The 144,179-nt window shown below is 33.2% G+C and overlaps 10 protein-coding genes across 12 annotated transcripts; 7 read left to right on the top strand and 3 right to left on the bottom strand.

The window, feature by feature from the left end:
• The first annotated feature begins 30,189 nt into the window (after positions 1-30,189).
• On the top strand, positions 30,190-49,855 carry LOC113393255 (uncharacterized). The gene is made up of 9 exons (XM_026630045.2): positions 30,190-31,549; positions 35,062-35,176; positions 43,253-43,408; positions 43,675-43,803; positions 44,224-44,427; positions 44,648-44,810; positions 45,107-45,193; positions 45,607-45,723; positions 48,888-49,855. The coding sequence occupies exons 1-9, from the start codon at positions 30,711-30,713 to the stop codon at positions 48,899-48,901; spliced, it is 1,824 nt and encodes a 607-aa protein (XP_026485830.2). The 5' UTR covers positions 30,190-30,710; the 3' UTR covers positions 48,902-49,855.
• Positions 49,856-50,377: 522 nt separating this feature from the next.
• On the top strand, positions 50,378-51,880 carry LOC113393348 (sal-like protein 1). The gene is made up of 3 exons (XM_026630194.2): positions 50,378-50,497; positions 50,639-50,909; positions 51,252-51,880. The coding sequence occupies exons 1-3, from the start codon at positions 50,378-50,380 to the stop codon at positions 51,878-51,880; spliced, it is 1,020 nt and encodes a 339-aa protein (XP_026485979.2).
• A 3,982-nt stretch (positions 51,881-55,862) lies between these two features.
• LOC113393256 (small ribosomal subunit protein eS4) lies at positions 55,863-59,633 on the bottom strand. The gene is made up of 6 exons (XM_026630046.2): positions 59,527-59,633; positions 58,926-59,184; positions 58,538-58,635; positions 57,542-57,713; positions 56,524-56,653; positions 55,863-56,023 (listed from the first exon to the last, which is right to left on the bottom strand). Exons 1-6 carry the CDS (start codon positions 59,527-59,529, stop codon positions 55,894-55,896), a joined length of 792 nt encoding a protein of 263 aa, XP_026485831.1. The 5' UTR covers positions 59,530-59,633; the 3' UTR covers positions 55,863-55,893.
• Positions 59,634-69,319: 9,686 nt separating this feature from the next.
• Positions 69,320-71,750, top strand: LOC113393528 (putative pre-mRNA-splicing factor ATP-dependent RNA helicase DHX16). The gene is made up of 2 exons (XM_026630470.2): positions 69,320-69,523; positions 70,109-71,750. Exons 1-2 carry the CDS (start codon positions 69,465-69,467, stop codon positions 71,712-71,714), a joined length of 1,665 nt encoding a protein of 554 aa, XP_026486255.2. The 5' UTR covers positions 69,320-69,464; the 3' UTR covers positions 71,715-71,750.
• A 601-nt stretch (positions 71,751-72,351) lies between these two features.
• LOC113393349 (D-erythronate dehydrogenase-like) lies at positions 72,352-73,385 on the bottom strand. The gene has a single exon (XM_026630195.2). The coding sequence runs from the start codon at positions 73,340-73,342 to the stop codon at positions 72,383-72,385; it is 960 nt and encodes a 319-aa protein (XP_026485980.2). The 5' UTR covers positions 73,343-73,385; the 3' UTR covers positions 72,352-72,382.
• A 424-nt stretch (positions 73,386-73,809) lies between these two features.
• Positions 73,810-85,128, top strand: LOC113393526 (glycogen debranching enzyme). 3 transcript variants are annotated; one of them, XM_026630468.2, is made up of 24 exons: positions 73,810-73,912; positions 77,518-77,636; positions 77,734-77,828; positions 77,907-78,096; positions 78,170-78,371; positions 78,441-78,581; positions 78,654-78,869; positions 79,023-79,135; positions 79,208-79,336; positions 79,759-79,902; positions 79,974-80,042; positions 80,111-80,311; positions 80,383-80,503; positions 80,753-80,885; positions 81,236-81,404; positions 81,521-81,617; positions 81,686-81,844; positions 81,918-81,983; positions 82,064-82,200; positions 82,277-82,499; positions 82,614-83,330; positions 83,419-83,553; positions 83,641-83,790; positions 84,138-85,128. In XM_026630468.2, the coding sequence occupies exons 2-24, from the start codon at positions 77,524-77,526 to the stop codon at positions 85,125-85,127; spliced, it is 4,710 nt and encodes a 1,569-aa protein (XP_026486253.2). In that variant the 5' UTR covers positions 73,810-73,912; positions 77,518-77,523; the 3' UTR covers position 85,128. The 3 variants fall into 3 exon arrangements, with proteins under 3 accessions (XP_026486253.2, XP_064071240.1, XP_026486251.2); XM_064215170.1 differs by lacking the exon at positions 73,810-73,912 and adding an exon at positions 75,199-75,404; XM_026630466.2 differs by lacking the exon at positions 73,810-73,912 and adding an exon at positions 77,187-77,317.
• A 5,522-nt stretch (positions 85,129-90,650) lies between these two features.
• Nt1 (Neurotrophin 1) lies at positions 90,651-105,497 on the top strand. The gene is made up of 8 exons (XM_026630469.2): positions 90,651-91,595; positions 99,992-100,384; positions 101,668-101,854; positions 102,290-102,479; positions 103,169-103,318; positions 103,723-103,893; positions 104,128-104,251; positions 104,428-105,497. The coding sequence occupies exons 1-8, from the start codon at positions 91,125-91,127 to the stop codon at positions 105,448-105,450; spliced, it is 2,709 nt and encodes a 902-aa protein (XP_026486254.2). The 5' UTR covers positions 90,651-91,124; the 3' UTR covers positions 105,451-105,497.
• Positions 105,498-106,303: 806 nt separating this feature from the next.
• LOC113393387 (kinesin-related protein 4-like) lies at positions 106,304-111,467 on the bottom strand. Its single transcript, XM_026630236.2, has one exon. It carries the CDS (start codon positions 111,415-111,417, stop codon positions 106,588-106,590), a length of 4,830 nt encoding a protein of 1,609 aa, XP_026486021.2. The 5' UTR covers positions 111,418-111,467; the 3' UTR covers positions 106,304-106,587.
• Positions 111,468-124,469: 13,002 nt separating this feature from the next.
• LOC113393471 (uncharacterized) lies at positions 124,470-130,783 on the top strand. Its single transcript, XM_026630359.2, has 3 exons — positions 124,470-124,578; positions 129,831-129,933; positions 130,632-130,783. Exons 1-3 carry the CDS (start codon positions 124,561-124,563, stop codon positions 130,763-130,765), a joined length of 255 nt encoding a protein of 84 aa, XP_026486144.1. The 5' UTR covers positions 124,470-124,560; the 3' UTR covers positions 130,766-130,783.
• Positions 130,784-137,307: 6,524 nt separating this feature from the next.
• Positions 137,308-138,142, top strand: LOC113393470 (shematrin-like protein 1). The gene is made up of 2 exons (XM_026630358.2): positions 137,308-137,389; positions 137,744-138,142. The coding sequence occupies exons 1-2, from the start codon at positions 137,375-137,377 to the stop codon at positions 137,996-137,998; spliced, it is 270 nt and encodes an 89-aa protein (XP_026486143.1). The 5' UTR covers positions 137,308-137,374; the 3' UTR covers positions 137,999-138,142.
• The last annotated feature ends 6,037 nt before the right edge of the window (positions 138,143-144,179 follow it).

The following is a 144,179-nucleotide window of genomic DNA, read 5'->3' as shown; positions in this document are numbered from 1 at the left end:
CAGGGAACAGTTTGGAGAAACGGCGTGGAACGACGAGCGATGTGGTGCGGCACGAACGTGTTAATACACGCCAAATGGCAAACAGATCGTATCAGTGAGTTCTTTAGAAGGTCTCGACGCACCTGTAGCCGTTCGCAGTGGTGTTTTTGTCCACACTCATTGTGTCTCCTAAATCATATTCCTATTATGGCTAAGGAACCCTTTAGTCGATTCTTCACGGAGAGTGCGCCGCGCGGCGGCTATTCACACTTAGCCGGATTATTCACATTGTCTCCGAGATGTGATTTATGTGGGAGGGCATTATATACTCTATACAAGTTTCTCATTTGTAGTAACTTTGATATGTGAAAAAAATAATGCTATATTTTTTTCGATATCGTGAAAGCGATATAATTTTGAAATCACGGTATTCGTTTACACGACTTGATTTTTTTAAAATATCACCGTTGGTCGTAAAAAATACTTAGAATCGAAAGCAGAGAAACAGCGAGGTATGAAAATATAAATAATTCAAGCAATCATGTTAGCTGACGGGCGATTGACAGATGGGCGCGAGGTGAGCCAAGAGGACGAGCGTCACTTAGTAGCCGGTCAGGCGCATATCGTCCGAGATAATTTAGAAAAACATAAACAATGTATGCAGAGTGTATGCGAGGAGGTAACGGTTGTGGACTTTTCGAGAACTCATCAATATTTGATCTCGAATTTGGATTGTAGATGTATTGACGCAGCCCCGCGCCTACTTGTCCGCACTCATTCTTATTCTTGTTTATCAAATCTGTCACTGTCACACAACTTTTACCCAAGATTATATAAAAAAATAAAAATTAAAATACTAATAAAAAACCTAGTACAAATATTATACCAAATTCATTCATAACAATGCAATTAATGTAATTGTAATAATGTATAATTCTATCTTTTTTTAATACTCCACAATTACCCTCACACGCTCATCCTCTGTTGGCAATTCGAGCAATGTGAGACTTTGTCCGTTAGGGGTATAATTGTATGGCGTTGTATTGTAAAAATTTCACTTACTGGCCTTTGTAGAACAGCCTTTGACCAACTGATCGGTTTATTTAGATAGTAGTAACAGATTATACCTACTGGTTATATTACTGGCTGCATAACATAATGTCTAAAAAATTAGTAAAAAATTATAACAATAGCTATACTATAGTTGATCTCGAGGAATATCTTACTTGCGTTATTTATTGAATAAAAAAAAACATTAATTTAGATTTTTTTTAAATGAATAGTTATGGCGTACATCTGGACAGCGTACTTAAAACTTTATCCAATATCGAAGTCGGTACTTATATAGCAATGTTAACATAATTATTACAACATTTTATAATGAACACCTTAGACTAAAATTCAAATTAAAAAAAATCAAAACTTTGTAATGAATTCCGGAAAGACTGGGTAAATTTAATTAACATCGCTTCAGGGTAGTACAATAATAATACTAGTAATAATAAGAATACTAATACAAATCCAAGACTAGTACCGATCTAAATAAATAAGAGCCTAAAATAAATTATTTTGACTGAAACCGGACCGTTTCCCTTTGGGAGTATTGACATTGACCCAGGAACATATGAATTGTTGAATTTTGAACGGTACGGAGCCCCGTTACATAATCTTTAAACTTTTATACAGCTACCGCTAATGAATATATACATTTCAAATAGATTATACAAAGATTTACATATACTTACATTGTACATTAAACATGTATTCTGAAAAGGGTAAGAATATACATCTAACTTATCTTAATGTAATGAAATATTATGACGTAATAAAATAAGTGTCCACAGCAATTTTTATTTCACTACTACACGAGCTAAGGCAATGTGAGCGTTTTTTTTTTTAAATTAATAAACCCGATACGACTCGCGCTGATAGAACTGACACTCGCTGATACAGCTGACATGAACAACTACAAAAAGTTATTACTCTAACTGGCATGAAATATATTATTAAAATGTATTTGCTTTTTTAATTTAAACTATCAAATGTTGACTGAAATATTATCCATTTGGTGTATTTTTCTATTATTTGAATTGAATGTGCCTGCAAGTTCAATAATAATCAGAAGTAACCCATAAATAGCCAACCGCTAGGCTTGCCCAAATTTAAAACTGTGATCTTCGGTTAACTTACGAGTTATTGCCACTGGGTCAACTCGGCTATAACTAAGGATTACTTATCGTTTAACAAAGAATCGTACGAGTTAAGCGATGAAGATACAAATAGTTAAAAAACTTGTTCTATGTATGTCATTTTGAGAAGAAGGTTTTCTCAAGTCATCTCCTTTCTCATCTCGTCAAAGAGAAGAGCCATTAGCCTAGCCGTGGGATAATTACAGGCAGTTACTTTACATTTAGTATATACCTATTAGTAAATGACGAATGCGATCCGTTTTAGCGATCGAAAATTCGAAGAAATGTCATCTTTGGGATAGAATAAAAAAACTCGGGATGCGTTAGAGTCCTACTACCTGTTAGATTAATCGCGGGTACACGTTTCATCTGATAGCGGAATTGTTTTAATGGCGAAATCACATTGTTAGTTTTTGTATCAGATTCATGTTACGCGTTTTCGACAACATTTTTTTTGAGAAATATATATAAATACCATAAAGAACGATCATTGCTTGTTGACATTTCGAACTACGATTGGTGTTTTTTTTTTTAAATCATTTTGATTATCAGCCCTGGATCTCATTCAAACAGCCGACAAGTATTCTGGATTTCTGTGTAAAATCTTATGTGTTTATCATGTATCATGTAATATATGTCAATACTTTATTATTAAACACCATAATATTCAACTATTGGCTCTGTTTTATTTAAACATATTAAATAAATGTATACTGTTACTAAGCTGTGTATTTATTGTGTAAGTATTAATTGTCTCTATTTATACATATGTTTATAATTCGCAATTATTTATTTATTTACAATACAGTGAAATAGGGAATGATCATATTATTATTAAAATAAAATATTAATATTTAATTTATAACCTTAAATTTAACATAAATATTATTTTACAAAAACGGTCTTAATACGAACTAAGAAGAAAAAATATTATTTGTTTAGTATGTATATACTTCCTATTCGAATAATTAATAGAAAATTTATAAACAAAAACATTCTAAATTAATATATTTTAACTAAAAAGCCTTGAATCTACGTAGGCAAAACCACAAAAAAATATCTAATAAATGATACATATAACGCTTTGTATCACTAAAAGAGGTTGTATAAGGAGAACAATAGCGGCCGCTGCTGGTTGCTCCAAAGTCTAAACAATTTAAAAAAAAACATCGCAGAACTGACAGGCGCAATTTTGGAACTCCTTTATAGAAGTTGTGATATATGGTCTCCGTCAGCTCTCGTTCTGATTTATGTGCTACTACTGTGCTTTTAGATTTTAATAAAGTGACACTATTTCTGTTCATTTTTTATTAATTCGTCAAGGAGGAATATCGGGTCACTTACGTTGTAAGGGATTTTTTCAAAAGATTTATTTTAATTCCACCCATCTTATTTCGTAACCGTGGTTAGTTAAATAAAGTTTTATTACAAAATAATGCCAAATATCGAAAGTGACCCCCGATGGCTCATAGGAAAACCGAAGATTGCTTTTTTAAATTCAAATAAAAACACAGAGTTTTCCTGTCGGTATCGAATATAGTTTTGCCACATACCCCAACTGTAACAGCATTTTGTAATGAGTTCCTGAAGTTTATTTTATATTTTAAAATTTATTTCAGGTCATCCCAGAAATAAAATTGTATTTAATCAGCAGATATTAAGACGTTTTATTACTCGTTCTATAATTAAATAATAGAACATCTTTTAAAATAATATTCTATTTGTACGTTTGACCGTACTGAAGCAATACAACCAGTTAATGTTTTTTATGTACCTACCTTTTTATGTTTCTATGTAGTGGAACTTGGAAGGAAGTTTCTAGAGGAAAACAAAAAATCGTTTCTGTAGAGTATGTTTAACGAACTTTTTGAAAAACAGCTTGTCATTAAAATGTTAATTTTTATTATTCGGCCCATATATGTAACTAGCCTAGTATTAAAATATTATAATTTGAACCAAATAAGCCTTCGTTTATATATACCATAATTATCATTAATAGAGTGCTAATTATACCTTTAAAGTTATGAATTCAAATACATTTTTTGTTACTTCATAATTCAGTATTTTACAAATACGTTCGAGTTAGCTTTGAATGAAATTAATAATGTTTTTATCATTTAAAACAATTGATACTAAACAGAGCACATTACAGTTAGGTAAATGTCAGATCAGTAAAAGTTTCAAATTGTTTTTGGGAAAACCTGTATGTCTTTGATTAGTTTCTATTTTGCGCGCTAATATCAGGAACGACCAATACGATTTCAAAAAATATATTTATTGGATATTGGTCGTGGTCCCACTCAGTAAAGTAAACAATTAAAAAACTCACATCTTTTATATTGTATTGCACCACAGTTTTATACTATCGCAGTTATTATCGTTCACTTCTTGTTTTTGTTCAATATTACGCTTAAATAAATAAATTTTATTATTATTTAAATTATAATTGTATTAGGTAGTGTAATGTTAACTTAAAAGTTTAATTAAAATAATAATTTTTAATTTCTCTTTTTCTCAAGTTTTATTTCAGGAAGAACTCAGATGCTTAATTCTGGTGCCCCTTAACTTCCTCCTCTCTCTCTAAATCTGCAACTGGCGTCATGAGCTCCAAGCCTCCTCCTCAAGAGAAAGGGAGAACTGGGATGGGAAATTTATATGTTTTACACTTTTCGAATGTAACTGTAACATAAGAGAATGATCTTACTTATACATATAATAAATTTAAGCTTTGTGCAGACAATTTATATACATTATAAAAGGAGCGTCAGATTACGATAAAACCGTATAGAAATGAGTAATATTTTAAAATATTACATAGTATGAGTGAACAATCGACAATATCGGATACAAACAAAGGATGGAAGCGGGCGGCTTTCATTGTGCGCGGATCAGCGCGGCCATAAGTTACCTGCGCGTGCGCCGCTCCGCTACCAACAAAACGACGCCCGCGCAGTACCGCCGCGCGCCGCTTCGGACAATAGCGCGGTCAATACGGTAGCCCGGATTTGCATATCGCGCATCTTCGCAAGCGCACTTCATACACCCTACTCGAATTCCGAAGACATAACGAAATCTATACACCTAAATATGATATCTGTTTTTAGTTAAATAAGGTAGAAAATAGCGTGTTCTTTTTCTGAAATATTAAACGAACTTTAGTGTTTAATCGCTATTGTTGCCTTTAGCGAGATATTCTAGCCTTTGTCCTTTAAAAGAAATTTGCGGCGAGATTTGCTCGTGTCGAGCAAGCGCTAATCTGCGATGTATCGATTACGATGCACGTACTAGCGGCCATTCGAATTGTTTGTATTAACTATTATTCGTTTTGAAGAATTTTCACAGGATCATTATTATAAATTTATATATAGAAGACCGTCTTTCACATAAATTTACTTTCGTATATATAACACGATCTCATGCTCACACACACATACACATAACCAGTTATGGTATTTTTTATTAATTATTTAGTACTACTTCACAATTATACATATTATAAATATATAAATACAATACAATGTATTATGTACTCTCATCCTAGGTACATACAAGTTAGGTCATGTCTAGTTATATTGCAGTTTATAACATATTTATATGAAGAGCATAATTAAATAAATTAGACCTCAATAGCTGATTCCTTAAGAAATATAATGATTACGGTCCAAAAAGTCCAATAGATTTTGAATAAGACATTTCAGTAGGTCACAAACTTGGCTAAATGATAATGTAACTTTTTAAAAGCCAATAGAACAACCATATTTCCACGCGATAATAAAAAAAGTAACAGGAAGAGATCGTACATAAAAGTAAATAACGAGTTTTCTCCTGTACCATAGCAGGCTAAAGGCCTCCCCCTCCTTCAAAAATTTGGACTTTATTTTACAACAGTGCCCAATATAATTGCAGTGATTGTATTTTAAATAAGCTGGTTTCCTCACAATGTTTTCCTTCCACCACAGAGCACGGTGAATTATTAAGAACATAAAACTCAGTTGTGCTTGCCAAGCAAACCTGCCTTATTAGTCTCAATAATTCCCAATCTCTTTATATAAAACTCACTTTTGTATTAATACTTAGTGTTATATAACGAATTCAATAGCAAGAGTAAAGTACCCGTCGCTGCAATATTCATGGATAAAAAGTAGGTATTAACGCGCTTGTGTAGTTAAGTTGGATGCTGGAGCTCACGTGGAGCCACGTGAGCTGATTAACATGTATTTGAATTGAGTGACAGCGGCGCGGGCGCAGGCCGCCGGTGGGATTTTTCCAGAATAATCCATACCATATGGTCCTTCAGGATCGACCTATTTCTAGATACATTTAATATTCTAAATTCTAAATAGATACGTAAGATACCTTCTTCGTGATATTTAAAAATGATTATAGTATAGAATTTGTATTAAAACAAGTTTTTAAAATAATATTCAATAGTTTACTTATTCAACGCGTAAGTTATTAATTGAGAAACACAACAACTTATTTTTTTAATTCAATTGTTATCGTAGTTTTGTTAAAATAATTGAAAAATATAATATTATTTCTTAATAATCTATAAAACACTAGTTATCGCCGCGACTTCGCTCGCGCTTTAGAAGTTGATCGTCAGGTGTGAGGCGTAAAATAAATTCTTTCTCGGGGTTAAGCCTGCTTCATACCAAATTTCATCAAATTCGGTTCAGTAGTTTACCCGTGAAAGAGTAACAGACAGACAGACAGAGTTATTTTCGCATTTATAATATTAGTATAGATAATACTTTAAACTAATATAAAATAAAATAAATAAAACGATTTTAGGTAGGTATGTCAGTATTTCATGTAGATCTAACTTCATGTAAACTAAATTTACATAATCTATGTGTACACAAACAAGACATTAATAGTTATGTTTGTCATGTTATTATTCAAATTATTATGTTCAAAAAATTATATCATTCTTCGTACATTATAAGTTATGTAAAACTATTTATAAATTCACGAAGTGAATCAACCAATCGCCATTACGATAATTAAAAGATGTATGCACTAATTGTGTTTCTTTAATTAGATCGCGTTCGAAGCGTTCATTTTTTAGAGTTTATTTCCAAAAATTCTAAGAATTACGCAAGGTGTACTATGATATAAGTATATATAATGAGCTTAATGTTAATTATATATAATAACATGATAATATAAGAAATTTTAAACAGCTATATTAGTCATTACAACTTAGCCTGACTACATTTGTGAATTTTTTAATACATAATGTACCTCCAATGATATTAAAATTTGTAGCAATTCCCAATGAAATTATTAAAACGACTACATTTTTTATGACATTTACAACGTATCATTATTCTAAATCTCGAATCGCGAGAGCTTCAACTAACCTGTATTTGTTAAGCGCCAATACTTTTGTTACCACAGTCTTTTACATCAGTTTTCCGTTAAAAATTCGTTTTTTTATTAATTCTGCGCTTATAATTTGATCAAATATCTAGGCTGGCTATATACTTTACTGATATACTCTGTAATTAAAATTGTGGAAAATAGTAACTACTGAGTTTCTTGTCGGTTCTTTTCGGTAGAATCTTCTTCCCAAACCGATGGTAGCTTTATATTTAATTCAACATTGTAACAACGATTCGATGATGCTTTTATAAGCGTACTTGAATAAATATTATTTTGATTTTTCCGTCGCGTTATTCTATAAATCTCACGTTATCGAATTTAAATAAGGCAATAATTAGATTTGATTTCACAGGTAAAGAATATATTCCAAATCGTAAAAATTTTGCATCGTATCGTTAAAGATTATTCTTATAAATACTATAAAATCCATATGCTTTAAATTCGAAGAAAGTTTTATATAGTCACAAGTACGTTATATGAATTAGTTTTTTTCTTTATTGCTTTTCGTAACACATGAAAAATTTATCGTGTGCTTGTCTGTATCTGCAACATTGATAACGTTTAACAGCAACATAAATTAATGATTACATAAAACCTTATTAGTCATCGATAAAGTAAAATGAGGTTAAAAAATATATGTAATTGTTAATTTAATTTAAAGACAATTTTTATACATTATTATACATTTTGTCATATATCATATATCATAAACTATTAAATGACATAGAGAACAAACCAACCATCAAATAAAAAAATATTACACTTGCTAATTGACCGTATCAAATAATAAAATGTTCAAATAGTTCGGATACAAACATATCAGGACTTGAGGAGAACCGGTAAAAGAAGCTGAGCGGGATATTTCTTTATATAATTATGAATACAATAAATAATAACTGCAGACACCAATATCATTCGCATGTACACCATCATCTGTCCGCCATATTATTGCCCGCTATAAAAAGTATCATACAAGTTAATGTCCTGGATCGGGTCAATGTTACATTAGGCGAGGCTGAGGCTTAGAAGTTGGCAGCGTCTACCCTTTTATTTATTTTTTTTCCTTTATAATATGGTATGGTAGTCCGACGGGCAAAGGAGTCGATAGTAAGCGGTCACCACCGCCCATAGACAAGAAGCCTTGGAAAGTGATATGTTATGTACCTTGTGCCTATAGTTAGACTGGCTCACTCACGTTTCAAACAAAAATACATTGAGGCTGGCACAAAGCCTTCCACCAAGTAACCCTTCCTTTGAAAAAGAAGTGAAATCGTTGGCCCTGGGCTTAAACTCTTTATGGTCAGATTTTTATAAACAATTATGACAGTGAAGGAGGAAGGTGCATCTGTGCTTACCCACAAATTTGCCCACAAACTATAATAGTTTCAGCGCAATAGTCTAGTCAGTCGTAAAAATTGACAATCAAAAGGACATAATCATCACGTTATAAAAATAATTGCACTTATATTACTTCAGAAGTTATTATCAAAACAATTTAGCCAACAATTCGATGTATTGATAAAAAAATCCCTACATACAAAAAATTAACTTTCAATAAAATTGCCTTAAATACCTACACGATAAGAATTCCTAATGACAGACATTTTATATAACATTTATCTCAAAACAATAATTATATCCGTAATTGTAATTATGTAATGGTTTACAAGAAACTAATAGCAGTGTAATCAGTATGCAATATGTCAATTTAAAAGGATATAATTAGTGAACTAAGTACAATATTTAAGTCCTTCATTATTATGATTATAAATAAAGATGAATTTATTAAAAAAGTGATAATAAGCTTATGTTGTTGACAACAAAATTATGTTTAATAATTTGTTTTCGTTCAGTAGCTTCAAAGGGAGATGGGACGTTCGACTGTTCTATATTATTTTAATAACTATTAAATATATAGTTTAAGGTTTTAAATAGAATTGTACTTTTAATAACGAGATGATTTTCTAAACTATTCAAAATACTGATTATATTTATATGAAGAGAATAGAGAATAGTCTTTATTATAATTTGCGTCCTAAAATAAACCAGCTTGATTAGATTTTTTGTTATACACCCCTGAACGGAATATTTTATATATATGGGTTGTGTACCAAATAAGAAGCATTTTGGTCGATACAGATTTGAAGTTACGAAACTTAAGAAATAGAATATGATATAGAATAGAATAGCGTAATCTTCCGTCATCCCTCAAACTAGTAAAAAGTGGTAGGCTTTGTGCAAACCTGCCTAGGTAGGTACCACCCGCTCATTAGATATTCTACCACCAAACAGTAGTACTCAGTATTGTTATGTTCCGATTTGAAGAATGAGTGAGCCAGTTTAACTACAGTCACAAAGATATTACATCTTAGTTCCCAAGGTTGGTGGCGCAATGGTGTTGTAAGGAATGGGTAATATTTATTACTACACCATTGTCTATGGTCAGTACCATTGTCTATGGTCACTTACCATCAAGTGGCCCATTTGCTTGACTGCCAATTTATAGCATAATTTTTTTTTTGATTTTAATTCAAACATTTCAATATAACACTTTCTGATAGTATATATAGAGATATATTAATATACAATTGTTAAATTTTCAAAACACGAAACAGTGTTATATTTAAAATTTATATTCAATATTTCGACACATTAAAAATATCATAAGCTATCATTTCATATTTTAAGTAATATTGTAGTAAATAAAAATATTGCTATTGTAACATTGGACGGGGAACATACGTGAACGTGTGCCGCACCTGCGCACTGCACCAATCCGCCGTCGTCGCGACACGTCTCGTGACCGGTTCGATGATATGGCTGAGAAATTACAAGTCTCACCTACATAAGGGGCAGGATCGGGAGGAACGCGTCGCTGCTCCGCCATACTTGAAGGTGCATACCATAGAGACTACAATGAAAATGCCATGTCGAGCGTGTTACAAATATTAAGCGTTAATTACAATGTATGTGTTTAAATATGGCGGGATCTGATTCGCTCAACAGACTAACCAAAATAATAAATGAACGAAAAAAGTCAAAAATATTAAATTCAAATATACTAATTTATAATAACTAGTGTTCGCATTATGGTCGAAGTTTAACAATTTTATCAGTATATCCAAAATAAATGATAATAAATAAAGTCAACAGATAACAAATAAAAAAAAGAACAAAAAGAAACAGATGAAAAGCAGCCTAGAAGAAGGCACTGATAATTTTCAGTTTTGACTATTAATATATAGATATAGTAGCGAAGGTTTCAAAATATTATATAACTGCATTACCAAAAAATAATATTTATAGTTAAAATATTACAAAACAGGTCATAACTCAAAAAACATTCTTCATTACTAACAAACGAACTCGAACTCAAACCAACAAAAATCCAAATTGATAGAACACTTTCAATGCGATTGTACCTTGAAATGTATGAGTACATACATTCCTTGATTATGAGTCCACATAGATACAAATACAAGCACGTTGAAACAACACGTGATTATTTTTGTAATTTAAATATGCTCACTCCTTCAGTTTGCTTTAGTATTGTATCATAGCATTGTTAATATAAACTTCTTTGCCATGGATATGAGCCAAGATGAGCCGAAGTGACCTAGTTACAACACCTGAATCTGAACCAAAAATTGTCATAAGCATTTGAGAACCACTACATTTTTTGGTGCCTAATTTGTGTTTATAATTTATCTCATGTGCTGCGTTGAAAGAAAACGTCATGAAGAGACCTGCAACCACATTTATAGGACACTCACTGCCCCCTATCTTATTGAGTAGATGTTAGAATTGTGGTAATCCGTATTTAGGTTTCCGTTGATTAGTTAACGACAGTTATTACAGTGTTTTTGGTAAAGCGGCATAAAGAGGGTAAAATTGGATATGAAATTTTATATGGAATACGCAATTTTTAAAAAGGCGTTTGTAATCATCGAAAATGATGTTTATGATTCTTCTTATTAGTATAATACATTTGTTACTGTAGTGACTAAAGAAACAAGGGAAACAACATCCAAATTCCAAAGGTAGGTGGTGCATTGGGGAATAAATAAAATTTAAGGTGAAAATGTCTACGGGCAGTTGTGAGCACTCACAACCAAGTAGTCATAAATATAAAAACATATATTTATATTACTAGCTGCTTCAGATACTGTTTCAGATGAAGTATTTATATTGAATAGATTTATTGTTATTTCAATAATTAAAGGACTTGTTATTTTATTCGAATTGTTAATTTGTTTCTAACCTTGCGAAGGGTTGCACAGATGATGTGCCGCAACCGAAGTAAATTTTTGGACATTGCAGGTAAGCAAAATCTCTTATATCAAAGAAAATTAGATGGGTTTCTAAACAATGTTTCAGATGAGATATCTATATCACATCCTTCGCTAATAACACTACCAAAGTAACATAATGAGCTGAAATTGTTAATCATATATATTAATAGCGTAAGCTGATTTTTGTCCCAGCGATTATGAGACGATGGCTGCATATAAAAAATCGATAATAGTCTCATTTTATAGAGCTCCAGTCGTAGATGAGCAGAAAATTAAAGAGGTTTCTTGATTGTAATTTACTAAAATAATTAATTTTAGAGAGCGGAAAAAAGTTACTGGCCGGTTACAGAGCGGTACTATGGCTGTATAAGAAAAAAAATGAAAAACGTAAACAAAATTAAAGTAAATTATTTTCGACATCCTCCAAATCTTACTGAAATTATATAAACTATTTCATATTAAAAAAGTTTCATCATATCGGTGCCAAATGTAGATGAGTGACCTGCAGTTTACAATGAAATAAAATCAAAACAAAACCTATCATTGTTTTCGAAATTCCTAAAAAATCCTTTGAATAAACTAGAAATTTCGCGGGAGACACACTAGTATGTAATAACAAATGTATGGGAAAAAATAATGTTCAGAAATTACCAGAAAACTATTATGTAATATAACATTTCTCAATAACTACAATAGTTACTACTCTACTCCTCTTTTTATGGTATAACTCCAACCGGAAAATCAGCTAATTCAAAACGGAAACTTCTCTTTTGTAATACTTTTTTATTGTCATGGTTATATCTAGATCATACATTATGAACATTGATTCCAATAGCGGTATTTTGTAACGCAAACTCGAAACTCATCTCAGATTAACAGCATCCTGAAATGTTACAATGTGACATGCGTCATTGTCTATAACAATTGTAATAACGTAGCACCGTAAGTAATTAACTTTACTAATTAAGTAACGTGTTTCTTTTTTCAACGTTACACGAGTGAGATACGAAGTTATTTCACACAGAATAGCACTGTTTCACATATGGTTGGGCATGCCCGTATGTAATCAAGTAATGTGATTAAGAATGCTACTGTATTCGTTTTATAACGCTTACAGGAGCATTCCTAATTGATAGTCTATACTGTGTTTAGATTTAGAATATTAATTGTATGACTATATGTTCTTATATAAGGGCTGTTACTGCGGAATAAAACCACTTTTACGTACAAATTTGAAGAGGTGCACAGTGTCCCGCAATGAGTTCTTAGCCTTAACTACTTTAAATGAGAAATGATCATTAGTATTGCGTTCTCACGATCCAAATATATCTTAAATTAATTTGTAATCTTAACATTCAAAGTCTTTTAAATCATTTAATAACATCAACATGAGAATAGCAAAAAACATATGATACCTATTGTTCGTGCGTTCTTGACGTTTGATTTATCACCATTTGAAATGTTTTTGTTACTTAAAACAAGGCTCGTCCCGATTGAGTCTAAGGACATAAATATAAACATCAAGGAATCCAGTATTTGATGGGCACGTATCAAATATTGGCTCAACTCGATCGCTCGCGGTCGCCGACTTTTTCCCACCGCGGTTTCGACCCGAACGAAATCCCTAAAATGGCGGATCTAATGTATTATTCAATTGATTTTATTAGCGAATAGTTTTTCACCGTCGGAACTCGACAGGGTCATGATACATATGTATGACTCTCTAATAAATTGGACGGAGCCTTGTTTTTAGATAACAGAAAGTTCTTATTGTCGCTTTTGTTAGGGGACAGTATTTATTTGATTCGCTTTTATTAAGTGGAGTTTGGAAAAATCGAAAGTTAAAACTAAAACTTTTTATGACACCCACTATATATATTAACTTTATTATTTCACGTGAAAACTATAACAAGTTTTTAACAAATCTTTCAAAGAATATTACTATTAGTCTTAATTTTATTATTCCACGTAGAATAAAACTAAAGATTCAAACTTATATATAAACCATAACAGGAAGAAGATTCGATTTGCAAATTTCAATTTACACATAATACATCTTCAACGGTTTCAGGTGACGTACAGCGAGAGGACAAACTATTTTGTATCGGCGGCACCAAACGACGACATTAGCGACATAAGTCTCAAAAAAAAATAACGTTACTATGTAAAGTATTCATTTCTCTAATCAGTTTAGGTTGCCTAAATTAATAATTTTATAAATCGAAACAGTTTTCAAATCACGAAATTTTAATATATTTTTTAAATCTCCATCCGTCGACAACCCTAGCTTTCAAAACGTGTATTCGTATAATTTTTGCGCCGTTTTCCTAAGCTGTTCCCTCTGTTCAGGTTATTTATTCATGTATTTAACCTTTTTAAGTTTAATTAAAGACAGTATGCAACATAAACAGTCCCAAATTAATGAAGCTATTAATTATTTTTTGACCAATTTGCTATTTTTATCTCGCTTGAAGATTTACTAAGAGTTTAAATAATATGAAAAAATGTAACGCTGCGGCTCCTATAAATTAATATTTTTTTGTGTTTGTAACACGCTTTTCCTTTTTCATAAAGAACAACAAAAATTAATACAATCTCTTGTAAGTGTTCAGACAGAAGGCAGAATTACAGACAGGAAAATCATAAACAAAATATAGTTTCATTAAAGTAGGCTTTTAGTACTTTTTATCGTGATTTTATAAAACTATATTAAGTGAAGCTAATACCGGTTCAGAATATAGATTCTACCGAGAAGAATCGGCAAAAAACTCAGTAGTTACTCTTTTTCAACATTTAAAATACAAAGTTACGTTAGTTATATACAATTATATATGTATATAATATATCCTGCCTAGTAGTCAACAAATATTACCTCCACCCTTTTTTATCATCTATACAATCTTGTTTTGAATAATTTGTTTTTTGTTTTTTATTAATGCATTTTTAACAAATGATCTGAATTTATAAAGTTGTCAAATAATTAGAAACAAAGATGTATATTAACATGAAGAAATAAAAAAGACAGAATAACATGTTTACAGATTTTATATTAAATATCCAAAAATAAAAATTTATTACACATTATTATTAAAACATCATATACGAAAGATTAATAAAATTCATTCAATTTCAATGTAAAAATTATTCTGACAACATTTATTTACATCGTCAAATAGAAAAATATAATAAAATTACATAAATAGTACATCGACGTTACATGTCAATTTGTTCGTTGAATAATAAATGAATAATATATTATTAAAAAGACACATTACAATGAAAACAGTTCATCACAGAATATTAGAGACGATGTTTTAAACATAATTAATGTAAATATTAATGTATTCGTCGTGCCAACGTCGAATCAACGGTGACAATCCATTGGATACTAATGTTATTTATGTACAAGTGCCAGATAGACTAGTTCCGAAGCCAATATCCATCCGTTAATCATCACTATGTATGACACGTACGAACATTTACACATCATTAATACGCTAATTTATATAACGTTAAGTGACTATAAACTACATATTAATTATTTAAAGTGATATTTTTTATTGCAGATAGAATAATGAAGACAAATTTGTATTATTAAAGAAAATAATTGATATGTTATAAATAATTTTTGGGTAATTATTATTACAGAAATCATTGAGTTCAGTGCCTTATGTAGGTTCTACTGCCTCGTGGTCTATCGGCTAGCTTACAAGTCCTGGGGTCAATCTCCTGGTCGGCCCAATAAGTAACAGTGATTGAGTTTTCAGTCGCTAACTTATCATTAGCAGCAGTCTAGAAGAATTTAGTTTTACTTGATTCCTGCCTCTCAACTCTTTCCGATCGTGGTGGACCCGTCCCACAAGATTTTGGGAGCACACTTGTGTTTGCACACACACACTTGTACACTATAATAGGTAAGTTCCACGCAGATGGCTATTCTCCCTTAGGAATGGTCACTGTGACCAAAAATGGTCAAGAGGATATCATTAACTAACTTATTCTAGCTCAAAATGGTTATGGTTTTTTTTTTGTTAATATTCTTAATGCGCAGTGTGTATATAAGTGTATACATACAAAAGGAATTTATAAATATAAATTTGACAATATTTAGTATTGAAGGAAACAATCTTAAGTCAACATGGCCCGTTTGTTTTAAAATAGTTGAAGTAGTTCAAGTTACAAACCCAAAAAGCGAGGAAGTCTCTAATGTATATTTAATAAGTATATTATGCATGGTAGACGTAAGAATAACAAGCGCCCGAGTGCAAGCAGCGTTCTAGCGAACTCCCCTACGATAGAAAAGAGATTTGAGTGGTCCAAGGCTTAACCATCAAAGGCGAGGTAAGCGCGGGTTTCTGCTTTTCGAACCCTTTACAACCTGGATTAAGACGGACCTGATAATATGAAATAGGTTTAAATTGATTGCAGATGAAACTGCAACATGGACTTTTGTTTGCGTTTGCGTCTCCGAACTAGTCCGAACGCCATAAAAAGCCAACCATGAAATCCGATATGATAAGTCATCTGTGCTTATATATATTTTTTATTCTTTTATGATAGGTAGGTGTACGAGCAAATGAACCACCTGATTGTAAATGGTCACCAACGCCCATAGATAATGGCGCTGTAAGAAATATTTTAAGATAATATTTAATGTAATGTATTTAAAAATCCCTTGTGCCTGTAGTTGCATCGGCTCACTCACCCTTCTAATTGGAACACATCACTACTGAGTACCTACTGCTTCTGTCTGTACAGACTTTCACAAAGGTCTACCACCAAGAAGTATCTTTACTAGATTTATCCTTCAAAGCGGAGTACAACAATACTCGGAAAATATTTATGTTTGGTAGTAAAAGAAATAATGAGTAAATTGTATAGACCGTCTTGTACAATGTCCTTTACAAATACTTATACATAAAGACTGTTTTTATTTCAAATGATACTAAGCCGCGATAGTGAAACAGTTCACGATATGAAATTCGCAAAATTCGGCCCGTAAACCCGTTGGACTATTGTCGCATGTACTCCTAGCAAGCGTTACCTTTTAGCACAGAATTTTTCGAGAGTTTTGAACATTGGTGATTTTATAAACTTCGACGAGCTCTTTTCGCATTTAATATCTAATGTAATAAATAATTATGTAATAAAATAATAACTAAAAAAAATAATAATAATTACTTACAATTTACGGCCTAGTAATCTTTTTTGTAGAATCAATAGTTTTAGCATACGTGTGAAATAAGCTAGGTTGAATAAATATATTTTATATATATTTAGATTTGTTCATGTATATAAAATATGTATGTAAATAAGTAACAGAAATAATTATTGAAAAAAGAAATGCTTGAATAGCTACCGAAATTTCGAAATTTGAATGACAAAGAACATTTGTCTGAAAAAAATATTTCCTTTATATATAGACAATGTCTGTAATTTCCGACTACAAAATTTCAGAATGCACATACTAGTACCTACTTTCTAAAATATGATTATTCTCATTATTAGATAAAAATCAACTATATTTTTTAATATGTAATAAAATATCGTAATGAGTTTCTCATTTATAATTTAATATATTCATAACTATTAGAGTTCCTTTTAAAATATCATATCCTGCCTTTAATTCATCACTTCCCTCTGCTCCACAGTAAATTGTATGACAGTACAACATATACGTTTTGTTATTAGGTAAGAGCAAAAAATACATTTTCAGATTCACCCATAATATACCCTATTCAAACATTTAATAGTCAAGTCTGAGATGTTTATTGCACTGTCCTTTTTATTTGCTCTCATTAATAATTTCCTAAAAAAGTGACATTAGTAGATTTGAACGGAAAGCGGCAATCCGAGCGCACGCGGCGGCTGCGACCCGCGACGGCGACTTTTTTACGACAAAAGAGTGCGGAAGTTATGTTTCAAGGACATTACGCACAGATCATTAAACTGCGCTCTCCTCTCCTAAGTGAAAGCGCAACTATATTTATTACTCTACGCCTTGACAACCCTGTCCGGTGGCCGCACGCTGTGGAACGCCCCTGCCTGAGAATTATCTACGCCAATATCGCGCGTTACTAAAAGAGACAGAGTCTATATTTGATTGCGGTGCAACGATGACTCGCGACGTATTTCCCCAGGGTTGTCACTGAGAGAATTATCTTTTGGAAAGTTATATTGTCATTATTTTATGATGTCTTCATCGGCGCATTGGACACGGCGCGCGCGCCAACGACGGGGAAATGTGTAAATTCATAGTAGGATAGATTTCAAAGAGGGCTGAACGGCGTTATTGCTTGATTTATTTACATTGTGTCGAGCTCGATTTGTTTTATTTAAAGTCCTATTTACATTTAATTGTTATAAATTACTTAATAGGTATTTTATTCTTTACACGTACTCAACCTTATAGTGAATTGCAATATAATTACAATACATAAATACCATAAAACAACTCCAAGTAGGTAGTACATTTATTTATTTTTAATATATTTTATTAGCCTTTATTATAATTATAAACTTTTACATGTATTATTATTAACTTGCAATATAAACATCTAAGTAGGTTTATAAGTATCTTACAATTAATAACAATTATCGGAAAATTTAGTTATTTTCCGTTAATTAAAACTATATTAAAAACAAAGCTCAAACTTTATTAAATAAATCAATTTAATAGTTTTTATCGCTATCACTCGCTATCAATGACACTAGTATTTATGTTACAAAACGCTTTTAGTTGTAAGTATACCCTGCATACATTTTTAAAATACCTCTTATTCTATACTTCTTTATATAACTACCTAAATAGATATTTAGGTAGTAATATACATTCATTACGGAACGTAAATAATCTTTTAAATAATTGTAATTTATAAAGTAAAATCGTTTTTATTATAAATCACAAAAATAAATTGCATGGTTTATTATTGATTTTTAAGTAAGATTTTCCGCTTAAATTATTATGTAATTTAACCACTTATATAGAGTGGTAATTCTAAAATAACACACTGAAACTAGATAGACGACGCCTGATGTCGATGATGATATGAAATTTCCGTAAATGATGTCCGAAATTAAGTAAATAATTATAACATTTATTTGCGTGTATAAAAACTGACATAAGAAGTTTTTACAGGATAACTGACAAGGCATCCTCATGGCCGTAGCCTGGAATTGATTGGGTGGACGGGGAGGTTGGTACGTTGAACTCCGGCCCAGAGACAATAAGTAACTTATCTTTTTGTTAAAATAAGCATAAGTATAATTATCACTGTACATGAATCGGCTAACCCATGCAATATATACGGTATTCGCAAATCTCAAATTTTTATAGGAATAGTTTTTTCCAATAAAAAACCGACTGAGATTGCTCTAAAGCAATAATATAGCAGCAATCGCGGTTGATTTGCTGGCGTTTATTGTAGCGTTCCGTTGTCCGTCTCCGAAATTCACCGTCCAATACGTAATTTAAATGGGATAACTTCGAAATATAAACTTTGGAACAAAAAAAAAAAAGTTTTGGAAAATCCATCTATATAATATGACGGAGTTAGGTCCGAACATACATAAAAAAATATAAACGCCCAAATTGAGAACGTCGTTCGTTTTTGAAGTCGAGTAAAAATAATTTCGTGTTTTCTTAGTCAAATACTCTTAACAAAATCATTAATATGATAACATAGTGTTAAATAAAAGCATTATTTTTTTTCAATAATACTTTATACCATTAGCATCAAATTATATACCAACTTTATATCTATGTATATAGGTACATGACAATACATAGTACGTTAAATGTATTTGTAATATTTTAACAGAAACTGTATCTTACTTTAGTGAACTATTAGAATAAATTCAGTTAAATTAACTTTGGCTAGTGTAATAAAATTGTCTAACTTAATACCACAATAATATTTATTTAATGGGTTAATTGACGAACTGAAACTGAATTTCACTGTTAAGGTCTATTAACTGTTCAAGCCATATATACTGTTTAATATTGCTATTGTTCGATCTTTTCAGTCAAATATATCATTTCCCTGCATTTAACATAATATATTTATCATTTCACTTAATTGCTATAACGAAATATTTTTTTTAATTAACTTTTCTGTACTTTTGTAGCTTTTTTGACGTAATAAATCCGTGCAATCTATAACATCCATAAGGTTTTTTTTAAATAACGGTATTTAAAGTTTTTTTTCTAATAAATCATAAGAAAATCTGAATTCACGGTATAAACTCACAAAATAATGTTCTGCTTCTTCGTTTCTGTTCTGAGAAACATTTCTTACAGTGTATGTGAATTCATCACCCCAAGAAGGTAAAATTCGGGGTGATAGTTAGTAACTAAGTTTGGCATTTTTCAATGTTACTCCAAACATGCTTTAATGAATTTCGTTATATGATTTAATTTACAACGTTTTTATTATCCATTAAGAATAAAAACTTAAATTTAGTAATTAAATGTAATTTCATATTTTAATAATAAGAATTAATTTAAGTAATTAGTTCCTTATAAGATATCATTTTCTGCGTGACTTTCAGTTTATATTTCACTTTAATTACAGCACACAAACCGTCACCCACATTTTACCCCCTCGAGGGGTGACAAAAAAACCGTTGCCGTAGCCGTTGTCCTTCCCCGGGATGTAAACTATCTCCATACCAAATTTCATCTAAATCGGTTCACCGGTTTAAGAGTGAATAGATAACAGAAATAGTTACTTTCGCATTTATAATATAACTCGTAATTATTTTAAGGCTAATTATCTAAAGGCTGAGTTATACACTCATTTAATTAAATGAGCAAAATTAATGGATAATTTTCTCAAAAGTACCTAACTTCGAAAACTAAGCTTGAAACTTAAATTTTTTTTTTTTTGTTTTTACTATTTCAACTCACATTTTACAACAACTGCGGCATTTGGATTTAGTAACTGGACTCTCTTTCTTATTTTTTTTTTTTTGAAGTCTAATTGTTATATATCTGTCACGACATAAATCGAACGACGAATCGAACAAAAAAATCGGTGTTTGAACCCCCAAAGGCCTCTGCCTAAGGCCATGGACATCCACACGTGTGGATACACGTTTACACTTTCAAAGTATAGGTAATCCCTATTAGGAAAATATATTATTTAATATATTATGAAACTTCTACCGCTGTTCCAGTTCAAAAAATATAAAAATTAATGAAAAGAGTCGTGATTTTTAGTATTGTATCATTAATATTATATACACAATAATTAAATTGAGCTAATTTATACAGATACCCAAGGTTGCCAAGTCTAAACCTAATAGCCGGACAGACCAGCCAGTTTGGCCGGGCATTTGGGTAAAAAAGCCGGACATCCTACATTATGGAAGATTCTATGTCTCAGTATTAAAGGTACGACATTTTATTTTTCTTTGTAAAGACAAGCTTTTCTGATTATTATCATAAATCTTTTAAATTCTAATAAAATATAAATAAAATCAAGTTTATCGCGAAATAAATAAATAAAATGAAAAAAGCCTAACAAACGTCGGACATCATTTATTTCAGCCGGACAGGCAATTAAAACTTAAAAAAGTACACTGCCATCTAGCGTACAACGCACGTATTATCACAGAATCAACGACGCCATAAACCCTTTGCAATATTGAAGCAGTGCTCATTTACTCCGCTGTTAAAGTACTGTGACTATTCAACAGATGTCGCTAGTACAAAATTTATAAGCTATTGCAAACTGTTTGAAAAAAAGTTTATATAAGCAAAATATATTGTTACATCAAAATATATACGTATGCGTTAAATTAATTTAATTAATTTATTTCGTTCACATGACTCTTATTGGCTTGCTACTAATAATATTTTTTAACGTTTCTCTCTATATACGAAATAATTTAATTCCTATTATGAGTTATTTTATTGAGCTTGCTGTACGCGAAGTTAAATTTTAAAATAGTTTTACTGTTTTTGTGTAACAAATATGCACATCTACACTATTATACTATAATACTTATAGGTGCAGAGAAGGATTGTTCTGCCTTAAATCACAATCATGCCAAGTGCTTAGAAGCGTGAATAAGATCACAAGTTACGCTATGTTCCTATATTAGTATAATCGTAGTGTAACTGTAATCTTTACTTAAGTTGTGAAAAAAATAATAAACACTATCGTGAAAGTTGATGACCGGAAAGGCTTGATAGTTTGTTACCATGGCAACCGATAATCAGTTTACTATCGTATGTAGAATCTATTCGAGAAAGGACAGTGACTCTGTCAATAAAACAAATGATGGTCGATATTGAACGATTATAGCATGTCCATGAAGTCGTACTACAGTGAAATGACGTGTGGTGATTCTATTTTCAAATATGTCGCTTGTCATCGCGGCGTGGCGTCCGGCGGTTGACAGACGCGGCTCGTGTATCTTGTGCTAATATATATGTGCTGTCTGGTGGTCGCAGCTTGCGAGGAGTGCTTTCTCCTGTTGGTCAACGCGGCGAGACGGCTCCGAGCTGATGAGTGTTTCGGTGCGGGCTGTGCTGGTAGAGGGCCCGCAGGCTCCTCGCGCCAAGGGACCGTACACGTATGCTAGCCAGCCGCGAGCTTTGTACAACAATATAAAGCTCAAAAGGGATCCCTCATGGTGAGTTGAAATTAAAAACATGATTAAAAAATGACCAAATTGTTATAATTTCGACGTATCTACACAGTTTTACAATGAAACAAGTATACGTCATTGGAAATACCATACAATCGTAGTACTTAGTTGTCCATCAAGTACGTCACAGCGAGCGTTCCCTCTTTTTCAATTACCCAGTAAATAATCTTTCTATGTATCTAATTTCATTTAGTTATTCATTCAGTTATCAATTGATAACAACACAAGTTTTAAATATATTATATATTGCACTTATAGCTTTGTTTACATACTAACATTAAATGTTAATACAAAGTTTTGTTTTGTCCTTTAATCTTCGTTCCGCTTTGAACTTTCACATTACAATAGTTTTATTTTATTGTTATTTCTGTCAGAAAAGTCAAAGGTTACCCCTGATTATAGGTATATGGTCACCATCGTCCATCTCCCGTCGTTCTCATCCCTCTTCAAATTGACTGTCAACCCCTGCTTTACACCGTCAATGCCCACCTTACGTTCTACGAAGTTGTGTCTCGTCGCTTGTGCTAAGTACACTGATCCAGTTAATCTTCAAACTTATGATAATTGGAGTTCTTAGAAAGTTATAATACCTATTTGTCAGTAGTATATGATTATTTGGTTGTAGCAGTTGAAATTTAAAGATGGTAACAACAATAAAAAAATAATTACTTACACTCAGTATATACGGGATTCTTGTAAATCTTAAAAATTGCTGCGCAATGCCGCCAAAAAGAAACGAAAACATCATGAAAATCCTTTGAATAATAATCACTCAAAAACCGAGCCCCACATAACATAGTTTTTATAATTTATTATTATGTTATATACCTACAATCGACATAATTTTATATTTTTGTTTGAGTATAAAAACAACATATATGTACCTGAAAAAATGTTCTGTAGCTGTGTAGTTTAGAATTTTTGTATTTGTTACAATGTATTCTCGTAGCGAGCTCTTCCATTCAATATAGAACATTGATACTCTTGAATAATTCTTCTTTTATTCAATTTGCCAATCTCCAGACTCCGAATTCTTTTATTACGTAGGAATGTACATATATTCAAAACAATACATTCGTTTTTTCAGTTTTTTTCTAGCAATAGCAAGAATTCAAAGAATGAATATTCTACATTTTTTTTTTAATTATTACTAGTTACAAATTTTTGTGTAAGCTATGGACGTTATCACCCACTCATAAAATTTTAGAAATAGCAAAAGAACTAAAAGATATGTCTCGTGTCTTGATGTGCCAAGTACTAAGTAAGTATAAAACCATCTTCAACGAAGATTATGGGTTTAAACACAAGCAAGGAATTTTCATGTGCTTAAGTATTGTTTATAACATCTCGTGCTCTGCGCTGAAAGAAAACTTGCATGTGTGACAGCAAGCCTGCATTTTTTCGAATGTAAATTTGAGTTTTTTAAATACTATAGCTACAAGGAAATATTTGTTCACCCATACATTGAACAATACATTCAATTATAGTGCGAAAAGTTTTTTTCAAAATTATTCGGCCCCACTTAAGACGACTTGAAGTTCACTACATATTACATATAAAACAAAGTAAACAGCCATGTTTGACTAATAACTGTCTGTCTGTACGAAAGTAACATCAATGGACGAAAATTTGGTAGAAATTAACTACATTTTTTTGCATTATTGCATTAACAGCCTCTACATTTCCCACTACTGGGCTAAGGCCTCCTCTTCCTTTTTTGAGGAGAAGGTTTGGAGCATATTCCACCACGGTGCTCCAATGCGGGTCGGTAGATCCATATGTGGTAGAATTTCGTTGAAATTAGACACACGCAGGTTCAACGTCGAGCACGAGATGAATTGTAAATACAAGTATATAAATATTATATGAACACCCTTATTATACTAGAGCGAAGCCCCAAATAGCTAGTTACGAAATAAATTCGTAATATGAATTTAGCTCGAAATTGACAGCGACTTGCAGCACATTAAACATTTACGCCGTATTGATACACGTTAACCTTTTAAATTTAAAAATATTTTCTAGAATAACAATTTCTATGAAACCTTTTCAACGAAATTGTAACAGACGTCATCCACGTATCCGGTAGCATTTCGTAAAAATAATCGATCATTTTTAACTGGAATTTTCTACTGACAAAGATACGAATGAATAGTGATGCGACGTCGCCTTTATAGCCTGTGAACATGCACTTTCATTAGCTTCGATTGCTCTAACAGTTAGTATTTGTAAAGTTTATTATATCAAAGTTATTTATGTATACATTTTATTGTAACTCACGTGAAGGAGGTTTTTAAAACATCCTTTCATTAGGTTAAACGTAATGTATGTAAATTGTAATATATATTTGTCGCAAAATTACTCTAAAATATTATTTTCCGAACCAACGATATATGTATTTTTGAAACTAAACACTAAAATCAAAATTTATATTGCAAGAAATACACAAAATATTTCTTGCAAGACTTTGGGCGGCTGTAATAACACTAAATTGTTATTATAACACTAAAATTTTAAATAAACGTCTTAAATATTGTAGTATTTTTAAATGTATTAGGTATTTCAAAGTAATTTTACCAAGCACAGATGCTTATGGTCGCGTGCTCAACGCGAGGTGACCATATTAAACGAACGACAGACGATCTTATCCTAAGGTTAAAGTTGATCTCCGATAATAAAATTAACAAAGCTAAATAATTAAGTTTTATGTTGACAAACCACTAAAAATATGAAATTGCTTTCTTTTCCAACAGCCAAGAAGAAATTAAATCTTTGAAGTTCTGAAAAGTACTTACACGATCTTAAAAATTTTGGATGACCCGTTACTGAGTTATTTTTTGATAATATATACGTATATATATACATATATATAAAGAATCGAGTTAGTTTTCATTAATTTCCTTACAAAACATATTGTTACAATCGCCATAATTCTCGCGTAACAATATTTAAATTTAAATGTAAGCACATCAATTGAGTATATTTTAGCTTCAGTTAAACCCTGTTATGACAATTTCATTTAATCGTCCGCCATTTTGAACAGTAAAGACTTTCGCCACTATTTTTATCATTATTTCTCTGCCAACCGGGGTTCGGGTAGACACAGGACAATTAAAGGTCAAGCGGTATTTAAACATAATTTAAAACTAAATAAAAATATAAGTTATTTTTTTTGATATAGGTAAATTTATCATAATCGCTATACAATAAAGAATTTTAAATAATGTAATAGATTTGATTTAATAGCTATTAATTATCTTTTTTTTTAAACCCTTACACCATTTTTTTATCTCGCTAGAAAAACGCGTTACTCGTTTCCCCTTTAAGAAGTGGAGAGTATATGGGACTCAAAATACCAAATGGGATTAAAAAGACTCGCTCTAATACACCGGAAGACCCGCAGAAAAACCAGCGGTACCCTCCGTCTTTTAGGGTACCGTCACGGGATCGCTTTCGCATGCTACCGTGTCGCCCTGACCTTATACCTACCAGTCCTAACCTCTTTACCTCTATCGATATAGTTGATCTTTTCTGACCACACGGAGTGTACTTCCAAGTGTAGTTATACCCTTTCTGCCTTTATATTTCCGTTTCCAAGCTGTAACCAGTTTCAATAACCTCATATCTTGAAGATTTGCTAAGTGGCCAGCACATTTCTATTTTAAAGCTTTTGCCAGTATTTTTTAAAGTTTGTCAAGCAAACGTTAGGCCAAAAAGATAGTTTAATTTTTTTTTAAATGTAAGTTATAGGCAATTTTATTTGTTCAACATTCATTCTTTGTACTTTCTAGTTGGTTCAGATGCTCTTCTATTGTGCGTTCTAAAAAGTATATTCACATCAGGAGTCAATTTACAATGTTACAGGCTAACAAAAGTCTATTTTTTTGTTCAAATAAAAACCTCTACTTTGTTTTTTTGTATTATTTTATTTTTTGTCAAATCCTCACTTAATCTGATTATGGTATTTTTTTAGGTAGCACATAAAATAAAAATGAGAGTTATTTATTTATTTTAATACAAAAAATGTATACATATCATTACAGGACATGGTTGTCCTAATTCGATATTACGGCACGTTTATTAACAATATTTAAAATAAGTAGACTTAAGTTGTCGTGGGTCACCCATTTGGAACGGTCGTACACACATGTACTAAATAAAAGACACGGTGAAGTGAATTGACAATGTTTGAGAACAATTAAATGACGAATTAAAATTCTCTTATCTTGGTACAGTGTATATTATAAGAACTGTAGTTACTCAATATACTTTAAATAAATCCCTTTTATTTGTACTTGTAAATACCACTATAAAATATTAGATGAAGTTTCACTTATAATTGAAATACCAGTCTGTATGTACTTAAATACATAAATATATTTTTCATTTATATACGCAACCCTAAAATGGCAATATTTTGTTAAGTACCTACTAATTTCTATGTCAAGTGATCGCGTGAAGGATCATAGGTTAAGATAAGGATTAAATAATACATAGCATAAGTTAATAAATGAGAGGAGCATTGCCCTTAACCTTGAGTCACTGATAGAGTAGAGGGTTGTGGGAGGGTGTACCGCGTGGTCGCCGTAGTCCGGGCAACCGCCGCCCGCTTCCGTTCCACTTCGCCTTACAACTCCTTGACTAGAATTCTTTAAGAAAGGTAATGACCGCAACGACTAGTGAAAATGATACGACTACTAAGCGGCTTTCCTTCCATATTAAACAAATTAATTTAACAAGAAAAAAATCTAAATCCCAGTAAAATAAAGGTTGTAAATTAAAAAAATATATTGTATTTATAAATTCAAACCATCATCTCAAAATATTTCACATTCAAAAACCGCTAATTCCAAATCGAAAATAGAGTATTTGGAAATACACGTCATCGTCAATCGCTTGATCCGCGCTCTGTACCTTACTTCATCTGTTTGAGATCACTACAATAATAAATTACCTAAACAAGCATTTTCATTCAACTCGAACAAATAACTCAATACATTTATGATCGTTATAAAACATTAAATATAGTGAACAGACGACAAATGATTTAAGAATAGAATTTAGAGCTAATTCCGCTACACTACTGTATGGGTTATTGGATACACATGTAGTAGAATATCATCCGTTTCGTGCCTATTTTCTCACTGTTTTCAATTTAAGACACATTAAAGATAAGAGAACATAGCAGTTCCCTCCTGGATGAATTCGCGATCGTCTACTAAGATTAAACTGTTCCATACACTTTTAGCTCTTAAACGCATTTGTATTGCAGAAATCAATTCGTTACTTTGTAAATCTAAGTTTAAAAAATCGAATTTATTTTCACCATAGAGTCCGGTCCGTGTTATTAGAGACCATAACAGTTTTATCAGATTGTGAGCGCTGTGGCGACGCGCGAGCCATAACGATTCGTAGCTCTACGCTGCTATTACGCACCCGATGACGCACGTCCGGTTCTTAACCAATGCGACTTGGTTACTTAGAAAACATTAAAATTTGACCTCAAGGGTCTTAAATAATTTTTATGTTAAAACTGGTACGTAACTGAAACACGAAATGTTTTATTACATATATTATCGTTAATGGGTTTCGTAATAAAATATGTTTTATATTTGACAAAGAAAAATGACAATTATGTATATAATTACAGTAAAGCAAATTAACAGGCCGTTATTTAAAGTCCAATTGCTGAGACAAAGGGCTCCTCTAAGAAGGTCAGGTTTTATTTAACCACGATGTTCGTATACGTGTTGATGGATACAAAGGGCAGATAATATTCCAACATAGTCAGGTTTGTTCACGATACTCTCTTGAATACGTGAATAATGAACACAAAAAGTTTAATTTTTCTCACCCGGATTTGGACGTGTGACCTTCGCGTAAGACTTACGCATTCTATTCACTTGGCCATCTTGTTTCCTTACTAAACTAAATTTTACAGTACTAAAATTTATATCTAATTTGTAATATTAGTAACTCTCCTCTACTTCGGATGTACAGTATTAAATAATACACGCTTAATATATTGAACGTAATATCTAAAATTTGATTTATTTTGTTGCTAAATTCAAACATATTTTATACCTATTTGGTACTTACAAGCATTTTATATCGTTAGCAATATAATTTTGTAGACAAATCCCTTGAGATTTATTCACGTTATAAATAATAAATCTAAAAATGTAGACTGATGTATTTGGAGCGTTTAAATCTATACATAAATGATGAAGACCTATCGTATAATTATAAATAATATCTGTATATGACCACTCGATCTATTTTAAATAATAGGCTATAATAACAAACGAATCATAGTTTAACGTACGGGGAATATTAGAGCTTAACTTCAATATTCTAGTATGACTAGACTGACGAGAGGCTACAGTACAGTAAAGTTGTAGTAAATGTATTTTGGGCATTTGTATAGGTGCCGACTAAAAATCAGTTATTAGCTACGACACTTTCCCCGCCTTTTACTGTTTTCTTGCTTAGTAAATAACTATCTGGGAATATCTAAATATATTTCACGCGTAGAATTCTCAATGGCAGTCTGACGATAACGTATCATTGGTTGCTGTTATCCTGCATCATGCTCTTGATCTTTCTATGACCTTGTCGGGTTGCCGCATCAGATTACGAGGGGAGGAGAGGATTACGTGTATTTGCGTGCACGTAGGGATATTATTATGCACAAACTATAGTGCCAATGGTCGTTTTTAAATTGCCGAAAAGGAAAGTATAGTCTAAATATTTTAATTTCATAATTCAAACCCACATATAATACAACATAAACGCAATTTTTTTCTATCCATCCCTCCACTGTTAACGTTTTACTGAATTTTCAATCGCATCATAAAAACAAACCAAATCAAATCAAATCAGAATCCTTTATTCAATAATATATAATCATTACATTTTAATAGTCAAATTAATAACTTCTTCTAGGATTAAATCATTAAGTCATTAAACATTTGCAAATAGCTGTCTCGGTTTCCATAAATCCTATAAAGACACATCTTAACACTTAACCCAAATATTATGAATTATTGAATAATAAATAATTAACAAAAGAGCCGAGATGGCCCAGTGGTTAGAATGCGCACATCTTAATCAATGATTGCGGGTTCAAATCCAGGCAAGCACCACTGAATTTTCATGTTCTTAATTTGTGTTTATACTTCATCTCGAGTTTGGCGGTGAAGGAAAACATCGTGAGAAATGTGCATGTGTCTAACTTCAACGAAATTCTTCCACTTGTGAATCCACCAACCCGCATGGGAGCAGTGTGGTGGAATATGCTCCTAGCCTTCTCCTCAAAGGGTGAGGCCTTAGCCTAGTAGTGGGAAATTTACAGGCTTTTACTATTATGAGAAGGATTTTTAAAAATCAATTGTAAAGACAGACCTATAGCCCCTGTAATTATAGGAATACTAACATACTTTTAAGCTAATTATAAATTAGGTATTTACGTTCATCGACTAAACACAATCATTTTGCTATTGCTGATGATTACGCGTTGTCTTCTTATCTACAACGCGCGCCCGTGACAGCCTTATACCTACATCGCACCTCGTGTGTACTAGGTAAACGATTAGTACTCGCTGCTTCATGAGCCAGCTCGCTAGTGTAGACAAATGTTCTACATCATTATGATTTAGAATAGTATTTAAAAAGTGAATACCTCAGTAGCCTTATAATGGCTTTCGTAAATAAAAGGTTTTTATTACGTTCGTTTCAATGATTTACTCGTTACCTTTCATTGGATTTGTTTATATTATTTTCAAACAAAGTCTGTGTTCACTTGCTTGTTTTAAATCATGTGTATTTCTAAATCGTTGTACTGATTTTCGGTTTAAAAGAGTTTCGTACTTCGACACACTCATGTTTACCGTCTTAAGTCCACGTGGGCGCTTGCGCGATTACATGTACCGCATTAGTTGATGTTTCCGCATTAAAAGTCATAAGCGACGTGAGAAAACTGGGCGCTTATGTTCTACGGGGGTGAGCGTGTTGACCGCCGGGCGCCGCGCCGGACATTCGCCCGCCCGCCGCCACCGCCACCACCCGCGCACCACGCGGCCACCATCAAACGGAGCACGATACATTCGCGACAAGCCGCCTGAAGTGAATATTCAAGCAAATCGAAAATAACATTTTAAAACGGCATCGTCGCTTTCATTTACAACGGGAAGTCATGTGACGCGCGATGCCATCGTTAGATATTCCTACTGACAATTCAAATGCATTTACCGTAATAAACCATGAGGACGAAAAGCATATTGTAAAACACGTGCCGCTACCGCGTATCGTAAATGTTGTTAAACCGCTCCAGCACGATGACGGCCGCACACACCTACCGAGCGCGACAAAAGAGCAGCTGACGGAGAAAATGGTCGCTGCCGTCGCTCCGCAGACTATTCTCGATCCTAAATTCACTCGGGCGCTCGATTTCAAACTCCGTCGTCTGAAAGAGAAAGAAATTTTGGAGGCCAATCTTCGACGGCCAACGCGCCATCGCCGTCGCGCCGGAGGCCTAGCGACTTCCAATCCTAATCTGACGTGGAAAGATCAAACACCTCCAAAAAAAATGTTGAGTCAATCTCAACCTCGAATTGATATAATATCGAGTGAGTGTGAGAGGACGAAAATATCTCCCAACATAGCTAAATCTCCATCAACAAATAAAAACCGTAGCAAAGTCTCTGGGACGAGCGAGGGAGACAAACCAAGATTCGTAACTACCGTGAAAACTGGTCAGTTTCTCCTTCCACCACCGGACGTCGCTTGCCTCCTTGGATTAGAAACACTATATCCAGCGCAGGAAAGAGAAAAAATTGTATATTCCTATGCAAGTAAACCGAAGGCTGTAACGAATCGGAGCAAACGATCCGTTCCTGAAAAGAAAGTAGAAACAATACCAAACGGTGTGCCTCCTGGAACAAACAACGAGAAGCGAGTCAGCGGCGGTGAAGTTTTCAGAGGAGTCCGAGCGCTGATAGCAGGTGTCGCCGGCGTCAAACATCTTCTCGAGGAACATGATCACGTGTTAGTACAACTTCTTAACTTATAACGAGCTAGCTTGACCTGTGGCTTTACCCATGTGAAATTTATAAAACTTTACCTATAGCACACAAATCAGTACCTCCCATTTTATCCCCTTAAATAAAGTAGCCTACGTCCTCCGATAACACAGTTACTTTCGAATTTATAATTTTACTATAGATATATAACATTAACTGTTAATTGTCTAAAAATGTATTACAGATAGTTTCTCATATTTATTTATGGAACTCAACGCGTTATCGTTTGATATCGATTACAAACGTTTGCAAACAGTGCACACATCAATGACAAAAGTTACTTATTGATAAAAATTATTGGAATATAGGTATATTCTGTCACCTTGAACACAGTCATCGTTTTTTGGATACCGACCTTCTTGGAACCATTTACCAAGATAATCAATACGTGCCGTAAATGTTGTTTTTAATTCCTGTGTTTGTGTCACACTATAGTTATAGACGAGAGTCGGATAAAATTTTCAAAGAAATATTTCGTACAAAGGACAAAACCAAGTTTATGTTCCATATTCTATATATCTATAATAAATATTAATTAAATGCAAAAAAAAAATGTTGAAAATGATTTGTTCATGGTGAAACAAGTAGAAAAAATAATATAATATGATTAGTAAAGAGGTCAAGCTATTTGTAGGGGATCCGCCGCGGTCTACTTCCGGCCGCTGCTATTGGCCGCCCGCTGGAGGTCAACTACCCCCGCGAACGATCGACCTTATCTTATCTCTTAGTCCACATGAAATTAATTAGCAATCAACGATTTTACAATACATTTAAATAGACAAAAAAAAATCTATAAAAATAATGCTTTAAATATTAATCAATGATAAAATAGATACACATATTATATACCAAGGTTTAAAATTCGTTATTAAAATAGGCTTGTTATCATTTTTTCTTGTACGGGTATTATGATATAATAATATATAAGTAAAAGGCATATAATTATTATAATAAATAACTAAAACAAAAATACTGTAAAAAATACCTATGTATATATTGTAGTATTTAATATTATTTATTTATTTACGCGGTCAATATTTATACAGTAACTTTTTTAATTCATATTTGTATATATATATTTAAGCACTTAATTTTATCATGTTATTCTTATGTTATTTAAAAAAAAACAGGTATTTATATATGTCTTGATATAGCTTACATTGCTAACATGGCACTAACCTTGGGAACTAGGATGTTAAATCTCTTGTGCCTGAAGTTATATAACACAACAGTACTAAGTATTGGTGCTTGGCGGAGGAATATCCGATGATTGGGTGGAACTTACCCAGACAGGCTCGCACAAAGCCAACCAACATCTACTAAATTTATCCTTCAAAGCGGAGCACAACAATTTGTATTGATGTTAAGGAGGGTATCCTTTAACTCAATAAAATATATAATTTAAATATTGTAATAAAATCAGTATCAAACCAAGCGCCGTTACTGTTCGTAAGTGTACGTAATAAATATACCGCTACGTCTAGATATATTTATATCTAAAGTATAGTCTAGACTAGTACCAAAATGCTGACAAGTAAATAGCAATTATTACTTATAAAATATCATTATCATGCTGTTTTGTATTTAATAATTATTTTTGTCATTTTTCACTTATGACAATCATCACATATATTACTCTGATTCCAATGTAAGTAGCTAAAGCACTTGTGATATGGAAAATCAGAAGTAACGACGGTACCTCAAACAGCCAGACCCAAGACAACATAGAAAACTAATGAATGAACTTTTTCTACATCGACTCGGCCGGGGATCGAACCCGGTACCTCGGAGTGGCGTACCCATGAAAACCGGTGAACACACTACTCGACTACGGAGGTCGTTCAGTTTTAATCATAAAAATGATTACTGAAATTTTCTATTTAATATGAATACTATCCGTTTCAAGATACACTTGTAAGAACTAAAAATATCACATATAAGTTTTATTTCAATGTCTGTAGATTTGGCAGCGCTCGCTTAGAAACGTATCGGACCAACGGTTTTCGCTCACACTACTTTAACAGAATAAGCCACAATTCAACATAATACAACCTTTATAGCCTTCGTCCGTCCTGAAACTATTATCTATCGAAATTTGAAAGTTTCATATCAATTGGATCAGTAATTTGTGTGAATCTGGAAAAAAATTAACAAAGTTTTAGTATTAATATTTTAAAATTAAAATAACATTAAAATTAGATACGCCAAAGGCAAAAACAATATATAATTAATAAATTATAAATAAATACATAATGTTTTGACGAAACAACTAGTAATTCCAACCAGTATTGCATTTCTTTAACTGCGGAACTACAGACACAATGTTGACGCATGAGGATGTAAGAGATGGTAATATTTCTTACTCTCTCAATTATATGTACATTGGTAGTTGTGTGTGACCATCAGATGGCTCATTTGTCTTCTGTCTACATAATTAAATTAAAAAAAAGTAGACAATTACATAATGTCGACTGACACACGAGACCGATGACGACTGACAAAGATGTCAATCGCTTAGATAGGATGATTCTCCGTAGTCACGTTCAAAACATGAAAATATTACCAGCCTGTAACACTTACTGAGCTTCTGATTGATTTATATTCCATAATCCATTAATAATTAATCGAAGCAACCTGCACATAGTCCACTTATGACTTTATACATAATATAAGTGTTCGCTTAGTGGTCGATATTAAACCATAAATATTATTGTGAATTTGGGGAAAACATGAATTTGTTTCGAATATTTTTTTACTTTTTCTTTATTGATATCACTAAACTTCATTACCAATCAAACGAAAATAAATCGCTTGGCAAATGGAGGATAAAAAGGTGTTGAACTGTTTTATATATATATATCTAGCTGAGTCTGCAGCTTTACCCGAGCGAAATTTATAAAACACAAACGTTCATCCCCCGTTTTACCCACATAGGGGTGAAGTTTCGTACAATCTGTTCTTAGCGAATCTCTAAGCCCTATAAGAAACCTACCTGCCAAATTTCAAGTTTGTAAATGTTATAGTTACATATATATATATATATATACACATTTAACAATAATAATGCCACTACCCCAATATAACCCCTATAGACTCCCCCCTTTGTAACCCATAGAAACAAATGATTGAAACACTAGTCCAAAAGTGTGTCAATAACAAACCAATATAATACCCTACCCTATACAATTATACCCTGTACAATTATAGTGGTAACAACGCATTAAACTTGGCGATCTTTAACATCTCTCCTGCCATCCGAGTAGTGATTAAGTGTTGAGAATGGAATTACGTAACAGGAAGTCGAAAAAGCGCGCTATCTTTTATGACCAATGAAACGCGCGCGGTACTGAGATCATCAGATGGCACCGATCTTTTCCGAAACGGTGTAATGTTAATGTTGCTTATTACCAAGACGAGATGTTATACATCATGTCAGGTGTTTACATCATCTATACGAGTATATATTTTTGGTTGCAGTGGTAGTATGGCGACGGGTGCGACGGGTGCAACGGGCAACACAGGCTACTCCAATGTTATGCACGACAAGCGAGTTGTCCGCGGCAGCACTTTTGGAGCACACCCTCACGCTGCTGTAAGTAAACCTCCAAAATAGTGTATTAAAACTTAGGGCTTTACCTTTAACTAATGTGGGTTAGGATTGGTTTTCAACAGATTATCCTCTCTTTTGAATATCAAAGCAATTAAAAGAAAGAAAGACAAAAATAATTATTGTTAAGTCGCTTTCAAATACATATTATTTTGCTGACTGCACTGTTATAAAAGTTTATATTTAATCTGTTTGTATATCTCGGTCACATGTTGTAAGTGAATTTCAATTAATTACGTCCCGCCAATTTAGGCGAATTTTTGCAGTGGTTTATCTATATGTTCTGATGACGATATCAGCTAGTTCACAAAATGTTATTCTGTTTATTTCGGTAGGTAATTCTTTTTGCTTCATTTCTTTTAGGTCACCCGTACGAATAAATATGATTTCATGTACTTTTGCGGTATAGACAAACATGACGGGTTTTACGTCGTTACAGCTCAAGTTGAAAACTTTGTTCGAGATAGGTGTTGTACATGTAATTTTACAAGGTTGAAATTAAAGTCAAGCTTCCATGCGATCGAAATGTAGATAATTGTGTTGAAATGTAAATAGACTCGTTTTAACGAGTCAAATAGCGTCATCAATTTTATTGATATATAACCGCGTGTAGAGCAATATTAGCCTTTATAGCGTGAACCTTAAGACCCATATTGTACCAGGTATTTTTAAGGATATTTTACACCCCTTTCTCTATTGGTAACAAGACTTATTATTGTTCGTCTGAAGAATAGGAATTTTAAAATGGGCATTTTTTTTTTGTAAACTTATTTTACAAACGAGTTATAGTCGTTAATAAAAGGTCAGTCGTGGCTGTTAATAGAGTTACATGTGTAGTTATCACGTCACGAGGAATACTACAAACCGTTGTGTTATTGTCATTTATGAAACAAATTACTCGGGGATTTTAAAATGTCATATTAAATGACAATTTAACTTACCGCTACTATAATGTTCTTAGTCTATAGTTTATGCATTTAAAACCGTAAATGTGCTCATCCGATGAAGTTGTAACTTTGTTGAGCTGTGGACACTTGCAAGCTTGTCCGGGTTAGTTCCGCCCACTCATCACATTCTAGCAAACAGCTGAGTATTATTGTAAGTAAATGAACCAGGGTAACTACAAGGGATATAACTCCTTAGTGCTCAAGATAGGTGGCATAATGGCGACGTAAGGCAATGTCATTTTTTCTTACAATTCCAATATTGCGGTTGTGACCATATACCATCAGATGGAACATTTGCAACATTGGCTACGTGTCTAATACTAAAATAAGCTTGGCTTTGTCTCTATTGTGCCATAATGACTTATTACAGAAAATACGTGGATCTCAAAGGTTGAAGGTTGCGGTGTCGATTTCGTTGAAATACTTTTAAGTTTGCCCACTGGGATATTTACGGGCGTTTACTTTTGTTTTTTAAATTACTATTAAAGGTTGTGGCATTATTATCGATACCCATTATTCCACAACTTTTTTTGAATTACTGACCAAATACCATATTACATGAACAAGTCACGATGGCCAAGACGTGAAACTAAACCGACGTTTCCGAGGTCAAACCCGGGCACCGCTGAATTTTCATGTACTTAAGTCGTTTATAATTCATCTCGTGCTTGACGATTAAGAAAAATATCGTGTTTAAACCTGCACGTGGCGGATGAGGATCTACTACGTGTAACCAATCCGGATCGGAGTAGCCTGGTGGAGTATGTTCCAAACTTTTTATTAGGACAAGTACAGACTATTATTACATACATACATTATATACAATTATTTCTATTTGTTTTCAATATATACATTACAATCTAAAGGTAGAACTCCTTTTAGCTTGTTCGGTGGGAATTCCTATTCAGCAATAAACCGTCTTTTTGAACAGTTAAATATTGCATTCTTATATTTTTATATATTCTATAGGTATGGTTGTATACATCTTGATTGCTTGAATTTAACTTATAGACGATTGTCGTTTGTATTTGCGATTTTATGAAACAGACTATTTTAAGAATGTGTTGAATTGGAAACATAAATTGAAACCGATTCTAAAGGTATGTGTTTGACGTCGTATAGGTCAGTAGCCTTAAATTTAAGTATAAGCTAAATTCAACCTTCAAGCTATCGAATGCGGTCTACTGTTCTACTAGACTTCACTCAATCTGGGTTAATTAGATGGCTGAGTTTTCTAATTCCTTCAAAAGTCTAAGATTCTTATCGGTTATATTTGTTGATTGTAACTCTGAAACTATAAATGCTATTAAAGGACTCTTATCTAATATAAAAAAAATTACGGTCCCATCTATCTATCTATCTATACTTATAAATCGTTTGTTCTGGTTGTCAACGCTAAGACCACAAATATTGATTTTAAAACGCTAAAATTTGGATCATAGGTTTATATGTTGGGATGTTATGGTTATGTGATTTCGGATCTGTATATGGATACGGATATGTGACTAATATTTTATCGATTTCAGATACGGTTACGGATACGAAATTATTTCGGATAATCTGATTGTTTCGGCTAGTTTCAGTTACGAATATTAGATTAGAAATTTCAAAAGAGAAAATTACAACATATCTATTTAAGTTTATTTGTAGACTTGGTAGTAAGTATAATCAAGTACAATAACCAAAAACAATTTAGCTACTATCTTTAGGTATAACACTATGCAAAAATATGCGGTTTCGGATATATTTTTATTTCGGATAGTCTAGGAGCTGCATAATATCCCTGGTTAATTTTATTGTGTTAGCTATCGCTGAAAAAGGATTTTTGGTTATTTCAACTTTAAGGAGGGGAAAATGGGAGGACTTCTATGTATGAATTTTATCTGTACGAAGTCGCGACGGACAGCCATTTTGATTACAGCCTTATTTTATGAAATGATTTCTGTGTTTACTTTTTTACTGGTCCATCTATATCTATAATTAGAAAGTTTGAAGTGGGAATGCGACTAAAAGTGAGCGCTGCACCATAGCTGCCTATCGTCAATGCAATTACGCGTGTAATGAAACAGAATAAACAACTCCACAATAATAGTACCTCATAAATGTTGACCGTTGATACCAACGCTGACAACTCGGGTCGTATTCGTAACACTGCAATTAACTGTAAACGGTATCTATTACCTTTACAAATAGACGCCATTTTCCCCGACTTCGATGCAATCAAGTATTGTTCAGATGATTTTTTTCCCGTCTATATGAAGACTACTTTTAATAAAATACAATCCGACGGCCCATCAAATTCTCGAGTTAGAACTCGGTCGCCATAAAAAAAACGCAAGAACTCGTATGAATATTGGTGTTTCCACCAATACGCATCGAAACAGCATGGTGGAATGGAAACGTTTTCATTAATAAAAGAGGACTTCATATTATAGTAATGTATCATTTACAGACCGTTACATTTAAAATATAGCCATATTCTCACAAGTCTAAGCAAAATCCACACTGGCTTCAAAACGAAATCCGCCAAACTGAGAAAATCTGAGACACAATTTGCGACAAAACATTGAAAAGAAATTTCGCGACTGGACTGGCTGGGTTTTAATGTTCGCTTTAACGTTCAAAAAGTACACATTTATTATGATTAAAAGAAATGTGATTTTAGATTAAAAGAAATATCATTTATTTTAATACAATAAAGCTGCTGAGTAAAAGGAAATTTAGCGACTTTTGCGACAAAAGTTATAATGCAAATATTGTACCGAACAAATAATTTTAAATTAAAACAACGGTATGTATGTACATTGGTATCAATCAGATAAAGACAAACATATGTTACATGACAAACATGGTACATAATGTAAGCACGTCGTGGAAATGACCGACGTCACGATCTTCCGAATCCGACTTGTTACAGAGTTTTTGACAGAAAACCCGCTCAATTTATTATAGTTGGACACGGGAGTTAAACCCAGAACCACGGAATATGTAGTCAGCTAGCAAAGCCTATTAGACTAACAAAGTAGTCAAAAATGTGTTAGTAAAATCCAGAATAAAAAATTAATAACTGTTCTTTTATGTATGCTAATGTATGCAATTGTTACCTTGTACAAATGTGGTTTGTATATGCGGGGCGACGGCGGCAATGCTGTATTCAGGTATGGAGTTCGATGCGGGCATTTGTCGATGAACTCTGATAGTATATTTTTTAGGAATACCGTTAATACGTAAATATGTTTTTTTTTAAATAATAATTTTATATCATATAATTATTAATTATCTGTTGCAAGCATGTGATTCTCTTAAGAAAACGATTCAAAGTCAATTATTTATTCAATATAGAAGAACCAGTTTCCTCCCGCGGATTTACTATTTTATATCTGCTACGTCAGAAAATGACAAGTGTTAGCGACTAGCCCTACGACCCAATATGGTGTTATGTCATTGCATTATATCATTAATAATATCACATTATTATTATTATTATTACATATTATAAATATATACAATTATTATTGTAATGCATTGATCAATAATTTGTACAACTTTAATTAATATTATTTTATATGGAATAACATTTAATACTGGCATGTAACACTATTTCTTATTTTAAAAATGATTGAGCTGTCATAAGGAAAACAATTGGATGATTGTGAGGGATTGTAAAGAAATATAGAGAGTTTGGAACATAATTTTATTTTGCCATCCCGAACTACTGAAATTACACAAGCTTATAGATTCCAACGTTCTTAGAACTTTACACTCATACCCAAACCATAAACTAGGTCTACGTAATGGTCATACATAAGTAATCATGGTTTCTATCAAAGAAATCTCCAGCTATTTATATTATTTTTTTTATTCAGAATTTATTTATTTATTATTCAGAAAACCCCCTTTGTATTGGCTCAGCTCAGTTCTGGCCTGATAAGCTATAGTCACTTATCCAATGAAAAATTCGAGTATCAACTTGAAATAATTATAAGCTACATATTTGCAGGGTCTTATTATCTATCGAACACTGTAAGCAACTCTCTAGGGGCCTCACAATGGGTAGGGAGTCTAGGCAGACCAAAAAATAGGAAAATTTGTTTAAAAAAATCGTTACTGAAATAATATAGTAATAATACTAAAATATTCCATAATATATTAAAATCATATCTTAATTTTGTACAAAATTGTCTTGTAGTAGAATAAATATATATAATAGGCTAAAAAAGGTAAAGGGGCTCCGAGACGTGGTTTGTCTAGGGGTAAACCATGGCCCTGCATACATACTTACTTTATGATCCTCGTGACGACGGTCATTTCCACGTCGTGTTTACATTATGTACCATAATGGTTAAGTTACTCTAAGTTAATCGCTTACACGGTAATAAGACTGCATGTATTTGTTTTTAAGTAAGCTATTCTACAACTTTTTATTTAACTGGTAATGTTTGTTAGTTTTTTTTGGATCAAATCTTCCAATCGGAATTTGAATCACGGAGTTGAAATTTTGCATGTTGGTTTGTTACGATGACTGTGCGTTTTTATGTCAAGCATGACCTTTACCGATTTTTTTATATAAAAGTTAGTTTTAAAAATGTTTTTTACTAATAATTAATTTATGATATCAAGTAACTTTAAAGAAACTTCTTCGTTCTGGGCGTAATATAACTTCTGATAGTTGTGGTATGTCCTATTTTCTACAACTATGATCTATTCATAAACGAAATATAAAAGCATTAAAAACTTATTTTTCAAGTATTAGCAAACCTGCGTTTAATAAAATCAATTTATTAATTCATCATTTTATTTTTTGTAAGAAAGGTATTCATTCATTGACTTAATTTAAAATATAATATGGAAATAGTGGTAACATTTCTTCCCTAAAAAAACATACTATAGAATATTTAACTTAAACTGAACTGAGCACATTTTCAATTCGGAAATCGGACAGAAATGTATATATACGTTGGATTAGGCTTTTGAATTTGAAAAACATTTTGTTAAAAATATTTTCAATAAATACCAACTCTAATATCTGCTTTTATCAAGACAGTAGACATTTTGATACTTGAAAGCATTACTCCAGAACATCGCTTATTCGCTATATGACCTTGACATTTACTAATCACAGCTACGAAGAAATGAAATTTACTTCAAGAACTCTACCATAATTGCTTTTAAAACGCTTCCCTAAATCATGCTGGGACATTTCTAAATGCTTGGAACTTAATAACACACTCCTTTCATTATTGTTATTTTTTATAAAATATGCACTCAAAACTAATTACGATGATATATTTTGTAAATAATTAATTGTTATTATGATAATATATTTATATAATGACTGAATGAAATGTTATATAAAAGCAATTAATTATTTTTTACATTGTTTTATATAAAATTTTAGCAAAATTAATGAAAATTAATGGATTTTAATCACAATGAAAACTACTACTACTACTAGGAAAAATATAACGATTTTAAGAAATAGATGTTAGGAATACAAGACTGTTAATATCGTATCGTATTAATTCGCCCGCCTAAAGATGTTTAAAACTTTTTTTTAAAAAGAATAGAAATATAATAATTAAATGGATTACTACCATTTTTTAAACATAAAATAACATGAAAATTATTAATTTCACGTCATTTATGTGTCATTCCGTAGCTGCAAAGCGACTAAATGAGGCACGCGGCGCCGTTTGGATTTATAAGGTCAGTTTGACCGCATGTGAGGCGACATATCGCGTACTGAAGTCATATCCCCCATATCCTTATGCCCGGTGGCCAAGAAAACAAATAAAAACCAGCATATAAAATATCGGGACCACCATTGTACCTAAAAAAAAGTGCTTTCGTGCTTTTGCGGCACAATTCCGATAGATTTCGTCTTACGAAATAAATGGAGCTCTACTATACGTAAAAATAAAAGAAGATAATAATCCCATCAACATTTAGTTCCATGGTAAAGACCGGAAAGGAAAGCTATCTCGGCTTTATGTGTGCATTTCCATAAATTATAAATATAGATAAATAATTGTAATAAGAATAAATAATTAATGATTTTTCAACTGAAAGTGGTTGGCCAATTTCGAAATTCTAAGTAATAGTAAAAACATATGTATTTAAGGACTTTTTTTTATTAATAACATAAAAATTATAGATACTTTCCTAACTATCCTTTAATTCTCGGTAGAGTCATTTATTTAAGTTTATCAATCATAAAATAATCAATAAAGCGGTAATCTCAAAGTATGATCAGACTGATAACATTGTACCTAATTACTAGTTTTCTATTTTTTTACCCTACACACACACTAGCACAAGTATTTCCACAGCGTTCACACGCATACATAATGCAGAACGTGGTCATCACAATTTTTGATCCACGCGCTTTGCTTGTGTTAATCAACTGATTTGGTCACCAACGCCCAACGATTTGTTACACTGTCAGATCGCTGCCGTGGGATCTAAGATATTACGACACAAATTAGATACAGCATCGGCAAAATTCTTAAAATGGATCACATCCGAATTAAGTGCGTCTTTAAAATCATGAATCTTTATTAATATCTTGTAGTGTCATATAACCAAATACGTTCGCCAAATTAACGATTGATTAATTTTTTTTTTCATTTGTCGACGTTACATTTCAATTGTGTCGTACTATACGTATTTTGTTAATGCAATGATACTGACTCAACCGCCCCTCAAAACGAAATCAATAATTGATATCAAATATTGGTGTGGACGGACAGAATGACATGATTAGTATGTGTAAAAATATTGCATAGATAATTTAGTTATTTCCGAAATCATATTTACATTATTTGTACTTATAGATAGATTTTAAGACCATCGACCAACCCCGCGATCATTGAATATAGAATGTTGACTATGCTTTTACTTGGCGATATTGTGGTAGGGCTAGTTAGCTGGAGGAATGGTTAATATTTCTTACATCGCCATGTCTATGGATGATGGTGACCACTTATTATCAGTTGTCCCATTAGTCCGTCTGCTTACATACATATATCATAAAAAACTCACTGTTATAAGAGTCAATACATTCGTCGTTATAGTGATGCATATCATATTAGGTATATTCATTTATTCCGCGCAGGGCGATGGCTTGGAGAGCGGTGCTGCACGAGCAGCGCGGACGAGAAGACGCGCGCTCGCTAGACGCGCCGCGTTGGCGCGCCTCCGGCCCGGTACACCACCACCTGCGCCTGGTCGTCGACATCACCCGATACAAACAGAGTACTACCTCGAGGAGGTAATTGTTTTCGTTAATAACATTATTGAAATATTTAACGAGAATGCAATTGACAGCTACGTTTGAACGGCCAGAATTGATGGACGCAAATTGTGAATGTACTAAATCTAGCATATTTTCCACTACGAAGATCATTTACTTCATACAATGACTGTTAGACTTATTACTAAATATATTCTTAACTAACTGCTAAACGTTACGGAGTAGTGGTTTTAGTAACTAAATACCTTTTGCCTATACTTGAAATATTAACATTTCGATTTCAGCTATTCGATAAGGGGGTAGAAATGGAGGTAGGTGTCCAAACGGACCTGTTCGTGGATCGGCCCGCGACACCCATCTACGTACCTGCGAAGACTGGTGCCGACGCCTCCACGCAAATACAACCTGGAGATGTAAGTAAACTGATAAAAGTATGTATGTATATGATACTAATGATAAAATACTTGAAACCATAGTAATATAGAAATCAAAATTAAAAATAAACGATTCAAAAGAAGTTCCGAACAAATTGAAGTGACAGTGATTATGAAATTAATGTTTGGTTTCAACAATAGAAATGAGACTGTTGAAACTCTTAAGTTTATATAAATAAGATAATAAATAATATTATTATATAAACAAGACAACTTGTTTAAATTATTGTGTAGGTAATTTTAAGTAAAATCAATAAATGCGGTAGAATAATTTTATTTCGATATTTCAGATAGTTCTAAGGTGGCAAAACATACATACATTACATACTGTGAACCCAGTGAAATAAATAAAAAATACTTTGTTGCATAGTGTTATTGACAAAAAAATTTTTAATGTAGCTATTCGACTTTGACCTGGAAGTGCAACCGATATTAGAGGTCCTAATTGGGAAGACGACAGAGCAGGCACTGGCGGAAGTGGCGCAGGAAGAAGAGTTGGCAACGTTACGTGAGCAGCAACGCCGCTACCGGGAACTGCGTGACGCGGAGCTCGCTGAGCGACAGCGGCTTGAACTACGGGACGAACGATTAAACCAAGAGAAGGTATATTTACTGTTACTACTTATATAGTCAATTATCTAATGGGCTTATCTAATAGATCATCAAAATTAAAACTTGAAAACAGATTAAAATTGTTTCACTTACATTAAATTGCACTACATTTTAAGAAACGAGCTGTAACTTTTAGATCTTTTTTTAATATGGGTTTTCTTTATATAACCTTACTGAGATAAAATTAGAAGATCTTACACAATAACCTTAGGAAAGGCGCGTGGCGGAAGCACGTGCGGCTCGAGTGGCTGGCGAAGAAGCGCGCGGAAGGGTGGCTGCCGCGACGCTGGTGCAAGGCTACGTCGCGGAGCTCCTGCCGGCCGTGCTAGCTGGGCTGAGGGATTCTGGCTACCTCGTACGACGTATGCGGAGAGGTATAAACAATAGCATTTTAACCTCGAATTTAGACTAATTTTTAATCAATTTAAATTACTTAAAACTGAAAGTGAAAGTATCAATTCTATTAGAAATAATCAAGGGTAAGGCTAGAGCGACTTTTTTTTTTAATTGTTTTTTTAAATCTGATTAGGCTTACGTGCTTACGTGTTTGATTGGTGGATGCTCTACATAATTGAGATGAGGTGGCTCAATTCCAACCACACGGTGTTTATTCTTATCACTGGAATATATAACATAATACATACAAGTGGGGTGTTTATGTCCATTACAGGAGTTGAAGAGGAGTTTATGCCTTGGCTGATACAAGAAGTGTCTCACGAGATCGAGTCAATAATAACGAGTAGAGACGTTATCGCGGGTAATGTATTTTATCTATACAACATTTCGCAGCATCATCATATTTTGCTCACTTGTGACCAATTTGATTTGTCATATTACTAGATTAAATTAAGTGCACTCATAAATCTACCACCACCTTGGAAATTAGCCACTTCCGACGAGAAACTTAGTTATTAATCTTTAACTTTTTGAAATATTTTAAGACAATTGAATTTTTTTTAATTATAATTTGGTTCTTTAAAATCTTCAATAAACTCATTAGTCCTGGAATAATCGTGGTAACTGCAGGCATCATTTTTGATACAATGCTATGATGTTCCTCTCTTAAATAGCAAAAACAGTGCAGGATTTTTTTTTATTAATGTAATTTTCTTACATAACCATAAGCCAATACATATATCTTTACTGCTAACATTTCAAATCACTTTGCAGAGATCGTGCGCGACGTGGTGGAAACGCGCGCAGAACTGCTCGGCACAGATGAACACGACTCTCAACGTGTATCTCCACCTGACTCAATCACGCCCCTCTCCGCACCCTCGGAGGAAGGTAATTATTTTTATAAATTTATTGTTTCGAGTTACGTTGTTTGCAGTCTTGCGTATCAGATACGTTTCAGGTTTATTACGATCATATTTAATTGATAGCAATTATAAATATATTACAACAGATGTAGACTTTACTTAAGTATTTGTACAGTATAAAACATATAATATAAATATGTATATTAATTATTTAAAGACCTGCTTACCTTTAAGCCTTTAACCTTTTTTACAATAATAATTCGGCAAATTTAACTTAAAACCTGTATATTATACATTTCTTGTATAATATAATAAGTATTCCAAGAATATGTGACGCGTGCCAGAAATGCCACACACAGCAACAAGTGCAACCTGTCGCCATCCCGCACATTGGTCACGGCGCACGTGCGGCCGCACCCGCACCGCAGCGCAGAGTACGCGCGCCGCACCCCGCTCTGAATGAATACACTCATTAGAGCGATATGCCATCCCTATTAGCTTACCATTTCGACCTTGCTTAATAATAACAATCTGCTGAAAATCGTTACTTATAATATTATCCTATCGACACTCAACCCGAGCGATTTTAGTTCTTATGTGTATGTTACTACTGGTGCGGAAGTCGCTAAGCTTAACATAGATAGGGGGTCGCGATTGAACTGCGGTCGCGGGCGATTAAGATTGATACGCTGTGATGACATTATAATATCGTTTTGATACGAAACGCCGCTCACGCACGTGCGATACCATTCTCGCTATTGTACAAAGTTTTTCAAACTAATTTATTTGGACGTTTATTCGAGGACGGCGCTATTAAAATTAAAATGAATTAGATATAATTTGTCTTCGTGTTTTATAACAAAGTTCGAATGAAAGGTAATTAAACGTCTGTTTTCTGCGATTTTACTCGATTGTAAATACTAAATGATTAATTATTGTTATCACAAAAGATGCTAATTTTACTTTTTAAATAAGAATAATTCAGTCACACTATATAAAAATAATGACTAAACTGTGTCTTTTAATAATGTTTTACAGTAAAGTATCTAGAAATATTTTAAAAAAATAATACATTAAATCATATGTTTCAAAAGATCTTATGATTTTTATAGTTGTATATACACATTTTATTTCTGTCTACAGCGTCCACGTCTTTGCTTAGTTTTGCTAAATATAATGTTGGACAATGGCTTTACTGCCGTAAAATATCAAACCTAGAGTCGTACCCTATTGGCGGATAAAAATATCTTAAAATCGTTCGAATATATAGTACATAAAAATAAAATAAGTACTTAATAATTAAATATATCCGAAATGCAAACACAGCCGGGGTTTCGCACTTACAATAGCTTATCTTGATCACATCTGACTGCAGCGATAAGAGTGTAAAAGCATTAAGCATGAATTGTGTTCGCTCCCGCGCAACGTGTGGAACTGCGTGCACCTGACGCATTCGCACACAATTACATTTTATAAATATATATAGTAACTGTTACATTTCGCATATAAGGCTGAAAGTAAATATATTTATATGTGTTAATAATTAAACATTTTTAGTTTAGAATAAATATAAGATTATTATAATAAGATCATATAAATTGCTAGAAAAATATTATATGACCAGGACAATTCATACATCGGTTGAACGAATTTTTTTCTTGGATAAATATATAATGGAAAATAAACTAAACGTATTAAAGTACAGATATACTTTATTTTATGTAACGTTATGCTAATTTTATTTGCTGCTCCATGACTGTTTTATGTGACGAATGAAATAAAATTATATATTTATTTGTAAATATTTGATATCAACTTTTTTTTAAATAATAATTGCCATTGGCAATATTGTTACATTTAATAAACTCTTCGTAGAATATACGAAATGTAATATTGAGCTACATCTGACTTAAATCAGCGAGGCCACATTTTGCAACGTCAATATTGTTGGAACACTCACACCACATTAGCGGTACTGACAAACAATTATAGGTTACCATCGACCGTCCTTTAACCAACCCTTAGCCATTTGCAACACTATCTCTCTACACATCTCCACTGCAGAGCGGAAATTTAGATTTGTAATTGAATTGGACAGACCTAGCAAACCTTCTAATTGATTATAAACCGTGTTGCCAAAGAATAAAGTTCATAATCGTTCGGAATAAAGTTGTTTGTGCAGCTGCAGACGCGAGCGCAGTTTACGTCGCCTCCGTACAATACGATAATAATGTAGAGCTTAAACGTTGCTATTAGAAGTACTTCATAAAAACACTTGCTACGATTCTATACTGCGAGCGTATGGTTTTAGGCGTATACATTTTGCCAGCGCTTGGTTTATGATAATAAAATGGTAACAGGCGTTTTTTTTGTGTTTTAATAACTTAAATATTATATGGATACTAAACTTTTTTGAATTTGCAGTTTAGTTTTGTTATTATCTAACATTTATTTTTAGGTATTACATGTTGGTCTATGCTATTTATCAGGCGGTTATTCGAAAAACAATATATCATATACGCCAAACGAAATCCGTGAAATAATGTCAATGATTTTTTTAATTCATATTTCAGTAATTTTTTTTTTTTATTTAATAATAAAAACGTTCAAATTGTACAACTGCTTCAATCCAAGTATACTCATGGTGGTTGTAGCAGATTAATCATTTTAAAATTTAAATAACTTCCCTATTGTCCGACAAATCACTATAGCTTGTGCAAGCAAAACGCCCCGCACGGTGCGGGCGCTCGACAGTGATGCCCGGATTATGTCAAGTGTACAATACGCGTGGTCACTTCGCTTATAGCGCATTAAACACTTTTGGAACATAATTTGAAAATAATTAATATTGTAAACTTTTTTTTTTTCACAAAGGTCTGAAAATATTTCAAAATGTAAACTTCTATGTTATTCTTCTCAAGCCATTCAGAGTCATGCCATTATAGGTTAATATGTTATAAAAATAATTACATAATTATATAACAAGATTCAAACCATTACCGAACTCAAAATACATTTTTAAATCCTTCTATTTGCTTTTATACAAAACACAAATGAGCAAAACATTAATTTATTAAAATAATATTATTTAGCATATTGTGTATAGTATTGAGATGTATTGTATTAGTATTAAGAACTTAAGTTATTATAATAATTTTAGAGGCATGATTTTTTTTTTTTTAATTACAGAACCGGAGGAGTAAGCGCGTTACGTGTATTGGCTCTGGATAAAATTATTAGTACATAGTTAAGAAATTTCTACATTTCTTGACGTACTTTAAGAACCCGAATTAAAACATATTATTTTTCAAGTTTATTACTTCAAAACTTACAATATGAGGACTGGACTCTACATTAGAGGTTATAGTCAATTTAAGGTCGTGTGACCGTTCCTACGTTTCCTACTTGACATATGATTTGGCGCCAAACTTGTCTCGTGATTTAAATATTCATAGCAATTTTATTATGCCTATTATCTAACCTAGCATATAACACTTTAATAACATAAAAGAAGATATTAAAGACAAAATGTTTAATCGCCTTCTTTTGTTTGGAATTGTAATGTTACATTGGCAACATATTTTGCACGTTTGAAGTGCTATATAAATGACTTATTAAAACATTGTCGAATCATGTGCAATTTTATAACCTACGAGTTACTTATGATGTTATATTAATCGTCTTTAAATCTTCTTTGATTTGTTAACTTAACTTAGCTACAGATTGTATTGTACAAATATCGAATAAATATAGTGTTATAAAAAAATAGTATATTGTTACAATATTCTTATTTAGAAATCAATTTAAGTTGTAAATTAATAAAATAATGCTCATAACACAATATGGGATTGTGCGCACTACGATAATTTAATTAACCATAGGAAATTACGTAGTAATTATTATATTGTCATTTTGAAATGTTTTATTGTGTTTTATAAGATAAAAATAAATTGATAGAAGTAGGTAAATGAACATATAATGACAACATTTATAATATCAATAAAATATAAATATTTTAATTTGTAAACAGCATTATTACAATTAACTATACACACGATGCAACGGAAACTTTTATAACTCGTACGTTTGTAAATTGTATACTTTAGGTATTATTTAAATATTTTGTTATAGTTTCTAAAATAAAGGTCTTAAATAGATATTGATTACGTTTAATTTATCCTTTTTGCTATTAATACTACTTAGATTTTATGATATATTTTTTAGATATTCTTGACTCTTTTAGAACGTATATCTGAACTTCTTTTAAAATGAAATTACAAATATATAACATTTGTTATCCTTATTTTATACAACTAGCTGTTTTAATAACCTTTTTCAGCTGACAAGTCTACCCCGCACACCAATTTAGTCTCGGTATGTGGGGAGGCGTATCCTCTGTCAAATCAGCGGAGCTCGGCTTGCGCGATTCAATAACAATTGTTTAATCACAGACTGATTTGCGGAGGGTGTTCCGCAGATTTTAGCGACAGCCCTCTGCGCACCCTCCGCCCTCCGAATGACTCCATATATATAGGTTTAGCCCATGAACCTGCCGTCACTCGTTCATGCCACCTGCGCCCGCACATCATATATTCTTCATCAAGACACAAAACTGGATTACTTGATAATTTTTAGTGTAACATTTAGTACTGGTGAATTGCTAGGTGAAGTGTTATAGGATGTCGGAAAAACAGTGGGGGCGTGTTATGTCCCGACGCGGTCTCAAGAACGGCTGCCGTTCCCGACATTTCTCACTTGCTGATCTAGCGGAAATAAAGCAAAGAAACCAGGAAGAAAATGTTCGTATAACCATTGTACAGTTATTAATACCTAATATTATATTCATATATTTTAGACACGGGAACTATTATTATAAAGTTGATTTATATCTAAGAATGCGCTATAGTTTTTATTTTATCAAAAAACTTTTTTTTTACTAGGTTTACATGGAAATGGATGCATGTGGACAGCTGACCGCCCGCGGTGGTCCAGCCCATGCTGCACGGCTCGCTCGCCTCGCGCCAGCACCTCCTCATGCTTCGGCCTTGCTTTGCCTCGAGCGAGGACCAACGCCTGCCTCACCCAATGACCTGCGACTATGCCTACGTTTGACTACCGATGCTCCACCTCTACACGAGCTGCTTCTTTGGTTCGACGAACATACATTGGCACACCTTAATATGCCATTCCTGACTTTACGCAACATCACTGGTAATCATCTTTTTTTCCAATGATATAAGTATTGAGAAAAATTAATAAAATTGGTTGTTTTTAAAGTATGTGCCTACTAATGCAAATATTTAAATGAATGGTGCTTTTTTATCTTCTTAATACGAGTATTACATACTCTGTAGCATACATATAAATTTGTTTTTTATGTATATATGTTGCTTTTTAATAATTACTAAACGCAAGCTAATCTTAAAACTAGATCAAGATTAAGAAGATTAAATATTTTATTGATGCTGCAATCGTATGAACGAAGCATTGTCGAGTTTTTATTTGATATACTACTTTTTATTTGATATAATTAAGCATCACGTTTCTCAACAGGAAAGAAAAACTACGCGTGTCACAATTGTGATGCAGAATTTGAGCAGCCAAATCCTTTGAAGATTCACATGTTCCTCTCGTGTCGAACATTCGAGCCTGACGCATTTTGGAAGCATTGCATTTCACAGCTACGTTCTTCAGTTTCGACGACTACGACAATTTCCCCATTGGGTCCGTCGCTAGTATCTCCGCTATCGTCGACCCTGCGCATCGGATCAGTGCCGCCGCCTACGACACCGATTGCAGATCCTGCGCAACTCGAAGCTCTGGCGGCGGCTTGGGGACGCTCACGAGACGGTCATATTTGCGTCTACTGCGGCAAACTGTACTCGCGGAAGTACGGGCTCAAAATCCACATCCGCACGCACACTGGATACAAGCCGCTACGTTGTCGACACTGCTTGCGCGCCTTCGGAGACCCCAGCAACCTCAACAAGCATGTACGCTTGCACGCCGCAACGGACACGGGTAGGACGGGGGACGGGGGTGCTTTAACGCACACGTGCGCGCTTTGCCATAAGCCGCTGGCACGCCGGCGCGACTTATTGCGGCACCTGCGCGCGCACCACCCGCAACAACTTTCTTCACTACCTGATACCGGCGAAACCGCATACGCAGAGATACGCTAACATCATTTACGACTCTTTTTGAAGATACATTTCATGTTATGATCATTTGTACAGCGTTATTTTTGTCTAGTCGTCGTTTTGTAACATTTATTGTAAATAAGAGTTACTAAATTAATATTCTTCTATTTATTTATAAGTGTTCTAAACAAATAAAATAATGTACTTACTGGGGCTTTTAAAAAATTAAAATTTATAGTATATTATAATTAGGAATATTTTGAGTTTCGATTACCTATTTCAATTACAAAATAGTGTGTTCTCTCAGACTCTTTAATTCTGTGATTACCTAATGCTCTTACCCGTACACTGAATCCTGTACCAAACACATTGGAGCTTATTGTGTTATAAGTTAAAAAATATAAATGTTATATTTATTCAAATTACTATAAAATAAAAAAAATGTCTAATTACTAATTCACTTCAGCTGTGCTTAAGAAATAAACATTTAATTATTTTAAAATTAAAACTCATTAATAGTCCTTTAAAAATTAAAATCCTGTTTTTTTGTATATTATTCCCTATTCTGGGCAAATAATATGTAGATACCTATTTCTATTCAACCCAAGGAGAATGGCATAGAATATATATAAAACAAAAAATGGCACGCGCGAAACTAAAGGGCGGCCGCTTTAGTTAGTTAAGTTAAAAAGCAAATACCTACAACATGATGTTAGCACGAATTCTCCTTGCCTCCTCATCCCATATAGCACGAAGTGAAGGGTCCTGGTCAATTATACTCAAGTTACAATAATTACTCTCAGTTCACCAAAAATGCTGCCTCAACGAATAATTTATGTTAAAAATTTTTAATATTATATTTTTTACCAAAATAAAAAATATATTATTATTTTTTATATATTGTTATTGATGAACATAAAAAAACGATAATCGGATGGTGCTCGCAGATTACATAAGATAAAATTACTATCAGACAAAAATTGTTGTTAATTACCTAACATATTGCTATAAAAAACATCAGAAACAAGTACGATTTACTTATAAAAAGGGTTTTTGACTTTTGTTTATAAGTTAAATTACTTATTTCTAAAAGTAAAATACATATTGTATTTCAACGAATCAGCTTTAGATTACTAATCTGATGAATCTGGATCACTGCGTTAGGAATAATATACGTATCTACTTTAATCCTTTTTTCTCGCTGGAAACAGGCTCTTACGCATTTCCCCCACGTGGGGGTATGTGGGACGCGCCGGAATACCCACTAAAAAATCAGCGGTACCCACTCGCGTCTCTTCAGGAGGTCTTCACGGGATCACTTGCGTATGCTACCGTGATTCCCCGACGGGCGACCCACCTTTACGGGCCTCCAAGCTAGATAAGTTTCCGGGGTTTAAAGAACCTGCTACTCCCGGCAACGCTTACCGCGGGGGTGAAGGTACACATAGCACCGACGCCTTCTCCGCGGTCGTCTTCGGCGGAGCGAGTCAGTCTCCTCATGCGCCCGCTCCGCGGCTCCTTCTGCGAACTTACACTTTCGCAGAACGAGACCATCTCCTTCCAGCACTTCGCGCTGTCTAGCATGGCGGCAGCCAGAGATCTCCGTCAACTATAGCCACCAGGCAATGCCTCTGAGCCGTAAAAGCGGCACACTCCTGCGTCAGCCTGAATGTAAGTGTACCGTGACTACGTTCCACTCTGCAACTCAAGTGGGCGGATCGCCTCCCAGTGGAGACGCCAAGCCTGTTGATAGGAACCTCAGGTCCTCCTCCCATCTGCGATTCAGGACACGTTGGGCAGAAGCCCTGACTCACCTCACCTCCTCGGGCTCTAAACGGTCGCTGCTAGATCTGGCTTCCATCCTAAGCCGCCTGAGTTCCCAAGGCGGATTGGCGGTCTTCGAGACCGTACGGTATCCACATATCGCCCTCACCGCTACGACCCTCTGCAGACTCCGCAGAAGAGCTCTGTTCCGAGCGGTGAGAGCGTCAACCAATATCGGTGCACCGTACAGTGGCATGGGCCGTACGGGCGCACCACATCAGCGTATAGACGCCGGCATGACGATTCCGGTCCTCCCACGTTGGGTAGGAGGCGGGTAAGTATCTACTGCATTAACCGTTGGCCGCCATAAATACGTATGATTTTTCCTAATTTTATTCAAACTAAGATTAAGCATCCACTAAATATTTATTTCTTATTACATAAAACATCGTTAAAATGACATGATTTAACAACAGGGTCCCGTTTTACCCTTTGGGTGCGGAACACTAAAAACGAGACAAAATTAAGATGTAAATTCTGAATACCGTAAAAGTTTAATGTTCTTAGAAGAAATAAAATCCCTTACCTACTTTCTCAAATGTTTTACATCAACCAAATTGGTTTCATAGGATACTATTTTGTCATTATTAAAAATAATATATTATTAGGTACATTTCAATAACCCATAGTCAAAATATTTTTAATTCCCACCAATTCCTAATTTCTGGTACAACTTAAAAACAGGAAAAATATTATTTTTATTTCATGAAATATTTTTAAATTATTAGGTCCTTACATATGAAATTGGCGTTTTGTACGGATGGAATATAAAGACATATTTTTTTGTAAAATATATTTTAATCATAGTATGAACCGTTGTTATATATGCAATTTTGCCATCTCATAGATAGTTCATTGATGCCTTTACTAAAAAAAGCATGGAGGCGAGAATCAATACTCTTGAAGGCGGTTTGGACTGCCGCATCAGAGTTGATTTTTTTTTCATTGTAAGAAGTTGTCCAAATTCCGGATTAAATGGTAATCTGTTGGAACAAGGTCCGGGGAGTACGGACGAAGGGATGTCGCAGACATTCCAATTGAAGCTTATCTAAGTTAGTGGTTGTTTGTTGTGCAGTGTGTGGTCTTGCGTTGTCGTGAAGCGTGTCGTGAGCGATGGACTAATCTCGGTTGTTTAGCAGCTAGGTCTTCCGTCCTGGTTTGCAGTTGCTGACAAAAGATATATGCCGTAATCGTTTGGCCAGATTTAAGAAAATTGTAGTGAACGACACCGGCGCTAGTCCACCAAACGCTCACAACTAACTTTTTCTGAGTCAACTTTCGTTTAGGGCAGGATTTGGCAGAGTCCATTTTCGTAGTATCTACTTTTCATCATAAATAATGATTCGATTTAAAATCCCTTCATTATTGTGTCGATTGAGCAAAGTAACGAAAGTTTGCAAGTTCGATTCACTCAATTCATGAGGTACCCATGGTTCAAGTTTTTTTACTTTCCCTATTTGCTTCAAGTTGATTAATAGAGTTTTATCACTTATTCCGAATCCTGCAGCTATCTCTGAAGAGCATTGTAATGGATCTGCTACCACAATAGCCTTTATTTGTTCATTTTCCACTTTGGTCTCGAGTCGTCCACGGGGTTGCTTCTGAAGGTCGAAATTTCCAGCAGGAAAGCATTGAAACCAAAAACGTACCGTGCTTTCTTTTGCGACACCAGTACACATCAATAATCCTTCGAGCATTTCTGCAGCACTGGTGCCACGGTAGAACACGTACTCGTTAATATACCGATATTTCATGTTTTCTATTGTGCTATAAGCGACGCCAAAGAAAAAATAATGAAGAAAAAACAAGGACCTAATATTACATCCAATAATTATTTTACGCCCATAATTATTCATTCTACTTCATAATAATTAACTCTAAAAAATGCGTAATTTATATTTTTAAGCAAATTATAAACAAAAAATTGAGGCACCGCTAGTCAGGTTGAGTAGATTGAGAGCGTGGATCCAGATTAAAAATGTTTATGTTATCTTATTACTCTTACTAGATATTAAATTTGGTACTCTTCATCACTCATATCGAATCCCAAGAGTTACTTTATATCGCTAAACGCTATAATATAGTCTAGTGAGGAGTGTACTAAAATGATTTATCATTATATATTACATAGACGAGTCACTCGATTACACCTTAATAACAAATATCACCAAGGTAATAGAAAACAATAAAAGGTCAGTAGTAGGTTTTAATATTTAATATTAGAGCTAAGGCTAGTGCGCAGCGACCTTGGCGGCGATGCGCTTGTCGCGTTCCTCAGCGATGGTAAGACGCACACCCTTGCCGCGTGGCAGAGAAATGTACGCCTTCGTGCCTTTACCGATGATGAACACGTTGTTGAGCCTACAAGACGAAATTTTTTATTATTATTATTTATTAATTAGTATGTTTGTAATTATAAAATAAAAATAAGTATTTTGACTTCATTTTGCCCTCTTTAGAAGTTGGAGAAATTAAACATAATAACATACATTTTTCATTTGACAACATTAATTATAACAGACTATAAAGTTATAAAATGTGTCACAATCTAAATAAAAAATGTTTAAATTAAAAGTACTTGAGAAAGCAATAAAACAAATATTGAAAAAAATATGCCAAAAAGTGCAAATGGTAATTATGAGGTTACATCAACTGCAACATCAAATAGTAGAATAAATTATATGGATGACTTTCACAGATGTATAAAATGATTAAACTAATTTCATTTTACCCTTTAGGATCTTTAGATCTAATTATTTTTCTACTGGGTCCATACTTTGATTTTTACTTTTTAATAATTGTTTATTTAAATATTTAAATTTTTTTATAGGAACAAAGTACAAAATTATCAAATAACTGACCTAGTGGCAAAGGTGTGTCCTGTGGAGTCCTTGATGTGTACAATGTCAAAGGAACCAGGGTGCCTCTCGCGTGACACGATAGTACCCACACGCCCCAAGTTACGACCTCCCGTGATCATGCACAAGTTACCTGAGAACATACATCAATTTATTATATTATCTGCATATTAATTTCATAAAATCATCTCACTAATCGAGCATATATATCAACTACTTTTCTTAGACAAAACATTTATTTTATTTTATTGAATATGCAATATATTTAAAAAACTGACATTCAACGCCTATTTAATATTAGTTTTAATATATTAACAGGCATATTTTTTACTAAATTAAATTACTCAAGCATTTGCTACTAGACTATAAAACCTGTAAAAATTCATTTAATAAAAATATTGTCTGGGTAGTTTAGTTCATCAGTTATTCTACACTAAGAAATTAATTATACTTCTTACAGTTCTATTGTCTATGGATGATATTGACCACTTACAATCAAGTGGACTATTAACAGTCTTTCAAAATTAATATAATCAGCTACAAAGGTAAGGATATTAGTATCTAGGAGTGTCATAATCATAAAACAAATTATTACAAAAGAAACAGATCATAAAGCTTTTAACCATGAAAAAATAATGGTATAACAAAAAAAAAATCGGAAATATATGATTTTTGAAGAGATTTTTCGAAATATCTTAATATTTCGAAAAATCTCCATTTGCAAATAAACTTAATATTATATTTTAATAAAAAAAAACGTGTTTTTAGTTTTGACCTAACATAACATACTCTATGAAAAGTATTCAAAATCAAGTGAATTATGTAAAACCAGAAGTTTGTATAAAATGATGTGTTTATAATTTTGATAATTTTTTTGTAAAGGGAAAATTTATCATTATTTTTTTAAATAATCAAAATCCCCGAAAGAATAATTTGCTTCTGTCACTATGAAAATGTAATACCTTTTATTGATGTAATCTCAAAAACATAAATATATAATATTTTGAAAGAACAATCTAACCTGACTCAAACTTGATGAAGTCCATGATTTTAGCGGTGGCAATGTCCAGCTGGATAGAGTCATTCACCTTAATTAGAGGATCAGGGTAGCGCAATGTGCGACCATCGTGCGTCACTAGGTAAGGTACATTCTTAGGGCCAGTGCCTACAGCACGAACCTTGCACAGCTTGTACTGAAATAGTAAGATATTAAATTAACAAATGAATTAATTCAGTCAGTAGATCCTTAGCAGAAGTTAACTTAATGTTGGGTAGAGTATAAGATTGACACAACCCCAGAGGAAAATGTATCCATTATTTTAATTAAAAATATTGTAATGGCCAATTATTGCCCATGTAATCAATAAAAATATTTAAATATTTATTATATTCATAAATTATATTTAAGCACCAACAAATCACATAAACAAATCTTTGAGACTGATATGGTGTGACATATATTCTGCAATAATTGTTACTTTCTCTTTCCTATTGCTAAGGAACCCACAGAAAAAAATTAGAGGACTTTTACTGTTTACAAGTAGTTATTATTTCATTATATGACAAAAATGTAATGAAATGATACAATTCTTTAATGTATAATATTTATCTTATATATATTTTTTTTTTTTTTTTTTTTTTCTGACCAATTTTGGATAATATGAACCTGACTAAATAAATCTAAAGGAACACTAGCCATTAAAAAATTACAGCTCAGAGATTTTATTTTTAAAATCGAACAGATTGAGATAGTATTTTATTTTATAAAAAAATTGGCCATAATTAATATTTTCCAAAATAATTTATATGGGACAGTATATAATATTAGTCTATTAAAACCATGCAAATTTAATTATATATAAATGTACTAAAATAATATTTTACATCCCATGATGCATTTAATTTAAAAAAAGACAAATTTTAGTATCATTTTAAACGATTTAAAATGTTTACTTTTGATTTATTTCTTAATAAATAACCTTTATCTGGTAAAACTAAATTTATAAACAAAACAAACCTTAGCCTCCTCGGGTGTAATACGATGAATAATAAAACGGCCCTTAACATCATAGATCAATCGGAATAATTCATTGGTCTTCTCAATTGATACAACATCTGTAAATAGAAATTGTTATATATAATCTCAAGATAATTTCGAAATTGATTGAAATTGAATATAAACCAAATGCCCTTGTTATTGAAACTAAATTTAAATATTTAGTTAACAACAACAGCTTAGTCTAAATTAGTTACATCAATAAATTATAAGAGTTGTTATGAATAAATAATATTTAACAATTACACTTTCTAGCCTATAGTTCTACAAACAGTATAAATAGTATAATATAGTGTTAAGAGTAAAATGTGCAAATAATAAGATGAAGGTTTTATTCTACTTGACTTACCCATGAAACCAGCTGGATAAGTAGGATCAGTTCGGACTTTGCCATCAACTTTAATCAAGCGCTGCTTCACAATTTTGAGCACCTCATTGCCGGTAAGCGCGTACTTTAGACGGTTACGGAGGAAAATCACTAGGGGCAGACACTCGCGGAGTTTGTGAGGCCCAGTGGATGGACGAGGTGCGTACACACCTCCCAATTTGTCCAACATCCATGCTTTAGGAGCGTTTAAACGCTTCAAATGCTTTTTAGGTCCACGAGCCTATAATCATCACAATAAAGTTTAAAAAACTATAACCTTAAATATATATCACAAATAAAACTTATTATATATAAATTATTTTCTCTAAGCATAATAATAAAAGGTATAACTTGGATTACTGTATAGAAATTAAAATTTAAGAAAATTGACTTTGGGTTTACTTCACAAAATGTTTATGTTGTATTCTACTTTTCGGCTGAAATATTACATGAACTCAAAAAATAATAGGTAAACACATCAGTTGTAGAATTAAGCTATGCATTAATCACTAAAAACAATTGATTTGATTAAGAAATTTATAGATTTAAACGGATTAAACGCGGTTTTTTAAATTTAACTCACCATGTTGGACACAAAGTTTAACAAGAAAGAATGTAAACGTCAAACGTACGTCAAGTCTTTTTTTCGCAGGGAACAGAATATAAAATAAAAAAGTGTAATATAGATCTCTTATCCTCTATGTCTATGGTAAGCAGTCACATCTACAACAATTCTCGTAACGTTTAATATTTAATAAAATATGCTAAAAACAAGGCGGGCTATATTTTAAAAAACTTGTTTGTTTGTTTTAGTAATATAAAATTATTTCAACAGAAAAATATATAAATGTACATTGCTTATAATGCCTGTTGGGTCGTCTGTGAGTTGCACGCTTTATATTAAGCCTAAATATGATTTTATTATTACATTGTGATTGCTGATGGTCCTTAATAAATAAATAAACATATTATCCCATATTTTTCTATTACATTAATCAATAGAGAAGAATATAATTATAGACTTCACAGGCGCCATTACAATGACAGTATTTTATAATTATCAGAAAAATATGTACTTTTCACATTTTAGTATCTATTATTCCAACGTTATTACTTACTGCTTCTAATCCAATTACACATGTCTTCCATGGAATGAAATGAAAATTCGCGTTTATTCAATACTAGTTGTCGCCCGCGGCTTCGCTCCCGGTTAAAGGGTTGGTTGTCATGTGTTAGGCAAAAAATGTCCTTCCTTGGAGTTCAATTTTGCTTCATACCAAATGTCGTCAAATTCAGACAGTTTACAATTAAATAAAATCAAAACAAAATAAAATTTAGATAAGTGATTTGTCACTTATCTAAATTTGGCGCCAAAATGATGAAACCTTTTTTAAATTATTTTTTTAATGTCAAATAGTATACATTAGTTCAGTTAGAATTGGAGTTTATTTATAACAAGTTACTTTAATTTTATTTAGATTAAACTTTCACAATTTACAACCAAAATATTGTTATTTGAATTAAATTAATTTATTATATGGTCCTTCTTCATTAATGACACCATGCTTCTAGTTGTTGACAATTTGTATCTTGAGTGGGTTTTTAGAATGGACTCTTACTTACATTTGTTGTAGTGTAAAATGATTATAGGCTTTTTGTCTGCACAATTACTGTAACGGACTATACTATACTATACCATTTACATATATACGTGAGAATGAATTATTGTTATTTTAATACATTTTTTTTTATATAATAAACATAACATCAGTCGCAGCGCCAATATAAGAGTTTAGTACTAAACTCATTAAAGTAAACTAAGAGTTGTTTTGGAGAGTTTACATACATACATACATACATACATATATATATATATATATATATATATATAGAATCATATAAACATGCATATATACATATATATATATAAATCGTCAAAGACTTCTTGCATCTTTCCAAATTACCACCCTACGGCGTCCACTGAATGTAACAACATTTTAAATGTTTTTAATGCGTATATATGACGTTTATATCAGTATAATTTCATGAGTTAACACAGAATTTCGTTTTAATATGATTTTTTAATATTCGATTTCAAAAATTTCCGGGTCATTTAGCGCATCCGTGCATCACCTAAACCATCTTGTACCCCGTATATCTCCGTATACTTTCTACACACTCCGTGAATGTTCCTACGTCCATCAAAACTTATGCTTAAATCGATTCTATATAATGCCCTGTATATATTACAGAGATTACGCTAACAATGTTACACCCATCTATTTTGGAAAATATAGCGATACCGAATACTGTTTTTGTAATCTTGTATTCATCGTACTAGTCAACCAGCTTCCAGCTATACCAATGCTTATACTGCGTCCGTAGGCATAAATACCTACTATTTTAGGTTTGTATTTAATTTGCATTTTATCGTCTGTGTGGCAAAGCGGTTAGCGAAATTAAAAATGATAGATGAAATAAGTAAGCTGACAACATTTATAAGTAAATTGGTGTAAAAAAATAAACAGAAAGATAATTATGATTAGGTTTAAGTATATATTCAAAGACAAAATTAGAATATCTATGTACGGGTAAGTTGTTGTTGACGAGTAAGAATGAAGGCATATATATTTAGGTAAGTTGGTTTAAAATTATGAGCAGGTAAGTTAGTGTAAACAGGTCAGTTAAATAATACAAGCGCAGTGTGGTGTGTGGCGCAGTGTGGTAGGTAAATAAAAAGATAAATCTTTAAGTAGGCAAACTCATAGACACGGGTAGGTAATCACGCGTAGGTGTAGGTTTGGGTAGAAAAATCACCTACTTATGTTTTTAACAACAGTTGCTGTAAACAGGTAAGTAGAAAGATTAGGTATATGGTTTGGTAAATTAGTGTATATGGGTGGGATCGAAAATACAAAGAAGTGAATACTGTATATAAATATGTTATTATTATTATTAAATATAATTTTTTTTTATGTTTAATTCTAATTTGTTTTCGAAAAGATATATTATAAATGCATGTAATAAAAAGCGTATCATAATATAAGAAAAGCTTTATTTTCCACTTTGTATACATAAGTCAAAATCTTTCATAAAAATAAAACACTGAACATAACATACATCACAAGGTAATCATTTTCTTAAAATAATAGCCATTATTAACATATTTTGTTAAAATTCTCTCAATCAAATCAACGTCGCTTTAATTTCTATGTTAATCATTATTGATTATTTAAGACAAGAAAAACAAAACATAACTAACAACAATATTCTAAAAGTAATATAATTAGTCAACAATATTAAAATACACTTAATCAGTCTTCAAATTATAATTTGATATGTATTGTAAAACACAAAAGATACGATATTTTTAAAACTTAATCATTGCTATACCCAGCCACTTTAGTATTATTTTAATAACTCAAATATTATATAAATAAAAATCCACAAATACTGTTTGAGACATTCAAAATAACTTATCGCATTTTTGGTTTCATAAAAGTCCTGAAAATTTATATTTGTAATATTAAGATCTTCAAAATTTAAGACGAAAATCTCACAGTAAAAGCAGTAATCTCTATCTCGAACTTTAGTGGTACTTTTGGATTTTCCCCTTTGGATTATTGTTAAACTCTCATTCGAATTATCTCCCATTTGAGATTCATTATTAATATCGAGATCTGTCCCATTATTTTTTGCGAATTCTTCTGTTGTATAATATGGAAAAGATACAGGTTGTAGAATTTTTTTATCGACAACATCTAAACTGCAAGGAGAATTACTTATATGACTAACTTCACTAAAATTTATATTTCTATGCGATGCGATAGATGTATCAGATAAAGGAACACACTCTAATAACGATAAATTATTTTGAATGCTTGGAGGTTTCTTGCACGTCTGGGATACCCCTTTAAGTATAGAAGACTGTTTCAGTGTCCCAAATTCTTCTAGAAAAGAATCATCAGAACTAGTCTGTAAAAAAATATATTTATAGAATTACTGAGAGTGCAAGTATCTTAATCGTTAGTATGGTTTATGGTATTAGTTACTGATTAACTATTCGTCAATTATTTTCTATTGAGTTATTCGACATTTTTAGAAAAATATAAGTAGAAATTAGAATATTTTTTATACTTACATCTTGTCTTGGTGGGGTGTAATTTGAACATGTATCAGAAAAAGCAGATATTGAATCAGATATGTCCTGCAACAGACATAGAGTATATATAATCAATTAATACAAAGAAATAAAAACTGTTTCGATTAAGGGTTATACAGAAGGCAGAGAATAATCAGTGACTCAGCCAATAGGAACAAAGAAGTCAACAAAACAGAAAACTAATGAATTATTATATCAACAATCAAAAATGTGAGCCGAGATGGCCCAGTGGTTAGAACGCGTACATCTTAACCGATGATTTCGGGTTCAAACCCAGGCAGGCGCCACTGAATTTTCATGTGCTTAATTTGTGTTTATAATTAATCTCGTGCTCGGCGGTGAAGGAAAACATCGTAAGGAAACCTGCATGTGTCTAATTTCATTCTGCCACAATTCGAAATTCGAAACTCGAAATTCTGCCACACGTGTATTCCACCAACCCGCATTGGAGCAGCGTGGTGGAATATGCTCCAAACCTTCTCCTCAAAGGGAGAGGAGGCCTTTAGCCCAGCAGTGGGAAATTTACGGGCTGTTAATGTTTAAAAATTAAAAAAAAAATCAAAAATGAGTGGGTGAATTGGTGTTACCATATAAGATCAAGGACAGGAGTAGGTAGATATAGATATGATATACGTAGGAGTAGGTTTCAAGATACAGATAGTTAAGATAGACAGGTAAGTTAAATGTTACGGATAGGTAAGTTCAGAGAACGGGTAGAGAGTTTGATTTGTACAGGTAAGTTCTAGAAAACGAGTAGTACGGTGAGTTGGCTTAATCAAGTAAATCAAATGATACGGATAGGTAAGTTGATGTATGTGTGTAAGCTTAGAGAGAGATAAGTTGTGTACAAGTAAGTTCAAGGACACGGGTAGCTGACTCAAGTATTAGGAAAATAGGCTTACAACCATTAAATACATACCTCATTTAATTTTTCTAGATTATTTTCTTCATATTCTTGCTGGTTTTCTTTATTTTCGTTTCTTTCTAATGATAAATAAAAAAAAAGTTTTATTATATTTTTAAAGGAAAAAAATACTTTTGGATATATGACGAATGTAATTATGTAACATAATTACCAAGACATAAAAAACAAATATTGTCTCAGTTTAAATAGTTTTTATACGACGCAACAGTTAAGCCATTGACCTACTGTACATTTACACGTTACAGACATATTTTTTTTTTAATTAAAAATAATCATTTGCAATAAATAGTCGATTATTCAATAACCTATCTAAAACCGTATTAAACAAAATAAGTAAACAGTAGTTATATACCTACCTAATAATTAATGTATGTGATAATAACATTCGTCTTCCGGATAATGGTCGTAAAAGGTACATTCACAAACAGGACACCAGAAAAATAAAGACTGAAAGAGCCTTTTTATGTCATCGCATGTCATAGGTAGAACAAAATGTTCTACCAATGTATTATTAGCGATACTCGTGCCACAATTAATACAATAATATTGCAAAATAAAATGAGTCGAATGCCAAGGCCAACGCATTTTAGTCTTATAAAAGTATTTGAAATCACTTCTTTTAAATAATTGGTCCACATCAATGGTAGTTACCATTATTGCAAATATTGTTTCGTACACAAGCGCCCTAACCGACAAACTAATTTAAACTGAGTTCACTTAAAGAAACAATGAGTTTAGAACATACTACATATTTAGATATTAGACTTAGATATTAAATTTATATATTTTTTTTAAATGTAGTTTTAAGTACTTACCATTTGCCAATTGAAGAATCCTTGCACTTCTTTTCATTGTGTTTTACTTATTTAATAACTTTTAATAATATATAATTTGATAAATCACTGCGATGACAAATTCGCGTCTTACCGGGCGGGACGCAGTAGGTTTTGAAACATAAAACACAGGACCGCTTCTTAGCGCTCCCGACGCCTCTGCTCTTACACCCCGAACGGGCCCCACAGGAACGTCGCGATTTCCCAATTTAATATTATATACTGGACGCAAGATGATAGTCGTAAGGAATTGATAAAAACTTTAAAATATATTCATTGAGATGCAATAAAATCTGTAAATTAAACGCGAAGTATACGCTACAAATTATACACTTTACGGTACCGCCCTCCAAATTCGGTGCGGCCGATGGCTGAACTACAAAATACGCTGAAAAGCATTCTAGTGATAAAATTGTGTCCATGCCAAATTTTTGTCCATACATTCTACTCATTAAAACACGCTGTTACAGCAAAAATGAGGATCGGTTAATCTTGCGTCCGTATACCGGACGCATCAAGTAGGTCGGACGCACTATCATTGGTAAAAAGCGCCATGTAGGACGCAACATGAACTGCAAGATCTATATATATATATATATATATATATATATATATATATATATATATATATAAACATAAAAACATACATACAAATAAATTCATGAGATTGCATAGTAAATGTATACATATACATGGAATAATAAAGGATATTTAAAGGAATGACATTATATTAAGCTTACTTTTTTTCATACGTTTTCGGTGAAATCGTTCGTGTATTCAAGGATATTTTCGTGTATTGCCGAAGAAAATTACAAGTACGTACACTTTTTGAGGAAAAATCTCGGCGCCAGCTTTTTTCCATACAAAATTTTATAGATTTTAGGTTGACCCGCGCCGAATGTCATACTCGTTGCGGAGCATATATAGGGGTATGATGCTTGACAGCTCGGTTCAAATTGGACGCGTGGAGTGATGCGCTCGCCGCATCGGCCGCGTGCAATAATGCATATCAAATTACATAATTAGAAATGATACTAGGCGGTGCAGCTGTGCGGGTTATACTGCGAGGCTGCTAGCTATGGTTGATTATTCTGAAATATGGGAGTGGCGCAGATCCGTGTGTCGGTGTAGTGCCTACTCATACATCAATGGTGGATGCATGACAAAATATAATTATAATGAGAATGTGCTTCGTGCACTTTACCTATAAATAATACAAATGATTTTTACAAATGACGGTGTAGCAGGCCGTCATATGAATGAGTGTTCTCGATGAGACATCATATTTATTATATAAAAGCGATATAAAGAAGGTCGGGGTTTACCTCGTATAAAGTATAATAATTAAACTAATATGATATAGAAACGGTTTGATGGTAGCCGACTTGCGAGAATATCTAATTAAAAATACATACATACTGATTGTAGAGGGTTGAAATTAAATTCAAGTATATTAACAAATAGCAATAAGGCTATAAATAGTGATTGAATTTCTTTCAACTAAACATATTGCTTGTCAACTTTGTCTTCCATGTTGCAGAGTCTTGTGAACCGTAATCAAGGCAAATTGTAGCGATATTATATTGTAAAACTGTGACGATCGACGGATGCAAGTCCGTATAGCGGTCGAAATCAATAATCTTCATGTAAAATTGTGACGATCGACGGATGCAAGTTCGTATAGCGGTCGAAATCAACACTCTTCATGTAAAACTGTGTCGATCGACGAACGCAAGTTCGTAAAGCGGTTGTTATAAAACTCTTCAATTATTATCAGTAAACAGATTCAAGTTTGATATAACTGTTTGGTACGATCACGACGACAACGATCAAATGATGATGATGTTATAAGATTTTTATTGTTAAATAACAAAACCTTTATAATATATTTGTACTATGCACATGCAAAATGATCGCGCACGAGTACTGTACTAAATATACTCTGGTGGATTCTTGATGATTCGACGCGTAGTCTGAGACTGTGTGGCTCGACCGAGAGTCACTGCATTAGTGTCCCTTGTGGCGATGTCGTTTTGAATTTGCTTAGGTGATGCAGTTGCGAGGTTTGAGGTTACTGTATAACGTCTTCGGCGATACGGTAGTGTCCCTCCTTCTGTTACCAATGAGGCTGCCTACGTGAGATAGTTTCGGGGTTTGAGGTAACTGTATAACGTCTTTGGCGATATGGTAGTGTCCCTCACTCTGTCTTACCGGGTTGCTAGAGTAGTGTATGTACTATGTGGTACTGAGCTATGGCTGGTTGACGTTATGATGTCGTTATTGATGTCTCTCATCAATCAGTAGTACCAGAATCACGACCGAATGTTGCAGGGCGTTGCGGAGGCTGTAATAATGCTGAAGTGATACGTTCATGCAGTGAAGGAACCAAATAATGGATTTCATCCAGGCTGGCAACTATATATGGCGCACTAATCGCTTTATACGAGAAGTGTCATTTGTAGCAAAATTTTCATCCTTTTAGGGACGCCTTCTTAGCTCAGTGTTAACGATATTATAAGAGACATTGTAGTAGGGCACCTAGTTTGGTAATAAGGCTGCGTATATCTCTTTGAAGTTGGTTATCACGTGCAAATAATGATCTGAGTTCTAAGCTGGTTTAGGTAATCGACTATCGGGTGTGTGCCTGTTGTAGGCTAGAGTTAAGCATATCTACTGTATAGTTATAGATTTAAGCAAAACGTAATACACGAAGCGTATATAAGGTTTATATATTAAGCTAGTTAAGAAAACGTTCGATTTAGATATATCTTAGATATAAGTCTTAGTTATAAGAAGAATACGATTATACGTTTATGACATATGATATATATTTGTACTTTATAACCTACTACGGTAGAAAATATAACAAATTATGTTAAATCCACTTAAATTATTCCTACGCGGTAATCTATGAGTTTCGTTGAATATTATTCCACTATGTTTGGAATTATTACTTATTATCTTACGATTAAACGACACTCTGCGACAGTGGATAGCAACGAATAACATTTTGCTTACATTAGGCCGTCTGATGGTCATGCACTTGAACTGGTATGAGAAACAGTGATTTAATGCAATGATAATCCAGGGTTTAACCTATTGACTACAGATTTCCTCAGCTATGACTGATGATTAACTATTTATGGGACATTGATCCTTATTTAAAATTATTATTTTTGTAGCATTGGCTACTATATAAACACCGCAGTTATAATTGTGAAAACCACCGGACCACGGCCTAGTTTGTTGATTTATTTATAAGTCTAATCGTCGATTTGAATAACGCAGTTATTACTGTGCTATCCGCTGGACTACGGTCTAGTTTATTAATAAGACTATTAGTCTTTTATACACCTCAGCTACGGCTGTGAGACCTGCTGGACTTTAGTTCTAGTTCATATATTATTTAACAAAGTGTTGGCACACTATAAAATTGCACTTCCCATGTTCGAGGAAGGTTCGCCGATCTATGGTTGGAATCTACAGTTGATGGCGGGCGCGGGGCCAATTCAACCTCCTCCCCCTTTTATATTTTTCAAAACAGTTAAATATATAAAGATGGGTAGAAGTGACATCCTTCAGCTACTCGTAAGAGGTGTTAAAGGAAATGGGCCGGTATCTCATACATTCGATTATTATTTTTAAAATAATTAAACAAAATATTTTTATTAAAAAAGCATTTTAAAGATAAACCTGGTTTTATTTGACTCCTCTATAGTCGATTGAACTTATAATCTCTGACGCTCTAAAAGAACACGGTTATTACACAAAATCAACGTTATATGGATCCTAACTAACTAGACGAAATCACGAGCCAAACTGATATTTAAATATTAGAAATATAAACGTAAAATTATATTTTAATTAAGATAGGAAGGAAAAGTTACATTACTCACTTGTAAGCTGTGATGCAAAGTGCTGAGAAGAGTCAAATCAAGAGCTAGACGCATGCCTTGGTTTTTTGAGGTACACCTTCTATTTCTTTGCCCGTGTAGGGTTGGATATTCCAAACGTAACTTGTGGCAGAATCACATAGAACCCAAAATTTTATGCCATATTTAGCTGGGTGCGATGGCATGTACTGTCGAAATGGACATCTCCCTCTGAATACCACAAGCTACTCATCTACAGTAACGTTTTCAGAAGGATTATAAAATTCAACAGGTCAACCCACTGATTCCACAGATTTCGAATTGGAGTTTATTCTTAAGTTATTGTTCTATATTAAGAGTTACCCCTGATGCTAAGTATAAATAAAACCTACCTATATGATAATAAAACAATATACAATTATTATAAATATTTTATAAGCAAGTTTGCGACACTTTAAAAAAAAGATAAAATGAAATAATATGAACGCTACATACGTTACATAAGTCTGGGCTGTATTGTACAGATCTTTGCCTATAACAACCAAGCCAATGATTAAAGCAACAACAACATTTCAAAATTCCATTTTGATAGAAATTTTGAGGTTAAGAGATATGTCATGTATACCATGCCGATAGCAATACTTCAATATTGGTTATATATACATAGTTATTTTTTAAATATAAGTTAAATTAAGTGTAATAATCAATATATAAATTTGTTAATGTTATATGGAGTTCTCTGATGACAGTTTCATTTGGTCTGATGCTTCTAACGACTCTGATACTATGTATGTTTGATTTATATTTATTTATTGGAGTGTACGATAATAAGTAATAGGTGTCTTTAAAAATTATAGTTTATGAATCTTAGTAGGAAAAAAGCAACTACCTATAATACTGGATATCGTTTTATATTGTTGACTTGCCTTCATTGCCTATTATTTTGAGCTGAATTAAAAATATTATTATTTTAATTTTAACTTAAAACGTTCCCGCCAATTACTCAAGTATTTTGTACTGAAGTACTACTTAGGCGTTAGACTTACTTATATTTTAAATGTAAACATATTGTCACTGGCAAAAGTAGTATATTTTGAAAACTACATTTATGAAAATGCTAATTTTGAACAACAATTTAATTGTTGTTATCCTAAGAACTTTTAAATGGCTCCTTAAAAAGATGAAAAGATTAAGTAGAATTATCCATTATCAATCTCAAATTAAATACTTTCTGAGAAGAAAATATTAAACAACAAATTATTATAACCCTAAATTGTGTTTTGATACCATTTATAACATTTTTTTAGCAATATTTTTGTAGCAAACATGTATTAACACACAATATAAATAAAAATCTGCAATTTATTTTTCAGGGATTTTGACATAAAACAAGAAGAGAGTGACAATAATAAAGATGACAATTTAATTGAAGATAGATCACATAAACAAAAAAACAAGGCGAAGAAAAGGAAATATGAGGAACCAACTGAACTTAATGGAACTGTCGATAGAAAACCAAAGGTTATAAAATCTGAACCAGATAGTGATTTTGATACACCAAGAAAAAAGAAGAAGAAAAAGCATCATAACCCCAATGAAGAGATACAGGAATTAGATTTTGATGACAGTTATCTCAATTACAAAGTAAAGCAAGAACAAGTTTCATTTCTGGAACCTGCTCCAGTTAAATCTAAAAAAAAAAAGAAAGTTAAAAATAATTCAGAATCATTTAGTTCTGAAGATTTAGATAACACAAGTCAAGAAGTAGATACAGATACTCCTAAGCCTCCTGAAGGTTCTCAAATTGATGATAAAGCAAGCATCCTTGGAGAAGAAGTTATAGAAAAGAAAAAAAAGAAAAAGAGTAAAAAAAAATCAAGTGACTCTATTGCGTTAAATGATGATTTTGAAAAATCTGATGACAATTTCCAAGCAAAGAAGAAATTGAAAAGAAAAAAACATGATACGGAAATTAATAGCAACAGTTTTGATAGAAGTGAAGATTCACAGATAGAAGAAATAAGCTGTATCAATAATTCAGCATTAAATAATAATTTCATAGATGATGACCAGATCAAAGAAACCAATGGTGATTTCAATTTTGAATCAACAAAGATAGAATTAAATACAGATCATTCAGTTACTTCTAACAATAAACCATCAAAACAGGTTCCTAAAATATTAGAGAGATTGAGATTTGAAGATGAAGATAGTATAGATTCAGTGCCTAAAGAAATTGATGATGTAACAAACTTGTCAAAACATCTAAGACGTTTTTTTAATGCCAATAAAAAATTATCTTTAATAACACCTAAAGCTCAAGCAGAGTCTGTTATTACAGAAGATGATGAAATATGTATCATCAATGCCCCTCATGAGTTAAATGTTACAGATTTTAAAGGTATTCATATAAAATTAGACACGAAATGTAAGCTGAAATTTAATGGACAATCTTATGATTCCATTATTGACAATTGTATAACGAAAGCCCCTATTTTGTCGCTTAACAAAAATAAATTATTTGTAAAAAATGTTCCAATAAATTATTCAATTAATTTACGAAAAAGAATACCTAAGGCGCATATTCCAGAAGATAATGTAATGGTCAATAATCAGATAAACTTTATTCCTTTACCGGAAACAAAATGCCGTCATCCTCTATTTGGAATAAATTATAAAAAGGCTACCAAAATTTCAGCATCAATTAATGAGCGCTTAAACAATACTGTAATAGAACCATCAAATAAGGAGAAGAGAAAGAAACATAAAAAAGAAAAGAGAAAAGTTGAAATTGAATCAGAAGTTGAAACAAAACCTGAAACTATCCCTGTTGTTTCAACTAAAAAGAAGCATAAAAGAAAATCTAGTATGAAAGATGAACATGTAGCAAAAAAAGCAAAGTATATAAAGAAAGAACTAGATTCCACGGACGTTTGGGACTCGGAACAAGCTATAGAAAAAAATCTTTTTGATTTTTGATATTTTTATTAATTAACATTAAAAGAAAGAAACTGATGTTACAATTTTTATTTTATAAAATAGGATATTCTAGTGTTAACAATTGCTCAATACTTGCAACTACTTTATCATATTCAAAATATATAAGATTTTAAATTTCTCTGCATATAAAACCTATATCAATTGTAACTTGTTTGTGTCTAGTCCAGTACAATAACCTAACCCCGGCGTCGTAGATAGCGGCTGGCAGGGCGAGCAGCTGCCAGGAGCATATAATTCAGGAAGGTGCACTTTGAACTATATTCTAACACAAATAAAATAAATTGGTGCTTAATAAGATACTTGCCATGACATTGAGTAAACTTGTAATGATTTTCTACATTACCGTAAGAACATTTTTTCTGTTTAGATTACAACTTTAAAGATGTCACTACTCCTCCAAAATAAAAATAAGTATCACAAAATTCAAATCTTGCCCGAGTCGCGGGTATTGACTAAATGAATAATTCTAGTGTTGTCAGCTTTCATATATAATTTCAGAATATTTATCTTTTTACTGTTCATTTTTAAATATCTGTTTATCTGTGACGACTTTATTATTCATTTTACTAAAATCACAAAACTTTTTAATTAATTTAATTATGTTTTATTGTTAATTCAAAATCTAATACAAAATAAATAACAAAACATTAATTTGAAGCATTTAAGTCATCCCGAATGTAATAACGAATAATATCAATAAAATGTTTATCAACTGCAAAACCAAGACTCGTAGCACGGGAGTAATCACATTGGCTCGGAAAGCTTGCAACCATACGTTCAATCATTTCATCTTGCTCAAACTGCACTAACGATGCTGCTTGATCACCTGCTACTTCCCGCAACGCTTCAATCATGTCTCCAACCGACACGCAAATGCCAGGTAAATTAACTACCCGCCATGAACCCAGAGCGTTTGCCGGAATCGTGGCCGCGTGTATTATATTCTGCACTACTGTATGTGGGCTTGTTAGGTATAATTTTTGCGCTGTTCCAACCGGGCAAATACTAAATTTCCCATTTAGCGGTTCGCGTATTATCCCACTAGCAAATGATGTCACTGCTCGGTTCGCGGTACCAGCCCTAATGCTCACTGTAGGCAGTCTTACTATTCGTGAATCAACGAAACCACGGCGAGCGTAATCGTTTAGAAGTAGTTCACACATAGCCTTCTGGGAGCCATAAGAATTTTCGGGAGTGACTGCCGTTAGATCATTAATAACAGATGGAAGGTTTCCTCCAAATACTCCAATAGTACTTGTATACACAAATCGAAGATTAGGGGCCCGACGTCTTGCCGTTTCGACTAAAGCTCGAGTTGCATCGAAGTTAACACGAAGACCTAGGTCGAGATCAACTTCAGCTTGACCACTTAATACTGCAGCTAAATGGAATAATATATGACAATCGGGTTGAATGATTAGATCAACTGCAGAAGGGTCAGCTAGATTAACTGATAGTGTTGTAACTCGTGGATCGTTATATGGGGAGGGCTGTATTAAATCTATTAAAACAAGTCGCGCAACAGATATCTTTGAATTATGTGCTAGCAAAGCATTTGCTAATCGCGATCCTAAAAATCCTGCTGCACCGGTAATAACAACGTTCATTTTGATGACAGACTCTTGATTAAAAAGAACAGTGCAAAATACTACTAGTTTCTGAATGATTTGATAAATAATTCAGTGACTTATTACTATTATTCATTAGTTTATATCATTGTAAAATAATAGTTTTGCCTGGCGATTTTACCCTGGTTCAGTTTTAATTATTCATGTTCGATTCATACACATAATGATGATACTTATCTCCGGTTTGGCAGATTAGTTGACGGTTATCTATTTCTTGTGATTACAGTGTGAAGTTATAAATTATGACACTAGAAAATTATTATTTTAAATCGGACTTGTAGCTCCGTTTTTTATTCACATACAGACATACATTACTACAGTTTTATTAAATGGTAAAAGATAAGATATAAATTTTAAGGTCAAAGGTGGAAATAAAAATATAATGATAACAGAAGTATATCAAATAACAAAAATAAATTAATACGAAATGATATACTTACTTTTACTCGAGTTTTAAAATCAGTGGCGTATTTACCCTATGAGCAAGGAGGCACGTGGGGAAAAGCGGCAGTGGGCAACCTAATCGCCTTTTCTATTCGTTATTTTTTGGTAATATTTTAATTAGACTTGAACTTTTTTTTTCATATTTGAATCTTCACACGCTGGTAGTGTATGTATGTATGTAAATTACCGTAATTCGCTTAATAACAATAAATAATTTAATGTATTTAAGGAAAAAGATATATAAAATTAAATTTCCGGAAATTTACTTTTACTGGGGTCGCCAAATCTTAAAATACGCAACTAGTTAAAATTCTTTATTTTCAATGGGAGCTACGCACGCTATATAATTTCAGTAGGTCGGTACCAACCAAATACGTAGCTAGAGTCGTTGTCACTAGTCATCAAGTACGTAACTAGAGTGTACACTCTGGCTACGTACTTGATGGCTGCCTCATTGGTCTAGTTGGTAGATATAAAACCACAGATCCCGAGGTTTTCTGGGTTCAAACTCTTGGTTGGGCGGATAAAAAATTATTGAGTTTTTCGAAAAAAAAATCAGTAACAGCCCGTATTTTAGAAGTTGGAGTACACTGCCAACTAACACACTACACTTGGTTACACTTGGTTTTGCGCACACAATTGTGCACTATAATTTGTCATGTGTACTTGGCTGGTTTCTTTTGAGATTTACCGGTGTGACCAGAATAAGTCAGGACTCAGGAAGACATCACATGATTGTAGAAAGCAGAGATATCGTCAATAATAAGATCCCTAGTATAATACATAATATGTAGCAAAAACGACTTGTATTATTGAAAGCAACATCTATAAACGCCGAGACGATGATTCTATCATTGTAGTAATGAATATAACGACATAAAAGCAAAAAATGTCGTGAGTGAAACCGTAAGGCACATTTGTAGTTTATAGTATCATTGTACCTACTCCAGTTTATTGTATATAGTACGTACACAGGCAGTTAATGATAATATTTATTTAACAGCTGGTTTTCCAATATTTTATAATTACCTATATTAAGCATCTCACAATTTACATTATTACTTACCTACTATAGTTTTGAAGTTACAAGTTTACATTTTCAAATTTAATAATTTGACATAATGTCAATGATATTCTACATAATGTATTATTTTGTATGTTATGATTTTTTCTATTTCTACTTAAAATTTAAACCTACATATAACAATAAAATATATTTATGTTATAAAAGAGTTTTGCAAATCTGATATAATTCCAGATACAAACACATAAATTATTTTTTTTCGAACTTATATACGCATGATTTAACAATTTCATTGTAATGCTTCATTAATTTGATATTCTGTTTTCAAGTCTGTCAAACTTGACATTGATAAATTTTAGAGGACACTGAGGTCACTTCTGTCATAAAGTTTTCTGTTATTAATTGATTGAGCTAAGAGAGGGAATTGGAATTCAATTCAAATTTATCAATACTGATGTAAGAAATAATAATAACGACTATATATGCACTAGATACTTCTTGTTAATGGTATAGTACTGTTTTAAACTTTAAATAGTGCTGTATGCCGGTCAGCTAAAACCCAATAATATATAGGTATGTATTTTATTTTTAAATCATGTATGTGTGTTCAATCAATGTGTCTTTTTTATTTTTAAATATTTGCTTATCTTTGTGCGAGTTAATTTATAATTTTTTTGTCTTACTTAACAACTTAGGTACATGTTGTTCTATTTAAGGTTTTTTGAATATATTTTTAGATATTAATTGCATATTTATTTATAAACCTCAGGTAATAATTTTTTTTTAATTTTGTTTTTCTTTATTGTTTACTTGAAATCTTTTTAAAATCTAAAAAAAGGAAATGTTTATCCTTAATGTATAGACGTTGATAATAAAAGCATTTCAATGAAATTGAATTGTAATGGAAATGTGTTCGATAAATTAGCATGACAAAATTGGTATACTTGAAACAGAGATTCTCTTATCAAATATGCTTATCATTTATACCATAATCAGTTCATCTTAAGACATGATATTTTGTTGTTTATCCAAGCATGCTGCAAAGATATCGTGCTTCAAGGTATGTTACATTACTTATTTGTTAATTAAAATATTAGTTACCATGGAGATATTGTGTTTAGATTTTATTATTTTCTTTTAAATAATTGAAATGAAGATCAGCAAATGAGTTATTTCTTGGTAAATAAATCCAGAGCTTATATTGGCAATCATTGTTGGCAGCACTGGCAAAATGGGATCTAGGTCATTGTCTATTCTGCCCTTAAATATATTTTGCAGCAAATTAAAATATACAATACTATATGTATATAATAATATAAAAATATATAATATTGTATTTAATTTGTATAATTTTTAAATGACTTAACAGAAATTGTGATCAATATTTTTTTATTGATATAATGTTATCAACATATACCAGTGTCATCACATCAACATATATAATAAACAAATATGAAGAAATAAACAAAATTAATTTTAAAAACCAATACTGTTAAAAGAAAAACAAAATAATTTTTATCATTTCATCAACATTCATTTGACCATAATGCATTTTAAACTCCATATTAAGGAAAGAAACCCAAGTGCAAGTTATGTTATGGTGGACTCTCTAAAAATATATTTAAAAGACCCTTGAGGTGCCTCACTGATGGTCCAAAACTTGATCATGTTGTTGAGGCCCTGCCGAATGCATGGCATCCTGATTTTTTGGTACAAACGGGCCTGTGTGCACCTTTTTTTATTTAATTTTCTGTGTCATATCTTCAGTTATTATCTTTTGCACACATGATCTGTGGCACATTTAATCCTTAATATTTTATTTATATTATTTATAAACACATACATATATTTTTTAATAACTATTAAATAATTTAGGCTATATTCAAAATATGAAAAAATTAAAATGTATATAATTAATATTATAGACTGTTTATATATATAAAATCTAACAATCGTCACGTCATTGTCTCTGTCACACTTTTTTTTACCGTCGCCGTCGATAAAGTGCTGACTACACGAAATTCATAGTATCGCCACGAATCATAAGAACATCATAAGTAAATATTACGCAAAACATTTAGTTGACGTTAGCTTATGTCTTAAGTAAATCCAACTAATTTAAATGTATAGACAATAGCTTGTTAAACGTTAGACTAGTTTTTTCTAATAATACAGCTCTAAAGACAACCTGTTAACCGCACAATTATAACGTCATATGAACTTACAAAGGATATAATAGTCGTACGCATGAGGTGACCGCTTTGTTTAAGGACGGGTTAGTTGCCAGCGAGAATCACAAAAGTTTGTAACCGTATCCCGAATGAGAGATCGTATTTTCCTTGTATCCCGCGGTTATAAAGGCACGAAGCCTGCGACTGCAGCGTGTGCGCTCATGGCGTGCAGATCCGCACGTCATGCAGAAAATGCTTACTCGCGAGAAAAGCGAATACAGCCGAAAGGTGCACGAAAAGGCTGTTATCGAAAAGGTTACTTAAGTCATTAAATAAGAATTTCTATCTATATTGTATCAAATTATATATTACGATTGCTAATTTAACTCGTAGTAGAAGTTTTAGTGATATGCGATATATTTATTTTTTTATAAACGAGGTGTTACTTAAATTGTAAAAATTGTTTATTATTATTTATTGTGTCACGTCACGTGTTTGGTCACGGTGTGTTACAGAGGCAGATGGCGGTGGAGCGGCGCGAGGCACAGGAGGCGCGCGAGAGCGAAGCGGAGGCGCCCGTTGTGCGCACGCTCACACTCAACCACGGCGAGCACCAGGATGCAACTCTTTTCAGGTATTTGAAATAGCATTAAAAAACAATTTTTAGCAACATAAAGTTGGACTTATTTTCTTCAAACTGTAAAAGTAAAACGATTAATTTTGATTTTCAGATTTGATAAAGGCTGCTATTTACAATTCTGCCCCGGACCAAGTTTGCTCGGTCGCAAGGTCTTTCTCTACACCAATTATGTAGTCTCAGACAATCGTAAGTAATATTATCATCATTTAGTAAAACGATGATATTGTAAATCAAATTATTTGATACTATTGCGTATTGTCGCAGCGGACGAGAAGGGTGAGCAGGGCGAGCAGGGGGAGTTCGTGCGCAATCAATACTACGGACTGGAGTGGAAACGTGAGAACGCAAATGAGACACTCGGCTCCGGTCTGCTTCTGACTGACACCGATACTTACTGCGAGCTGCGCCTAGCACGCGCCGGATCCTTTCACTACTACTTCGTATATGACAGCCCGTCAGTACACTCACTAGATCCGTCATCCCCAGTCGGATTGTATCGCCGAAGCTAATCGTACTGTTATTTGTAGGGAGTCACGCGTGGGTCCCCAGGGTTCAGGTTGGTTCCACGTAGCGCCTACACTGACCGCGGGAGGATCGCAGGTGCCGCTAGATGGTGTCATGTGTCAGACCGTACTCGCCAAGTGCCTCGGGCCGCTGCCGCGGTGGCTACGTGTGCTCCGTGTCGCGCACGAGGCCGGCTACAACATGATACACTTTACACCTGTACAGGTGCGATCATCGCATTCTTTCATGATATCTCTCGTGACTGCGTAATCGAATGAAGACTTGGCGTTACAGGAGCTGGGCGCGTCGAATTCGAGCTACAGCATCGCCAACCAGCTCCGCGTCGACCCGCGCTTCAATGACGTGAACTCCGGTCGCGAGGCGACTTTCGCTGACATTGAAAATATCGTCGCCAAGATGCGCAGTGACTGGAAGGCGAGTGGTGTGCGAAGCGCTTTCCCCAATCGGTTGAGTGACTATCTAATCCAAAACGGACATCTATTGCAGATGTTGTCGATATGCGACGTAGTACTGAACCACACTGCCAACGAGACGCCATGGCTAGCGGAGCATCCGGAGGCGACGTACAACTGCTACAACTGTCCGCACCTGCGGCCGGCAGCACTGCTGGACGCGGTGCTTGCCAGACTCAGCGACGACGTCGCGCGCGGCGCACTCGAGCCTGCCGTGCCGAGACGCGTCACGCAACACGACCATATTGAGGTGACCGGTCGCCATGCAATCCGTGCCTTGTGTCCTTAATTTCAGTAGTTCTATATACAGAATGAAAGCATATAGGTACATAATCTTAGACGGTAGCTACTCAGACAGACCTACGTCCAGCTCTGTCATTTATGTTTTTTCCCTCTCGCGCAGGCAATTCGGCACATACTGCAGACGCAGCGTATCCCTGAGGCGCGGCTGCACGAGATGTTCACATGTGACGTGGACGACACCGTGCAGAAATTCTACTACATGGCACGCAACAAGTAAGTTTCGGTGGTAGTGTCGTGCCGCCTCGTCCCGAGCAGAACGCGTATGACATTCTGCTCGTGTTGCAGGGTGCCGCCTGTGAAGGGCGTGGGCGAGGGTGCGCGCGACGCGCTGCGACTGACCCCCGACCCCCAGCGCCGCCGCTGCGCCGCCACCGTCGACCTCGACCTCGCGCTGCAGATCTATAACGTGTACAGGTTGGTATTGTGAAACGCCAGTATTAAAAAATAAATAGGAAGCTAACCGTTATATTTGTCAATAGGCAAAATAAATAGAAAATTGTTAATACAAAAAACTGTGTGTCAACTTTTAACGAGCAAAAATATATCAGAATCGTTGGAACGGATGGTGCGTACGCCCATTTTTATTCGATATTATGAGCCTATGTAACATATGTACATTTTGAAATTTTGATTTAGTTTGAGATTTAGATTTACATTTATTAGAGTATACCTTACAAAAATCATAAATTTAACGTATAATTATTAATATATAAAAATATTACATATATATACGTATGTTAATTATGTATTATTAGATTACATAGCCATTCTTCTAGCTAGAAACCTTGTAGATTTTATTGTTGTAGATTTTGATTATAAGCTTCGATCTCTCGCAGATCTGATTGCTACGATGAGGAGTCGCGGTTGAAGAAGTCATGTGAGGAGTTGCGACGTCGACTCGAGCAGCTTAACGAGGCGGCGGCCGACTGCATGCGCGACCATCTCTGCGCTGCACTCGATAATTGCGTGGCTGGCATGCGGTGCGCTTCTTTGCTACTTCACCTTCATTGGTGAAAAGTTACAACGTGCCTATATATATTTACCGTTCCAGATATTTCCGACTGCAGTCCGACGGGCCAAAGATCGAGGAGGTGAGCGCCAAAAATCCCCTGGTACCCAGGTGAGTGCGGGCAACGGTGGGTCGGACCGAGTTTGCACAGCAGCTAGTGAGACAGTACTGTGTTGCAGGTATTTCACGTTCCCGAGTGCGGTTGGCTCGCTGGCGGATATGGAAGCAATAATCTACGGCGAGGCGGGCCGGTTGGTAATGGCGCATAACGGTTGGGTGATGAACGCGGACCCTCTCCGAGACTTCGCAGCTCGCGAGCACGACGGACGCGTCTACATGCGTCGCGAGCTGATTGCGTGGGGAGACAGTGTTAAACTCAGGTGCGCATGAAGAATTCCAAAAATTAAACTAGTTTTCGACGCTTTTTATTTATTATAACTATCCTTCGCAGGTACGGCGACAAGCCGGAAGATAGTCCTTTCCTTTGGGGACAGATGCGCGAGTATGTTGAGTTGACAGCTGAAGTTTTTGATGGTGTCCGACTAGATAATTGTCACTCGACGCCCTTGCACGTAAGACTTTACCTATTGTTATTACTATTTTTTGTTTTATTTTATTGAATTATATATAACACTTTTAACACATTCAGTATATAAATGCAAAACTAAAGATTAACAAATCCTAAAATGAACTAATATATATATTTTTTAAAATTAAATACGGAACAAGAAGAAACAAAGTTTATATTATTCGTTTTTATGGTTAATTTTTATGTCATGACAATATATGTGGCAAAAGTATTTATTAAAAGCACATGTTAGGTCGCGGAGTACATGCTGGATTGTGCGCGCAACGTAAAGCCGGATCTGTATGTAGTCGCTGAGCTGTTTACGAACTCGGACCACGTCGACAACATCTTCGTGAACCGTCTCGGAATCACCTCGCTCATAAGAGGTAATAATGGCCCAGACTTTAGCACACACACAGCCACGAAGCAGTGATTTAATTACAATTGGTAATTAAATCACAGTACTTGAACTCTTGAAGGGTTTTTTTGTCGAACTTAGGAACATAATATAATATATATTAATATAAAATATTGTCGCGATGCAAGCATAACTGCGATTTATTTAAAAAATATCGTTTTTTTTATTATGCAGCTAAACGAACAAGTAATTTCATGTTAATATTTTGAAATTGTTTATATTTCAGAAACGATGTCGAGACATCGTACCAGTATCGTTGACACGCCTTACCAAGTTAACAAGAGTGACCGAAACTGAACATTCCGTCTCGCGTTACAGAAGCGCTGAGCGCGTGGGACTCGCACGAGCAGGGCCGCCTGGTGCACCGCTTCGGCGGGCGCGCGGTGGGCGCCTTCCTGCGCGCGCCGCGCCGCCTCGCCGTGCCGCGCGTCGCGCACGCCGTGCTGCTCGACCTCACGCACGACAACCCCTCGCCTCTCGAGAAGAGGTACGCTTGAAATCGTTCCGACATTACATCGACGTAGCTCAGCGGGGGTTTTAGAATTACGCAGGCCCGACTAACTTTTGGAGCGATAGTTATCTGTTGCGGTATTTCGAAAACAGGAGCGTGTTCGACATGCTGCCATCGGCCGCACTCGTGGCGATGGCCTGCTGTGCGACGGGCAGTACACGCGGCTACGACGAGCTGGTGCCGCACCACGTGAGTGCCGCTTTGCGGGTGGGAAGCGGACCGTGGCGACCACCGTAACTATGTGTGTGTATTTGCAGATCCACGTGGTGGATGAGACGCGGCTGTACGCGGAGTGGGGCGAGACCGAGGCGGACGAGGGGCTGGAGGGGCGCGTGTGCGGCGCGGCGGGGCTGCTGGCGGCGCGACGCGCACTGAACGCGCTGCACGTGGAGCTGGCCGCCGCCGGCTACAGCGAGGTCGGCTTGGTTTATAATCTGATAATGTGCAAATATGTTGCAATTTCATTTTATTTGCTATTTTCTCTTGTAGGTTTATGTCGACCAAATGGACGCCGACGTAGTAGCCGTGACTAGACACGAACCTCTCTCAAGAAAGGTGAGGACGACGTTTTGGTACGCGATTATGATATTATTATGTTTAATGATGTGATTTTAAGAAATGTATTTTACTCGCAGTCGGTGATTTTGGTGGCGTTCACTGCCTTCACCTCACCGGACGCATCGTTCGGTGGCCGCTACGTGAAACCTTTACGATTCGAAGGGCAACTTGACGAAATAATACTCGAGGCCGGTCTTCGGCACAAAGATTACAGGTGACGTAATCGACGATATAAAACTATCTACTCGAAATAAACTTAATTGACTTATATATTATGTCGGCCGTTACAGGAGTACGGGACGCGTATTCCAACCGCCTGGCGCGTTCACCCGACACTCGCAGTACATTAATGGACTGAGCGAATATGAGTCGCATGTGCGTTGTGGCGTGCCGCTGGCGCAGTCGTCCGTGTTCGCCGCCGAGCGCCGCGAGGGGCCGCTCACCGTGCTTGAATTCCATTCGCTGCCACCCGGCACTATCGTCGCCGTAAGGGTGTCTCCGCACTCACCGCAGGTCGGACCCCCTCCCCATGTCTCAGCGCGAAAATTAAATCGATACCTTAAATCTTAAATATACCTGAAGAGGTATCGATTTAAAAGTTAAAGAAAGTTACTTGTTTTTCTGCAGGCCACCGCTCTCTCCTCTCTGCGGCGTACGGTGGCTGCGCTGCACGCGGGACGACCTGATCCACTCGGCCTCGGGCCTGCGCTCGCCGAGCTCGACCTCGCTGATTTCAATGCCCTTCTGTACTGTTGCGAGCCCGAGGAGCGTGAGCGATGCGGTGGCGGTGCCTACGACGTGCCCGGACATGGACCGCTCGTATATGCCGGCCTGCAGGGTGTGCTGTCGTTGCTCGACGAGGTGGCGCCGCGCGACGAACTCGGTCATCCGCTGTGCGACAACCTGCGCGCTGGCGACTGGCTGCTCGAGTATCAGTGGCGTCGCCTCGAGAGCGATCCAAGGCTAGGGGCAGTCGGCGCGCGCTACCGCGAGGTGCTGCGCGTGGTGGCCGAGCTACCGCGTTTCCTTGTTCCCGCGTATTTCGAGGCGGTGATGCGTGGCTTGCACGCGGATGTGGAACGTATGGCACTGGCTCGCATGAGCGGTGCGGCACGTGGCTGCAGTCTTTCGCGCGCACTTGCACTAACCAGCGTGCAGCTGGCGGGTTCGGTGCAATCAGCGCGGCTGCCAGCGTTGTCTCCGGCGTTACCCCCGCCGCGGCCCGCGCACTCGGTGTCGTTGTCGGCCGGCCTGCCGCATTTCGCCGTCGGTTACATGCGCTGCTGGGGTCGTGACACCTTCATCGCGTTGCGTGGCAATTTTCTCCTCACTGGCCGTTTTCAGGTAGGACCCGAAGGACGGACCTTCAATCTTGCAACCTATGACGCGACCGTCGTTTCTAAAAGCAGCACTAATTATTTTCTTTTTGTAGGACGCTCGTTATCACATCCTCGGTTTCGCAGCGTGTCTCAGACATGGACTCATTCCGAATTTACTCGACGGAGGCCGAAATGCGCGTTTTAACTGTCGCGATGCAGTTTGGTGGTGGTTGCAGAGTATAAAACAGGTTAATGATCTAATGATATATGAAACATTAAGCATCATTCACATAACTTATCACTTTTATATTTATTTGTTTATGAAAATATTCCAGTACTGTACCGAAGCGCCTCAAGGTTACTCGTTGCTGACGGATCCCGTATCGCGAATATTCCCCAAAGATGATAGCGATCCGGCACCGCCCGGCGCCGCAGACCAGCCTTTGCACGACGTCATGCAGGAGGCTCTTGACGTTCATTTCCAGGTCTATCTAAGTCCATGTTGAAGTTTCATTTTCGTTCACGTAAATTATGCATTCATCAACATCGATCGTGTTGATAGTAACGGTTATAAACTCGTTACACCAAGATGACATTGACAATGACAACAAAAATTAGTACATTAAGTATTTAGTAAATACTACAAGTAATACATCCCTCCTGGGGAAGGTTCTTTCATTTTATAATAAAATTCCACATAGCATTTTACATTTACAGCTAAATTTAAAATTCACATTAAATAAAATGATTACTGACTTTCATTACCGTGTATTTCGATTTTGGTTAATACGCCATTCTTGTTGGGCTCATTGACATTATTATCTTTCCGCAGGGTCTCGTATTCCGCGAGCGCAATGCTGGTCGGCAGATCGACGCGCACATGTCCGATAAAGGTTTCAACCTACAGATCGGCGTCGACCCCGAGACGGGTTTCCCGTTCGGAGGTAACGACGCCAACTGCGGCACGTGGATGGACAAGATGGGGTCGTCTGAAACGGCCGGTACTCGCGGCAAACCGGCTACACCACGCGACGGGAGCGCGGTGGAGCTCGTGGCGCTCGCATACAGCGCCGCGTCGTGGTTGGCGACGCAGCAGCGTGCCGGGCGCTATCCCTACCCCGGCGTGGCGCGCAGACATCGCGACGGCTCGCTCACAGCGTGGACCTTCGCGCAGTGGGCTGACCGCATCCATCGTTCCTTCGAGCGACACTTCTGGGTGCCGGCCGCGCCTTCAGCGGCCGACGCGCGCCCCGACCTTGTTCACCGTCGCGCCATCTATAAAGATACACATGGCGCCACGCGGCCCTGGGCGGACTACCAGCTGCGCTGTAACTACCCCGTCGCAATGGCGGTTGCGCCCGATCTCTTTGACCCGAAACACGCCTGGCTCGCCCTGGATAGCGTCGAGCGACTTCTGCTCGGTCCGCTTGGTGTGAAGACTCTTGACCCTGCCGACTGGGCATATCGGAGCGATTATGACAACTCTAACAACAGCGACGATCCAAGTGTTGCACACGGATTCAACTATCACCAGGGCCCCGAGTGGGTGTGGCCGATCGGCTTTTATCTACGAGCCCGCCTCGCATTCGCCCATGAGAACGGGCAATATGCAAAGACGATCGCGTCCGTTTACGCAGCGTTGGCGCCCCACGTGGCCGAAATACGTTCATCGCCCTGGCGCGGTTTGCCGGAATTGACTAATGCTAGTGGCGCCTTCTGCGCCGACTCGTGTCGTACGCAGGCATGGAGCTCGGGCTGCGTGCTTGAGGTGCTGCATGAGCTCGAGCTAGCGCGTCGCACGCGTCCCCTTCCCGCCGACTGACGGCCCCTCCGCGGCCGCCCGCGCCGCGTGCGCCACGCGCCGCGCTCCCCTTCACCACGCCGTCTCTACGCCGAGCCATACGAGCGCCCGCCCCCACCTGTTCGCCGCGCCGCCGCCCTGCGTCGCCTCCTGCCACGTCGCCGCCGCGCCCGCACTTCGCGTCTCTCGCGTGTCGTGTATAACTTACTGCCAGCCGCCCGTGTCGGAGCGCTATCCACCGTCGTGTACAGCGACCGCTACTTCCGCTACGGCCTGCCCCTTCGCGTGATGCCGCCCGCTTCCCCGCGTGCCCGCGCCCATCACGTGCCTCTGCGTGCGCCTCCGCCGACACAGGCGCCACGCGCCGGAGTGTTGTTGGATGCGGGTTCCTCGATCCCCCGTCTCTCACCTCGCTACGCTCCACTGCGTCGTGGTCGTCGGGATCTCCCTCGCATTTTCGCGCCGTCGCTAGAGACTCGTCCCGGCGAGTCTGCCCCAGGCGAGTATCCCGCACGATATCTTCCGCTCGATTATCGTCAACCGACGGAGGGCGTCGAGCCGTTAGGCACGCGGTTGTCTGCCGCTGAGCGTAGGTGGCGTCGTGAATCACCGACGAGTCGGCGCACTTCCGCGACTGAGTCGGCGCCGCGCCCTGAGTTTGCGTTACCGGACGAGGCGCCGTCTCCAACTCGGCCACCTAGCGCAGCGCCGTCCGCTGAAGAGCGTTCCTATGGCGTATCGAGGGAGTCGCAAGTGTCGGGCGCTTATGCGACATATGAGGCGTTTGGCGCCCCAGCAAAGGAGAAGGTACAAAGGCCGGCGCGGGGTGTGAGCGCGGTGCTTCGCCGCAAAGTGCTGAATACGGAACGCTACAACAACGGTGCGCGTCGACGTGGGTCGCGTGCGCAGCGGGCGGCGGTGCGCGCACTGCTCGCCTTCAGCGGCGCATTCTATGCGTTGTCGTTGCTTGCCTTCTATTTCCTCAGCCTCGCCTGAAGTTCGCTCGTGGGGGTCATTTGGTTCCTATAGTCGTTTTCGTGCCATATGACTAGTTGAAGGTCTCCATTAGACGCTTGAAATGTGGAGACGAGTTCTCTTACGAAGTCGAGTAATTAAGTATAATTATATTTAATTTATGGTTCTTAGTCAGGGGACTAAAACATACGTTGAGAGTTTAGTGGATGTTTTGTATTTATTTATGAAATAGAGAAGAATTATTTTGTCATATTTATAATATGCTGTCGGCAGATATATCGCTGTATTTGTTAAAATGATTCAAATGTTTATAGTTAAATTTTAAGATGCTGCTACTATTAATTCTTAGGAATAAATTGTATGTAATATTTTTTATTAAAAGTTTATATAGTTGATTTATTGATTAATAATATTATAATATAAATATGCTTCCTCCGTATATTGCTCCGTTATGTCAGAAATGATCTAATAAATTGCACAAATTATTTAAATATTTCTGTTATAACCTTTCCAAGTTTCCTTTAATAAATACTCCAATCAGTATATTATTTTTTCACGAATAAGATAATTCATGTATTAAATAGGTATTCCAATGTTATTTTTTTAAATATTTTTATATTTGTGTTTTTTTTTTATATTTTGTTGTTTTAGAGTTGTGTGCAAGCCCGTCCGGGTGGTACGACTAACTCGTCATATATTCTACCGCCAAACAGCAATACCTACTATTGTTGTGTTCTGGTGCGAAGCCAGTGTTCCTTACAGTGCCAATTTGAAAAAAAAATTAACTGGAAGAGATTATGCGTTTTTATTTTAAATAAAATAAAAAAATAGCCAAGTGCGAGTCGGACTCGCCCATGAAGGTTCCCTAGCAGCAAGTAACAAGGTTTATGTTTATGAAATTATTTTCTTTTTATTTTTATATTTGAGTTGATTGAATGAAAGTTAAATTGTGGTTTACGATTTATGACGTATTAAAAAAAACTACTTACTAGATCTCGGTCAAACCATTTTAGTCCTTGGAAGTTTGCATGGTAATGTACGTAATATATTTTTTTTAGTTTTATCATTCTTTTATTTAAGTTACAGGGGAGGGGGGGACACTTTTTACCATTTTGAAAGTGTCTCTCGTGCTAACTATTCAGTTTAGAAAAAATATATATTAAATACTTCAATACCGTTTTTGAAGACCTATCCATAGGTGCGTACGACACGTATTGGTTTGACGAAAAAATTATTTTTGAGTTTCAGATCTAAGTATGGGAAACCCCTAAAATTGATTGTTTTTTTTTCCATTTTTTGTGAAAATCTTAATGCGGTTCACAAAATAAATCTACTTACCAAGTATCAACAATATAGTTCTTATAAATTCGGAAAAAAAGTGGCTGTGACATACGGATGGACAGACAGACAAACATGACGAATCTATAAATTTTCCGTTTTTTGCCATTAGGCTACGGAATCCTAAAAAGTCCTTAAATTATCAAATATTCTGCAGAAGTTGACTGATTTCTTAGACAAAGATTACCAATAAATTAGCGAATAATAGTACTAAAGAATGCAGTAACCAAAGACAACAAAGTGTCGGAACAATGATGCAAAAATAAAACAATTTTCGAGTTAATGTTAAACTACATTTAGGTAAATCATTGCCTAATTTAAATACTTTTTTAAAGAGAATTTAATTAATTCTTGAAATGTCAAAGATAATCATTTAAATTAATGCCTGATTTCGAAATATAAAGAAGCATTTATAACAAATACATGTGAATTTCGTCTCTATAACTTGACTGGCAGAGTTCAAATTAGCTTATGATAGTTCGTTTAACATTATAGCAAAACAGCAAACCTAAGACGATAAGATATTAAAATTAAACGCCTGCGGTTAAAAGATATGACTTGTTACTTTCTTTGCTTTGAACCATTGTTCCCAGAAATGTTATCCGCTTACAGAGTGATTCCTTAATATTATATTAAAACATTATGTTTTTATCATAATATTATGTTGAATTTGGAAATGAAGGTCGGGATGTTTAGAAATACATCATGAGATAGTACAATTCTTATTAGAACCATGTCCTTAACTTATTTTTACAAATATATTACAAGCCTGAGGGTGCAAAAATAATACTTACTAGTTCATTAGTTAGTTAATAGTCTAGGGGAAATTTTACTAATTCATAAAGGTAATGTTACGTTCCCGTTTCTATTCCGGTTCCCGACTTCACCTAAACATAAAAGGTAACAGGTATAAGAAGGTATATCTTGTTTTATTTTTTACTGACGTATGACATACAAATTAAAAGCTAAATTTGAGCAATATTACAAGCTAGTTTGTAGAATTTATAAATGTTTATAGTTTTAAAGGTGAGTTGTATATATGCTACTGACATAGCGTTTAGTAATATTTACATCATTTTTAAATGTATTTATATTTTAGGGATTTATATTCGTTTTAAGCATCATGTATACAATCAAATTACAAACACAGATAATGCGGTCGGGTCAATCTGCGGTTAAAAGGAAAGTGCGAAGTGGCGTAACCGCTTATAAGCTATTGTGTGCTGAAATGAAAATCAATTGTTAGGTTCTATTTAGTTTATGTTTGTACGTTACATGTAAGTTATATTTTCGTCTCATAAGATTACTTAAATAATACTAGCGATCTAACCCGACTTCGTGCCCTTCGATGCGGAAAGGAAATTAGTTTTTTAAATTAATTAGCGCCCTCCCCTTTTTCGAGTACCATTTAAATTCCAGTGAAGCAGGCGTGTAACAACTAATTTTAATATTATATAAATGTATTTTTTAGTAAAAAAAATATTAAAATCTCGTTTTTTACTAAATAGTCATGCGTTGTATGGTTACAGAATACCTATTGTATTTGATAACCTTACAACATCCCTTAAAACTTTTTATATAATCATAGATAATCTTAAATACTTATATCATACTTGATTATGATGATATTACGGGATAAAGGTAATTGTGGGGTACATTAAACTTGTAAGAGAACTAAAAGTTTTACTAAAATCCATGCGATGTTACATTATGTCTACATTCATCGTCATCTTAATTTAGCTAATTGATAATCCTATCTTCTCGCAAGGGATCCAAAGCTTCCTGTTCTCCGTTTTATCCAGACAGGTCCGGTCAGATTCTTTAAGTTTTCGGACTAACTGGCTAAAGGGTTTCCTATTCGGCGTTCACTGAGCCACCACCCATATACACTGGCGCATACATAGCCAACACAACACAAGCCTTTTGAATGTGTTATGACCCTTGTCTGTAGTCACATCGACTCATTCACCCTTCTAAACAGACCACAATAATACAAAGTATTGCTGCTTGCTAGAATATATCTTGATGAGTGGGTAGTACCTACCCAAATATGCTTGCACAAAGCCCTACCAAAAACAATACAAAAATAGTATAGCATTAGTAATATTCTGAACAAGTGCTAAGAAAAAGCAAGGTGATTCTATAAAAAAAAGTAATCATCGATCGATGAGAATAATATTTTTAATTTCTATGTTTAAGTATTATTATATAAGTAAAGAATAATAGACATTCGTGTTAAACTTAAATTCAAACAATTCAAAATATCCGAAGCTGCGATTGAATGAATATACCCAGATTTCGCTTTCGACTAGATCTTTTTTTTGTTTAATTCCAACAATTAAGTGCAACAAACAAATCTTATCTCTTTATGATTTTATTATGTTGTGTAAGTATTTCTGCGATTTCCCATTCTGATTATTTATGACGATGACAAGATCTTCGACAGATCTTATAATTTTTAATATTCCATTACTGGGATAAGGCCTCATCTCCATTTTAAGGAAAAGGTTGGTTCTTTATATCAGTAGTTAAGTACTAGATGTAACTTTTAATTGTAATTATATGGTTACTATATAGATTATTTATTAATTTGGTAGTAGGGCTTTGTGCTAGCCCGTCTCAGTAGGTACCACCCACTCATCAGATATTCTACCGTCAAACAGCAGTAGGCACCCAGTGTTGTTGTGTTCCGGCTCGAAGGGTGAATGAGCCAGTTGGTGTGGCCAAGAAAGTTGGTGGCATATTGGCGATGTAAGGAATGGTTAATATTTCTTAGAGTGTCATTATCTAAGGACGGTGGTGACCACTAATTATCAGGTGGCCCATTAGGTGGCCCGTCCGCCTACCTACATCATAAAAAAAGAAAAATATATGTATGAGGTACTAAAATCTGTATTCTAAAATATTTGTATTTTTTTTTCTAACAGATGAGGTCTACCATTTTGTTTTTCTTGTTCTGCTTGACCTTATGTTATTTATACAAAGTTAGTATTTTTAATGTGTAATATTGTAAATGTATAATAAAATAATAATATTACTAAATTTTATTTTGATTTAATTTTTCTAAGTTTTATAACAAGGAAATAAGAAAGCTTTAATCATGTACAATGTCCATATTAAATATATGCATAAACTCCACTAAACTCCATTGTACTCATAATGGACACTCTGAAAACATATCCATTTATAAATGACAAAGCTAATAATAGTTTCGATATTATCGACTCACAGAAGGCTTTCATAACTGACGTAACTGTGTGAAAGCATATCTTTAAAAACGATACATAATACTTTGAACCAAACAAAACTGATTTCTATACTGTAAGATATATGATACATTATCGGATGTATTCCATTTCAACCTGGTCGTATTGTTTTAGATTGGTCGTCTTCGAATTGTTTAGACAATTATTTTGTCGAGGTACGTTTTAAGGGTGATTTTGCACTTTTTGATAGGTCGCATTTTGACCCTAGGATGGGAGAAAGTTGTGAGTTCCGGTATTATCTGACACCTGTAAATACGTGAGAGTTGTATGCGTGTGGTTACCGCGCACGCGCTCATTCGTCTTCGAGGCAGAAAGCTGCGCGCGCGCATCTCTGCCTAAGCAAAAAAAAAAAAGACTGACATGTGAATTGGCAGTGTGCTGTGTTTAGTGTTTTTATGTAATAATGTCATATTGCAGTTAGAGTTTGATATTGAACACGATGGCGAATCTAATACTTTATTTATTGATAACGCTCTTGTCTATTGCAAACGCCGACGATTTAAAAGATTTTGAGTTTTCTGAACCAAATGAACTATTAATAGCACAGGAATCTAGGCATTACGAGACGGTCGTCAAACCTCCTATCAGGATCTTTAAGCCCAATGGCGTCACAAATTCGCATAGACCACAGTACAATTTAGATTCTTTGGAAGCAGAAAATTCACAATTTAATGATGATGTGACAACAAAGAAGGCTTTAGTAAAGAATTATAAAAGTAAGAAGAACAAGGATGGAATGATAAGGGATGCGGTGTTGAGAGCACTGGAGAGGAAAGACCATATTGGGAAGTTCGCGCAGATCCTACCCATCATCAGGGCGATGTCTGGAAACCAGCGGGTGGCACTCGCGTCACTGGTCGCGAGTCAAGTTACTACACCACCTGGAAGGCAGCCCCTCAGTTTGTCTCAGGTAATCTATACACCCATTTTTTATTTTAAATCTTCCCATGCACAAGCATCACGCAGAAACTTTTAGACAATATAAATCTTTGTATTAATTCACGTCAGATATTAAGTTTGTAGACGATATTAATTATTAGTTGTTGAGTTGCTTAAATAATAAAGAGGAAGAGACAATTATGAGTGCTAAGTCCATATGTTAACCGATATTTTGTTAAAGGTTTGTATTAGACAAAACATTGTCTAAAAATAGAAAAACACAATTTGGATTTTTTAAAATATTTTATATATATAAACAACTTTTAAACCAATCTACGTATATTTATATCAGTACATTGCAAAATGAATGCTCATGCATTCTTCTAAAATCGAGAGCAGATAAGGAAATACTACGTAATAAAATGTTACTAATTTCTAATTTAATAGATTAAACATTTAGTCTAATCTGTCTTCGTTTTTTTTTTATTTTTTTTACTTTTTTTTTGTTATATTTATGTCAATGATCTGATGTTATCTGAAAAGTTGAGGTATCTTAGGTTTGTTTTTTATTTATATATCATTTTATTACCAGTCAGCATCACTATGTGTTTGGTATATATATTATAAAATGATATTCTTATGCAATATTAAATTTACAAGATACTTCTTTGTTTGAACATAGTTATTTATTAAATAGTTCATGTTGTTCTAAACGAATTTCGGCCAAGATAGATATTTTCAAAAACCAGCCAACTGTGTAAAGAATTTGTTGGCAGAAAATCCAATTCCTTCTAAAGACCTGGAATTTGGAACCGAGACAGAGATCTGAAAACAAATAAAATTAAAATTAATGTTTGTTTATTGTATATCTAATTTAAATAGGGAAACACTAAATATATATTAATAAATTAAAGACAAACAGGAGTCTATAAATAAAGCAACTTATTGTGCTAGACTCTAGTCCAAAACAGATACCTAAATATTAATCAGCTTATTCTTAAATATAGAAATAAGACGCTCCTTCAATGTGTCCGTCTAGAGCGAGAGAGGAGCACAGTTATTAAATAATAATATCACTAAAAACAACATCAAAAAACATATTTCCAACGTTTATATACAATTTAAGACGTCCATATTATACGTCGTGAAAGATTTAATTTACCAATTAAAGAAGTTTATACGAAAAAACTGCCTTTTTTATTACTTGTGTTGAAAAATTAACTATATAGGTTTAAATTTATGTAATTTAACAACATGAAAATAATAAAAATATGATTACTTTCACTAGCTATCTGTTTCAAGTGGAAAGCATGTTTATATAGGTAATCACATATAAATTGTCATCAATGGGCGTATCATGGCACTGATTATTACAGTTAAAATTTTACCAATTACAGATATATTTTTTTTATAATTATTTTGTAATTGGTTCCTAGATTCCATTTCATTGAAATATTGTATTTATTATTAATCAATTTAAAAAGTTTATCTTATATAATGATCATTATAATAGCAATTTCAAAGAATTATTGATATTTCAATTTTGCCGTCAGTTAAGGGTTATCCTTGTTCCCATAACCCAATATGGATCAAGTCAGGATCAAAGTGCGATCACACCGCTAGGCTGGTTTAGCCATACAATCGCCGTATCATGATTTCTGATACGTTGCGTTTGTTTATTATACTATATACGTCGAAATATTTTTTGTCAAACTATGCGTTAATATTGTCTTTCTATTAGATATACGCAGGATGAGCTGATTAGCACATTATATTATGAATAAAAATGTAGCCGAAGACGTCCTTCTTAGAACATAAATTTAGGGCATCTAAAACCGTAGAGATACGTCAAAGTTTGGAATTAAGGTCGAAATAAATTTGTATTTGTACATATGGAATCGCGAAGTTATTTTTCGCGATGTTTCTTGTTCTCGTGCTATTGTATAGTAGTATTTTATCGGCTCCGTCATTCGCGCAATACGCAGAATATTAGTCTGTAGGATAAAATACCGGGTCAAATAAGATTATTGGATTTTTTGTTACTGGTTCGATCGACAAATTCTCAGTAACATATAATAATTGCAGGGAACTTAAGAAATGAGAACCGTAGAAGAACATAAAGCTGGTCTTACATCTGGTAAATTTTGTGCCATGTTAGATTATCGTCCCATTCGATTACGAGAGTGATTGGCGCAAATGTGGTGAAATTGGTTCAGATGAACATTATTTTCTCTATTTTCCTTACAACTGTTCGACCAATTTTAAAAGATAAATATTTTTTTCCAGTGTTATCTAGCAGCCCGAACGTAAAGAATCGGTAATCCGAGAAGTATTTATCCATTATTTACATAATGTTAATGTCTACGCATGATGGATTAGCATGAGGTGGCTGATACACTTGTTTACGTATATAATCATTTCTATATCACGAATAATGTTAGGGTATTGTTAAATGCATACAGTTATTTATACTGGTAGTAAATTTAGTTATACTTGGAAATTCTCTGCGATGTTCTTCGATTGATGGTAATGTCCAAAGGAAATGTTCGCATATATTGGCATTTTTATAATAAAAGCGATCGGATCGGTAGCTTAGTATAGTTGTTTTTTGGATTCAATAATTATCGCAATACTTATAAATTAATATTACGTATGTATAGAAAGAATATCAAAACAGGAAAATTTTATATTTATATAAAAATGATGGTTGTTATGTTTCTCTATTTGTCTCGAATGATTTCTTACACTATACATCCTGTGATTGACATACACACACATATCTTTAAACTTTGTATAGTTACATCAACGTACAATGTCGTAATTCGTATCTTATCGGTAATCATATACAAAACCATAAATAAATAAGTTATTTAAAACTATACAGAACATTTCTAAGTTATTTATTGATAATAAATTAATAAAAACCTTCTCTATTTCAGTAACTACAAAATGTATTACGTTTTTGGAGGTTTCTTTTACGAGTATAATTAGCCATGTTTGTAAATAGTCCGTATCCACACAGACACAAACACACTCACACAAAATATGTCATATTATGACTATGTTAAACTGGAAGCACCAATTTATATAATAGTTATACTAAGCAATGTTTCATAATTGGACTAATTAACATCGAACATGCGTTAAATCCGTTCCTAACAGTAAATATTATTAACAGCTTAAATATTTTTATAATTTAGAACTGCTCTCTCTTATTATATAATGATATGTACACACGTGTGAAATATATCTTACCAAGATTAATGTATATATATTTATGAAAATGTTTTCGCTCTTTTAATTAAAATAGTTACTATGACTACAACTATAAATTTTTCATTCTTAGAATTTTTTGTAGAGAATTTCCTTTTAAATTTTTTATACGGATTTGTTGTAGTTTTCCCAGAGCTCGTTAGAAAAGCGAAAGTAATTACATTGAGTTGACAAAAAGGTATTCTTATGCGAAAGCCTCATATTAATCAAATCTAGTCTACTAGTCTGAATACGAAACAAAATATTCTATCTCTTTTTTAAAATAGTTACCATATTTATGTTATCCACAGTATGTTCCTTGTTCTTTCGGGATAAACTAGAATCTATCCAGGGCGATTGATTTTAATTAACAGTTTCAGAATGTGTTTAGTTTTTAAACCTTAACGTCCAATTGCTCATCTCTGGTTTAGACAATAATTATCTTATCCAAAAATAATAATTAATATTAAGCTGATAGCAGATGCAACTTTAAAAATCATTTATTATGTATAGATTTTAAAACAGTTAAATTCGTTGTATAAAATGATAAACACATTTTTAGCACCATCATTTATTATGTTTATTTTAAATGTCCTACTTACACGAAATATGAATAGTATCTCTTTGTTCATAAAACACTTTCCTGCTGATATTAATTTAAATAAATCGTTTTTATAAAATGTTAAGTACAATAATTGTATTTTATGTAAGCTTATAAAATGAAAAGTAAAAATGTAGTCAAGTATTACTTTTACAACAGTGACAAAGGTTTTCATTTGTTACACGGCAGGCCAACAAAAAAATAACACTTCTATTTTACAACATTTATAACAGCGAAATCTATTCCCACAAGTGTTAAACTTTTTACTCTCAACGTTTAAACATGTTGCAATCTCTGTGTGAATTGGAAACGCGAATCTCGATCGATAATTTTTCTTTTAATTTGATGTATCTATATAATATATAAAAAAGATTGTTCGTTTTCTTTAACCAACGAATTTTAAACTAGAATAAAACAAGCAGTGTATATCAAATTTAAAATTAGTTACTATTGAGATTTAGTAGTTTTATTGTTTATTCGTTTTTAATATCTGAAATATAATTTTAATTTAGGTTAATATTTTCGATTAGAATTTAATAAGTATTTGAAATAATTGCATTATAATTACCGTAGATATTTTCTTAGTGTTTCACTCTAAATGAAAAACAGAACTATTGCACAAATACTGGTGCAATGTAATATTAATTTTGAAATTTGTCTTAAATTTCTGTTAACATTTCAATCGATCGATATTTACTAAAAATCTCCACAATTACAATAAATCGTTTCAACATAAACGCATTGTTCAACGAAGTGTATCGAATTATCTTCCATCCGCGAGTTTCATTCGAGATCCGGAACGGGGTCGTTTTTTTGTCCTGCGATGTAAATTCTCACATGTATTGTACAGCGGCAATTAGACCGAGTAGATTGTTTATTACGCGACTCCGGCGCAATTGAGAAGTTATGCATTTATCTGTGCATGTTTTCCCTCAGTGGACAAATTTTGACTATAAACATTATTAAATATTGAGGAAAAGATATATTTAAATATTTAAATTATAGCATTAACTCTTCCATAGCAACTAAACAAAAAAAAGACAAACATAAAAAGTTACTGAACTGTTTTGCTATTTTTTATGAATTGTTATTTCACTTTTAAAAACGTTATACATGGAAGAGACGCGGCATCTAGATAGGAATCACCCCAGCCCCAGGTACCACTTACTCATTTGTTTTGGTTTTATTGGTTCGAAGGAGTGTACCAGTGTAACTTCAGCCACATGGGACATAACATCTTAGCTCCCAAGGTTATTGACGGACTGGTGATATAAGGAATGTCTATGCCAGTCCGCCTAATTTTATTATAAAAGAAAAATATATTATTCATGAACGGTAGTCGAACTCGCTACTGTTAGTTTTATAAAGTGCATAAAACATTTTTTAATCAGACAGCATTCTTAAAGAGAAGTCTTATTTCAGAAATGTAATCTAGGTTAAGCACTGTTGTAAAACCTTTTAAAGCATTTGTCAGTTTTTTATCACTATTATGAAATTTGCAATTATGTTTTTATTTTTTCAGTATATTTTCATAATAAGTCTTTTTAAAAAATATATTTAGAAATTAAATCAAATTACTGTCATGACGTAAAAAATAAATACTCTCTAAATATGACACTGCTTGGCTTAGATATCTCCTCCTTTTGAGGAAAAGGTACAGAGCTCATTCCACCTGGTCCAACGCAGACATGGTTTTAACACACGTGTGGTAGCTTATTTCTACCGATACATGGAGGTTTTCTCACGATATCTTTTTTTCTTTACGTTGATTATGGACAAGACATCCTTGACTAATGAGTTAATGAAATGAATCATAAATAAATATTTATATACTCTATTCCAACCATAATCGGAGAGAAGCCAAATTTAGATTTTCGAAAAACGGCGCTTTGATTTTTGGAAGTAAAATTAAAGTGGATATAAGTAGTTAAGTGTAATAAGTGTTCTATTATAAATAAAGATATATTAATCATAAACTCTTAGTGCACAATATAGCTGAGTTATTAGTACATCGCATGAAATAGGTAAATCTAAGGTTTGTTTATCTTTTTTTATACTTTTATCTTTTACTTCGATTGGAATAGGATATCAATTTAGTGGTGGCCGGGCTTGTATCTTTACTGAGCCATCTTAGCTTACTGCTTTGTAATATTGTTAATAAAAATTCTTACACCGAAGTGTCACGTTCGACACAGATGAGCGGCGTCCAACAATTTTCTTCCCATAAATATTCAACCATATACTTACACGACAATTAAGATGATCAGTGAGTGCAGCGAAGGAAGATTGAGTTCCGCTGTATTTCATAACGTTATAGAAATGTCCGACTGACTCGTTGGTCTAGTGGCTAGCATATAAGGCTGCAGTTCCGGAGGTTCTAGGTCAATATCAGGGTTAGAAAAAAAAAATCTGCCAGTTCAGTGTTAACTATCCCGTGCCTCAAACCTGAGCTCGAACTCTTTCCTGTCGATGATAAATCGTCGAAGTCAAGCGAAGCGGTAATATATTAAAGGCGAGCGGTAATATATTAAAGGACTTGCTCCAAAATTGCAATAATAATACAAAATACAATAAATAGAAAGAAAAAAAACATTGGTCGAGAGTTTTAATAAATTTAACTAATAATAATTATTGCATGTTTCTTAACTCAGCAAAACCTCGCTGTTAATATAGCATTGAAAATAGTAACTGTATTGATTTATAATTGCCTTTTCTGCCATTTTTTATGAATTAGGGCAGTTCGATTCGAATTACGAATTGTATTTATAATATTTCGTAAATCGATTTATTCGAATCGTTTTAGATTAGTTTGAATTATAACTATATTATATCCGAAGTAATTAAATAAAAAAACACAAAATCAATCATTGTAAAATATAATTATTCTAGGTTTTTATTTAGATATTCGCTCGTATTATATGCAAAGTTGCTGGACACACACAAATCTAATTCTAACCTCGTTACACTATATAATTATAAATTATGACTGTTATGTAACAGTGACCATACTATTTTATTCTTCTTTGTGGTTGGTATAATTTAATAATAATATTGTGTTTATGTAACAGAGAAATAAAAGACGTAAAATGGCGGCAAACTAAACATAAGTAGATAAAATGCCCTGAATTTATATTCGATTATAATATAAAGTTTTTTGACAAAAAAATGTTACTTCTATCGAACAATTTAATCGATTACCGATGCTAGATTCGTTTAAATGCAGGGGATAAATATCGATATATTTGACTAACACCTATTTTAAGCATTTTAAATAATAAGATTAATTATAATATAAAGTTATGTTCAAGAAACTTAAAGAATGGTTTGTACTTAACACTTTTAAAAATAAAGGTGATGTGTGTTTATTTAAAAAAAAATGCTGTAAAGTAAATCGGAACAGTGCAATTGCTGTGTAAGTTAAGTGATTGCTTTTTAAACTAGGCAATTGCATATAAAAAAAATCGATTTTATGTTTTAACCCTTCAAAGTCAAGTTAGAAATAAAATAACCGGCTAATTGCGAGGCGGACTCGCGCCACAAGGGTTCCATACCATTACCTATGGAAACGGCAGAAAAATTTTAAGATTTTGTAATTAAGCGTGCTAAAATTTACATCTGTTGGTTAAAATTTCAGAAGGGACATAATCTTAGTTCTCAAGGTTGGTGGCGGATTGGCGTTGTGAGAAATGATTAAAATTTCTATATTGTCTAAGGGCGTTGAAGAAAACTATCTAACTAGGTGGTACATTTGCCCGTCCGACGACCTAAATGTATAAAAATAATATAAAATTAGTAACAAGAAATAAAACAAATAAATCTGACTGAATCTGAATTACAGTTTCGTTGAACAGCAATTCGATTTTCAAATGACTTTAACTGTAGGAATAATGTATTTTTATTTTTCAACGTAACAAAAGTGTTGAATACTATGTTATAATTATGTTGATAAGACCTTAATAATACAATGTTATTGTTATCAAACAGAGCCGAATTAAGCGCCGGCGGGAATCGATCCCACGGTCTTAAAACTAACTGACCTCTCACGCTTAACCATTGTAGTATTTTATAATATAAAACAATATACTTCAGAACTTGAACTAGAATCTTGGAAATAAATGACCTTACCAAACTAGCGGTGTAGGCCACTTGAGATAAATCGTATTATAAGAGTGCTTAATTACACAAATAAGTATAAAGATTATTATTCTAAAAAATTTAAATCAAATTTACATTGTACTGTAGATAATGAGCTCACGAAAGTTGTCTCACAATTCGAAGTAAATTTTCGCATGACGATTGAATTAGAAGACATGAGTCGAATTGTTTTGGTTTTTTTTTATTATAACAAGTATGTGTGTTCACTTCTTTTAGCTTGAGTGTGTGTTTATTAGCGAATTTTGTTATCTTTATGTATTTTTTCTTTCGTATTATTTGAATTGTTTAACATAAGTTTGACTAGAAGATGCTATGCCTTTTGTAATTATGTCTTCTTTTGCGTAATTTGTGTAAATAAATAAACAATTATTTAATAACAAATATTTTATGTTTGTTAATAATATTTAATTTAATTCCAGGTGAGATCAATGTTCAATAACAACACCACTTCAGATTTGATGTTACCAATCCTATTGGATACGGCTAATTTGATACGTCGTTCGATGAGACCTGGTAAAGAACCGCGCGAAGTAAAAACTCCACAATCGCTATTCCAAAGAAGATCATTTATTGAAGACACATCACTGAATGGTGATTTATTCGATAGTGGACAAGAAAACGAATCAAGTACAACCACACAATCCATTATACAAAAATATCGTAACTTCAGAACAAGATCACAAAGAGTACCGTTTAAAATAAATACAACAAACCCAATCAAAGAACATTCACGAGATAATAAAATTACAAATAACACGCAAAACGAAAAACTTAAAGACACTACACTCGATGATTATGATAACGATGAGAATGTAAGTATGTGAAGCGAATATTAATAAATATAATTTAATATTAGGATTGAAAAGTATGTCAAATCTAATTTGGCCGGTCAGAAATTAGTTACGAGTCGCTGCACATATGTATTTTTAAGTTTTTGGGAACAAAAGCGGTGAGTGTATACCATACGCATACTTTGCTTATACAATAATTTGATCTCAAAAACCTAACTTCATGCCGACTAAACAAATTTAGGATTGTAAAAAATTTGGAAATTCTCAGGATTTTTTTATTCTTAAAATAGGTTACTCCTCGTTATTAAATACCCTTTAACATTCCCGATAATATTTTTTTGGATACATCTTACGAAATCTTCTATTAATAAAAAAATCAAATGATTTTTTTGCATATTTATTTGTATTAGGTACCTACTTCTAATTGTTTTCATATTTTCTGGAGAAGAGGAAATCCTGTGTATTATGTACGTTGACATGTATATTTTTAATAAGCTTTTCCATTGCCGAGGAAAAAAATATCAATGTAATTCATATGAAACTATTTCTTGTGTATCCACGCCTTAAATAGTTATATCTCTTGTATTTAAAAAATAAAAAAATATACAAAAATATCCGTACATGTTAGATTTAGATGTTAAATATAGAAGTTATCAAAAGGGATGGCTGGAAGTGAATTATTAGATGAGATGAAAGCTAGAAAGATATTTGTGGATTAGTTCTATTTACTATCATAAGTCAATGTTTGAACTTTCGATATCGCATGCTACGAGACTGTTAAATTAAGAGTCAACTTTTACCATTGAAAAATACACATTATAACTACCTAAACTGTTATTTTGTTGAACATATACTAAATTATTTTTTTAATTATTGTAATTTAAAATTATTCATTCTTGACGGTGTCTGCAGCTTGCATTTTTTTTTAAATATATTTATAATAATTAATTTCGTGCTCAGCGATGTTTAGCATAATAAGGTCAAAAATAATTCATCCGATTACAAAAAATAAAATTTGGTTTAGTTACAAGAAATAGTATTTTCCTAAATCGAATATATTATGAATTTTTTTTTATGCGGTTAATTCACTTCACATTATCAATTTATTGAATCTTCGATCTAATAATTCATTCTATTTTACTTTTGTGTTAGTGTAGTCGGATTGGATGAAGCGTCACTAGAAATTCCAATTGGGTAGTTAGTTGCCATAATTTTGTAAAACGTAATTAATGGTATAATCTTTTAAACGATTTTTAAATTTAATTTGTAAAATTTATTGTATGTTGTGAAAACATTTTTTTCAGAGTAATCTAACAAGAGCACAATATTTGACAACAGAAGCGACTATGAAATCAAGACTTGACGATATTGATCGTGTCCTCGATAACAGCACTATGGACCTATCAGCGGATGCGTCGAATATGACTCTTATTCAAGACCTACCTGTGCCCGAGAAGCTTCGTTCGTTAAATAGATATATGGACAGGAAAGGTACGTTAAATTATTTGTTCTTCATCAGATCTACACGATTTTACAAAATATTCAACAAGTAAAAACTTAATCTGAAAGTCATCAATAAAATACAATGCTGAAAAGTATAACTTTTTTTTTAATTTCATTGAGAGATGCAGACTGGCAAATAGGCCACATGATGGTAAATGGTCATCTCTAATCACATACACTGTTATTGTAAGAAATATTAGTCATTCCTCATATAACCAATGCATAACCAATCTTGGGAACTATGATGTTATGCCCTTGTGTCCGATTTGAAAGTCAAGTGTTTTAGTAAAACAACAATGCTCAGTATTGCTCCTTTGCGGTAGAATATATATATATATATGAGTGGATGGTACCCTATCCAAATAAGCTTGCACAAAGCCCAACCACCAAGTGATAGTATAATAATTATTAATTATTTTGCAGGTAACATAGTACGTCGTGGCATGTATCCAAAGCCGTCGCCTGCATCACGTCGGACAACTGCTGAACCGACGCTTGGCCCCCTCATTCGTCGCAGACCGATGCCAGCTAGAAAACTACCTGTAGTCAGCGATCAGTCGAAATGCGAGCTATTCACTAATACCTTGTGCTTACATTCCGATGATTACCCGACGTGAGTAATACATATGAAGCCTATTTAACTTATGGTCGTGAGACTTGAAACTTTGAATTTTATCTAACTGTTATTTATTTTTAATATATTCGTATATATACTCGATACAGCAATACAATTATACAAATCATTTGCAAAAACAATAAAACAGAGGTCAACGACTTAAGAAGTGGATCACAAACGAAGGCAAAAGTAAATAAAAAACATAAAACTTTACTGTGTCGGAGCGGCGGCGCACAAAAGCGAAAGTGATATGTCACTGGTCAGTTTGAAAAGCAAAACCTGATTTGGAATGTAGGGAATTTTACAAGTAACGGTTTTTGTGGTTGAGTTTTTATGGCCAAGTTTTGTAAAAATAAAACCGATCAAGTGGGAGGCGAAACCGCGTAAAGAGGTTATTGTACAATTACGATAGATATAAATAGTATTTTCTACAGAAATATAATAAAAGTGACAGTCCATAAACAGCTGGGCTTAATGCCTCTTGTCCGAAGTCCTGTCCTGTTTGAGAAAACCGAATTATTTTCACATGACACATGCAGGTTTCCATACGATATTTTCCTTCAACACTAGTTGAATTTTAAACAAATGTCCATACTAACCAATGGACCATTTCAGCTGGATTATTTGAGCTCGTAAGATTTAGAATAAACCTTAGATTTTAATTTAGATAATTTGTTATTTTATAGAGAAGCAATAGTGCAGTCAATTCGCCGGAACAAAGCAGCGGCTGGGGCCTTGCTAGCTGATTATAAGGACCCTGGTGAAGGCGCTTTGGATGGGATCACAGCTGCTCAGGAAGCGAAGTATACCGCTGACCATTACCTAGTGTCGAACAGGTAAATGATTTTTCAATTATTTTACGAAGTCAGATTGATAGATGAACAACAACAAACTCGATAGATGTTCTCACCTGCATTGTCATTGTAGTAAGACCAATAAACCATTTACACTATGTTTCGACAAGGATGTGCTTACTAAAATTAGAAGTGTATTTACATGGCAGGGCTTTGTGTAGGTGTGGCGTGTTATCATCCACAAACCAGAAATTGTACCGCTTAAAATCATTCATATTAATTTACACCCAAAATCGAGCTTATTTTAAGAGATAACAATAGAAAATAATAAAAGTTATTATCGCGGTGTTCGCTGTACAGTATTATTACATTTCAGCCAAAATCCATATAGGTCAATAGAATAAATGATTATGATTGTGATGACTTTTATTATATCTTACCACTAGACGAGGAGATACAGCCAATCGTGACTTCGCCGGAGCTGGGGAGGCTGGATTCATGTGTCCGAGCACAGTGAAGTACGCGAGACCACAGCGAGCTAGAGCAACGTCAGGACAATGGAAATACATCGTAAATACTGGGGAACACACGCAGACGTTGCGATTAGAGAAATGTTTGTAAGTAGGCTTAATATTAACTTACATTATAATTTTCTTATCGATTTATGATTTTGTATATACTTACGTAAAATTTAGTAATGTTTGAGTAATACCTTTTTTACTGTAGGTGTTTCATTATTTTATTACTAGAAGGTTTGATTATGTGAATGCATACGGTCTTGATACTCTACAAGATTCAGTTATATAATTTTGCGAATTCTTTTGTTTAAGAAACTGTACATTTTCTTTCAGAAAACCAAAGGAATCGTGTACCTATTTGACTGATAATTTTAAATCAAAGTGCGTCCAAGTTTATAATTACCATAGACTACTGACTTGGGATCAACAAAATGGGCTACATATGGATATATTCAAAGTGAGTTAAAAAAAATTCTAAACATTTACTAAAGAACATTTTATATCATTAAAACGCATATCAAATTATTATGATATTTTTTTTTGTTTATTAATTTTTTCATATTCGATTCTAAGAGTAATCAAGATATTATAATTGTTATTCAATATTTATTTTACATTACGATTTAACCATAGGTGCCAACTTGCTGTTCCTGTCACATCGAAGGCTACAGTGTATCTTTTCCACCGGTGGGACACAGAGTTCATGAAACGTCGTCTGAACATTTCCCAGGAGAAGATTTGTCGTCTGAACGTGAAAATCAGGCCTTTGAAACTATACAATCCAGTGTACAACGACCAAGCGTATCTAAAACACCACCATTTAGTTTTAATAAGCCATTAGAAACATTCCCACCATTCGCCGATAATCATAATTCAATACCAGGATCAAGTCACAATAAAGCTAAACTCAGTGATGACGATGAATTTAATAACATACCGTCAAATACTATGGACTCCTATGGAAATACATATTTTTCTGATTCATTTAATCAGGCGAGTTCTGTAAGAAACAGTAAAAGGCCTGTTCCTCGTAATCCTGGTGGAATACTTGGATTAGATTCGGTTACATTACCCAGTTATTTAGAACCACCTACACCATCTGCATCATCATCATCATTTTTATTTTCGAAAGATAATATAAACAAGTATAAAATAATTGACAGTCAATTCAAAAGAGGTCCTGTCAGACCAAGTCGACGACCGATTAGAAAAAAGATATCTAGTGGTCCGGAAGACTTAATATCGTCAGGAACATCAGCTATAGGTGCATATGTTAGTGACAATTTGGAAACCGCGGAAGAGCTTAATGAGGATTTAGAAGATTCTGAAATAGAAAATGTTAGTTCTAGTTTCAACCATAGAGCTACTATAGCTCCTAAACTTTATGCTGTCACAACTGATAGAAACTTTAGTACATTTAGTTCTGATCAAATTAAAATGATAAATGATGAAACAACGAACGCTAAGAAAGTTAATTACAACTATCATCCTATTATTGATTTCTTTGGCAAAGGTGATAAAGAAGACGATCCAATCGATAGAGAAGACAATGTTGAAACATATGAAGTATCCCCAGAATCGGAATGGAAACCCATAAGTCGTCCAACCACAGATGTTAAATCTACAAACAAAATAGAGCGAAAAAAGCACAAGTAGCAGACTTTAAATAATATAGTATAAAGTTTTTTTTATTTAGGTTAAATATAAAAATATATAAATATAAGTTAAAATTACAATACATTTCTTGTTTTTGTGAAGAACGATTAATGTTATTATTTAACTAGCTTTAAGTGCATATGGCAATATAGTTTGTAAACAAAAACGAAGCCAAATTTAATTTGCAATGTAAATTATTTAAGTTATTGCTTTTATTTATATTAAGTTATTTTACTATTTTATACATATTTATTATAATTTTAAAAACTTGCCAATTAAAATATAAACCTTTAAGTTTGATATTTTTAAAATCCTTTCCCCTTTTTATCATGTAGTTAGAGATAAGATTAATCAAAATCCATAGTACTTTGTATACGAGTATGCTTTTTTTTTTGTAATCAAATCCCAAATTAAAATTATACAACAGCAGATAATGGAGCGTTATAACGAAATACAATAACTTTCCGCGTATGAATTGTCACAATATTTTTTCTTTAAATGCCATCAAAAGTGAAAGTAGAATTTCTGTGATAAGGTGAACGTTCGAGACAAAATGGAATCTAGAGCAATAATTTGTTTACACTGCCTTACTTTGAACAGTTAACTATTACATATTACTCGTTTTGAATGTTGAAATTGTGGCTTGACCTGCCTGGACCTGGCATTTAATCGATGAACAAATATACATACTATATTGTGGTTCAACGTATTGAATGAGTGGTAAAGCCATACTGAAAACTACTACTCTACAACTAAAATTACTACTCGATTTACAACCATTAACTATAGGCACGCAATGAATGTATAGTGATGCGTAGATCTGTATCATCTTTTTATAAATAAATACAAAATTCAAGTCAATGGTCTTTATTCATAAATTCAACAGTATAAATATAAATTTTAAGTAAAAAAGTCTAACAATATATTTATCACAGAATCTTAAAATTAATACTTTTATAATACACATGTTATTACTTATTTAACGTTGTCACATCTAACACCTTTAAAAGTAATATAAAATACTTTCACAATTTTTGTCACGAAAGTGATTCGAAGTAAATTTTGTGGCACTTTCTACTTTTAAATGTTATATTTATAAGCTTTAAATAAGTACATTTAAAGAACACCCAAGGAGTTTTAAGAATCTACGTAATAGTACATACGCTTACTAGGATCTAAAATAAAAGCGGGGGTTGTAGTGAGTATAGGTACGGCACGCACATAGTCATTTAATAAAGCTGCTGCATTAGTTCTGGCGTCTCTGATTTTACTTCTAGATCGAGATTTATTGCTGTCTTCGGGTTGAATAATTTTTGCACTTTTATAGTTGCCTCCATGCATCTGACGACCAGTGTTTCTGTTTTCATAAGATTTGTAGTTACCTCCATGCATTCTTGATGTATCATCTTCGTCATCGACATCAAGCTCAATTAATTTTGCACTTTTATTATTATGTGTTGTACTTTTTGGTTTTAAATTACCAGTATTCATGTTATTTAAACGTGCGTCAATAACATCCATATCAGTAAATTTTGTATTTTTAGCATTATCGTTAGAAGATGATTGACTTCTTGTGGCAAAATTTTTATTACGTCTAGAAGGGCGTTCTTCATCTAATTTTATGCGTGTTCTAGGTTGTGTCGGAGAAGTCTCAACGTCGTCCATATTTGCATTATCACGTACTTTACTTGCAACTATTTCTTTTTGTATATCTTCTGATGTAAGACTTCTATAGTTTCCGCCATGTTTTGGTCCTGATTTCAGATTTAAATTTTCCTTAAAAACTTCTACATCTCCCAATTTATTAATCTCTTCAGCTAAGTTTTCATCTCGAAACAAATCTAAAGCTTCCAAATTTTTATGATTATTTTTTTTAAGTTTTGGTTTAATTTCTTTAATAATTTCAATTTCTTTGATATCCTGCTTAAATTGAGTAATATGTGGAGATGACTTATTGACTGGCAATTCTTCATGCATTTCAAATTTTTTTTTTAATACAGTAGGTTTTAATTCTATTCTTGCACTTCTTGATTCAGTTGTCGTGGCAGGAGCTACTGTTGTTCTAATTAGAGTCCTTTTAGTAGGTTCTGAAGTTGTAAATTCTAAATTACTTTTTTTATTTTGATGATTGGAATCATCATTATCATCATGATCGTTGTCATCTTCTTCTTTATCAAATTCATGGTCATCGTCGTCGTCATTTTCATCATCATCTTCATCTTCATCTTCTTCTTCTTCTTCTTCTTCTTCCTCTTCATTTTCATTGTTATCAGAAATCTCCTCAGCGCTGTCATCAGAATGATCTCCATTTTTGATGTTTTTATTTTTATTTTCTTTTTCGTAACGTGGCATATACTCATGCATATCTTGTTTAACACGCAATAAGGCATCTACTTCTTTTCTTGTCATATCATCATCATCTTCTCCGTAGGTTTTTGTATCTGTGACCAATGTGCTCTTTGTTGATTTTCTCTTCTTTTCTGTATATTTAGCAGAATCATTTTCTGTTTTGGATACTTTTTGAAAAGGATCTTTGTCTACTTCATGGTGATGTGCAATAGATTTCATCGTGGATGGAGTATTACGGAATCTAGTAGTCAAACGTAATTTCATTGGTTCAGTTTCTTTTTCTATAGGAATTGGTTTAACAGTAGTTGTACCTCTCGTTCTTTTTCTTGTTGCAGGTTTTCTTGTAGTCGTTGTCGTTGTTGTCGTTGTTGTGATATTTATTTCTTCTTCATTATCTTCATCATCATCATCTTCATACTCATCGTATTCCTCGTTTTCATCTTCATCAGTATTATATTTTTGTCGTTGTGTTTGGTCTGTTGTTACTTCTGGGGTGGTAGTACGAATAACTTTCCGTATTGTATTTGATGCAGCAATATTTTGAGATTCTTTAACTTCCGGTAAATATTTAGATACATCAAAGTAAGGTCTGGAGGTCATTTTCGATGATATAGATCGTTTTGGTTGAGCTTGAACTGTAGAGTGTTCTTGTTTTGTATTCGTTTCTGTGCCATCATTAATAATTTGTGTTTTATAATCTTCGACTGATATCGCTCTTTTATTTTCCACTGGTGAGTAAGTAGTTTTATGATTTGTTAGTCTCATTTCATAACGGGGCTCGCCACGACGTTTATCTGAGCTTATATCTACGAAACTTGAATTTTTAGTATCAATGATTTGTTCATTAGGGGATTTTTGTCTATCGACTTTCCCGATATCTTTATAAGCTTTTGAATTCTTTTTACCTTGATCTTTATCTATATTTGTTGTAACTTTGTCGATGACTCTGCTTGATTGTAATTGTTTAATCAAAGGACTTATATTACTTGAAGTTGTTGTTTTTTTCGAATCTTGTACTTGACTGTCTCTTATAATTTTGTAAGGCTCATACAAAAAAGGCGTGGCTCTCTTTTTTCTAATAGATAGAGGAGGTTTTGTAACATCCTCTTTATTTTGAAAATGTTTATAAGTTACATTTGCTAAATCTAATGGTCTACTTAATAAATTAGAATTCTGTATGTTTTCCAATAATTTAGTATTTTTTTGTAAACCGTTATTAGTTATATTCAAAACCTCCGGAAGAGGATTTGACTGTGACAGTAAAGTATTGTTTTTTAATGTTCTGTTCTTAATAATCGATAAATCATTTTTTAATGGGTTTGTTAATTTGTTACTTTTATTTTGTACCTTTTCTAGGACGCTAAATATATCAGAATCATAATACAATAATTTATTATTTGATTTATCGTCAAGTTTTTTTGTTTCAAACACTTTCAAGTTTGGTTTTGTTATAGGTTCTGGGCTGTCAATTATTTCTTCATTAAAAAATGGGCTATCTAATGGGTTTTCACCAAAGTACTTAACCTTGAAACAATCAATTTTATCACCAAGACCTTTGAGTCGCTGTTTGTCCTTCAGATTATTATCGATTTTTTTTTCGTTTGTTTTGCCATCAGACTCTTCATTATCATCCGGGTTCCCATCTTTATTTAGTTTTTCAGGTATAACGTCCACATTATCTTCAACTTCAGAACATTCATGTTTTGAACGTGAGTCGTAGAACTCAGTTCCACCCTTTGATTTTTTAGGAATGAAATCTATATTTTCAGCATAACGAAGCGGTGAATTTTTATTTAAGATTTTAATATTTTTTAAATAATAGGGATATTTTATTTTTTTATTATTTTTAGTTATGTCTTCTGTTTGTATTTTCTGAAGGGTTACGTTGGTTTTAGAAAGCTTCAGAATTTCATCGTCTGAGGGCAGTGTTGAATTGAAATCAAATTCTGGAATTTTAAAAGATGTTTCACGTTTGATCACCTCATGTTGCGAATTATTTGCAGATGAGTTATCAGAGATTTCTTTTTTTTCATTTTTCAAAAGAAGTTCAGCAGAACTTTCCATTTCAAGGTTGTCACTGTTTCGTTTATTTCGATCACTGTCGTTATCAATATTTAAGTTGTCTATAATAACACTACTAAGATCATCTTCATCGTCATCTTCGGAGTAGTCATTCGATTCTTTTTCGTCTTCATTTTCTTGTTTACTATCTTTCCATTTCTTTCCATGTAATTGTTGGTCCCTATACACTAAGCCTCTGTTGTCCTCGTAATTGGCACTAACAGACGGTGTTTTATATTTACCGCCACTTATTTCATTTTCTTTGAGATAACCACCATGTCTTTCATGATCAGATGCATGTTTTTGTTCACCAGCATGGTCATATGCAGCGTCTTCATAACCCTCTTCTGAGTAAACAATTTGTGCCTTTGTGCTTTTAATAGCTTCTCTAAGGCGTGGTGCATTTTGGATTTCTTCAATATTTTCAGCGTCTTGAAGCGCAGCTTTTCTTGGAAGATGTTTGATAGTTTCAGTTTTTCTTACCTGTGCGTAGTTTTTAATAGGCACGAATAGTTCTTCACCTTGACTATTATTTGAATCATCATTTGCATATCCACTTTGTAGCTCTATCTTATTGTTAGTATTTGGTCTATTTTGCTGAACAACCTTATTAATAGACTCATCAAAATTATTTCTGAGCTGTATATATTTCCCTTTATTTTTTTCATATATATCGTAACCATCTGGACGTTCATTATAACCTTCTGGAACGGGCAATTGAGGATATTCATTATGTTCATCATCATATTTCAGAGCATGTTGCTGTCTCAGTCTATATAAATGATTTTTAACAGGTCGATAATGGTTTGGCGTTACTTTAGCAATATTCTGATTCCAAGGATGTCTCAATTTATCATTCAATATTTGCTCCCTATAATTATGCCTAAACGGCATCCGATAATATATGGGTCGACGCTGGGGTCTATGTATTTCAAACTGGGTTGGTATATTTTTTTCCGGAATTTTATTACGATCAGTTTTTTTAGGGGTCTCTAAGTATTCATCTTCATTTATATCTGTTTCTCCTGCTTCATTTTCATGTTTTTGCAATCTGTTTTTGCTATTACGTAAGTCATTTCTTATTTTATCCAAAACGGGATCTTTATATATTTCTTTCAGAGCATGCTGTTCATCTTTATATGGATGGTATACTTCAAATGATGTAGACACTGGGGTTACATAATTCGAGTAACCAGCATTTTGAAGGAACGGTTGGTACGATTCATATGTATGCCTATCGGAATTTAAAATTTGATGCTGTCCCAATACAGGTTTCGTCAAACCTGTGTGAGGTCTAATAGGATACGATTCGAAATGTTTTTCCGGCGAATGCACGCCATGTGCGGCAGCTATATCAATCGCGAATTGTGGTTTATTCGCAGTGTATTGAAAGTATTCATTATATATCGGCGGTTGTGGCGTTTGTATTTTGTCTTTAGTTACCACAAACTGACCATCTTTCACTTCACTGTCATCATTCCAGTCCACGGGCACTCGGATGGTTAGGCAGAGCGTACACTGGAGCACTAGAAATGTGAACACTATTTTATTGTGCATTGTTCACATCACGGATCGCGGGCGAATACAGCGGTCAACTAACCGGGCCGGCGCGCCGATCACTGTATTTATCTCCTCGGTCAGGCATTGCGGACCGATAGCTAGTGATCGTGCACTTTGTTTCAACGTTTTGGTCCAAAGTGTGAATGAAAGCGTCAAAAAAAAAAGCCAAAGATTTTTATATCGATTTATTATTCCAAGTTTTCATTAATACTTAATATAGTTATTATTTCATTAGATTTATAACGAAAAAAAAAAATCACCTTACATGGATATAGTTATTCGTTAAATCAATGATTGAACTGTGTACATAATCATATGAGGAATTTATTTTAATAAAACATATTATTTGAAGCAAATTTTCATATAAGATTGTATTATTGTAAACTAACTTGTTGCCGTATATGGATATTAAGGTTATGTGGCTTTTGCTTTGAACCATTTGTTACTTGCAGTTTAGTGAAATTGAGATAAAAAATGATGTACAAGTTCGACGATTAACGAAATAGATAAATTCTGTGAAGACAAAGCAGCCGGATGTAGTGTGAAAGCTACGTACCTGACTAACTATGATCCCGGAGACATATTATGCTTTGTAATATAGATGTATAATTTGTAAGAAAAAAAGAATAAGAAAGCTTTGCTTAAAATAAAATTGGAACTTATTTATTAGGCCGCGAAACAAAATCAAATTTATTAAAATTTTATTTTAATATAAAAAAGGCAATATAACATAAATGTGTGGGTTAATAAAAATATAATGAAATAACACCGATAAATATAATCGTATAATATTATTAACATATTGAGAAATTTCAAACATTATTTACATTTAACTTTTAAAGCAGCAAGGTTCAACATTTATGGTCACTCGGATAAACAATTAAGATAAATGTTGAGCGTCTTTAAATAAGCAACGGACCCAGCGTCTTCAAATTTTTGACAGATTTGCGTAAAACGAAGCAAGACAATATAGAACTCGCAACAAAGAAAAACTCAGCATTATATCGTCCTATCGAACGTAACAAAGAGCATTTCGTTATTACTGTTTCTAATAGCATGATATGGATCAGTAACTTTCTTAATATAAAATATATAATTAGTTGCAAATAATAACATTACATAAGTTCAAAGGAACATTACGTTGTCAAATTATTATAATAAAAAGAAAAGAAAAGTTTGCATAATTAATTTTATTGATACTAAAAAACTAACTAAAGACGGATGTACACAGTCGACAATCAGTCTAAAGGTTAATTTTTGTTAGGTAGAACATATTATTTTTATAGTAATTTCAGCTCTGTACACATGGCCTAATTTAAACCAAAAAGCTTAACAGGTTTGACGCAACAAGTTTTAGTGGTAACAGTTTGTGCAACCAACAACTAACCAGGGTTCCTTTATGTAACGGTACTTGGCAATCGGCCGGACAATTGATCGAATTGACGTAACACAATTACTTTAGGATTGTACAAATCTAAAATGTATCATTTATCAATAGTATAAAGAAAATAGATTTAAAGAGACATACCTTAGAACGTTTATTTCATTTACTTCGAATATACCGATTGAGGAGGTTTATAAGGTAACATATTTCAACACACAGCAACCCAAGGTGGGTCTTCGTATACATAGGTATTGAGTGGACGCATTGACTACTATATTTATGAATTGATTAGGAGGACCGGGAGTGATGACTGAGAAGCGGATGCCTCAAAAGCTCTCAAGGGGAAAATAAAAACATATCTAATTTGACATAGTATTCAATACTTACGTCATATCATCATATCTATCATATCTATACTTAAATCTGGTCATTAAATAGGCCTGTTGGTGAAAAATCCTAAATGATTTTCTGAGATTAGCAAATATACATAGATTTTGATGCGGTGGGAGCTTTTATTTGCTAAATATTTATAAATGTGGGTCAAGCTGTTCACTGGCTCCTACACGTGAATTTAAATTAAATATTGCCGAATCAGAACCGTACAAATGACTGCTTAAATGTGCTGAATTTAAATTTATAATTTATCTCGAGCTTGATGACGAAGGAAAACATTGTAAGGAAACATCTATTTATCGGATGAATATCTGACACTTGAATCCATTAGATTTTTCAGTGGCATGGATTTTTTGTCGTGAATGGACGATTTCACGAATAAGTTTTCAAATAAATAAAATAAGCAGACCTTGTCTTTCAAATTAACTTAAATACCTTTCCAAAATCCTTTTTAAGAATGTCAAAAACGTTTCGTCACATGACATAATTAACTTTAAAGTTACCAGTACAAAATAAAACCACAATATATCATAAATAAGTTTAAAACGAATTTAATGTTTTTATAACATTCCAATAATTTGATTTAAGACAGCGATAAAATCTAATTGTGTCGGATGAAGTTCTGCCACAGCCCATATGTCCATCTACTAACTTACAGTTGGGGCAGTGTGGTGGTTTATCTTCTTGCCAAGTGGTGCAGCAATTGGTATGCTATTATGTATTGTCCTATTCGTAAAGATTTTATTATATTCCCATGGACCTGAGTTGCAATGTTAATTGCTCATAGAATAAACGTAAATGGACATTAACTCAGAATTGATTTCACAACAATATCTCTTAGATGCAATGATAATAAATAGTACATAAAATACCGATAAAGGACACACCTTTTAGTTTTGTGAACGATTTAATTTATATAGCTTATTTCATGAGAACTAAGTTAGCCAACTGAGAACTTGTTTTCAACATCAAAATGAAGTCACGGACCACATCTAGAATTATCATAACCATAGTTACATCTATAGCAACTAACTAGTACATTCGTAGTTATAGCAGTCATAGTTGTATTAAAAATTAGACTTTACAATTTTAAAAATTGAATATTATAAACATTCAGTGATAGGATAGATGTGTAGACATCCAATTACAGAACAGAAAAAAGAAAAAATAATATTATAATACGACATGTTTTTCTATGTCTTCACTAAAATATCGAAATTTATGGCTCCTAATAGTAATAAATAAGTGCGGAGTAAAATAAATAAAAAGGTGATATTTCTCTAATCAAATAATTATATTTTTCTTATTATTATAGAATAAGACATAGTAACGAGTATATTGTATACGCGCCACGCAGACATAAAGGAGTAGGGAGGATACTGCCGTTTGCTGTCACGGCATACGAGTTGGTCTTACTTCAATAGAAGATTCAGATTAAAAAAAACTGCATCTCTAATTAATCATCGAAATAAATTTCGAGCAGACACTATCCCCTTATATATAAATTTTAGTGTAAGTAATATGTAAGCTCATTTAAAAGTAAAATTTTGCGATTCATATACGAGCTTGTAATCATGTGGACTTTTATATAAATATGTATAAGTGTTAATACAAATCTTCGATCTGTGGTTTTTTAGATCGTTAGCCTGTGACATTGAACCGGGCGATGGGTCTAGGTCAGGTGCCGTAGATAATTATTTATTTACAATTACAATATTATTGCTTAATTTTGTTATCGATTAGAAAACAGAGACCATTATATGCCAAGTATAAAAAATGTGCAATTTAAATAATTTTAACACGAACTCTGATTTTTGAAGAGCTTAATTTATAGTGCTTAATATATGTCTAGCCCAAAGTCCTCAAAGTCAAAATCTATAAATCATTTTCATATAATCCTCTTCAAACCTCAACCTAATGCGGATTATTCAAAAACAAATAGAAAAATGTTTAATTGATTTGGTAGTATAAATATTAAAATATTATTTTAGAATTTTATTATTGCAGGTCTCTAAAATTTCCACTAAAGGTGTCAATAGCGTTCTGGTACTTCTCCTATTTAACAGACAAATTTCAGTAACTATTGTATATTGGTAACTATTAGTATCTTAGATTATTTATATTTTACATAACTAGATAGATTCTCGTTCTACAAACGAACTAAAACAAAAGAATCAACTTTATTGTACTGGAATACGTGACAGCTCCGCTTGACACTCGCCGAGCGTCATACTACTTTACTAGTGTACGTATACATAGTGGCCAACTGTGGGCCGTTATTTCGAAGAGTAAACTTCTTTAGTCGCGTTGGGCACTCTTTTTTCGACGCATTCTCAGCATTGGCAGGCTATCCAGACATTTATAATTAATGTTTTGTATGTTTAAAATATAGTATAAAGTTTTGTATAATCAAATGGTCAATCATCACCGCCCACAGATGTTGGTCCTGTAAGAAATATTAACGATTCCTTAAATCGTCAATGTTTTACACCAGTGATACCGGTGTAAAATTGTATTCATTTGATCATGACGTTTTCAAGAATATTACAAAAAAATTAGCTTTATTTCGTAGTAATTTTTTTAATAATTATAATTGCGAGAATCAAGTCCTTGGCTTCCCCTACAAAAGAGTTGTAATCATCTAGAACAATTTACTATGGGTCAGACGAAAGTTGAATCTTGCATAGAACCTGCTACCGTCGATAATTTTATTGTATCAATGCATTAGATCCGCTCTCGTTTTAAGTCGTACAGACTGATTGTTTATTTTAAATTTGTATTCAAACGTTTTTGATTTTTATACAATTAAATTCGTATTATTTTTATTTTCAGTGTTCAATTTTCGCATGTATTTTTTTATTTATGAGATCGTTACACAGATATGTAGATACAACTGTCAATTACTAAGGCTCTGAAAAGGCTATGTTTCTAAAAATATATCTAGGTAATAAGGTTCCCATTGGAAGGTCATATAAAAATATCACTTTATACAATACAATAAAAAATAACTGAAAAAACTCACCTGTGTTTCGCTTATACCTCCTTTTAGTTCAAAATTATTAATGCATTATTTTTAGCTGCAAATATAATATACACATAAATCTTTAAGAACATTGGGAATATCAATAATATAAATTAGGAATAAAAAACGACCCAAATCTGAACCCTGTTAAATGCTCGTTGAGTAAATTGGAAAACCTTAAATCGATTTTAAGAAACTGTATGCACACTGCAACAAAAATCATTACATATGTAAGAATTTTAAAACATAGTTATTTTATTGTAGGCTTCTTGGCTCCTTCCGCATTAAGAAGAAACTATGGAGCTCCATTCGCCAAGTTACTCCACTACTGGTTGGTTGAGGCAGGATTTTTTGGAAACATGCATAGTGCCCCACGATGGTTATTAACAAGACTTCTCAAAAAAGCATTATAAGTGTAAGTTTTCAGTTATGTACGTATGAGTTTTTTATTCCAAGTTCCAACATGACTTTTAAATGTCTAAATAGATTTGAATGTATTTGGATGGTTTTCAGTGTCGCGAAAATCCATTATCCCGAGTGATACTGGCTATAAATTATTTAATTCATTTATTAACACAGTCATATTTTATAATTTTTAAGGAAAATATTTAGACCCTGTTGATATTTTATTTCTTAAGCGCTAGTTCGTAATATTGTAGTATTTTAAATCAAAGGCAGTGCCTTTGACTACTACATAATATGCATAGAGGCGTGCTATTCTTAAAAAAGCCTCAAATTCTTATAAATCACTTGTTACATCGAAATAAATTATTGAATATTAACTAAGTAATAAGTATTTTGGCAGTTTGTAGAATATGATATAAAAACATTATGTAGGTATTAAACTCCGTAGATAAATTGAAAATGATGTTGCTGGTAAAAAAGAATCAACTAATCGAATCGAATTAGAATATGTTAAAAGGCATTTCATGAGTTTGAAAGCAAGTTTTCATCTCTTTAGAGGGCGAGCCCTAGTGCTGCCATCTCGAAAACACGTAATTGCAAAATTACTCAATCTCATAAACGGAGAGTACACTTTTTCAATCTTATAAAGTTTACTCTTTATAGTAAGTTTGTCTTTAATTTTCTTTTGTTGTTTTTTTTTTTATTAATAATATTTATAAAGCTTATATACAAACTTGAAAGATTAACTATACCTATGTAATATGAAAATTGAACACAATTCGATATTAACATAGATTCATATTATGATGCAACTGCTGAATATACATACGACTATATCTCGATTTTTTTTATTCAAGAAATAAAATTATGTATATGTAATATTTGAAAACACACATTTCTGATGATAGTATCTAGCGCTTTCCCAGAAACTAAAACTTAGATTTATTTAGCCAGCTCCTAAAATATTCAATTTCAGATGAAAACTCTTTCCCTATAGTACCTACTCTAAACATAACTTTGTGTCGTAAAATGTATATTACTACGGAACCCTATCATCCATCTGATCTGACACGTACTTATCTATATTATTTTTATTATAGAGTCTAGTCGTTATTTGTTATTTCAACAACAATCAAAGAGAATCTAAGTTTCGAAATATCTTGATTGAAAAACGTGAGTCAAGGAAATGTTGCAGTTAATAATTTTTTGCTATATAATGAGTTGAATAAAGAGTTCATGCTAAGGGCGATTATAGACTATAGGCGATAGTGTAAAGAGTCCTGCGTTCAGTCATCGTAAAGAGAATGCATACAACATACAAAATTTACAGCCTGTAAATTTTCCACTGCTGGGCTAAGGCCTCTTCTCCCTTTGAGGAGAAGGTTGGAGCATATTCCACCACGTTGCTCCAATGCGGGTTGGTGGATTCACATGTGGCAAAATTTCGTTGAAATTATATATTTGCAGATTTTCTCACGATGTTTTCTTTCACCGTCGAGCACGAGACGAATTATGAACACAAACTAAGCATGATAATTCATTGGTGTTATGTCTGGGTATGAACCCGCAATCATTGGTTAAGATGCGTTTTAACTACTGGGCCATCTCATTTATTTTATTATACTAATATTATAAATTCAAAAGTAACTCTGTCTATTGAAGATGTACATACCTCCATATTTATTCTAAATACATTTAAAATTAATTGAATATTCCGCTTCGGTTCTGATCAACTTCGACTATTCTTTACAAAAATTAATCTCAGCTTAATTGTAACTGAGGATCCATTTTACCTAATCAGATCCAACTTTGACCGAACCACAGCTGGATCGTTGCGTTTGTAGAATAGCTACACGGCTGAACAGCAACGATTACGTGTCGATTCGATTGCGACAAATTGACAATTTGTTAGTTAAGACTACAATCCTCTGAGCCGTCGCGGATATCGTCGTCTCGGATTGCCATTCCATCTATTACAAGTTTGTCTTTGATATTAGTTATAGTGTTCAATATTTTCTAAAAAGGTCAATATGTTCGCGATACTTTTATAGCTATTCTAACAGCTGGTTTAAGTTCATGTGTCCAGTCTTAAGAATTTAAGGAGAAGGTTAAGAAATTTGTTGATATTACCCTAATTTTGATTTCAAATAATATTAAATTTATGTTTAGTACATATATATATAAATTCATATTATTGCTTTCTTTACCGTGGTAAACAAAACGTAGCACTTTCCATTTTGTGATGTATATTCATGATTCTAAAATGAATTTATTTCTTAATAAAAAGTTACCTAATATCGAACAATTTCGTCGATTTTTTACTTTTTAAACACTTATTGCGTTCAGATTGCGGTAAAATATTGACACGTAATTTAAATCGCTTAAAACAATGAGAACAAATAAGTCGATGTTTACAAACAGATAATAGTCGTGACACCCAAAAAATATTCGCAAGTAAATGCCGGTTGCTCGGTATTCACGACCTCGTTTCGTTAAACATCGTTTTTCGTTAAACAAAGTCTCGAACTGGGGTCGGCTAAACCTAGTCCATTTCAACCCCAAAAAGACGCAAGTTTGCGTGTTAACTGCTAAAAAAACGCCATTTGTCGTATCTCCACGATTCGAGAACATTCCGTTAGCCGCCACAGCTAGTATCGGAATACTTTGCGTCGATATTTCGAGCCTGGTTCAGTTCTGCGGTCAATTGGAAGGCAAAGCCAAATTGGCATCAAAAAAGCTCGGTGTGCTCAGTAAGGCATGACAGTATTTCAGGTCGGCCCACCGTCTAAGATTATATACAAGGCGCAAATTCACTCTCAATCTCTGGGCGGGTGCTCCCCAGTACCAGCTCCTTCCATTCGACCGTATCCAACGTAGAACGGCCCGAATTATCGACGATCAAGCCCTTTCCGATCTGCTTGATCCTTTGGCTTTGCGTAGAGATGTTGGATCGCTCTGCATCTTCTACAGAATTTATTGCTGCTGAATTTCACCTTCGGACATCTCGCCAAAATTCAAAATATCACCCACACCACCTATATTTCCTAAAATCCACAACAGAGCGATTTTTAAGACATTTTCTGACCCGCACAACAACTCTGTGGAACCAGCTTTCGCCGGCGGTTTTTCCGAACCGATACGACTTGGGAACCTTAAAGAAAAGAGCGTACTCCTTCCTGAAAGGCCAGCAACGCACCTGCAAGCCCCTCGGTGTTGCAGATGTCCATGGGCGGTGGTAGTCACTTTCCATCAGGTGAGCCTCCTGCTCGTTTGCCACCTCCAACATAAAAACAAAATATACTTTTTCTACATCGACTCGGCCGGGAATCGTACCCATGAAATCTGGTGTACACACTACTCGACCAGGTCGTCATAGGTCGTCAACCATGATGTGACATATTTATAATTATGTACTATATATAATGCTAAATATAGAAACGCTAATATTTTAACAGTAATCTTCAAGAGTCAAATCGTAAAATGCTTATGTTTTATTATATCTTTTAGACTGTAGTTGTCAGCTTCAAATAACCTCGAGCATATTACAAAAAAGTCACAACATAATATTCATTCACCAGCAATAAAATCAAGTACAGTGTATTTTATTCCTCTTGTAACTTTTACCATACGTGCAAATACATAATGAACTTATATAACTTATAAAATATGATATAATATAATTGTTTATGGTATACTTATATTAAATTTTACAGCCACGAATGAAAAACATTGTATTAAAAAACAAATAATATTAGCGACCTCTGTTATCACACGGAAACGCGGGCCAAAACTAGTTTGCAATGAAGATATATGTAAAGGCCACCGTTATATTAAACCTATATGAATTATTAATAATTATTATTATTAGGTTGTGTACTGATCGATTATTAACTTTGCCACAGATCCTAAGTTGAAAATTTTTAATTATTTGATGGCTATGTGATTATTATACTTTAGGTTTTGCTATGAGCTAGATAAAAAATAAATAAATAGGATGATGGTTAATTTTTGCTAATTTATTTTAAAGGATCGGAATTGCGATTAATCGGTGAAATGCTGCTAGCATTCTTGCAACCATTCCACGTGGTCAAGATTTATGCAGTAACTATTTTGAATTATTTACTATTTGTATTTAAGGAGTTAATGTTAATAATTCTTATGTAAATAAAATTAAAAAATATATTTGATATGTATAAAAATTAATGTTTTTGTTCGTGTTCTATAAGTTAAATGGCATTGTTAAACTAATTTAATAAATTTTGTACACTTTTAGTTAAAGCATGCGTGAAGGTTCCTAGCATAGTACTATCAATGTTAAATACGCAGACCATAACGGAGACTAGTAGGCATAAGCTAGTAAGATTTAAATGATTTTGAATAATTGAGTAATGAATGTAATTCGGTTTTTTTCTAGTTTTTTTTAAGAGCTCATATCGTAACTCGTATTTCACTCGTGAAAAGTTAAAAACTAACCTACCTTACGATGATCCGCTATTTTGTAATCGTTAATACAGTTAAAGTAATATAATTATCACGTTCTGATATTTCACGATCATTTTCTGTGACGAGTTTCGAATCTGTTCTTACAGAAATGTTCGACTGAAATTTTGAAATGTTCCACTGAAAAATTCAATTGAATGGTAGTACGTGCTCTTTGGTTAATTGGATTGCCATTCAACTGTCAAAAAACAGTACCAATCGAACTGTTACTTATGCTCACTCAGTTGAATATTTAGTCTTTTATATACATATACTATTTCTAGTATCGATTTCATATTTTTAGAATTAATAAAGTTTATTCCGAGGTATGCTTTAATAAATATATATATATTTACATATATACATATATATATATATATATATATATATGAATAAAGAACAATAACACACATATATACTATACATACATATACTATACATAACAAAAGGTCTTTTTCTTTTTAATTCAGTTCAAGAGTCTGAAGTAAAACATTTTTGCGTCAAAATCATCGGACAAAAACGCTACATGACATAAAAAGTTTCAGTCGATCAACTTTATGTTTCATCTCAGTTAAATAAGCTGATTTAAAAAAAGAACATTTGTAAAAAATATTACAGAGCCGAGACGGCCCAGCGGTAAGAACGTGTGCATCTTAACCAGGCAAGCATCACTGAATATTCATGTGCTTAATTTGTATTTATAATTCATCTCGTGCTGGGCGGTGAAGGAAAACATCGTGAGGAAACCTACATCTGTCTAATTTCAACGAAATTCTGCCACATGTGTATTCCACCAACCCGCATTGAAGCAGCTTGGTGGAATATACTACAAACCTTCTCCTCAAAGGGAGAGGAGGCCTTAGCCCAGCAGTGGGAAATTTGCAGGCTGCTAATGTTATGTAATGTAATTACAGGTTCCGGATATATATTGACACGTAAATGCTAAGTACTACACTACCCGCACATTAGATATTCAAACAGCAATTATTAGTATTGTTGTATTCCGATTTGAAGGCTGATTGAACCAGTGTAACTAAAGGCACAAGGAACATAATGTCTTATTTCCCGTCTTAATGACATTGTAAGTTAATATTTCTCCAATATTTAGGGCGGTGGTGATTACTAACCGTCTCTATCTACCAATTTTTAATAACAAAACACTATTATACATTTAAATTAACGTAATAACAAACTTACGTACGTTTTGTATCGCTTGATATTCACATTATGTAGAGCTTGCTTAATAAGTACATGCTTAACTGTAGTATTAGTAGATGGAATTCGTTTGTCAAAGCTTTTTACTAGCCTCATAACTGAAGTAGAAGTGACATGTGCTAAATATTATAATAAAATAGGTTCTTTAACTATATAAATATATTATTTTATAGTTGGGATATTAGAGAAATAAACTCTATCGTATAATGTATATTGAATCTTGTTTTTGGATTTAGAATATTTCAGGCACCGGAGAAGAATGACGTCATAAACCTGACAATTGGAAATTATTCGAGAAGACTTGCTTCGATAGACTTTATTGAAGAGAGCTACTAAGTTTTAGAGGCGACCTTTGCTAGCAGTTACTATGCGTTAAAAATATTATGATTTATTCTGTTAGAGTTGTAAATAAAGGCTGTTATAATTAATACATAAGAAATAAGAATGTAAATTTCCAGATCAACTCCTTTTAGTCAAAATAAAATTGTTAAATGTCTTTATTAGGTAATCTTTTATAAGAATTAATTAAGATTGACTTAGGATTTAAGTTCGTATATAAATACAAGAGCCGAGATGGTCCAGAAATTAGAATAAATATTATATATAAATAAACAAAACCAAGTACCACTTAACTCACCCTAGATACTATTAAATATTTTTTAAATATTACTTTTTTATAGTTACATAAAATAAATTACGTCACATATCCAGTTTATTTGTCTATCATAAAAATACAACTGCAAAATATTACATTCGTTATAATATGTAAATGAAAGGGAAAGTAATACGTCAAAAATCCGAGTGGTTCATTATCGTCACTCATATAGAATATAATTTTAAATACTTTTGACTTAGAACAACGAAATACGTAATCGTAAACTTGAGCTATTCAAGAAGTTTCCAAATGATGACGTTAGAAGCGGCTTTTTACAACACACTAAGAAGCAATTTTTTTGCTCGCTGGCATGCTAGTTTGTTTGAGCTATACGATAAATAAATAGCATGCTTTTTATCAATGCTATGTGTGTCACTCGTCATATTTAACCATATAAGTACAAACTCAAGCTAAAAGTTAAGTTATCCACCACCATCCATGCTCTAACATGTCCTACTTGAGTTATTTTTTATGATGATTTTTTATAGCATTTTTATGATAACGGATATTAAATACACGTTGTATCTGAAATTTTTAGTAGTTTGACGTAGACCGTGTCGAGTAACGATCTTGTAACATATTCATTCAAAACATTTTTTTAAACAATCGTTTTGATCACACAACCCCCTATTTTAATTTAATAGGACAAATCAAAAAGTAAGTTCTTCAACCTTACCTATTCCAAGCTTAAGATAAGGAGCTTATTTCTTCAAAATAGGATGAGTGATTTAGCCGCGCAAGCCTAACAGACAGACAGACAGACTTACTTTCGAATTTATAATGTAATTATGGATAGTAATCATCCAATTTACATACGAATCCTTGTAAAGCTTTTAAACGACTTCCTGAATGTTAAAAAACTGCCTCTGTTAGTGCAGTTAAGGTTGTAAAAGTATTTTTATATTTGTAATGGAATATTTATATCAAAACGTTAAGATTACATTACAATATAGTCTTTGTTATTACAACCACCTACATGTTTTTTTTGAGACCTATAACATAGTTTTGTTTGACAACTAACACCATCTAAAATTGATTCATAGTAATATTTTTTGAAATTTTAACTTTTAGGATGGAAAATTTTATGGGTGAATGAATATGATTTTTTGCCCATATGGATTTTGACGGACAGTTTAGCATAGAAATACACCAATAGTTTTTATTATTATAAATTAATCAAATATGATATGATATGATATGTAATATCTCCACAAAAACAATTACGTATCCAAAACCGTTAATGTATCCAGTATCCGTGATCAACTTTTTTATTGATTATTGTTAAACGATTACAGTCACGGTCGATAAAATTGTATTTCCTCTGAAATATATATTAATTTTAAATTAATTACAATTACAATTATTGAATAGCCAAAAAATATGTAATAAATATTTCTAACAATAATTTATATTGCAGTATGTTGCTACGTATGGATAATGTTCCCGAAGGTTTAATTGTAAGTATATATATAAAATCAGAATCGCCTACTGATTCGAGGGTCGCATCTTTCTGTATAAATAGTGCGCAGGCGCCGCGCGCGTTGTTTATTTAATATCTAGTGTCAGTATAAACAGCCCGTGACCACCATGCTCGCGATTAAACAGGTTCGTTGAATTTTATTGATTGGTATCTATAATTCATTTAAGACAGTACTAGTAGAAGCACGATATATATATATATATACAAAAGTATTTTTTTCTAAGAATCCATTGTCCAAGAATTCAGTTCGTGTGAAAGTAAGGGGCGGCGATACAATTATCGAATGTCTTCGGATTCCTTTTCTTTGACCACATGAAAAAAAATGTGATATAGAATTTAAATATACAGACCTCTAGTGTTATTCAAGTATAAAAAAAATCTGAAACAATAATTCTGTTTGAGTTATAGGACCAATAAAAGTTATTGGGTTTTTCGTGTAAGAATTCGTCAGTAGAGGCCTAGAGTTATGCTGTTGGCATTTTGTACTTACCTGTTTGAGAATATTTTTTTGCATTGTAATATCTCCTGCATAGTTGGCAGGTTTCCGTTCTAAACTGCTGCCTTTTCTGAGAGTTCGGAGACTGCTTTTATTATATTAATATTTGTATTTTAAAGTATATTTTATATTAAACATATATATAAAAACCATTTAATTTTGTATCCTATCATTACCAAGAGAAATTAATAAATCAATTCATTATAAGTTTTTCTTTTTCGTAAAACGCACCGTTTATGGTAATTTATTTATTTACACAAGCACATTACTTAGGATAGCATAATTGCCAAGATGAAATTTTGGAATTTACAATTACCTATAAACATAATCCTAATATCATATACATAACTAAATTCATTATTGTATATACAGGATTTTATTTAACAACCTTGCTTTTAGTGCTATGTTTGTTAGACGTAAGAAGTATACTTGACCATACAGATATATATCTGTATCTGTCTGTGGTTGTGCTTCTATGATTGATAGATTAAGCATTTGGATTATTATCTAAGGTTGGTTCAAAGGAAAGGCACGATTGAGTTTGTCAAGTTCTAAAGTGTGTGTTATTAATCTCGTTGTGCGACCGTGAAGGGCAATATCGTAAGGAAACCTTCAAGTGTCGGAAGAAATTTCGATTATTAATATTGTTTAATATGATGACATGAGTTTGAGTATTCTGTATGTATATAAAAAAGAGATACATACGTACTTATCTGTCTCGCTGTTCTAATGGCTAGCTTGACCCTAGGGTCAATAAATACTTAGTAGCACTCACACATAGGACTAAGTCCTGAGGCTGCTTTCGTCCCCGTCGTATTGGATTTTGGCATTCTATCAAAAACAGAGTGCAGAGTGCAACTTGAGTACAACTTGTTTTCATATAATCCGAAACACTATCTTTTTATATAGAAAACTTCGTCGCGGATTCGTTGGCTAGTGAAAATTGAATTGTATCCACTATACGACTCGCACGCTTATACAGTGTGTCCGGTTACGGACTAGCGATATTTTAAAAACTAATAAAGTAGTTGTTTTATTAGTATTTAGAATATCGCTAGTCCATAGCCGGACACACTGTATATAGTACGTCTATGAAAAGGGAATATGTTCGCATATAAGTTTTAATTTGTCCCGTGTAGCTGGCTATTTTTTTTTAATGGATCGGCACCGTATCTGGCAGTGGTCGGGCATCGTATATTACCCTTTTTCATAATTAAACAGAAGTATAATAGTATTTAACATTGTGACAAAGCTGTATTTTTTTTTTAGCATACATAAGTTATTTTATCTCTATAAAGATTGTAATGCGGTTTTTATCAATTAATACAGTGATTCAAGAAGAATGTCTATATATATATAATAAATAATATATACATGCATGTTATAGTAGAGAAAAGCCGAGAATTTCAACATTCCTAGTTAGAAAAAAACAAGAATTTTACTTTAAAAGTTGTAAATAGACCCGAAATTATAGGTACTCATGAGAAGCTAGGCCGGGGCGAGTAGCTATGTGTAAATACGTTACATGTAATCTAAATCATCCTGACCATAAACATTACATATTAGAGGACGAATAATTTAAATCAAATTCCACTTTTGTACTAAAACCTTAATTTATTAAAATGCAAACCAAAAACGGCGTGTGTATGTGTGTCAAATAATATGCCCATGTGAAGAGGATTATGTTCGTCTTCTAATGAATTCTTCTAAGCAATTTTCATTTCGATTTATATTTGTATACATATTTCCATGTTTACTTAATGTACTTAGGTTTCGTAAGATATCGTAGAATTTGTTTTTTTTTTTTTAATTAGGATATAGTATTTTATTGACATTAAAAATAGCTCAGTACAATCAATGTTGTCCATTAATTCTTTGTATTATTATTGAGCTCCACTTGGAATATCAAGTGAGTGTACAAGGAGATCCAATTAGGGCAACTATTTCTTAACATCGCAGTGATATTGAAAACTTCTGCTATAAAATGATCCATACATAATATATTGTTGTTATCCATTAATTCAAAAACATATTTTTTATACTATATGTATGTAACTAGAAAACTCCGTAGTGGATCATCGGAATTATATTTACCTTACAATTCACGCGTTTCCTTATAGTATCTCGATGTACAGTATATCAAACGAATAAAACGAAGCGTTAATTTTTATATTGTTTATTCTAACCGTGCCAGGTAGAACAATACATTATAGTTGTTATAATAGTTTGGAGCCACAAGTAAAAATAATTATAAGTTTGAGGTACTTTAATTACGGACATCACAGCATTAGTTTGACAACTCTAACGAGCAAACGTCAGGGCGTAAATTCTACTAACAAATTGACATTTATTTTCGTATTCTACTAACACAACAATTTAGTTACGGCTCTTTAAAAGTAGAATAGAAATATAATAGGTATAGTTTTGTAACCGATGATAAGAAGAAATTGGTTATCAGCTTCGATTAAAATGAAGTATATTTCTGTGAGAAAAAGTCGAAGTTAAATAAAAATATAATCAGAAACGTACAATAACACTTATGAGTTAGTAGAACTCGCCTCCTTTCGTTCAGTGTCTTTAACGCACCCGTAACAGATGTAAAGATGCATTGCCTCGAAAAGCTATCGCGTAAAGTGAGCAAAACAATTATGTGAAACCGTACAATGAGGACAAAATGTTCAGATTTATTTTTGTTAAAACATTTTTTTTCCTTATAATTTTTAAGCTATAATTAATTTCTTAATCTGTATCTTAAATGCTGTATAAAATTCGAAACTAGTTATATTTATTTAAAGTAAGTAAAAAAAAATTATTAAAATTCGCAATAGTTGATGGCATTGTACATAAGCCTTAAGTTCAAGGTTTGATTTCTCGTTTATGCAAATATCATTAAATTACAGTCTACATTCCACGAAATGGTTATTAGAATTCAGTAATAATTATTATCAAAGGCAATACTAATTATACTAACTATACTATACTATACTATACGACCATGTGACAAGTACGAAAAAGCAAGTTTTAACGGCTACGGCTTTCACTCTCCACCAGCGCTAGACAGATATCGCTCATGTGTAATCTCTATTCCTTCACATTTATATGGATGACAATCTCGTAATTTATTTCCCCTATTAGGGTTTCAAACCTCACAATAAGTTCTATATGATAGCTAGATTAGACAAACGAGTCAAAACTAAAATCTGGATATACTGACAGACAAGACTGTCATAGTTGAAGTAACAACCTGTAACGTTCCCACGGCTGGGCTAAGATCTTCTCTCTTTGAGAAGATTTGGTGCATATCCATATGGATATGTGGTAGCAAATATTCATCCAAGACATCAAACATCCGAACACAAATTTCAAAAAAAATCCGTAGTGCTGGCCAAGACTTGAACCCACATTCTTCAAATAGTTGGACTATCTGACAAATATTGGTCCAAACGATGGATCCAAATAATCGACACTGTTCAGCTTTATATTTTACTTATAGATAAATTCACTAGATAACTAGCCAAGGTTTGTTCCAGTAAATGTCATTACCATTCATGTCAATCGTTTACAAACTCGTGGAATTATTACTTAGAGCAAAAAGTTCAATAGAAATAATATAGAATTAAATAACAGCGAATGTTTTGTAAATCCTATAACTTCTAATCATCTTATATTAATAAGTACGTTTGGATCGTGAGAAAAGGTGTATCTAACTAACTACTGTACTTAATTTCATTACTTAAAATGTTATATTTGTATTAGTATCGCCATAAGACAATGAAACCCATTAAGACATTCCCATAGACAATTACTAATTTTTAACTGGGTTGCTTAACAATAACTATAAAATAATTATTAATTATTTCCAAAGCTAATATGTCACTTTGACGTTCCATAAGCAATTAACTATTTTTTAGGGTTTCGTAACCAAAGAGTAAAATGGGACCCTATTAGTAAGACTCCGCTGTCCATCCGTCTGTCTCCAGCCTGTGTCTCATGACCCGTGATAGTTAGACAATTTTCACGGATAATGAACCTATTTCTGTTTCCACTATAACAACAAATACGAAAAAACAGAATAAAATTAATATTTAAGGGTATACAAGTCCTATACAAAAAAGATGCTTTTTTGCCGTTTTTGTAGACGAATGGTTTGCCCTAGTCCGACTCGAACTTGGCCGGTTTTTATTTTTATACTAGTCTTTGCTATGGAACATATCGGTCATTCTTAATATATCGAATGCTACTTCTATAATAGTTTTTGTTCCACTTACTTTGAGGCTGTTTGAGGTCTAGCTAAGGTCTTAAGTCACACGTTGTCACCGTTGAGATATATTATCTTATGTAAGTATATTGTTACGTTATATGACAGTGTTTGTAGGTACGGTCATGGTTTAATATAAAAATTGATATAGGTATTAGTTCACTTCATGCGTTATATAGAAATAAAAGGTTATTCACGCGATTAATATATAGAGCCTCAATTGCTTAACATTTTACTTAGCGTTGTGATAGGTGCAAGTTCGATCTAGATCTCGAGGTCTATGAAGGTACTTATCCCACATAACCCAGTCCCCGCCCCAAGGGCCCGGATATCTTTCTGAAGGTTTTCCCTTTCAAGAAAAAGATGGTGGTGCCGTCTAACATACGATTTATTTGGTATTACGGTTATATTATGGTAGTTCTTACGACATCTTTATCAAGATAATATTCCCGTTAAAAAGTACTTAATTACGTAGAAAATTATAACGTGCTTATTATTATTGTTTATGAAATTATTACTAATTAATATAATATTATGAAACACGTAGAACATTCCTGGATTAAGAATATGAATGAAACCGGTTTTGCTAAGTCATGATTAATTATTTTTTGTATACATTACAGATATTCGTTTTGATTTTCGTCTCGTATGCTGTGTTAACGTTCTGCGAGGCGAGACCGGACAGCGCAGGTCATGCTAAGCTGCCTGGACCGGGACTTTCATATGGTAATATAAATTTTTAGAGTATATTTAAAATAATCTTTCTCAGGAACTAAATTTAAAAAGCGCTAATCCAAAAAAATCTCATCATTGTATAATGCGACATAACTCTGTCATACCTTTTGAAATAGTTGGTATATTACATGTAGGTAAATTGTGTTCAATGTGCACATTTAGGCATATGCTAACCAATGCTGTAGCATAAACGAAGAACGAATAGAATACCTTATCCATAATTTCCAGAGCGGTGTAAAAAAAGGTTACAGCCTGTAAGTATTCCACCGCTGGGCTAAGTCCTCTTCTGTGTTATGTCAGATTTTCATATAGCACACGTCATGTAGGTTTCCTCACGACGAGAGCTATAACTCCAAAAATCCAAATTTAATTATGTATAAAGAAAAAAATAAGCACATGAAAATTCAGTGGTGCTAGTTTGTCTTTGAACCTACAATCTTTCGTAAAGGTTCAGGTGATTTAACCACTTGGCTATCACGGTTTCATTATATTCCAAAAAAAAAAACAGTAAAACATTACAGTTAAAAATAACAAATAGACTTTTACTAGAACTTTTATATAGCCAGCTTAAAGGTATGACGTACATACGCTTTCGCTAAAGGTCTTACAAAGATGACAAATATTTGGATAAGTAAGGTTCTGTCCTGATATGTAAAACAACATATTTGTAATATTTATTACCTTTATAGGTGGCATTCCCTATGGCAGTATGAGCGGCAATGTAGCTGAATACTTCAGACAGCAAGGGCCATCTATCGGACGAGGAGGAAACTTGTACAGCGCCGCTAATACAAAATACGCGCCGATTGAACAGTATTTATAATAGATGGCGCTATTATTACTATTCATGCTCTAACCAAATAATTTTTCGTTTTGAGTATTGATGTTACTTAATTAAGTACATTAATTTGAAAATGTACACAATTTTAGTAGAACTTTTTTTTTAATACCTACCTTTCATTATTTCTAAGCGTCATTAAATCTTTTAACACAGGCTTACAGAAATTTAAGTGGACTAGCTTATACGCGCAGTTTCGTTGGAGTAAATTTTAATTTATTACAAAGTCCTCATCCTTTATACCTAAGTAATATGTACCTATTAATTAAGTAAAATCTATTTTTAAACAAACTAGATTATAGGATTTTGTTTCAAATATATTTTAAATATGTCTATAAAAAAAGTATTTTAACATGATGCTATTTTTATTAGAGTAGATTGCTATCCAGGTAATGGTATGTGTTGACATCCCATGAAATGTTAAAAATTTTATCGTCATGTGGGGAAAAGGCGTAAGAGGGTTTCCTAGCAAGAAAAAATAAAAACAGCAAGCATTTATTTGCATCTAATATTTGCGATTATTAAATTTTTGAAGTTTTAAATTGATTTTTCATTGTTTTTACTCCATGTTCGTATAAAGTTACAATATCCGACAATCTCGACAAAGAGTCCTAAGTATTACTGTACCTAAAGTGTTTTTTCGTATTGAAACGTATCTACACAAATATATTATTAAGTAACTATGTTAGTACAATATAAGTGCCGTCCATCCATATAAATATCAATGTGATTTGAAATTAACATGTAATTTGTTATATGACAATTGTATTGGACAATCATGGGAATATTCAACAATAATACTATATACTAAATACAATACGAGTATTATTCTTGTAGACTTATCGTCCAGACAGTTATGGAGAGTAGGTAAATGCAGGTTTTAGAAGAAATTAAAATTCATTATTTATGTACATTGCAGAATATCCATTTTTATTACAATTGTTTATGTTTTAAAATTATATATTCTCTTCGTATTCGTAGTTCTATGCGAAGTCTCGCAACCCGCAGGTATCCCGTTTGCTGTTGCGGATTAAAATTGAAAACTTATTATTATTAAAATAGCAGCGATGTTTAAATCTAATTGTGATTGTTATAATGATTTTTTTTATGCAATAGGTGGCAAACGATTCACCATGAATACCACTGCAACACCCGGGGAATCCCCGTCAAGGCAGGTCCATTAAAATAATAAATTGAATTTTATTACAAAATTAATTGGTTTAAAAAATCTAATGTCTAAAATGGTCTGTGGCGATTGAGAAATACTTCATTAAATACTCTTTTATATAAATCAATTAATAATAATAAGAAACTGTACTTTTTATACGTTGACACAAATTTTCAAGTTTGGTTGGATGGTTGGTTGGTTGTCGTCAATAATAAAAGGTTAGAATGTTATTCTTTGCAGGTGTTGATTTCTTTTAAATCAAACCACAACGTAATGTAAACAGGAATAAGCTGTTTGAATCTAAGAAAGAATAAAGATAAACAAGGATTAGATTTACGTATTCCAAGCAACTATATATTAGGAGCAGCTATATTGTACAATATTAAGAGGACTACAAGAGCTAAGTTTCAAAGTTTTTAACACAAGTGCTTTAGCTACTTACATTAGGGTCAGAGTAATGTATGTGATGTTGTCCAATATTTATTATTATTAAATTTCATTATTGGATATACTTGGTATATATAACAATATGTATCCATGAGCTCAATTGAACTTGATTGAGTTTTAGCAGTGCGATTTTCTAAGAATTCATTTCGTATCTCACTCGTCAAAATTCGACAACTGACTTGACTGAAATTATTATATAAATATAAATTATGATTTTAGTATAGGAAATATCGCATATGACATTCTGACATTTCACGCTTGTCTCCAACGGTGAGTTTCGAGTTTCTTCTTACAGCATAACTCTATAACAGATATCAGAACTATCACAATTTTAATAATACTGTTTATTTATAATTCTATAATAAATATAATACTGATTTCAGAATGTATTGGTTGTTACAAAATAAAAAATACCACCAGTCTATTGCTAGTTTGGAAACATGATAAATTCAGATTATTAGTTTTGGGCTACCAACAGGTGCTCATTACTAAGTTTAGGTAATATAATTGCACACTCGCCAGTGTGGGGCGATGCATGACGGTGGACCTAGTAACTTTATTATGTCGGCAAACAAATTGCCATAAAAATGACGGACATATTTCTTTTTGATTACAGATTAAATACTGAGGTACCCATTACGTATAATTATCGGTTTGTTTTTTCCATTTGGTGGTAAATGGTGAATATTGGTAGTTAGATGTTCTTTATGGTGTCGATGTACCTCCTATGAAGTGAAATACTTTTGGAGTTTGTCTCTTTCCCTTCAATTGTTACATATAGCCTACCAATTGTCAAAAACTCTTCGCGACAGGAGTTGATAGTTAAATGTTAAGCATGAAAATACTTAAACACAGCAATACTATGTACTTATTGCTGTTTGGCGGTAGAATAAGTAATAATGAGTAAGTGGCATATATCCAGACGGGCTTGCAAAAAGCCCTACCATTACGTAATAATAGTAATACCTATACCAATTTTATGATTTTAAACCAAGGCTAAAGGAAATCAGAATCCGATCAAGTGAACATACTTTATACCTACTAACTTACTAACCCGAAACCAACGTGTACTACTTAAAAAAAAAGTTGAATGATTTTGTCTTTTACTAAAAAGAAACATACGAAAATCCCAACCATATATTAGAAGCAATAAATATTCCGTACACGGAGAATCTTCTTACATTCATTGAGAACTTTTCAAGTAGCTCCCGTGACGCGAGCACGTGTTTGACAATTCCATAATCGACTCCATATTACAGTTCACATTCATAAAAATACTTCATGCTATTATAAAACTTATTGTAATGTAATATAGACGTCAGTCGCTTATATAAATTACGAAATATCTGCTCTGCTACCTTCTGTATGTTCATTGTTAATTCGATACGCGTATGGATGCGGTATTTTTTAGCGGTCAATGTAATATATTTGGAAATACATTATAACGCGATAATGCTTCGGTGATAAGCATTACACATTGTTAAAAATTACAGATAAAATACAATACTGTTTTTTTTTAATATGACAAGGCATTACGTTAATAATAAATAGCACCTTGGTTATGTAAACTTTTATGATGCAATACAATCAGCTCGAAGCAAATGTATGGTTTATGTTTTAACGATGGAATGCAACTGTATAGATATAGAGCCTAATAGTATTCAAAACTTTACAAGTAGGGTATTAGATACAATTACAGTAAAGGTTAAACGTACTTACTTTTACAACACTATTAACACGTCTAGTCTAGTTTTCAGAGTTACCATCTATCTAGGTACCCATCCCTATATATAACACTTATGTATTACACATAAAAACCTTCCTTTTGAATTACTCTGCGTATTCACAGAAAATTATGGCAGTAACTAAGCAGATAGATCATTTTAAATAAAATAATGATTTTTTCACTTTATCAAAATCATAAAACATTAATATGTAAAGTATATTACTCAGAACATAATTCTATAGGAGAATCAAACTTGAAATTAGAATGGTGGAAAAGAGTAACTACTGAATTTCTTGGCGGTTCTTCTCGGTAGAATCTACTTTTCGAGCCCGCGGTAGCTTTACATTCAATTATTTAACATGACGATACAAAAGTGCTTTTATGAGTCTACTTGATAAATAATATTTTTATTTTGGTGCACGTGGTATTATAATAGATTTCCATACAGTATATACAAATAAATTTAATTTTAATTAATCGCCATGTCCACAGTCGGAACCAATAGTACCTTTAAAAAAACGTTAAATAGCACTACTTAGTATTGTTTACTTGCGTTTTGAAGGACTGTGTAGCTATAGACAAGTTACATAACATATTAGTTCCCAAGGTCGGTTGCGCATTGACGATGTAAGGAATGGTTAATATTTTTTCGCAGCACCAAAGTTTATGGGTGGTATTGACCACGTATCAACATTTGCCTGTAGAAATGTACCTGGTAGAAATAAAAAAAAATATAGGTCCAGATAAAACTTCTTAGTGGCCCTTAGACTCAATTAAACGTTGTAAAATTAAAATAGTCATCTAAATAGAGACTCAGTATTGTGCGTTGCTAATGTTATTATTATTTTCATTGTTAATTTTTTGTGTAAATTATTGTCTAAATTAATTATTATTTAGCAACGAGTGAACGTGACATTAAGAATCTCATTCAAGTAATTTATATTTTGAACTTTGACTTGACATCATTTGAAATATTCAATCTTAATAAAGTTACAGCAAGGAAGCTTTCTTTAAAATATCGATTATTAAATGACTATAAAGTCTATCGAATAATCGAAAATCGTAAATCGTAAAATCAATGTCGCACGTAATACACCGTTTAGTGATTAGTGAATAAAATTAACAAAAGCCATCTCAATGACAGATGTAATGAAGAGAAACGCGCGAGGAAGGATGGAACCGCGATGACTGCGTCCGTTCTCTGATTCTGGCTATAGTAATAAGCAAAGCGAGCTGGGAAAATTATCTGAAGATTCAACTGGAGAAATAATAATCAGGCCAACTACAAGTGACCACTATAAGGCCTTTGAAGATAATGCTGAAAAACTGGGCGGATAGACTAATAAAATTTCAAGTTTTTATTGCTCTTCTTTACTATATACTCGTATACTAAAAATATAAATAATTATAATAGGGTAAATAATTATAATATATAATTTTCACTGGTAGAAAGCTGATTACTGATTGATATAGGGTATGAGTTATATTTATATCATATAATTTTCTTTATTAATAAATTGCACCCATTCATTCATCATTGCAGTCCTGCCTGCTGACTGCTTGGCTGTATTGACGGACGCTATACAAAAGTCCCTCATTTTTATTTTGCTGCTGATATATAAGTGGTCAACAAATCGAAATTAAAAATAACTACTTTCTAAATCATGATGATGTATGGAGTGGTGGTATTATATTTTTTATTTAAAGGGATATAATTTAAAAAAAAATAAAACGAAAGCGGAATTTCATCCAAGCAGTTTAAGTTGACTGGTGCATTAGTATTATAACAAAAATCAATAAAACACTCGATTTGTTTTTTAATATAATCGCTTTCGTCTATGGTATGTGAACAATCGTCATTCTCGAGGTTTCCTCGAGCCCCATTGTGTTAAACGACCCTACTTATCTAATTACGGTCCGCCCCTGATTACAACAACACGAAATGACGTTACAATGTATGTTTTTTGTTAATACACTACATTGTAATTGATATTAAAGACAATACAATTGATTCACCAATTTAATATACGTAAAAAACAGCCCAATAATGGTCAACCGTTGAGCAAAGGCCTTAAGGATGTTAGGCCTATCTACTATCCTATTAAAATGACCAATGGTCCTTGGTCCAGCTGGGTTGGTACATATTCAATGGAATTACATCCAACATAATATATGAAATTTAAACCTATAGTAAGCACATGAAAACTGTGTTAATATTGCCCAGATTTTAATGCGAAGATTAATATCGTCTGTACTCTTGGCGAACTCCGCTAATAATGCCGCATATTTATATAATGAAACATATAGTGTTTTTATTTAATTTATAACAGGGTGGAAAGCGATTTTAGTTTGCAGTTAATCTATTATTATTTAAAATAGCGTTCAGTACGTATTAATTACAATGTTAAAGTTCTTTAGTTTAATGAGTGTAGTTTGTGGACAATATTATTTATGGCTTTTGCAAACCTTTGACGTAATCGACTGGCATTTCTACAGATGCAAAGAATACAAACTCAATACTATATCCACATGCAATTTAATTAAAGTGTGCTTATTTTGTATTGTTTTTTGTATAAAAAATCAGATTAGAATATTATAGTCTTTTGTATATAAACTTTCTCAATGAAGGATAGTCCTGTAAAAATAAAAACAATAAGTAATAAAATAGTGCGATTTGTTCTCCATCAACTCGCATGTATCGTTAAGGATGTTCGATTTGGCACTGATAAATTAGATATAATATATAATTTATCTTAAACAAATATCTTGATTAATCTTACAAGTCAATTTAATCAGGCAACCTGATATTACGCATGGAATAATTCATTGAATTAACTGAATCCGATATCATAATTTGTAAAAACAAAACAAACTTTATTAAAGTAGAAGTAGAATTCAATAAGAAACACTAATAAACTTGTTACTCTTTTCCACAAATTAAATTATATATGTAAGTAAAAAGTCCCAAAAATTTGCTTCGACATATAAACTTTAAAAATGTACGATAAAATTCACCTCGTAATCAGTTTGCAATAAATTGAAAATGGAATGTGAAAAATCATTACCAGTAATATCAGCACATACATTCCCTGGTAGTCTCTTCACTTCGGCATTGCGTGCTAATCCAAACACCATGGAGGTCAATGGCACCATGGAAGGAAGCTCAGTCGACCGTACACGTCTAGGACGCAACGTTCATATAAAACGGTCGTCTTCAGAACTGCGGACAGTGCGACACAGGACCTGAACCAAGATGGCTTCCAGAAAAGTAAGTCCTAATTCTATCTTAAATATATAAACATATGGTCGTTCGTCTATTTTACATTAAAAATATTTTTGGTTCACTTAAATTTATTTTTGGTAGATTTAAATAAGGCTCTTAGATAAATTTGTGAAATTACTTTTTTACAAATTGGGTATATTTTTTGTTGAATTTTTTTTTCACTTTGATTGAAATTTACTTTTAATAAACCTATTTAGGTTTCCCAATTATTGTTAATTTGAATATTAAATAAATATTAAATCGTCGAAACTTTTAAAATCATCGTATTCCTAGAGATAATTTATTCGTGTTCCTTTATTTTTTATAAGCTTAACTAATTTGGATTTATTTTCTTTTTAGATTGTTCTATTAGCTTTCGTGTGCCTGATAGCGGTGGCATTATCGGCGCCTGCACAGGAAAAAGATCTCATCTCCTCTGAGAAGGAAGATCTCCAGACCGCAGCCTCACACTGGGGTGGACATTATGGTGGTTACGGCGGTTGGGGTGGTTACGGATATTATCCGCACTACGGCTACGGGTGGGGATATCCGAGCTATGGATGGTATGGAGGCTGGCCCTATGGTGGATATTACGGCCACGGGTATTGGTGGTAATTGTCAATGAAGATTGTATTAAGAGGCTGATTTAAGATATCCAAAGACATTTAAAGGTTAAACAAAATATTGTGTTATTTGAGTTTTAGTATATAGTATATTTATTAAGAATGCAATTTATAGTTTAATTTTAATATTGCAGATAAAATCGTCAATCTAAAATTGACAGGACTTTTACATATTTTCTGATTCGCTTAATAAGTATAACTTATATTAATAATATTTAATTATAGCATTTAGCCGCAATTTTCTATTGTTTTATATTATAAGTTTCATTTAAATGATCTTCACGATATTATATGTTAGTGGTTTTGGAGTGCATTTTAAATCTTCGAAGTATATTTTTAATTACGTAATATATTATTCGATAACGATATAATATTAGTCATCAATCGAAGAATAAAAATAATCACTAGATCATCAAAAGATCCAGTAGAATGAAAAAGGGTTCGTTTCGTTTTGATTCGTGGACAAAGAGATTAATATACTGTAAAAATTTCATTAATAACTGGGTTCCGTGGATTCACCTGCTTAAATTAGTATAAAAAACACATAATGTATGTTATATAGTTAAAGTTTACGATTATTCATCATATATCTTTCGTAATGATAAGCCACCAAGCACGAGCTTTCGAACACAAAAAAATCGGACTAGTACAAACTCTTCAGGTTTATATGAAAAAAGTTTCTTTCCTCTGTATAAACGAATCTACGAATAGAGTTTACAACTACTTGCCTTATTTTATATAAATTATATATTATGTATAATGTAGTTTAACTATAATATAAGTAATGGTTTCTAGAATAAGAATAAAGTATATTGATATTATGTATATTGACGAATGAACTTTATTCTGAACCAATAAGGTGTATCTAAATTGTGAATAAAATGCATGATTTAATTTTCTTTATTACTTACCTTTTTTCTACCTACTTTACTTACTTACCGACTTATTTGACACAACACATTGTCAACACATTATACATTAAGTATATGATACAATTTCATAAAAATAAGGTTTACTCAAACAATTTAAATATCAACAAAGTGCCTGCTGATAAATGAATTCGGTGAACACAATTAAAAAATTTACAACTTTAAAAAATATATATAATATCTGAAAAAATCCAATCAATTTTATTAGAGTGAATTATTTTATTACTTTAATATTAAATTTAATTTAATAATGTTAACAAGAATAAATTACTAACACTATTGAGAAGAATATTCCGTTTTATAATATAACTTTGTCATCGCAAAATGTCACCTAAAATTTATCTTTTTTAAATATTATCTATATGACCATTGCAGCTATGGGTTGAAATCTTCTGAAGCGTATTGATAATTATAATCTACAAAATAATTTTTAAGAGGAATGTGCCTGCAATCATTTTTAAATTGTTTACCATTTTCCAGTGCAAATCCATTCCATTATTGATATGATTGAGAGTTTTTCTGTCAATAAATTTTCAGAACCAGAGCATTCTATTGCCGAGGAATGCACGTAAAGAATGTGCTTGAATTCTGTCTGGTATTATCGAATTATCGTCTTATTGGATTATGAGAGCGATGGAACGGTGAGTGCATCTGCGTTTCCACTTTACTCGAGTTCGATTATATCTCCAACGTATTTCGCTGTTTTTATCTGAGAATTGCCACCGAGTCCGAAAACGAGCAGGTACCTAAACATTAGTCCGAAGGTCTTACAGTAATGAGACGTTTGTGTTCTGGGGATGTCATACTTATAATAAATTAAGAACATTACATCTGCCATACAACGCCTTATTGCGACTACTGACATGTTTTTCATTTTTCGGCCAAGGAATCGGAATTGCATTTCAACGGTAAAATACTCCTTGCATTCTTGCTTCAGCTAATTTTTTATTTATTTATATTTTAGTGCAAATGATATTTTAGTAAATCAAATGATTGGTCAGAGAACATATTAAAAATGTAATGCGTATTTAATCTGAGAAAACAATACCCTTGTTTTACATGAATATTTATTAATTGTATGTATTATATATTTATATAGTATCTGTAAGTATACTTAGGTATATTTTTTTATGGAATCTGATTATTTTTTTATTTTATTTTTCTTGTTATATTTACATCTCTACACACATGTTATCCTTGTCTTTCCTTTGGTGTATCTATCTATCTATCTATCTATCTATCTGATGGTGTTTTACTATTCGATCATACATCAGAATTCAATTTGGATTATTTTTTCAGATTATACTTCGTTATTCGAAAGAAATTTAAATATGAGATTTAGAAGTCGTAGATTCCAGATCACATCTTCGTTGATATCGGCGTGTCTTTGAAGGGGTGTTATTTGCTTCATTGGATTTTGGATTCCTTTTCAGGTCTGGATAGTATTCAGCAAAGTGTTTGTGTATTATGTAGTACTAAATTAAGTATATTGTAAATCTAATCCAATATCTTGCGGTTATCTGGAGGGAAATGATCTTGAAAAATTATATAATTTATTTCATTGGACAATATTGACTAAGCGTCTTTAATACATCTACATATAAAAACTTTTAACATACCAATTTTGTAATATTTTAAAAACAAATTATTTTCATTCTGAGATCATTTTACACATTTGTGTGACATTGCAATTATTTTTTAACAGGAACTTAAATTTATTTGTAGAGATCCTAGGAGAAAAAAGTAAGCAATTTAGTTTAACACATTGATTGTTTCAAAAAAAGATTTTTTATATATAATGATCACGCAGACTGCCACATATCCTGATTGGTAGTTAGTTACACTGGCTCATCTACCCTGTATACCGGAATACGACATTAATAAGTATTGCTGTTTGGCGGTAGAAAATATGATGAGTGGTGTCTACCCAGATGGGCTTGCACAAAGCCAACCTTACCAATTATTTCGGTTATTTAGACAGTGAACCTGTTGAAACGAACCGTATCATTTTTATTATTTAGGTAGGTTTGTAAGGTAGGTATTTTGTTTTTTAGTTTTACAAGGAGGAAATGCATTTACGCATGCCACCCGATTGGGGGACCGGGACGGGTATGTAGGACTCACCGGGGCCTATTGCCCCGTACAGCGGCAAGTGTCCTGTTCTAGTTACTAAAACCTCCTCGAGTTTCCACCACGCCTATTATTATTATACTAATAGATAATATTTTATCGTAACAATTAAGGCAGTCGATATAACCACTAATTTTTATTGGACATTAAAATTTCTCTAATTAAAGCAATGGTAATATTTATATTATGCCATTAATTTAAATAGAGATAAATATAACACACATGTATTAAAAATCGAGTTGAATTACAAAGGTATGTAACAAATACATATGTATTTCACGAGTCAGGCCTATAAAATATTCAACGGTGACGCATAAACCTGGCAAGGAATATGTAGACAACACGAATTGAAACAAATCGCAATCAAATAACATATAATATAGTGTTTATTATAGGGTAAGCATAAACATATCAATAGTATTATTATATATCAAAAGGTAATAATCATTTATTATTATGTAATTTATATAAGCTCTTTTTGTATGATTGCTTCACGTTATTTATGTAGAAAACTATACCATTCTGTCGTCACTGTAAAAGGTAAACAGCGTTCAGACGAGATCCTGTATTACGTGGGTAGTAAAAGAATGTGTAGCAGTTAATGAGGCGCCACATTCTATTATACTAGCTTGGCTTATAGTTACCAGTTATTATTAAATAATAATTTAATTTAGTTAATTGTAAAAAATATCAGCCATTTTTTTACAAGGTATATTTGTTTTAATGTTGCGAGCTATGTGTATCTGATGTCGAATTTAAATTGTCGTAAAGTTTTGGTATGAATATATATAAAATATATTATAATATACCGCCCCGGCTTCACGCGAGTACAGGTCTATATACAACTTTCAAATTGAAGAGCAAATATAAAAACAGTATTATTTTTTCAGGCTTGAAAAGTTGAAATTCTCGGCTTCTCTCTAGGGGAAGTTATATGTATAAATATGGATTTATACATATAATCTCCCCTCTCACTCTGTTTATTTATGAAAAACGCATTAAAATCCGTTGCGTTGTTTAAAAGATAGAATAGCAAATAGACGGCGGAAAGCGACTTAGTTATATATATATATATATATATATTTATATAATAAATTATCGTAATTTATAACTACTTACTATTAATTATTTATAAAACTAGTTGGAGTTAAAATAATGATTTCAAATTTAAACGATTTTTACTGGTAGTCATCCTCAATGATCAAATCAAATCAAATTCCTTTATTAAATATAGAAGTATTACGCCTGCTTATCGATTATCAAATGAAACACTTCCAGGATTTTATTTTCATGAAGCAACTATCATTAATCCAAGAGAAAATTAGGTATACGATTAAAACTGTTGAGGCACCAAATCAAAACATTTATTTAAATAGGCTCTTGAATACCTTTGAAAGCCAACACCGGATCGGAATGTATATTTTACCGAGAAGAACTGAAGAACCTCAGCAGTTACTCTTTTTTTACTAAGAATATAAATTTAGTCGAGTAATTATTACTTACAAATTCAAAAAAAATAATATTCAAAAATAAAATGAAAAAACACATATAAACCAAGCAACAATTATCGTGTTAGTTTCGTAAGTTAAAATTTTCTTTATTTTTCATTTTAATTTTTAATTGCTTCTCTGTGTAATAAACTTAATTTTATACCTCGATTCACTTTATTTCCTTTTTTTTAACTGTCTATATATTATAAAAAATATAAATAAATGTTAAGATTATCTCGTTGTAATGACACACATGTTTTTTATAATTATAAATTCTTTAAACCTAACCTAAAGTCCACGAAATATCTCGAAGAGAATCTCGAGCTCCCAGATGATACTCGAAGGTTGGACAGCTGTTTATTGAATTAAAATAGTTGCAATATCTGTAGCGAAATCCAATATAAATATACTGTAAGTTCATAAGAAAATATGATACATTTCGTCTTGTGAAATTAACAGATATATTATTTTTATTTTGTGTTTAATGCCTGCAGTTATTCAGTTCTACTAACAAATTATCCCAATCGAAACGTAACGTTATCGTTGCCGTTATTGTTTCTTCCACCAACAACGACTTGGTGGTAGGGCTTTGCGCACGCCGTCTGTGTAGGTACCATCCACTCATCAAATATTGTTCCGTAAAACAGCAACATTTGGTATTGTTGTGTTCCTATTTGAAGAGAGCCGTTGTAACTTCACGCACAAGGGGCAACAACATCTTAGTTCCCAAGGTTGGTGGCGCATTTGCGATGTAAGGAATGGTTAATATTTCTAACAGTGCCAATGTTTATGGGCAGTTTTGACCACTTAAGTTGATTCAGTTATTTATAGACTTATTTTAAGATGCATGCATCGTAACGTTGTCGCATGTAATCGTTCCACCATATAAATATTGACAAAGTGTGTCCTCGTTAATGACATTTATCATTTTGACATAAAGCTAAATAATATAAATGAAATGAACCAATCATTTAAAATCAATATTTTATCAATACGTATATACTGTAGGTCTCAATTAATATAGGTTTAGTTACAAATGTTCAACTACCATAAATAAATAAAAATATCGTAACGGTCTCTATTCTAGAATAGAATTATATTAGAATTGGATTGGTGAAGACCAATTTTGTTTTGATATCTCTAATTTACATAAAATAAGCTTCGAATTCTAATAAATTTTACGAAGGTCAGTTAATTGTATTTTAGGTCATAATAATTGGATTAATAAATCCGTATCTTACAACTCGTATTTCCATTTATGTTTTTTTTTTAAAACAAAACAAATATTTATGGACTATTAAAAAAACGATACTTCTGAGATTATGCTTCTATCATACTACTCCATTACAGAATTATACATATCACATTTTTAATCCGGCAAGTGATGATATTCGCGCGAAGTTTTTCACTGCCGACCAAGTGAAATATTATACAAACAAAGCATATGAAGTTACCTGAAACTTTGAATAAGATTTGAAGTACCCTAAGTATATCCCACAGCTAAGCAAATGTCTTCTCCCTTGTTAAGAACAAGATCTGGAATTAATTCCTTCCAACACGCTGCTCCGATATTGGTTGATAGAGTTGATCAATTGAGCAGTTTCAATGGTCTGATGATGGTAAT

The sequence above is a fragment of the Vanessa tameamea genome, chromosome 6 (genome assembly GCF_037043105.1).
Source record: "Vanessa tameamea isolate UH-Manoa-2023 chromosome 6, ilVanTame1 primary haplotype, whole genome shotgun sequence".
NCBI classification, from domain to species: Eukaryota; Metazoa; Arthropoda; class Insecta; order Lepidoptera; family Nymphalidae; genus Vanessa; species Vanessa tameamea.
The sequence above is the reverse complement of the archived record's forward strand: the minus strand, read 5'-3'. Positions and strand labels throughout refer to the sequence as shown.

Bases quoted from the DNA above. Each gene is read 5' to 3' on its own strand.
- LOC113393255 (XM_026630045.2), top strand. From the start codon at position 30,711: ATGCCATCGTTAGATATTCCTACTGACAATTCAAATGCATTTACCGTA. The intron at 35,177-43,252 runs GTAAGTAAACCT...TATTCCGCGCAG, and splicing joins GAGCACACCCTCACGCTGCT to GGCGATGGCTTGGAGAGCGG. The intron at 44,811-45,106 runs GTATAAACAATA...TGTCCATTACAG, and splicing joins CGTACGACGTATGCGGAGAG to GAGTTGAAGAGGAGTTTATG.
- LOC113393348 (XM_026630194.2), top strand. From the start codon at position 50,378: ATGTCGGAAAAACAGTGGGGGCGTGTTATGTCCCGACGCGGTCTCAAG. The intron at 50,498-50,638 runs GTTCGTATAACC...TTTTTTTACTAG, and splicing joins AAAGAAACCAGGAAGAAAAT to GTTTACATGGAAATGGATGC. The intron at 50,910-51,251 runs GTAATCATCTTT...GTTTCTCAACAG, and splicing joins GACTTTACGCAACATCACTG to GAAAGAAAAACTACGCGTGT.
- LOC113393256 (XM_026630046.2), bottom strand. The intron at 58,636-58,925 runs GTAAGTCAAGTA...TTCTATTTACAG, and splicing joins TTATCCAGCTGGTTTCATGG to ATGTTGTATCAATTGAGAAG. The intron at 56,024-56,523 runs GTCAGTTATTTG...TTCGTCTTGTAG, and splicing joins GGACACACCTTTGCCACTAG to GCTCAACAACGTGTTCATCA.
- LOC113393528 (XM_026630470.2), top strand. From the start codon at position 69,465: ATGGAGTTCTCTGATGACAGTTTCATTTGGTCTGATGCTTCTAACGAC. The intron at 69,524-70,108 runs GTATGTTTGATT...TTTATTTTTCAG, and splicing joins TCTAACGACTCTGATACTAT to GGATTTTGACATAAAACAAG.
- LOC113393349 (XM_026630195.2), bottom strand. From the start codon at position 73,342: ATGAACGTTGTTATTACCGGTGCAGCAGGATTTTTAGGATCGCGATTA.
- LOC113393526 (XM_026630466.2), top strand. From the start codon at position 77,246: ATGCAGAAAATGCTTACTCGCGAGAAAAGCGAATACAGCCGAAAGGTG. The intron at 77,637-77,733 runs GTATTTGAAATA...TTTGATTTTCAG, and splicing joins CAGGATGCAACTCTTTTCAG to ATTTGATAAAGGCTGCTATT. The intron at 78,097-78,169 runs GTCAGTACACTC...TGTTATTTGTAG, and splicing joins TACTTCGTATATGACAGCCC to GGAGTCACGCGTGGGTCCCC.
- Nt1 (XM_026630469.2), top strand. From the start codon at position 91,125: ATGGCGAATCTAATACTTTATTTATTGATAACGCTCTTGTCTATTGCA. The intron at 91,596-99,991 runs GTAATCTATACA...ATTTAATTCCAG, and splicing joins AGCCCCTCAGTTTGTCTCAG to GTGAGATCAATGTTCAATAA. The intron at 104,252-104,427 runs GTGAGTTAAAAA...ATTTAACCATAG, and splicing joins TACATATGGATATATTCAAA to GTGCCAACTTGCTGTTCCTG.
- LOC113393387 (XM_026630236.2), bottom strand. From the start codon at position 111,417: ATGCACAATAAAATAGTGTTCACATTTCTAGTGCTCCAGTGTACGCTC.
- LOC113393471 (XM_026630359.2), top strand. The intron at 129,934-130,631 runs GTAATATAAATT...TTACCTTTATAG, and splicing joins TGGACCGGGACTTTCATATG to GTGGCATTCCCTATGGCAGT.